Source organism: Silurus meridionalis, chromosome 17 (assembly GCF_014805685.1).
Source record: "Silurus meridionalis isolate SWU-2019-XX chromosome 17, ASM1480568v1, whole genome shotgun sequence".
Lineage (NCBI taxonomy): Eukaryota > Metazoa > Chordata > Actinopteri > Siluriformes > Siluridae > Silurus > Silurus meridionalis.
Genome location: NC_060900.1, coordinates 17,166,166 through 17,285,741, shown reverse-complemented (window position 1 = coordinate 17,285,741; position 119,576 = coordinate 17,166,166). Strand labels below are relative to the sequence as shown.

General features: G+C 36.5%; 10 protein-coding genes across 23 annotated transcripts in view; 4 read left to right on the top strand and 6 right to left on the bottom strand.

Moving 5' to 3' along the window:
- The first annotated feature begins 419 nt into the window (after positions 1-419).
- kcnq2a (potassium voltage-gated channel, KQT-like subfamily, member 2a) lies at positions 420-27,662 on the top strand. 6 transcript variants are annotated; one of them, XM_046871312.1, is made up of 19 exons: positions 420-994; positions 7,395-7,485; positions 9,129-9,255; positions 10,203-10,378; positions 11,477-11,605; positions 11,996-12,106; positions 12,212-12,307; positions 13,177-13,271; positions 16,944-17,006; positions 17,159-17,188; positions 17,684-17,734; positions 19,446-19,636; positions 20,099-20,146; positions 20,525-20,542; positions 21,557-21,650; positions 22,533-22,664; positions 23,221-23,271; positions 25,238-25,355; positions 25,472-27,662. In XM_046871312.1, the coding sequence occupies exons 1-19, from the start codon at positions 684-686 to the stop codon at positions 26,168-26,170; spliced, it is 2,631 nt and encodes an 876-aa protein (XP_046727268.1). In that variant the 5' UTR covers positions 420-683; the 3' UTR covers positions 26,171-27,662. The 6 variants fall into 6 exon arrangements, with proteins under 6 accessions (XP_046727268.1, XP_046727270.1, XP_046727269.1 ...); XM_046871314.1 differs by lacking the exon at positions 17,684-17,734; XM_046871313.1 differs by lacking the exon at positions 23,221-23,271.
- si:dkey-183p4.10 (dentin sialophosphoprotein) lies at positions 26,640-31,529 on the bottom strand. Of its 3 annotated transcripts, none has more exons than XM_046871319.1 (7): positions 31,449-31,529; positions 31,132-31,293; positions 29,204-30,871; positions 29,027-29,096; positions 28,714-28,774; positions 28,507-28,632; positions 26,640-27,926 (listed from the first exon to the last, which is right to left on the bottom strand). In XM_046871319.1, the coding sequence occupies exons 2-7, from the start codon at positions 31,172-31,174 to the stop codon at positions 27,804-27,806; spliced, it is 2,091 nt and encodes a 696-aa protein (XP_046727275.1). In that variant the 5' UTR covers positions 31,175-31,293; positions 31,449-31,529; the 3' UTR covers positions 26,640-27,803. The 3 variants fall into 3 exon arrangements, with proteins under 3 accessions (XP_046727275.1, XP_046727274.1, XP_046727276.1); XM_046871318.1 differs by having other exon boundaries at positions 31,132-31,359; positions 31,449-31,524; XM_046871320.1 differs by having other exon boundaries at positions 28,513-28,632; positions 31,132-31,524.
- Positions 31,530-31,826: 297 nt separating this feature from the next.
- Positions 31,827-35,915, bottom strand: dnase1l1l (deoxyribonuclease I-like 1-like). 2 transcript variants are annotated; one of them, XM_046872199.1, is made up of 9 exons: positions 35,664-35,915; positions 34,920-35,071; positions 34,626-34,714; positions 34,445-34,531; positions 34,191-34,312; positions 32,738-32,850; positions 32,409-32,642; positions 32,085-32,181; positions 31,827-32,008 (listed from the first exon to the last, which is right to left on the bottom strand). In XM_046872199.1, the coding sequence occupies exons 2-8, from the start codon at positions 35,058-35,060 to the stop codon at positions 32,119-32,121; spliced, it is 849 nt and encodes a 282-aa protein (XP_046728155.1). In that variant the 5' UTR covers positions 35,061-35,071; positions 35,664-35,915; the 3' UTR covers positions 31,827-32,008; positions 32,085-32,118. The 2 variants fall into 2 exon arrangements, with proteins under 2 accessions (XP_046728155.1, XP_046728154.1); XM_046872198.1 differs by having other exon boundaries at positions 32,485-32,642.
- A 64-nt stretch (positions 35,916-35,979) lies between these two features.
- Positions 35,980-43,815, bottom strand: LOC124400392 (TRAF3-interacting JNK-activating modulator). Of its 2 annotated transcripts, none has more exons than XM_046872196.1 (15): positions 43,624-43,815; positions 43,026-43,075; positions 42,545-42,953; positions 41,911-42,016; positions 41,735-41,804; positions 41,579-41,606; positions 41,422-41,451; positions 41,044-41,139; positions 40,264-40,335; positions 39,934-40,074; positions 39,692-39,829; positions 38,064-38,199; positions 37,765-37,901; positions 37,150-37,275; positions 35,980-36,573 (listed from the first exon to the last, which is right to left on the bottom strand). In XM_046872196.1, the coding sequence occupies exons 3-15, from the start codon at positions 42,863-42,865 to the stop codon at positions 36,376-36,378; spliced, it is 1,599 nt and encodes a 532-aa protein (XP_046728152.1). In that variant the 5' UTR covers positions 42,866-42,953; positions 43,026-43,075; positions 43,624-43,815; the 3' UTR covers positions 35,980-36,375. The 2 variants fall into 2 exon arrangements, with proteins under 2 accessions (XP_046728152.1, XP_046728153.1); XM_046872197.1 differs by having other exon boundaries at positions 42,545-42,928.
- A 1,029-nt stretch (positions 43,816-44,844) lies between these two features.
- On the top strand, positions 44,845-50,016 carry atp5pb (ATP synthase peripheral stalk-membrane subunit b). The gene is made up of 7 exons (XM_046871196.1): positions 44,845-44,995; positions 45,515-45,551; positions 45,683-45,828; positions 46,958-47,121; positions 48,758-48,883; positions 49,292-49,471; positions 49,797-50,016. The coding sequence occupies exons 1-7, from the start codon at positions 44,968-44,970 to the stop codon at positions 49,872-49,874; spliced, it is 759 nt and encodes a 252-aa protein (XP_046727152.1). The 5' UTR covers positions 44,845-44,967; the 3' UTR covers positions 49,875-50,016.
- A 221-nt stretch (positions 50,017-50,237) lies between these two features.
- Positions 50,238-62,740, top strand: eps8l3b (EPS8-like 3b). Its single transcript, XM_046871198.1, is given in 21 exon segments — positions 50,238-50,503; positions 51,144-51,227; positions 51,699-51,766; positions 51,859-51,923; positions 53,160-53,318; positions 53,472-53,621; positions 54,200-54,291; positions 54,407-54,530; positions 55,196-55,303; positions 55,306-55,320; positions 55,396-55,516; positions 55,600-55,670; positions 56,098-56,172; positions 56,369-56,514; positions 57,804-57,975; positions 59,396-59,427; positions 59,728-59,821; positions 60,264-60,368; positions 60,493-60,578; positions 61,691-61,823; positions 61,946-62,740. Coding segments are annotated over 20 exon segments (1,893 nt in total). The 5' UTR covers positions 50,238-50,503; positions 51,144-51,192; the 3' UTR covers positions 61,988-62,740.
- A 2-nt stretch (positions 62,741-62,742) lies between these two features.
- Positions 62,743-66,052, bottom strand: LOC124399890 (glutathione S-transferase Mu 3-like). Its single transcript, XM_046871197.1, has 8 exons — positions 65,914-66,052; positions 65,035-65,110; positions 64,808-64,872; positions 64,638-64,719; positions 64,225-64,322; positions 63,383-63,478; positions 63,162-63,272; positions 62,743-63,055 (listed from the first exon to the last, which is right to left on the bottom strand). The coding sequence occupies exons 1-8, from the start codon at positions 65,947-65,949 to the stop codon at positions 62,960-62,962; spliced, it is 660 nt and encodes a 219-aa protein (XP_046727153.1). The 5' UTR covers positions 65,950-66,052; the 3' UTR covers positions 62,743-62,959.
- Positions 66,053-67,590: 1,538 nt separating this feature from the next.
- On the bottom strand, positions 67,591-92,415 carry ampd2b (adenosine monophosphate deaminase 2b). Of its 3 annotated transcripts, none has more exons than XM_046871736.1 (18): positions 92,159-92,415; positions 78,907-79,028; positions 77,584-77,714; positions 77,241-77,309; positions 77,050-77,158; positions 76,305-76,491; positions 75,567-75,708; positions 75,305-75,394; positions 74,938-75,067; positions 73,701-73,895; positions 73,420-73,551; positions 72,957-73,120; positions 72,714-72,840; positions 72,448-72,611; positions 70,705-70,825; positions 69,883-70,056; positions 69,618-69,728; positions 67,591-68,558 (listed from the first exon to the last, which is right to left on the bottom strand). In XM_046871736.1, exons 1-18 carry the CDS (start codon positions 92,241-92,243, stop codon positions 68,346-68,348), a joined length of 2,466 nt encoding a protein of 821 aa, XP_046727692.1. In that variant the 5' UTR covers positions 92,244-92,415; the 3' UTR covers positions 67,591-68,345. The 3 variants fall into 3 exon arrangements, with proteins under 3 accessions (XP_046727692.1, XP_046727694.1, XP_046727695.1); XM_046871738.1 differs by lacking the exon at positions 92,159-92,415 and adding an exon at positions 90,317-90,441; XM_046871739.1 differs by lacking the exon at positions 92,159-92,415 and adding an exon at positions 86,196-86,318.
- Positions 92,416-100,593: 8,178 nt separating this feature from the next.
- On the top strand, positions 100,594-108,085 carry gnat2 (guanine nucleotide binding protein (G protein), alpha transducing activity polypeptide 2). Of its 3 annotated transcripts, none has more exons than XM_046870515.1 (9): positions 100,594-100,960; positions 103,623-103,665; positions 103,813-103,954; positions 104,225-104,382; positions 105,216-105,344; positions 105,466-105,595; positions 106,794-106,947; positions 107,110-107,330; positions 107,681-108,085. In XM_046870515.1, the coding sequence occupies exons 1-8, from the start codon at positions 100,843-100,845 to the stop codon at positions 107,298-107,300; spliced, it is 1,065 nt and encodes a 354-aa protein (XP_046726471.1). In that variant the 5' UTR covers positions 100,594-100,842; the 3' UTR covers positions 107,301-107,330; positions 107,681-108,085. The 3 variants fall into 3 exon arrangements, with proteins under 3 accessions (XP_046726471.1, XP_046726469.1, XP_046726468.1); XM_046870513.1 differs by having other exon boundaries at positions 107,661-108,085; XM_046870512.1 differs by having other exon boundaries at positions 107,110-108,085.
- A 1,647-nt stretch (positions 108,086-109,732) lies between these two features.
- Positions 109,733-119,576, bottom strand: part of gnai3 (guanine nucleotide binding protein (G protein), alpha inhibiting activity polypeptide 3) — a 26,079-nt gene continuing 16,235 nt past the window's right edge. The window contains exons 5-9 of the mRNA XM_046870516.1: positions 114,390-114,518; positions 114,145-114,274; positions 113,766-113,919; positions 111,636-111,845; positions 109,733-110,585 (exon numbers count right to left, since the gene is read on the bottom strand). Coding sequence (XP_046726472.1) covers positions 111,655-111,845; positions 113,766-113,919; positions 114,145-114,274; positions 114,390-114,518 — 604 coding nt within the window. The 3' untranslated portion in view covers positions 109,733-110,585; positions 111,636-111,654. The remainder of the gene's footprint in view (positions 110,586-111,635; positions 111,846-113,765; positions 113,920-114,144; positions 114,275-114,389; positions 114,519-119,576) is intronic.

Genomic DNA, 119,576 nt, shown 5'->3' with positions numbered 1-119,576 from the left:
AATGTAATAAGTGAAAGTAAAAAGTTGTCCGAACAATGATTAATGAAGTAAAGTACTGATACCAGAAAAATCTACTTAAGTACAGTACCCCCAACCTGTGTCCAAGTCAGATTATTCATTATATTATTATCTGTAATTTTGAATAGACATATAAAACATTTTATTTCAGGTGGTATAATTTCTAATTGTTATTATGATTAGATAAAACATTTTTTAAAACGATTATTTAAATTAGCAATAGATTCGTTATGTTCTGATGAACTGCGTATAAAATTACTTTGCTTACTAAAAAAAAATCGAATCGACTCGAATCAACTCATGAATTAAGGACTGGTTCATGTCGGGTAAGGGGCGGGGTTACCCCCCAACCACACCCCTCCTTCCTCTAACACCCCAACCCCACGCCCCTTAACGCATTTCCTACGGCTTCATTCATTCGGATTATAACAACTCCATAAACGTAAGTGCAAGACGGAACTTATTCTCAGACAGTACAGTGAGATCAGGAGAGAGAGAGAGAGAGAGAGAGAGAGAGAGAGAGAAAGCAGGACAGCACTGCAGTTTCACTCCACTGGCTTTTTTCCAGTGGGGGAAAAATTCTCTGAACACAAACACACCCATTCGGGCGATGCTCGTTTTCCCAGTCTGACAGCCAGGCTCTCTGAGGCTCTCTGACTCTGACAATGGCGAAGAAATCAGCTAACGGGGACCTCTCTCGCTCTCCGTCGCAGGAGAAGAAGAAGCCGAAGGTGGGTTTCGTGGGAGTGGATGCCAGCGGCGCGGAGACGAGTCGGGACGGCGCGCTGCTGATCGGGAGCGGGGAGAGCGCGCGCCGGAGCTCCAGCGGCAGGATGGGGCTGTACAGGGCGCGTGCGAGCTTAGGCGGCGCGCGCGGGACTCACCGACGCAGCGCGGGCTACCGGAGACTGCAGAATTTCCTATACAACGCGCTGGAAAGACCGCGCGGCTGGGCGTTCGTGTACCACGCTTACGTGTGAGTAAAGCCTGTCTTTGCATCAGGGTAGAGGCGGAAAAGTTTTGCAACAGCTGCACGTTTTGCCGCAGAACGCACTTTCCCAGCATTCCCTCATACAAGCAGCAGGGCTTTCCCTCTGGGGCATCTGGTTTACCCTGCACGTGCATGAGAGGACAGTTCTACACTTCAACCATGTTAAAAAGCTATAGTATTTACTGGAGATAAAACCGGCACGTACTGCTTTTTAATTTATTTATTTTTTATTGAACGTGATTTGCATATTGGTGTGTTTTTGTTGGAGATCTGAGGAAGCGTGTGCTCAGAGACAGAGACACACCTTTTATGCAGATGAGAATGTTTCTTTTTCCATGCGCTGTCGATAGAAAGCGAGATGCGCGAGACCGGTTACGTTCAGCACCGGTCAGCTCCCTCACGCGCCGCTCCAGCAGAGAGAGAGAGAGAGAGAGAGAGAGAGAGAGAGAGTCTTGAGTCGGTGCAGTGCAGATACCTGCTGTTGGCCTAAAACGGAACGAGAAGAAACCCTACTATTATTCTAAGAAGGTTATATGCTTGTTGAGGCAATAATTGCGCTTGAACAGGATAGTGATGGATTTGAAGAGCTTAACTGATTATAACAGCCAGCCACTGTGACCATATTGGTTGCATGCATGCATAATTACAAATTATGTAATTATATCTCTGAAAGTGCCATAGATAATATGATTAAGAATATCAAAACTTGGATTAAATACAGCCTACCCATCTAAATACATGTACCTGTTGATTTCAGCATTTAGTTCTATGTTATTGCCAGTGCAATAGTTAGTAATGTACATTATCATGCTCATAATATGTTATTATTGCGTAATATGACAGTACTGTAGTTTGGACTTTGGGGCCATCACTATGAGTGCTTTGGCTCTTCTGTGAGTAAAACTAGTTTAGTTTGCCTTAAAAGGTGATATATAAAGGATATGTAAGAAAACAGGGAGCCTAAAATAGTAGGGAAGAAGAATTGTCTAAGAGTAGAAAAAGTTTTCTTTACCCCCTGTACTGTTTCATGACAGGCAGATTATTATTTCTCATAGCAACAACCACAGTAGCAGTTCTCTCTAAGCAGAGCTCAGACTCATCTAAAGCCACTGAAGGCACAAGTAATTGAAACACATCATCAGGAGTCTCCACAGTGCATTAATGCAATCATCTGATTTCTCGGCCAGTCTAAAAAGATTTAGCTATGTGCAGCTGAGCTGAAATCTAAGCCCTATAATATGAATGAAGCTATAGATAGCTTTCAGTTTTTCTTGTGCACTCTAGCCTTTATGTTCATAACGTACAGGAAGTTACAGCTCTCTGACGTCTGTTCTTTTGTGCTAGATTTATTATTTATAAACTCACCTAACCACACTTTAGAATCTTGGCCTCCTCTTTAATAATTTTTATTAATATTATTATTATTGTTGTTTTTTTGTTTGTTTTTTTGAGAAATAGAGTATGCTGACTTCAGTGTCTTGCTGTTTGTAGGTTTTATTTTTGTTACCTTCCTCCAGTGTTGTGAAAGCTCTCCGCACACTGTACTGTCCTATTTAACTGTTGTGTAAGGCTGAAGAAAGAGCTGCTGTTGTGCTTTGAGATGACGTTTCCTTAGACGGAGCAGTTTACTGATTCATGTGAATATAGCATCTAAAACAGGCTCCCTGAAGATGAAACCATTTCTTCAATTATAGAGGAAGTATAGAGGGGATTGTGTTGAACCATATCATAATGCTGTAAGCAGCATGATACATCATTTCCTGGGAATTGTTGCTGACTGAGTTGAATGAGACAAATCAATTAGTCTTATTGCTGCTGAGTCAAAGCAGGTTCCTTTTATATCAAAAAAGTGTGTTTGCTGCTATCATGCCTGATAGACAATATCTATACTAGCTCATCTTCTCTGCTAACAACTAATAAAGCCAATACCCTAAATAGGACATACTGTATATAATTGCTCTTATACTTCATTTGGTGTATATATGAGTGGATATGAAAAGTATCCACTCATCTTGCATGTTTTTTTTTAATGTAAAAATTGAACCACGATAAATCATTTGAAATCTTTTTCCAACTTTAATGTGATAGAGCAACCAGAAAATACAAGTGATAAACTAGAACTGTTTTAAGGGGTTAAAAAAGTGACACAGCTATACGATGCACCATGTGAATGTGCTTAGAATTAACCATTAATGATTACACACATACAAAATTAGTTATACATCTTTCATCAATGAACTGATTCTGATGAAAATTTTTCTTTGCTGTTGGGAAATCGTGGAGAAATTGGGGAACTACAGTAATATTACCAAGAACAGAACAGACGACAGAAAAAAATATCAGGCAGGCTGCTAAGTGGCCTATACCAACATTAAATGAGCTGCGAGAATTTTTAGCATTTGCTGATCATTCCCTGTACGTGACAGTATTGTTTACATGTCTGGGCTTTAGAGTTGTGAGACTAGACAGAAGCACTTTCTCATGAAAAACAAAAACTAATTTAGCTTAAATCAGCCCAAAAATAGGGTTATTTCTAAACATTATGTTTGGCATAAAACCAGGACAGTCTCACAAAGAACACCACACTAAGGTGAAGCCTGGTGGTGTCCCAGTTAGACCAGGCATCAGAAACCGGGAGTAAAACAGATTGTCTTTTATTTGGTCTAAAAATGCAAACACAAAAGAGCATTCAATAAAAATGTAACAAATGTCAAACTTATCTTGAGTGCTTCTCTTGAAGCGTAGCCAGGAGTATGGAAACTCAGGGACCAAGCACAGTAGGTAGTCCAGGTGATCTACGGTCGTAACTAGTAGATCAGACCGTAGATCACCTGGAGGACACCTGGAGGAAATGGAGGACAGGTGTAGGTGATTAGTAGGAGGGAGAGGCTGAACTTGACTGTTGAGTGAAGGAGGGAGGCGTGGACTTTTGATGCCCTAAACCTTCTTACAGATTTACTGCAGCTTTTTTCAAGGCTGAATAGATAACTACATGTACTTAACTAAAAAACTACTAGATTTACTTGGGGCTTAATTATGATTCAAATTACATTGTATGTAACAAATGAAAAATGAATGTAAAATGTAAGGATTTGACAATGCCCACACACAAGAAGTCTACTTAAGTAACTGTGGAATTCATTGTGTCTTCCCTTAACTGTTGCACCATTCTTTCGGTTATTATACAATAAATGCAAATGCTGTTAGGTCACTAACTAACCCAGAATGCAGTATCACAGTGCCTTGTGTTCAGTGTTCACAAGTTTTCCTGCAGGGGCATTTCCAGTAAGTAAACAGTGATGCTTACAAAGCCAAAAATGAGCCAGTCTACCAGTGTAATCAAATTTAACTCTTTGACCACAAATACAGCTGGGTTGGACAAGTTAGACTCCCTCTTTAATTACGGTTTAAATTTTCTGAGTGGAAAAGCTGGCAGCTGATGTACCAACACTGATCATGCACTTAAAAATATCAACTTATTTATTTACTTTTTCCATAAACACTGACTCATTCGGATCTGCACTAGCACACCAATTGCTTTTAAAAAGGTAAATCTCAAAGCACTTAAAAATAAGTCCAAGTCACTTTAAATCATGAGTGCTTACATTTTGCAGTTAATTGTAAAACTGTACATCATGACCAAAATCCAACTATTACTTAAATATGTACAATAATATTCGGTTATTATTTGGACCCATGGAGGTTTTTCCATTAAACAAATTTTTTTTTTAATGTTGCCATTTTTTATTTGTCAAAGTTTTTGAGGATTATGATGATTATGCCTGTGTTTTGGATCCTTCTTGGAGTATCATATATCCAGTCACAAGAATGTGCCAAAAGATATACATTTATTTATTTATTAAATTTATTTATTAGTTTCTCATTCTCCTCTGATCTCATACACACACTTGCATTACACACACACACACACACACACACACACACACACACACACACACACAGAAGATTAGGAGGTAATCTCCATTTGTAATGTAAATGCGAATCTCCTCATCATCAGGTTTCATCACCTTTATCAACATTTTTCCTGATCTAAAAATCACATGCCTGTTGCTTAATCACAGCTTCTGATTTCTTTTGTGAAATTGCATCATTCCTTAAGATTCAACTACTGTGCTATCATCCTGACACATCTTCAATAATTTAACAGCATTCTTCATTATGGTGTGGCTTTATGAGAGAGGAGATTTTATGGGTATGTAATATTATTAGTCCATTTCCACTGTCTACTATCTGCAGTATTGCCGGTCTTTATGAATGCTGGGTTTTCTTGAATGCTCTATCTTGTGTTTACAAGGCTAAATACTGCTGTGAACAGATAAAGATGTTTGAGACAGCAGCTGTACAGTGCTTTGGTCAGAAAGTGCAGATATGCACAAACCCAAGGCTAATGATTGTCTAATCAATACAATATCTGCCTGGGCAGAAAATACCATTGGGCTAAAATTACATTATGAGCTCAGGATAGGGTTAACCATAAGATGTAGTGCACATGAACCTGTCGAGGAGACCCAAACCTGTTCCAGCACAACAATGCCTAACGTGTGTAATGTGGGCTCAATGAAGTTATGGTGTACATGTGTTAGAGTGGAAGATCTTAAATGGCCTGTTATAGAGCTCTGACCTCGACCTTACTAGACATTTTTGGAATGAATTAGAACACTGACTGCACCCTTTACCTCCTTTCCCTACATTAGTACCTGACCTTACTACTGACTTGTGGCTGAATAAACACAAAACTTTACAACCACACACCAAAATCTAGTGGAACATCTTCCCAGAAAAATGCAGGTTATTATAACAGAGACAAAATGTCAAATCAGATTTTCACAAACGTTTATGATCTTTCTCTAAAGGCTGTCCCAGAAGTCTCCATAAACACGAGGGAATCAACAACAAATGTTTTCATTTGTAATTACTTTGTTATGTATAATTCATGTGTAGGGAGTTAATTAAGTTATACACCAATCAGGCATAACATTATGACCATCTGCCTAATAATTTGTTAGTCCCCCTTTTTGCTGCCAAAACCATTCTGACCCGTCGAGCATTAAAAGCATCAACTTCTTCAGCAATTTGAGCTGCAGGAGCTCGTCTTTTGGATCAGACCACATGGACCACCCTTCATTCCCCATGTATATCTGACCCAGTCGTCTAGCCATCATAATATGGCCCTTGTCAAACTCGCTCAAATCATTATGCTTGCCCATTTTTCCTGCTCCTTACACATCAATTTTAAGGACAAAATATTCACTTACTGCCTAATATAAATCTCACCGAGTAGCAGGTGCCATAATGACGAGATAACCAGTGTTATTCACTTCACTGGTTGTAATGTTATGCCTGGTCAGTGTATTTTGCTTTAAAAAAAATAACTCTTCATTTCCACTCTGTTTGAAGACTTTTGGGACACCCTGTGGATCATATCCTATGAGGACATAGGAAAATTGAGCTTTCATTAGCTGAACCTGCTGTAAATTGAGTTACTCTTCTCTATGAAATCCTGTTTTAAAGGTTTGCCAAGCCATTGTGATTTTAAATCAATTCAATTTTAGTTATATAGCACTTTTAATAATCAACATTGACAAAGTGGTTTGATCTGCCTGAAGTTTACATTTAAGCAGTACTACATTTTTGTTCATTCTGCAATTCTGTAATTTGTTCTTTCTGCATGCTCTTCAGAAGTGCCTCTCTCTTGCTCTTTCCTTCTATCTCCCTTTATTTTCATCTCTTTCTCTCTCTCTCTCTCTCTCTCTCTCTCTCTCTCTCTCTCTCTCTCTCTCTATCTATCTCACTGTTTGACAAAAGAGTCTGTATGGATCTTGCTGAGTTGTCATTGCTCTAAAACATACTGAATCTGACACCTCACTACTGATTGCATCAAAGCCACTTTGGCTTTATTTCAGTTATGATTTGTTGAGCTTTTAAGCTGTACTACACTTGGCAAGAGAAAATATCCAAACTGATCTTTCAATGCAGGCAAAGCAAAATCAGACATAATTTTGTTTCTAAATAACATAGAATGAGAAGAAAACTATATAAGCAGTAGGAGGCACCGCAAGAGAATCATCCACTTTTTAAATGTCACACAGCCTGAAAAATATACATTACCTGTCTTCCAGTAGCAGAGCTTACTCACAATGCATATATATAATGCATAACCGTATTATGTCTCAAACCTTTTTTTATGAAAATATGCCAACCTGAAACATTTTCAACCTGAAGCAGAGTCAAAGTCTTTCCACTTTTAGGGACCAAGAATGATCTAAAACTGATCTGTCACTGCTCTAAAGACCTAAATCATGAAAAATAGTTTTCACCCAAATACCCAAATTAAACACATTTAATTTTTTTCTTGCTATTTCAGCTTCCTGCTGGTGTTCTCCTGCCTTGTCCTCTCTGTGTTTGCTACTATCAAGGAGTTCAAAAACAGCTCAGAAAATGCCTTGTACATTCTGGTAAGTATGTTAACATGAACTTTCATTGTTGCACTGAAACAGACACTTTCACATTAAAACTTTTTCCATCATTTCATCTTTTCACATCTATTTCTTTTTATCAGCTACAGTAACACACTCCAATAGGTGACAGACAAGACATGTTATCTAGTGTTAAATGCTGTGAACATACACAGCATGGATCCTGTGAGGGCTGAGGTCTTTTCTGTTAGAAGGGCTGCTCTTAACCTTAGCTGTTTCTGTAGCAGCAATACACAAAAGGGATTTTCTTTACAAAATACAATATAATTAATATAATTGAATTAAAAATTGATATTTAATTATTTCTTGATTGCTTCTTAATTAATTGGGGCTAGACTTACAGTCACTTTCTATCTGTTACTGTCACTGAATAGTTCAGTGATGACTGATGACTAATCATGATTTTTGATCTGATGGCTAATATCTAACATACAGTACATCAGTAGCCTGATTATAAAACTCTTAAGGTTGAGAAATGCATTCTATCACATTGTTTAATTGATGGCATAATCAAAATGCTGTGGGACAAATCTAAAGAAGCGTACAAAGATATCTTTTTGATTTGTAATCAAATTTTTTTTGTGCATAATGCACTACTGAATTCATGGTACGTTACCTTGAAAATCACAGTAAACAGAAACCAAAACTAAACTTACAGTTGTGTTATATGTAAATTTATCGTGTCATTTGTAATTTAATTGGACACTATGTGTTTAGTGTGTCTACTTTTAGTTTTTCTTCCAATAACGTGGGAAAGAGAGGTAGGTAATAATGTGAGTTGCTTGTGCAGGGGCACAGTGTGTTCATGATCTTTACAGCCTGAGAGAAGAAGCTATTTAAAAACCTGGTGGTCCTGGTGTGAATGCTCCTGAATTGTTTCCCAGACAGCAGGAGGGGAAACGTGTTGTGAGAGGGGTTGCAGGGGTCTTTAATGATGCTGGAGACTTAGTGGGCAGAGTGCTGGTTGGTCCAACAGAGGTACTAAAAAAGGTGTTTGTCACGCTGTAATTTTTATAAGTTTCAAGCTAACTGGTATTTCAGCTTTGATTTGTCAATGGCAGTGAGTGAAAATTTTCAGCTGAAAAAATAAGTTTTATAATTATACCAAAAATTCAAGAAAATATTGGGTTCCTTTTTCTTTGAAAGAGCAGTAGCCTATATTTATACCACCCATCCCTGGTAGTTAACGAAAATGTACTTTAATGTAATACTTTAAAATGAAATGTAATTTAATGCAATACTTTAAAATGAAACAAACAAAAAAAACTTTACATAAATATCATAAGACACTTCAAGCTCAAGTTACAACGTATCAATTTTAATTATGCTATTAGATACTATTATGCTGACACCCAATAGAAGAAATGACAAAAGAGACAACATTTCTAACTATTCTTCAGCTTGAATCTTGTACTGTAAATATGTAACAGATTGATTTTTTTAAAATGTCAAAATCTGCTGTTAGGGGTCTGGGAATTACTGCACTTTCTGCCTCATTTATAATTTATAGCAATAAAGTAGATCCTCCCCAGCCCTTTTCTTCTATTTCTCCTATATTCCTGCCACCACTGATGAGCTGTGGGATTTTATTGGTAATATGATATGCTTTCACATCTTCCCAGGAAATTGTGACCATCGTGGTGTTCGGTGTGGAGTATATAGTGCGGCTCTGGGCTGCTGGATGCTGCTGTCGCTACAGAGGATGGAGAGGAAGGCTAAAATTCGCTCGCAAGCCCTTTTGTGTTATAGGTGAGGCCAGTTGTTATTGCACGAGAACATTAGACGTCTGCATCTTCACTTCACTGCCACCAGTCCCCTGCCTCCACATTCTTTTTCTTTTGCTCTTTTCTCCTGAGACAGAAAAAATGGGCCTTGCTTGCATTTTCAGGAAAACAGAAGTGCAAAGCTGTTTGGCATGCTCTGAACGCAGACACTGGAGATGTCAGTAGAATAATAACCACAGCAGACTAATGGCTGTTTACTTGCCCTCTCAATTCAAGTTGTCTCATTTCCTCACACTAAGAGACAGTCGTTGACAGACAGGTTTCAAATGCAGACTTGTTTCCTGTTCATGAATCTTAATAAATGGGAAGAATAGAGAGATTATTTTTTTGTCTTTGAACTGGGAAATGTTGTTCACATACAGTACCTGCTATATAAAAAAACAATAGATATCACCTCTAAAATTCTAATAGTTGCCACTACATCATTAGTAACAATTAGCTTTTAACCATTAAAACATGTTTTTTTATTATTCATACTTATTATAACCTGGATGCCTAATGGTCCCTGTAGGTGTCCAGTAGATACCAATATCCGATCAACATGTTGCTAAAAATCTTCTATTTGTTCTTAATAATATCCACTAGTCATAACATCCTGCCAATAGAAGGCAACCACAGGGACCATCACAGTTTCCAATTAAATCAACACAATTCCCATTATGACAATTACAAATTTTATAAGGGGTTCTTTTAGCTGTTGTTTTTTTTAGCATGGCGGTACTCCAGGTGACCCCCTGCAAATGAATGGGAAATGGTTCTGCCATAGCTACAAGATTTTTATTAACAAAGAGAAAACTGATTACAAGAGCTCCTTGAATTGCCCTTCCTTAATCAGTATCCTATATTTTACCATTGGTGCAATCACCAGTTGCTGTGCGGGCATGAAACATGATTAAGACTGTTTCTGTGCAGACATCATGGTGCTGTTTGCCTCTGTATCTGTGCTGGCTGCTGGCTCACAGGGCAATGTGTTCGCCACTTCAGCCATTCGCAGTCTCCGGTTCCTACAGATCCTCAGGATGCTGCGCATGGACCGCAGAGCTGGTACATGGAAACTACTGGGATCTGTGGTCTATGCACATAGCAAGGTGTGTGCTTGCTTGTATTTATAAGTGACATGGAATGAAATGTTCATAGCCATCACCAAGATAGTAAACGTTTGCATATTGCCAGTAGGAAAGCAAATGATTCTCGCCACAATGATAAATCAGGGGAGAGTGAACTGTAAATTAAATAATTTCAAACTACAGTAAACTGTAATTAAATTTCTCTGCCTTACACTAATAAAACTATTTTATATTCTGTGACATGCTTATGATGTGGTCTGAACGACTACCACTTATTTGACTATATTAATGACAGTATCATTCGGTGTGTGATGGTAACATACATGCTATTTACAATATTGTTGTCATGAACAAATACAGGGCAAGGGACATACACAACAAACAATACAAACAATTCACAGCTCAGAACTTACAAACATGTAAGTTTTGCTAAGACTTGGTAAACACTGAAACATCCATGTGCTTTTGTTTTACAAAGATCAAAAATGGAAATTGCACATGCAGTAGAAAAAGCAATTCAGAAGTCAAAGGAGGGTGCCTTCTGTTGGTTTGGAAGTAACAGGTCCATGCTGGATGCTTTTTCCTCTCTCTCGACTTTAAAAAGTCCAAAAAAATTGGCAAGTACCAAAAACGTAGAAAGTGCCTTAGTAAAAAAACCATAATAAATGTTAAGAAAAGCTGACAGTGTAGACTTCTTTCAGCATTTCATATAAACCCCTGTTTTTGTCGAAGTCACTATTGTGACAATTATAATTTATCTATTTTTTGTTTATAGATTACATGAAGAGTTTACCATACAAGTGACTGTGAATGAGCTGTTTCTTTAGAATTGATAATGTATCATAATGTTTGTATTAATATAAACCTGTGATTTGAATTTTAGTCAGCATTGCTGTCAATGCTGCTGTTTAAATAAAATCATTAAAAAGATTTGAGATTTTACCAGTGCTGTGATGTAATGCACTTTTAAGGAACTCAGAATTGTGCTATTGTTGAACACCATATAAAAACGTTTGTTAACATGTGAAACGTTTAGAGTCTGATGTAATATTGTACTTTATTGTAACAGAAACAGACTGTATCTATTATAGTAAACATGTGCTGTGTCTATTTTCATAGGAGCTCATTACTGCATGGTATATAGGCTTCCTCTGTCTCATCCTGGCCTCTTTTTTGGTGTACTCAGTCGAAAAGGATAATAATGCAGAGATGTTTGAGACCTATGCTGATGCTCTCTGGTGGGGGCTGGTGAGTATCATAGCTGCTAACATCAGCCCAGGCCTTTGTGCCTTCGAGCACTACAGCACCGGTGTTGACTAATGAGATTGTAGACTCTCATGAGGGATGGGGATAGCTGAGAAAATCTATCCCATTACTGTCAGAATTGACTAGAAATGCTATTGACCACTAATGTGAAAATGGGAAGCAGGCTCACTGTTAAAAAGAAAGTGATCAAGTTCACACAAAGAGTAATGTTTGAAGTTACAATGTATATATGCAATAAATTACAAATATCTTACATAATATGTTATTAAAAACAAACTGATTTAATAAAGATTTTGATCATAATTAAATAAACAATAACCAAATAAACAATGCTATCATGTGGTATTATGTTAAACATTACTTTATACTCAGATTACTTTAACCACTATCGGATATGGAGACAAGTTTCCTGTTACATGGAATGGCCGCCTAATCGCTGCAACCTTCAGCTTGATTGGCGTAGCTTTCTTTGCTCTGCCAGCAGTAAGTTCACAACACTACCTAAAAAAATAAGTTTCCACATATCAAGTTATTTTCCTTCTACAGAAAGCTTTTTATCCAATCCCAATCTGCCACACACTCTTCCAGGGTATTCTGGGCTCAGGCTTTGCTCTGAAGGTCCAGGAGCAGCACAGACAGAAGCATTTTGAGAAACGGAGGAACCCTGCTGCAAGCCTTATTCAAGTAAATCACATCTCACACAACACAAGTAGGACACAGCTGCAGACCTAAATTGAATATATTGGGGGCTTTAGGGTTTATCATTTCTACCTTGAGCGGGGACACTGATCCTGTACAACTGCAATACTAGAATTATATTATGGTTGTGCTGAGGGTTTGGAATGTTTATTTTCCCAACACTCCACCATGTAATATACTTAAAGAAACATACATAAAACATCAAGTCATTGCCAATAATCAAATGTATGGAAATAAATGTAATGCATTTGGACTGTTAGCCTCATTACCATTTTCAATTATTCTCTTAAATTACAGTGTGTACTCTTATCTCATTCATGCAACATTAGTTTTGCCTGAATGGGCTTAATGCTTTATGCTACAGTGCCTGGCATAAATATTCATCACCCTTGAACATTTCCACATATTGTAGTTTTACAACCTGGGACTGAAAATCTTCTATCTGCTTTGCACCTCTGGAGACATTTTTTGCCAATTTCTCTTGGTAAATTGATTAATCTCTGTTGGATCCAATTGGGGAACAGCAATATTCAAATTCTTTCTAGAGGTTGTCAAACAGATTGAGGTCTGGCCTTTTGAACATAGTCAGATTCTCAGGTTTGAACCACTCCAGTGCCCCTCAATGTGCAAGGTTTCACTTGGTTTGTTTCATTGTTTTGTTTGTCTTCTAAAGCATAATTTTGACTGCTTTTTATTAACTTTATCCATTTTACTCTCAACCCTGACTATCTTTCCTGTCCTTGCTTTTTTTTTTTTTGTTATAACACATAAAAACAGGTTTTAAATAGTGTGCCTATTTTATAAAACTTTTCACCAATTTTAATTAGAAATTATAATATATTTTTTGTCTTCAGGCTGCCTGGAGATTTTATGCAACAAACCTCTCTCGAACGGACCTGCTATCAACCTGGGATTTTTACGAACAGACAGTGTCTGTTCCAATGTACAGGTACTGCAATGCATTTCTGTTATTTCATTCTCACCTATTCATCTATAAATATAGCATTTCTAGCATACCACTAATAATGTATAATAGGCCTTACGAAAGAAAAGCGCATTCTGCAATAATGCCTACATTCATTTAACTATAATGGGAAGTTTTCACTGAGCTCGCACAGCAAACATTCTCTCTTTCACCACCAGAAACATGCTAGCCAATTCTACTTTTAAGATATGAATTTGAGGTATTGGTTTTATTAGCATTTGTCATTTTACTGTAGTTTGAAGTGTAATAATAATAATAATAAAAATATTCATGATATAAGATTTTCTGATTATGTGGTACCCTGAATTTTTCCCCAATGTTATACCATTTTTTTTTAAATATATTATGAGGTGTAGCTGCTGTAATGAATTACATTTAGAAAACGCTGCAGATAAACTCATTACAACCTGATAGATATAACTACAATCCATGCTATAAAGGAAAAAAAATCTAAACTAATTTGGCAGACAACCCGTAGGGGTAGGCATTAATCATGAGGCAGGTTAAAGAGCAAGCATTTGGCAAATACAAATACTAAATCAGTAAATATAAAGCTGGCAAGATGGCATGCGATTGCCAAACAGACATAAATATACAAGCTTAACATAAACTTACAAGACAGAAGTCAAAGGCATGTGCTTGGCAGAGAGCCTTAATGTGCATTGTAGCCATTGGTGGAATTCTTAAAGAAATGTCTGTGCACAAATTTTTGTTAGTTCACTCTCTCAGCTGGTCTGTTAACTTAGCATGATAACTAGATAGTCAATCTAACAGGAAGTCATAGTTTATAAAGATATGGAACCATGGGCATTACAAGGCTGGACAGAGTTTTGCCAGCCAAGTATATTATATAGAGTTATGAAGGTCTGTAATAAAAAGGAGCATCAAAATGTTTTTACAGCATTGCACAAATATTTAAAGTGACCTTAGGAAATGCTTCCATTGTCATCACCTCTAATCCAAACTAAGTAGACATAAAGAGTGTGGCTGATTTGACCTTTTCCAGTGTATTAGAACCAGACACAGTGGGTAACTAGATTATACTGCTGTTCTGGTTTTGTCCACAATAATCAATTTAGGAGTGATGACCTCTTCCTCATACAAATCCGAATCCTGCAGACACTAATGTGTTTTTTTCTTATCATTTTATTTTTATGTGGCTGTGATTTCTGTTGCAGTTATTCTGTGAATTTTTGATGCAGCTATTACTGTATGGTGCTTGAGTGTAGGTTAATGGAAGAGAGAGAAGATTTATTCTCTGTATTTACTGAGCACCTCCTTGAATACAGCTTGGTTTAATCTTCATAGTTTCTTGGGTGTCTTCAGGGCTATCTACCGAAATAGAATCTAGAGTAATTGTTAAAAAATAGCACACACACACACACACACACACACACACACACACACACACACACACACACACACACACACACGCACACACACCGAGAGAGAGAGAGAGAGAGAGAGAGAGAGAGAAAGAAAGGGAAAGAGGCACATATAAGAGTGAGAGTGCAAGGCTGTGATTAAAAACACAGGTGTTGCAGTCTGAGCCCTTAGTAGATTTAGCACTTCTGTCTACTTCTGTCACTTTTTAAGTCTACAAATTCAATAAGTGCAATAACATGAAAAAATATGTGTGTAACTGCACAAAGCCTTCCACCAAACCCCCACTCCACCAGCATTTTTTAAACCAGGATGCTACATAATTGTATCATAATGTCCTTAGAAGAAGGAAAAGGTTTGAAAGGTTACAGGTTGTTGGAATTTTTTGATGACTGAAGCTAATATCCACTGATTACAACCAGAAATAGTCTGATTTGAGAGAGATGCCAGTTCATAAAATATGAATGCAGCAATGGGCAGCATGTACTGTTCAGCATGGAAGTTGTATTTTGTATCAGGTCTGTCATTAAAGTAAATTCCTGGAATCATCATACCAGATTCTTTTAGTAATGTATGCACAGATACAAAACACTTTGCTCTATATTTAATGAACTTATAAATCACATGTTGCTTACAACATTTTAATAGTCATGTCTAAAAGACCACCTCATCGATTTGATTCATGTTTATGGGTTTAGTCCCTTTCAAACAGATAGGAGCCTAGTCTTGTCTGGGAAAACTGCCAAGATGGCCATCAAGTGGACATATTTTACTAAATAGAATAAGTCACAGGAATTCACTATATATAAATTACACACAGTCCCAGTCAAATTTCTAGAGAAGTCTTTTTAATGTTCACAAATTTTTTTCTCTTATTAACAGAAAACAAAATCTGGTAATGTGATTATAATAATTTAGAAATCAATAAGATGTCTTTTTATTGTCAGAAATGGAAGATACCAATCCTAAAAGTGACTCATGTTTATGTTTTGTTCTCACTGACTATGTAGCTTATTAATGTATATTAGATGGAAAATGCTATGCCCAAAGCAATCCCACAGCAATTTTATTTGTTAATCACAGGAATACTGTGTTCACACCCCAAGCCCCCAAACAGTTAAATACATTATTTAAATTAATTTAATCATTCCAGTGTAAAGTTAGCTTAGTCTTCAGGACTCATTTATAGGTTTGCTTACCATGTGTTGAAATTGAATGTTAAATCATGTTTGGTACAAGATTTACAGACGGGAAACCTTTTGCTTGCCCATGATCTTGTCATAATCTGTGATATTTAATGCAGGACAATCCTATTCTCACAATATCTATTATACTTTTAGATTATCATCCCAATGCTATCCCTAAAGATAAAAAGCAGGACATGTGTGCATTGATTAGCTTTGTCTCAGTAGGTTAATTGTTGTCCTGTCTTCAAAAACTGATTTACTGGATTGTGTTTCTGTTTCAGTTCATGTATGATTTCATTTTGTGATATACAAAGAAGCAAAAAAAAAAGTTGCTTTAGTATTGTGTATCTGACAATTAAAAACACAATTTTTTTTATTATTTTATCATCTTTTAGGAATGTGTCTGTGAAGATTTTCAGTCAACCAGATGCGGTAATTCGGAAGTTGAGTCATGTCAACTTAACTTCTGTCTGGTCGGATCAAAACAATTCTCTACTCATCTGAGCAGCTTCCTCACGCTGACTATAGATGCTGCTCGGATGAGTGGTGAAATGTTGACATGACTCAACTTCCAGGCATAGTTCAATTTTTTTTTTTTTATATTTTTCATCATTCCTTTTATTCACCTTTTTTTTTTTTTTTTTTACAATACTGTTGCTTGTATTTCTGGTACTTAAATAGAATGACTACTGTAAGTACACAGACCTTTGATAAAGACAAGTGTAAATGTACATTTTTATTCATGTGTAATTATAACAATGTAGTTTTCATTCAATGATGATCTCCATCTGTTTTGGACCTTGAAGTAAAACTGATTGAGAAAATGCTGAGAACATACACATTTAAAAAAAAGGAAAACTTAGGATGTTTCAATTTATTTAACACTTTTTATCCAGTGAATCTATTCAGTATTATTTAATAAAATAAAATAGTAGAAACAAATAAATAAATTTGAAAGAAATTTTTGACAGGTAGTATATGAAATTTATATTTAGTTTGCACCAGACACAATAAAAATAGCAAATGTACTTAAATAAGTGTGTACTCTGTGAACTTGTTTCCTTAGACTGATCCCACCTCTCAATCAGTTGGACCTCTTGCGCAGTCTGAAGGGCAAGTCTGGATTCAGGTTGGAGTGACACATTTTTCCTACTATAATACTTATGTAGTATATATGAGATATGGATCTGTTTTTCGTTAGTGATTTTATTGTTATTATTGATGATTCCTTAATTAGTCAGAACTTTATTAATGTGTGTGTCTCAATTTTTTTAACCAAAGGAAGGATTCACATCCTGAAGGTCCTCCCAGGTTGGTTACATAACTAAAGGTTTAAAAGATTTTTGAATGTGAATTCCCAAAAACCACTCATAACAAAATCATTCATGTCACAGATTTTTTGGGAGTTCTGTGCACCAGCATTATTCTTTAAGGGAATGCAAAGTCCATGCATTTTCTCTGGATATCTGTTATTCACAATTATATAGATGTAGTTTAGTAGCACTTTATTTTACAGTACTGCTTCATGTATTTACAAGGTACAACACATTAAACAGCTTATCTCAATACCTCGTTTTTGTAAGTGTACAAAAGTAACTGAGATTCCTAAATTTATCTTCGAACTGCATATGTTTGCCAAGTGACTACTCTGTAAAATACTGTACTGTAAGATTAAGTGCAGCTCATATTTCCAAGTGGAATTGTCTTCTCAATTAATTATCTCTTAATTATGGCCTCCACCATTTTGACTATTCCTTGTACAATTTCTTGTGTCTCTCACCACCCACTGAACCACACTTGCTGTAGTGAGATTTCACACAAAGACACCCTCTGTGGGTGTTGCCCAAGAAGCAATAGGTACCGTAGCACACAGATACTAACATCTGCACGTCCGGATTTCTCTCCAGCACTTGGATCTGTGTCTTTTCTCTGTCTATAATTTCTCATTTCTGACCCTGTTTCCAAATTCGTACCTTCAATTTTATTCTTTATAATGTAAAAAATGTCAAGTGCCATTTTCGCAGATAAATAAAATAGTTTAAAATAGTTTAATTTAGTTGAATGCTCTTGTTGTTGTCAATAGTGTGTCTGCTCTGATATGGTAAAAAAGACCAACATGAAAACCAGAGAGCTGTCGATGTGATCAAAATCAAACCAAGCTTTCATTGAAGCCAGAAAGGGACTGTTATAAGGATAAATAGACAAACAGAGATAGAAAATGCAAGAGAGATGCTTGTAGCACAGCCTGACCATTTCAAGAGATTTTTTGAACAGTCTGAAAGTTGCCCAATAGGGTTTTGTGTATTGTCTTGGCTTAGTAACATATGTGTAAAAAGTAAATCCCAATATTCACTCAAACATTAACGATTTCCTCCAAACCCATCTCAGGCCAAACCTGTATTTGGAATCTACGCAAAAGCTATGCAAAATACAGATAGTGTCTGTGTCATTAGACCATGGCGCCTACCATTTATCCATTGCAGGAAGCTTTATTAAAAGCTAGCACTCTACTGCAAGGTGCGGCCTGCAACAAATGACACGATTTCATCTGTACTTTTCATGTCCAAATGACATTTCAATTTATTTGTCAATTTCTGCCACAACAACCCCCCCAAAAAAGAATCATTTTATTTTAGAAATAAATAAAAGCATAAAATTAAACTATTTTTGTGTTATCGTCGTTAGCTTTTCAGGCTTTGCACAAAGCTTCCCCACAGTTTAGCATAGTTTCTGAAAGTACTTGGCACAAATCAAATTTGAGTGGTAATTTATATAAGGCAAGTTTGATAATCTTGCACCTGATCAATGTGTTAAATACATAAGTTAGACTGTTCTTTGTTCCCTTTTCTTTTACATAATGCCTATTATTTCTTCACAGACTTAACATACAATCTAAAACGAAGACTGTAGAGCACATACTTCCAGCATGCTCTGCATACAAACACTTTCAGCATGTTATAAAGCGCATGACGTCTTTTGTGCTTTCTTTTCTGCTGCATTGTACATGGCTGTGGCAGCATGTGGGGGCTGTATAGTGCATGGCATAAATGTTAAGAATAATAACAAATTTTTTTCCCTTTTTATTGTGATTGTTGTTCTTATAATGTAAAAAAAAAAAAAGAATAGGATAGGATAGAAGTAGGAAAACAGAGTTAGCTGAAATGTTTCAATGCCATTTGGTGTTTATATGGTTTTATAAAGTTTTTTAAAGTAAATGATTTTGTAATTGTATAAATATATCATGAAGTAATGTGACTATTGACACTGAAAGGAAATGAAAAGATACTTACTTTCTGACAATACAACTTTTATTTATTTCATGCACATTCATGCACATTATTTAATTTTTTTTGCTTCTTATTTCTAAATGTCCTTCTAAACTAAGCTGAAACTGAAATTTTCATGTATTCTTTATTAATAATATTTTTTATCAAACAATCTTTTTCACAGTAACAAATGTGCAAATTGTTCAGCAGTGTACTGTCAATGAATATCATCAATATCTAATAATTCTATTATCCTTTTGCTTCTGTTTTACTTGTATACCCCGAAAATGCTTCCTCCACAGCCGGAAGCCAAGCATTAAAGAAAAAGCATTCACCAGCCCCTCTAAGAGTGCAGGGGGAAAGGAAACCAAATCACCTGGAGCTGACGATGGAGCACCAGAAAGTCCTAGCAAAGTTCCAAAGAGCTGGAGCTTCACTGAGCGAAACCGCTCCAAACACTCCTTTAAGATGAAAGAGGGTCGGGCCTCAGAAGGTCAGAATTTTTTTTGTTCTTATAAAATACGCACAGTAATTACTCATGCAGGCAAACATACACCTTTACACCCACCTATATTACTTTAATATGTGGACTATGTGTTGAATAAGCACAGGTTGTATTGACGGGCACAGATCTAGCTGTCAGAGCCTTTTCCCAGATCTGTCATATTTAAAGCATGGCATTAGATATAGCCTGTTAGTCAGCATATGTTTTATAAAAAAAAAAAACGAGTTAAGGCTTAATTATTACCATAACATAAAAGTTTTCCTTGACTCTACAGATCCATATGCAATTTACAGGATTTTTGATAGCTCCCCTCCACTAGATAAGTTCTTTGCATCTTCATGCCATGTAGTGAACAGCTTTTGAAGAAAAAAAATATTTTATATTTCATATCTTCCTGCTTACAGTCTACACTCTCATCGCTTCCTTTCTCATTTCTCTTCACTGAAAAAGTGCTGATTGAGATGCAGGATGAAGACATCGGAAAGAAGAGTTCTCCAGGTTAGGCTGTGATCCAAAAATATGATCCAGAAAGTATCGAGATGATATTGCAGTTTGCTCTAAAAAAAAAAAAGTATAGATATACACAGTAACTGCAACTGCTTTTTTAGTTAATCACTGCCTCGAATGTTAATGTTTTGGGGAGTTAATAGATTTCTGCACTTGATTGAATAATTAAAGAAAAAAAACATGGCCCAATATGTTCACGTTCAGCATCAAAGCCATGACATCATTTAATCATGATGTGTCCATTCATAAAGGGCAATAATTAGCCACATAATATCTGCAACTTATGATTGACATGTGGTTCTTTAAGCCATTTTCATCTGAAACTTTTAACCATTTCTTTCCCATTTCTCTCTCTCCACATTTTGGCAGCAATTGAGGGGTTGATCAGTAAGACAAATCATGTTTTTTAGGGTTGTGCTTCTATGTTAAGACACAATAACACAAGCTCAGCTAGGTGCAGCTGAGGAAAGGAAAAGTGTGCATGTCTAAAAATGGCTTTTTAATTACTGAGTTGCAGCTTGCCTTAAAAAGATTTGCTTTCCATGCAACACCCTCTGTCATAAACTCTGCTGATTCCTGCATCTCACCAACCAAGGCTTCTAAAGGCCAATGGTAGTAGCTGGTAGTGAAGTAATAGCTTAAAAGCCTGAATATGCACATCTGCAGAATTCTTAATAATCAATTACCTTAATGATTATGTCTCTTTTTGGGGTATTATGCAACAATACATTCTGTGATGAATGTGTTTTTATGACCGAATGTGTTGCAAACAAATATATTTTGTCTTTTTCCTACTCCCACCCCCCCAAATTTTTTGCATTTACCTGCATGAGGATTTCTCTCTGCTTCTATAGAAAACACATTTAGTTGTTTAAAATAATCAGTGATTTTATCAATGATTCACTGACTATTATGTCATTTGAATTGGATGCATAATTCATATGACTCATGCAATATGATTTATATGATTCACAATTATAGCTTAATTCATATGACATAAAACAAATCTTGCTACATTTTCTACCACTGTAACATGCCCGCTAGTAGTAGTGTAGAACCTGCTGGAGTCTAAATCTGCCTTGCTGTGAGTCTTTTTATGTGCACAGTGTGGTTAATTGTTCAGTGTGTCAGGTAAGTGTTTTGTGCATGGTTAATAATGCAATTATTCTTAGGATGAGAACAATGAAGCATGTCAAACTTTTCTGCTTAAAAAAAATAACACCTAAAAGATAATTATGTAACATACAAAGCTATTAAATAATAACTATAATGATGAAATCTGTGTTTTTAAGATTACTGCCTAATACTGAAAAATACTAACTGAATCACTACTCATGTGGAAAGTCTGATGAATATAAGTGAAAAAGTTTTTAAGAGAGTTTGTGGATTTGTGTGTTATAGAAGCGAGTCTTCCTGAGGACTTTGGCGATGATAGAACGTATGAATTTATGCAAGATATGTCTCCTGCACTGAAAGCAACTATAAGGGCAATCTGGTAGGAGACGGCCACGTGGACTGTCTTTTTATAATGTTTCTGAAGATGTTCACTTACCAGTTTAGTAAATATTTGTATCTGAATTATGCAAACGGTACTGCACTTGATGTTAATTCACCTTGACTTACTTTAAAGCTACTCGGCTTACAGCTTCTATTTTTAAAGTTATAATATAAGGTTTATAGTATAAAGCATTATTTATGTTTTTTGTCCACTGAACAGTGAGACATTGACAAAACTAGTTAGTATAATAGATATCGGTTTTAATAAACATCAAACAATAAAATATACAATCCCGTTTCTGACTGTTAAAAATACATTTGTTTTTGCTATACTGTACCATGAAACCAAAAGTAGACATTCAGAGTTATTAATTGTTTAAGCAATCACATTAACATGGCGTAACTGAACAAGAAACACCTGTTAATCACTTACAATATTTCTGATCACTTAAAAAAAAAGGGTGGATCCAAAAAAAAAAGGTTGTCAAGTTCTACTTTTTTTTTTTTTATATATATCTAGACACAAGTATCAGAAAATGAAAACAAAAACTCTAATAATCTCATATTCATCTAATGATCTCAAACCCAGATGTCTTTGGTTTAAAGCAGCATATTAGACTTTTAGGGGATTGTATATTTTTTACTTTTTACAAATGCACAGCTGATGTCTTTGGTGTGCAAATTGTTTGCTTTTCTGCATGATTATGATTTACTGCAATCATCTTTAAAAAAAAAAATATTGGTCTCGAAATAGTATTAATTGTATGTCTGATAGTACTATAGTATTATATGAATGTATATTTTTTATATCAAATCTAGTGGAACCACTTCTCTCGATATTGCTCTTTTAACTTAGTAGATGTGCTTGTCTTGCTCTCAGTATCATGCGTTTCCTGGTGTCTAAGAGGAGGTTTAAAGAGAGCTTGAGGCCATATGATGTAATGGATGTGATTGAGCAGTATTCAGCAGGCCATCTGGACATGCTGTCTCGTATCAAGAACCTGCAGTCCAGGCAAGACTAATGTCCAATCACAGTTGCATTTACTTTCACATAACAACTGGGTTCATACTTTTGAGATGTCTTGAACACATGCTTTTTTAATACACATTAACACGTTTTTTAATTTCCAGTAACAGTGCCCTCTTGTGGTTACACAATGTAATATTTCTGCTACCATTTAAACACCCCCAGTGCTACACTTCAGTGGCACAGAACTCCGAGCACCCGTGCACCTTTAAAAACAAATGATTGTGCAAGAATGAATTGAAGTTTCATATCTCCAGTTCTTTCCTTTTTATTTTCTTCTCACATTCCATAATTCTGATGTGAGTCAACACTCATATTTCTCTCTCAAATAAGATTCATATATGTTGTGAAATCAAACCATTGTTCCACACATATAAAATATATTCCAACAGCTGATACCATTGCCTGTGTGTCATGACAAATGTGGGCATGGAATATATTCTCACTTATTTGCCATTGGTTCTCTGTGGAGCACTGTGATTGGTGTCCATGTGTTGCTTCATGATGCTTTGCCCCATTTCTTCTCTATGTACTTTGGCAGGATTGATTTGATTGTGGGCCCCCCACCCCCTTCGACCCCTCGCCATAAGAAGTACGTAATCAAAAGGCGCAGAGTTTCCAGTTTGCCCATTATTGAACAGCATTGCAGTGCTTACTACCCAACTTAATTCTAATGAACTAGTTCAGTATCCTGTTCTTTAATTGTGACTATATTATTCAAATGTCTGTTATTAGTTATACACATTTTATAGCTGCTGTTTTAACAGCAATATAAAACCATGTAAATGCTGTCCAATAATTATGTACTCACACCAGTGAGCATATACTCTAAATAGTGGGGGACTAATACATTTATGCATGCCATTCTTGCATTTGAAAAGGACAATCAAGCCAACCATTAACAATAGAATCAGTAAAGCATGAAGCATCATAAGGCATGGTACCAGGTAATATTTTTTAAACATTCTTCATTTGCACTCTTTTTAAATACATTTTTTAAAAGTGTTGCTAGTGACATGACTGGCATTATGTACAGTTAATAAATCACTACTCAGCTGGTTGGATCTTTCTGCATTGCAATATTGTTTTCCATGTGACCTTGTCAACTTTGACAGATTAAACACCTGCAGCAAAAGAGTGAATGTAGGGGATGCATTTTCCTTTTATATCACCTATTTGACTAGCTATATTGGTAGCTTGCTGTCTTGCAAAATTAAGTGGTTTGTGACTATACTTTGTACTTTGACAGCATTATTGAATACCTAGCATCAAACTAATTTAAAGTGGAATAGTTATTAAACTTGCTTAGACTGTTACAGAGGACAAGGAATATAATATCATTAACCAGATACCAGCAAACTGTCCAGCTAAACTATATTCACCATATAAACTACACAAGGCTTTACAAAATTCGTCAGAGATGCATTTTCCTTTGAATGGGATACAGGATTTCCTTTTCCAAATCTTTGAATAAATAATATCTAATTGGCTATAATAAATCTTATAATATACATGGAAAAAGTATTTCAATAGAAAAATGTTGTTCTATGCTTAATAGTCAACTTCATGTCAGTGGTCATTTTCTTAGGCTTTGCTGCAGGTAAAGACTAATTTATATATACAGTAGATGTTGTGTAATATTTTGCATTTTAAACATTTGTATTCATGTGTGTGAGAAATTAGTATAATGATGAACATAAATTTGTTGACTAGAGAACTAACTACAGTATGTCAACATTCAATTATACATGGGAAATAGCGTATAACTAAATCAGACCAAGAAAATACTAACATAGGGAATTCCCACACTTTTCTCATTGTTACACACTCAGTAATGTTAATGTTTTAGACTATATAGTAAGCTGGCTAATGTTTATAGACTGGTCACAGTTTTGTGTGATATGTGTGGCATCAGATTGTTTGCAAATCGCCAAAAGTTATTTAGAGGTTTAGTCAAAAATTTACTTTTTTGGTCTATAATGAACTACACCAGTGGGATAAACCAGTTTCAAAAGCTTCTGGCAAATTCAACTCCTAAAGTGTGTAGCTAATTATATTCCTAAATCTTAAAGACAACAAAACAAAACAAAAAAAGTCCACGTGGTGTATTTTAACCACTGATCTCACCCCACCCCTCCTTATAGCAATGGAAAGCAATGAGAGCACAATAAAATGCTATTGGAATGCAGATCATGGTCTAATACTTTCTCAGATCTTGCTCTTGCAAAGACTGGGGTACTAACCCTTTTAGTCTGATGTGTGTGACCTAGAGAGCATGATAATGGTAAACAGTGCAGTATTATTTTGCATGTCTCATTCAAAAAAAAGAAAGAAAATAAACAAAGAAAATTGCAAAGTCATCCAGGGACCATTATTGTCTTCCATATACCCAACAGTGCATGATTCAATGCATATTCCTAAACATTTGCATCTTTTTTTTAATACTTAGGACCCTTCGTTAATGTTTCTTTGACTTTATTATACGTACATTGTATTTTTGTAAGAAAGATTACATTATCTTAGCGCTAGATAGAAGAGATTGTTTCATGAATTGTCAGGGTGGACCAGATAGTGGGGAAGGGAGTATCATCAGGGGAAAAGGAGAAACCCAAGAGTGAGACCGCTCAGGAAAATGACCCCAGCATGATGGGCCGATTTGTCAGGATGGAGACTCAGGTAATGTTCCATGTGTTACATATATAAATTTTTATGATTATTGGTAATAGAACCTAGAGGGCAGTTTCTATATGTTAGTGTATTAAGAGAGCTAAGAACAACTTTTGGCCATGCAGGTGGTTGCGATGGACCGCAAACTAGACTTCTTGGTGAATGTATACACCACACGCATGGGTATTCCACGCTCTGAAACTGAGGCTTTGCTGGGCTTCAAGATGGCTGATCCAGCACCACCTTACCACAGCCCAGAAGACAAGAGCGAGAAGGTGCAGGACGAGCAGGAGGAAAAGAAGAGCCCAGAACCCAGCCCAACTGGGATGCCTGTCAACAGCATGTGCCGCCCATCTACATCCTGGGATCAGCAGAACGAGCAACCACTTAATGTACCTCTTTGGAATAATAGCCGTGGGGCATCTCCAGGTACTGATGATCCGTCTCTGTACCGCATTCCACCCCCACCAACACATGAAAGTGGAGAATGCGGACGCCAAAGGCGACACAGACGCACACGGCCAAACACAGGTGTTGACAGCGACACGTCTCTGTCCATTCCTTCAGTGGACCATGAGGAGTTAGACCGCTCATTCAGTGGCTTCAGTATCTCACAAACCAAGGAGGAAGATTTGCTTCCTCCAGTGAATCTTGGACTGTTTGGGGGAGGAAGAGGAGTGGTGTTCTGCACTCGCATCAGACCTTACCTGGCTGAAGGGGAATCAGACACAGACTCAGAGCTTTACACACCTGGTGCTCCTTCACCTTTATCATTTACAGGAGAAGTGGCATTCGGAGACAGGGGCTGGCCAGGTCTGAAGTAAAAAAAAAAGCCTAAAAGAGCCTTCAAATCGCAACAAGAGCCTTCAGATCCTGAGTGGATAATATCAACAAAAACTTAATCAAAGTTTTTCATTGTCATTAATGCATGAGGAATTAAAAAAAATTAACACATTTGGAACCCAATGAATATGATGCACTCAATGGACACTTGTTATTTGGTATGGCTATATCATGTTCAAAATTATCATACTGCTTTGGCACAAGAGTGTCTTCAACAAAGAAATGTAATACTTTGTGGCCTCTTAAATTAAGAAATCTGCCTTGTTTGCACACTTACAAAACTGAGTTTTCATGTGAGCAGGTTTTGGCATGAGTTATAAGTCTCATGTGTGATTTGTTTGTACTAATGTAGTATAGATATGGTACCAATGCTTATTACCAAGGCAATATTAGAAGCACTTTACTTATTAATTGTACATACACAATAATAATTAATGATAGTATGCCTGCTTTTGCTCTTATTTAATTTATTTTTTATTTCTTTTATAGAAAAACATAAGGGACTGTAATGATAAACATACATAACAGCAATGTATGAAATTGTGTGACATATTTAATGGAAACTGTTGCTTTTAAACAAAAAAGAAAATAAAACAACAACAACAACAACAAAAGATGACCCCAACCAAAGATGCAGAGAGAGCACTTCTGAGCACGATTTACATTTACACATTTTTACTTCCATCTGCAATATATTTATAAACTTAGCATGAACTTTATTTTTATTGATACATTTACAGGAGTTTTTACAATACAAATGTTTACATTTTACATTCAATTAAATGTTTATTATAATCATTAACTTGAGAGTCCATAAGCATCACCATGCCTTTGGAAATTCCAATGTGGTTAATATTTCATCGAAGGTTAATTAATTAACAACTACATTTGTGATATTTATTGTTTAAAAAAACTGTAAAATGTAATGGTTAACAGGCGTAGGCATTAATTGGCAGCTTGTGATGTATACCAACATTCCACATGAGGCAAAAGCAACATTATTAGCTTGAACATATATGTAAATCTTTAAAGAAGATGAAGCTATGGAGAGCTATTGGTGTGAATTGGCAGTGCAGGAGCAAGAAACGTATCACAGCTTCAATCCACATGAGATAGATATTGGCTCTTTTTTAATGGCACGACTACTCATACTGCTTTATTAAAGACCCCCAAAATATTTTTGTTAAAGTATAAATGAGTACACTAAATGCATGGCATGTTTAGAGGAATTTGACTCAATTGATAATGGCAATACAGGATTCTATGCCAGTAGAGGAAATAAATTATAAAAACATTCTTGCATTCAGCTAAAATCTTTCCCTTGATGCCCAAACTGATGACAAAAAAAACATGCCCGAGTTGTTACTTTGTGGTGAGACGAAAAAAAGATCTTTTTGTACTATTCAAAAGGGTTTTTGTAGAGCATGTTGGAAGTCTGCAATGTTACAGCAAATAAAGTTGGTCAGATTTAAATAGATTTTTGTCTGCTGCCTGTTTTACAAACTTTAATAAATCACATATAACATTTAGAGAACATCTCTTGCTCCTTATGAACACCTATACAAAAAAGGTACCAGGTTAAATATCTGTGGATACTATTCATCCTTATTGTTTTCATAGCATTGAGGTGTCATGTCCGTGACTCCACTCCAGATCTTCTGTTGCCCACCAGTATGAAACGATACCTATTGCTGTCAGCAGAACAAATGCTAGGGTGGATTTCAGCATGGCGAAACACTGCAATAGAAACAATTTGATAAGCAACTGAACAAGTGAATTATTTGAAAGTAGCTAATGTGCTAATGCATGCGGTGTTTTGTCGGCGTGTCAGTCATAACTAAAGTTGCACTAAAAATAATAACAGAAACAGTGTCAGCTTTTTGCAGGTGTTCCAACATGGCACAGTCTTCAAAATCTTTCAGTTTATTAAAAATAGGTTTGGAAATTTTTGTTTCATTAATTTAAAGAGTGTGAAATAAAGAGTGGTCATTGAGGGAATGAGTTTTAAAATAGAAAATGAGACTGAGCCAGTTAATTTTTTGCTGTTATATTGCAGGTGATAAACTAAAAATTTACGATAAATTGAAGCATTGGAAAATTACTGTGGTATCTCGTATAAAAACCTTCAACACAAAACTTCATTACTTCATTGTTTTATTCATTAAAGATTATAAAATTTTAAAGCACTGCTGTCAAATCTGGCAATTGTGCTACATGTGTATTTGTATTTCTCTCCCTCAGACACAATAGGCCCAAACAAAGACTTGAATTGCGCTCATTCTTTGTTTAAAGTTAAACAGATCACAACAGCACTGACTTTTACCCTGTTCTTTGGCGGATGCTGTTTTACTGCTGCACACACAGGTTGCTGTTCCTTTGGTTGCTTCCTTGACCTCTCAGGATAATAAGGCTTCTCCAGTGGGTCATCTGACTCACTCTGATACTACAACACAAACATAAACACTTAAACTTTAGAACATGACATGGTTATAATCTATTGTTTTAGAGACATCATACTAAATACCTCTGGTTTCAATGTGTTGAGGTCTGGTGTGTTGAGATCTGAATCCAGTTCCTCTTCAGTGCTAAGAGATGAGGAACAAGGCCAATTAGGTGAACATGCAATCTCTTTTATAAAAATCAGGAGTTCTTTTTTTGTTCCTCTAAAAGAAGCCTTTAAAGTTATATGTATAATCCAACAAGAGAGGATTTTAAAGAGGGAGAACTAGAATTCAAAGAACCCTTGAGCAATGAACATTCCATAAGCATGCACTCTTACCAAATCTACAAATTGGGTGCACTGATATGGCAATGAAGTAGGAGGAAAAGGTCCATACCTGTCAGAATCTTCTTCATCATATTCAGAAGATTCATTATCTAAACAAAAGGTAACCTTATGGTTTCTGCCTAAAGAGAATAAAAAAGTAAAAATAAATAGAACTTACTTACTTGCAGTCTTATTCACAAATGTATTAACCTTGGAAAGATAATGGAGAACAGAAATAGACACTTACCCACTTGTTCCTCTGGTTCAGTCTGCTCACCATAGAATCGATAAAATGCCTCAATTCTTGTTTTCTCCTGCTCCCAGTCCCGCTCAGTCCCCTCATCATCATCATCATCATCATCAGTGCTGAACTCATTCATGGCATCTTCTGTGTACTCTTCGTTTTCTCCTTCACCAGAATTTATCTCAACTGAATCGCCAGTCAAGCCCCAGTCATATTCATCCAAGCGCAGATTGTCTTCATTCATCAGCAGTGCTGACCACAAACCCTCACTCATTAAATTTTTGGCATTGTCTACATTGTCGAAAGCCTCTGAAGATGATTTGTCAGAGTTTTTTATGTCTGTGTTTGATTTGACTGATGCTGTGCTACAGTGTAACTCTGTAGGTCCTGTCATTGATTCTTCATCATATGAAATGGGGTTTGTGCTTGTGAAGCCTTTTTCCTCAACATCACAAAATAATAAAAGTCTCATATTCTGGTTCTCAGGACTGTTGCATTCCTTGTCCCCCATATCTGAACATATGTGCTCAATATTATTATCCATCATCTCCATGTCCCCTGATGAGTAGTTATGCTGTGTAACGTAATTTATTTCCTCTTCCTGCTCCACCAATGATATGAAATTAGTTTCTTCCTGGTTTGGGCCATGATCATCATCACTGCTACTGTCACTGATGCAGTCTGCTTGATTGTTAACATTACTTATATATTCAGTATCCTCCACATTCATGGTGTCTTGAATTGTCTCTGTGTTTTTATCCTTTGTTAAAGATTCCTGGACATCCTCTTCATTAAACTTTCCTCTCTGTGAAGACTGATCAGTGTCTGCTGAGATCATCTCCGCCACCAGGCCCTTAATCCCCGAATTAGTATGCTGGGCAGGATAATCTTTGTTTACCCTTTCTGCATTTGACAATTCCGTAACACTCTCTGTGCAGTGATCGTGAAGTGTAACATTTTCAGCAGACTCTTCAGTTTCACTGTGTGATAAATCAGAGGGATAATCTGCAAGGCTTTCCTCGATCTGTTCTTGGTCTTCCTCTGTAAAATCCTTTATCTCATCTCTGACATCGTATTTGTGTGCAATATTAGGACTCATTGCAAGAAAAGGTTCATCCTCATTACCAACAGATTCACATTGAGAAGACTGTTCTTTTGTGATATTGTTCTCTTGTAAATCTTCTTCTGACTGGGAAGACGTTTCTTCTGGTGTTTGAGGCAATGTCTGCTGCTGATATTCCACGTTAAATGTCTCTGTATCTTCCTCCTCTGTGAGCAATTTTACATCTTCCTTCATGCTGGGCACAGAAACACCTGCTGCTAAGTCACTTTGCATGTTTTCTTCCTCTGCAGTAAACTCGCCAGCTTTGTAGTGAAGTTGTTGTTCTGTAATCATCGTGTTTAAAACTGGATCGCTATCAATTTCATGAGAGAGGCAAATAGTAGACACGGGGTGGATGGCAAATGAATTACTTGACTCACTGTCACTGCTATCAGAGCTCTCTTCATTTGTATCCTGTTCATAAACATGAGTCTCAACTAAGCTTTGCTCTGATGTCAGCCATTTACTAGCACCGTTCATATCATCTTCGTCCTCATCAATAACTAGCTGTGTTTGAGATGTGTTAGTGCCTTCATCTGATTGAAGTTGCTGAAAATCTATGTTAATTTCTGAAGAAGACAAAAATGTGCACAATAAATACAGTCAGTACTGTGGTTTGATTATACAAATACTTATAAATAAGAGCTAAGAGCATTTTATTAATCGGATTCATCTTCGATTTGGATGCTCATCCTTTGTAAAACCTTTTACAGTTTGTCGTTAAGGCTTTTAGATAAAATATTTTCTAAAAAAAAAAATTTGGAATAAAATAAATAAATACAATTTATTTTGACAAATGCTACAAAACTGACAAATTAATAATTCTTACCTGAAAATGCACCTTCAAGCAAATCTGCAAAACCTTGGTCCATCTTTGTTGTTGAAAACTGTAGCTTGTAGTTTCATTTGCAAAATTTTATGTGATTCTTAAAAACTTAAACACAAATTTGTGCTCAGTCAAGTGCCTACTTCTTTGTGTCTCAGTCACTTCCTGTCAAAATCAGGTCGTGAAATCTTTTTATCCTCCGCACTCTTTCGGTACACGAAAAAATGTAACCTAAAAGTTAGCAGTTAAAAAACTGCACTGATCAGTGATATTAGAATAATAATGAATATCTCCCCAAGATAAAAACCTGATTAAATTACCTGTTTTCTCATCATTAGTTGAGTTCAATGTGATTTGGGCTGTGGTTTCAAATGTGCGCAACTAAGTACCCCAGAAAGAGGTACATCCTCTTTTAGTACGAGGAACAGCTGTACATGCATGCTGCAAAAACACAGGCATGCAAACATGTCTGCATTATTTACCAATTCAAGTGTTTTCAGGCAGTGATCTTTATACTCAGTTAATATACATTTCTAAACTTAAACACGTTTTATTATATAGAAAACTAATATTCTTGGTTAGCAATTTTATTTCTTCATCTATTTAAGTTCTGAAAAAATAACCATGTTGTGATTTAATGATTGTGTCTTAATATAAATGCTGACGTTATTATTTGGTTGAAAACACACAATACCAAAAATGGTTAAAATATTTTATTTAAATTCTTCAGAGGCAAACAGCTACTCAATGATTCAAAGAGATTGTCCAGTTAAAAGGTCGTAAAAGTGCAGGTTTTAGTTCAGAGCTCATTCCGGAGGTGGTAGTGATGAATTGACTTCAGGTCAACCTCTACTGGATAGTGGTCACTGACTTCCAAAGCCTAAAAAAAAACAATCAAAATGTGACATTTGGCAAACAGGTATTTGTTTTGTAGCACTCCATATAGTGTAGAATACCTCATCTTCAGTTAAACTGAAATCCATTTTAAAGTTAAAAGGTTGAGCTGAGTCTGGTACAATCCCAGAAATCAGTGATTTTCCATGTACAATTATCCTGAGAGGAAACAGAGAACAAGTTTGAATTAACAATAGAAATCTGGCACCTTGTAGAGAGAATGGGAATGGGAATGCATCTGCCTAGTAACATTCTAGCAGCCAAATAAAGGTTGGGGCAACATAAAATGGTAAGTGTCACAGACACTTACATTGACTTTGACTTCTATAATGACTAAATATAATTAAGTTGTAAATAAAACTATAGGAAAGGAAGAAGTGGAAGACCTTTTTTAACAGTTTCTCCAAGTCTGTTAAAGTCATAATATATGTAAGCAGAATGTTTGTGCTATTTGCTGTAGACCTGTCATAAGCGCAGTGTGTTTTGTCACGAACAGTGGTGTCCTGTTCATCTGTAATCAACCAGAGGAATTTTGGATCATTCCTTAGTCTGAGCTTCTTCCGGCCTTTATTAGTGACATAGCCACAATCAGCATTCAGATCTCCCAGGAGCATCACATTCTATAGTGAAGTTAGAAAAACAAGAACCCCCTTCTAAATTTTAAATATGCAATACTATAATGTTGTATCTTCTGAATAAAGCAGCACTGACATACCTCAGTTTTCCACTTCTTTCTGACAGCTTGAAAGACTTCAAAAAGTTCTTCCAACTCATGCATGGCTTTCCTAGGACATGAGTGATGACCAATGATAATAAAGTTTTTTACAACTGCAAAAGAGAATTTGCAGTCATATTACGAAATTCATTAATGTTGTGCTGCACTTGTTTACACAATTGCTAAATACAGATTTGAGTGCATATATGAGTTTCGGGTGTTGACGAATTTGTGAAGCAGTAATTAACTAGATTCCTAATGATCATAATGTTTTTTTGCTACATAGCTAAATATTTGCAGAATGTACTAGAACATGAAGCAGCCATGTTTGTTCAATAGGAGCAACAGCATGGAAAATCTACCATTCAATTAATGTGTTATTATAAATGTGATTATATTTTTAAATATAGTATGTCTTTCTGGTCTACGAGTTTAATATAACCAATCACAGTTGGGTAGTGAGAGCTAAAGGTTTTACTTTTTGTTAGTTTTGATATTAAATAAAACTATAATATCTTCAGTACATTTAAACTAGCAAAACAACAACATATTTCCTTTAACAACGAAATTTACATGTATACGCATCGCAGTTAACATTCACCTTGGCTAAAGAAGATATAAAGTGAAAGCCTATCTCCATTAAGCAATGTGAACTTGTATATCCTCATCATTATAAAAGTATAGTATTCCATGATATATTTGAAATTTTCATTAAATATAATGCTGCAGTTTAACCACAGTTAAAAAAAAAGAATATTTAGAAAATTAAATAATTGTTGCCGTATGGATGTTTGGGTTTCTTCATGCATGAGACATAAAAAAGATTGATGGAAATAAATGATTACTTGCAAAGCATAATGATAGGAAGTGTTGTAACTTAATGTACACTATATGTACACTATATGGTCAAAACCTTGGAGAAGAGAACACTCTGAATGCGTTTTGAACACCCCCTTCCAAGTGAAGTTCTGCTTTCCTGTTATAATAAATCTTCTGGGAAGCCTTTAGAATGTAACAATTGCGTTGAAGTCAGACACTGATGTAGGGTAAGGAGACCTGGGGTACAGTTTCTACTTCATCCAAAAGATGTTCATTTTGGTTTAGGTCAGAGTTCCTTGCAGGTCAATGGAGTTTTTCCACTCAATCCTTGGAAAACCCTGTCTTCATGAAACACACTTTGTGTACAGGGGCACTATCATACTGAAACATGATTGGGTATTTTAATTGCAGTAAATGTACTGCAACAGCAATAAAACGTCTTATACAATTGTGTGCTGTAACTTTAGTGGGGGAAGAATAACATGTGGGTGTGTTGGTCAGGTATCCAAACTTTTGGCCATATGTGAACCAAACACACCTTTACAAACACACATTTACTGTACCAAATGCAGTTCAATCTGCATGCAAACTATTTACTGTAGGTTAATGAAATAACAAAATGTATTAAACGTACCGGTTGTGGGTGAGTGAATCTTTATGATGAATGGTTCTCTGGAAAATGTTTCAGTGTCATTGAACTCTGTCTGTTTCAGTTCATGATAATAGACTTGCTCTTGCACCATCAGTACATCTTTTCTGAGGTAATAGCAAGATGATTTAAAATGATGATTTAGGAATTACATTTATTCAAGGTTCAACCAGAGGCTTAACAATGCCAATAAATGGTTATATTTATGGAATTCGCTGTCATCATATATTCTATCTTACCTATAAATATAAATATACTGCTCCTTGTATGAGTTCTTACCCAGTCTTTTACTCTCTAAGTGAGAGTACACATTAGTTTTGTCAAACCTAGGCAAAATGATAAAAAACATATTATTATAAAAATAATTATTGTAAGAATTTACTTATTAAACACATTGGAGTAAATCAGTAGTACATGCACCTGTTTAGGTTCTTCAGCATTGCAGGAACGGCTTTACCTTTGGAGTCTCGAACCTCCTGAATTAAACTGAGGTCACAGCGGGAAATGATCTGAAAAATGGAGTCCATTTGGGGGAACAAATGGGGAAAAGTCCATACGTTACTATTTAACCTCCTTTAATGTCCCATACCTCTAACGACTATTAAATATCATTACCCATCATTTGTATGTTCAACATATTTTACAGAAATTAGAAAAACAATGTTTTTCCAAATGTATTATTCATTGTTGATGTTTGTTTTTATGCTTGTTTACCTTTGTCAAAATCCCCATTACTCTTTTGTTATTGGCTTTTGCTTCTCCAAAGCTTTGAACATTAAAGGCACAAATTTTTAGGGAAAGTGCGGTTGTTGAAAAACAAATTCCCACGATGCACATTAGCAAGTGAGATCTCATTTTCACAGCACCTGTTGTTAAATGGAGAACAATAATACAGTGATCCTACATGTCTTCATCAAACAGATACAAGTGATGACATACTCTGTACTTCTGCATTAAAATGTTAAACATTTATTAATAATAAACGAATAAAGCATTATTAACAAGACATTTAGTCACCAGAACAGAACTGACTGAATGAGTTTACCATTTATTTCATTAACAGTGGTAGCAGAGCTGAACAAGGCTTTTGTTCAAATGTTGTGTGAGACATTTAGAGATAGAGATGAACCCAGAGATGGAAATGACTGATAATCAAATTAATAATCTGCATTTCCTACATTTCCTATGAGAGAAACATATTTATGTTTATGTGACTACATAAAACAATATGTAGTCACATATCTAAATGTCTAAATGTTGTTTTATGCCACCCCACATTCATATCTCATAAGCGATATATAGCTGCATTACGGCTTCATAACTGTTAACAGATCACAAATGCAACATTGCACTTCCTGGTTCGCATCATGCAGTTAATAAACAGTAAAGCAAATACCACAACTTTAATAACAGGTCATGAAAACATTAACATTAACATTAGAGAAATGGGCCACTTACCGTGAGTGACGGGTCATCACACACTAAAACACTTGTATACCGGAGTCCATGTTTTAAAAGCCTCTGGTTTGATCACACAGGAAATATGATGAAAGGCCAATGGGAGGGACAGTGTTGTTTGAATGTGTGAGCTTTTAAAAATAAGCTGTGTCAGTGTTCCTGCTCTGTGTAGCGCTGTCTGGAAAGCTGAAGAGAACAACAATGGCCATGTAGAATTCAACATTGAGTCCTTGTATTTATTTTTTTTATGCGCCAGTGGGATATTTTAGTTCAAATCAACAATTTAAATGACTTCAGTAACCATATTTTAATTCTGTGCACAGCTTTTATTCAAGTCTTTAGATATGAATCAACCAAAAGTCTATACATTTCAATTGTAACAATAGTATTTTGAGATTGCACAAGGCATTTACTCCTAGAACTTTCAGATAAAAATAAGGAAAAGCAGGAATACAAAGTAAACCCTTATTATGTAGGAAAGACATGTGGCCACACTGAATCATTTCAAGGATAACATTTTAAAATTTTGAACAAATCTAGAAAATGACCTAAGTTGATTGAAATATGGATAAAACATAACTTCCAATTCTTCCGATTGTACGTACTACACACACTGTGCAATATTTTACTAGAATTATTTATGGTGTATGGCTCATATCATAATAAATATATGTTATATAAATATCTGATATACACCCAATAAATATGATGCTCAAACAGGTCTTAAGCAGCCTGCATGCTGTGAGGTTGCTGCCTGCATTAGATAGTCCTCCACTCTCTTCTCCACTGCAAAGTAAAAGTCACGAAGCTGCTCCCTGACTGATGGACGATAGATCCAGACTCCAACCATTACTGCAACTACCATCAGCATGAAGAACAGAATAAGACATAGCGTGCTACAGAAACGGCTCTGTGAAGAGAGAGAGAGAGAGAGAGAGAGAGAGAGAGAGTGTGTGTGTAAGGGGGGCTAATTAAAATTATATTTCTATAATAACCAACTGTAAGACACTTTTGGCCATCAGCTAGTATGTACTGTTAGTCTGGAAAAAAAATTCTCCTTTGTTAACTTATGGCTTTCCCAAATTGTCATTTTTTCTTCAATGATAAATTAACTATGAGCTTTATATACAGTATATACAGTTTAACAGCTTAGTTAACGGTATAACAGTTTAGTGAATATGAACTCATCTTTTACATAAAAAAATAAAATAACACATTATACTATATTATACAATATTTGCATGATTCCAAATCTCTGTTCTTTCTTTCGGCTTCTCCCATTAGGGGTCGCCACAGCGGATCATCCGCATGTTTGATTTGGCAAATTTTTTACGCTGGATGCCCTTTCTAACGCAACCCTCCCCATTTATCCAGGCTTGGGACCGGCACTAAGAGTGGCTGGGGTTGGTTCCCTGACCGGGGATCGAACCCGGGCCGCAGCGTAACCACTAGACCACCAATCTCTGTATCGGTTAAAAATCCCTACCTTTCGTGTGCTTCTGCTGTTGCGAGCGCTTAGTGTATTCAGCTCTTCCCGACACTGAGCCAGACGAATCTGATAGCTGTAGCACTCCTGCTCCAGGATCTCCAGCTCAGCCTTCAGCTCTACGCACTACCGAGATTGATAAAACAACACAACTGTCATTTCACTGAGCAGCATTTAAGGTTGCAATATTTAAAATATTCTATGCAATGGCATGGTGAGCAGTCAAGCAGGAGAGGTGTCTATAGATGACTGTTTACACTTCAGGGAAAAGGACAATTTTGTGTTTTTAAAGATACATTTTACATCTTCACTTTTTACTAAAAAATATTTGAATTATTACTATCTTACTGTATAATAAATGTCCACGTTCTTGATCTTCTACATTTTATCCTCGATGTGTGTGGACTTGAAACATTTAAAATATTATGAAAAAAAAATGTACCTTATGAAAGTTATGTTTAGGCTAGTTAGAATATATGTGCACAGATATCATTTAAAATCACTTGTACATATTTCACTCACAACAGTTGTGGGACTTTTGTGTATCTATTTCTATAAATATTGTTTATATTGCTAAAATTAAGAGAAACTGCAGATACGGTGCATTATTCATACTTCCTTGTCCTTTAAGCTGAGTTTTTGCTCGGTCTGATGCAGCTGCTTAATGACGCTGGTATCCGTCTCAGCGAACTGGTAGGACTGGAGTCCCTGCTTGTGATCTTCTGTAATATTGTTCCAGGATTCATGACTGTCTGAGAAGGTTAACCAGAAAAATAAACCTGTTTATAAGCTGCAATATTTTGTGACATTATATAAACCTTGGCCTTTGCATTAGAAAGCATTTCAAACAAAATACCAAATTATCAAATATTATTAACAAAATTCATATGTAACATGATTGATGTAAAAATTACCTATGAATTTTTCTAGCTGTTCTCGCAGGATCTGGTTGTCCTGCTCCAGGAGAAGGTTATCAGAGTGGAACTCTGCCTTGTCCTGCTGCAGAATATTACACTGATGCCTAAGCGACTCCTCCTGCTCCCTGGATCTCTGCACAACACACACATACACACATTTACTACAAGTCTTAGTATTGTATCATGTACATTCTTAACTGTAGAAATGAAACTTTCAAGGTTTGGTTATTGGAGTGCAATCAAGAGTAGAAAAAAAAGATAAAAAAACAAGAACGAGGCAGAATAACATGCGTTTTTTGAGCTTAGCTTGAATGATACATATTTGAGAAGTGTCTCATCCACATATTGCTACCAGTGAACAAAATTGCAAGCACAAACTATTTCTGGCCCAAAACAGAGTCAAAATGGTTAATTTACTTAGTAACGGCTTTAATCCAGTCAGGTGGTGGATCCTGGACACACTGTGTATGCACTCTGATGGGAGACATAAATTCCCCCTGAATTAACAGGTATCCTTGTCCATTACAGTACACCCTGTTCACATAGTTCTTCACACTTATAGCTAATTTAGCATAATCAAGCATCCTAATATGTGGGAGTTTAGAGGAAATGAGACAACCTGAAGCAAACCCACATAAGCATTGGGACAACATTTGAAACTCCTCCCAGACAGTAATCCAGGCTCAGGATTAGTCTGGAAACAATGTTACAGATTTCACAACCATTGTACCCTTATGAACAGTATCAATGAATGAAGATGTGCATAAGCTAATTTACACTGAATATTCTCATGTTTTAGTTCATACTTATATATGCGGGTAAACACTGGGCACAAATATTTATCAGCGAGGGCCTGCAAATGCTCAACTATTTAAAATAATTTTCCATCTTTCTAAATTACCTCTTAATTGTGAATGAAAGGAAACTGTCAATTGTGTTTTACATTTCCTTATAAAAAGGTACACTATATTTCCAAAAGTATTGGGTCACCTGACCTTTTCTGTTATATGTGGTTCTTTTCCAAACTGCTACCACAACGCTGGAGGCACTCAATTGTATAGGACGTCTTTGGATGTGGTATAATAGAATTTTGCATTCGCTTGAACTTGGAAACCCAAACCTGTTCCAGCATGGCAATGCCCCTGTGCACAAAGTGAGCTCCATGAAGATCTGGTTTACATGCTTTGGAGAGGAAGATCATGAGTGGCCTGCTATAGAGCTCTGATCTAATCCCTACTAAACACCTTTGGGATGAATTGGAATGCTGACTGCACCCCAGGCCTCCTCACCTACATCAGTACCTGCCTTTGGTGACTGATGAACACAAATATCCATAAGCTCACTCCAAAATCTAGTGGAACATCTTGCCAGAAGAGTGGAGGGAATTATAAAAGTAAATTGAGACTACAAGTGGAATGCAATGCTCAAAAATTACATACCGGACTTATGACCCAATAATTTTATTATAGTGTAGTATAGTGTATAAGTAATGCTGCTATTGATAATCTGTAAAAATAAAAATAAAAGATTCCACAGCAACATCATGTGGTCAAATGGTGCTTGGTCCCCTGAAATTGCAAAAGGCAGCACTACTTACTACCTCTTGTCTGTGTCTGTGGTCTGACCTGAAGCTGATTCTGTATCTGTTGGAGCTGATCATTGCACTGATCCTGATTCTTCCTCATCAATATGTAGTTCTCTCTCAGGTCCTCAAACAGCTTCTGCCATCGCACTGACTCTGCCTGGGCCACCTGCAGTGCCTCCTTGTGAAAAAGATGATTTTGGCATGATAAGTTGGCAAACAGCATTCAGATGATTCTGTCTATAAAGGAGAATGAAATCTGACTGCCTCCACAGCTGAACTAACCTGTAGGTTCTGCAGTTTGGCCTGTGCCTCTGAATTCTCCTCTGTGGCTTTCTGGATAGCCTCCAAAGCCTTTTTTTCATACTCCTCTTTCTGGTTTTCCATCATTAATACCACCTTTTTTAGTCCATCCTGAGGAACCCCCTAAAGAAAAAGATGCAATCACAAAACAAACAAAACAATAAAAAAAAGTTTATGCGTAGGAACAGCACTGTGATATACACACTTTTGGGATTGTCAAAGTAATATCTTGCTTTAGTTCTGAATGTCTATATTCAATTTGTATACACATCAACATATGCACAAATCTAAATTTCTAAGATTCAAACCCACCTTCATAGACAACTGTAGTTGAGCCTCCAGTGTCTTGATCTTGTTCTTTAGCAGATCTTCATCGCAGCGAGACTGTGGGAGGAAAAGGAAATGTGGTGTGACAAAGGTACAGATACAACGGATGAAGCTTCCACTGAAAGTATATGCACATGGGTGCATGCGCATAAGCATATATCTTAGACAGTGTAGCTCAACATTACATTATTTTGATCAAGCTTAATGAATGAATGGATGCAGAAATCATACAAAAATAAAATTTTTAAATAACAAGAAAGATTAAGAACCACACCTTGGTTAGCTGTATGAATGAATTATGCATTTTGTCTAACTATTACATTGTGCATTATGTGTTAAATGAATACATTTCCAAACTAATTGGTTGTTCTAGCAGTTAGTTCTAACTGCTACTAATATGGATATAAACAGACAAGGCCAAAAAAGTGTAGAGTGTTTGCTACCTAGAACTTTTCTGGCACGAGTAAATGCTCTCAATTTTTTTTTTCATGCTGACAAGCAAACAGCCGGATACTTGCAAACCACAGAACCCACGTGCACATTTATATTTATGACACAAATAGGAAAGACAGCTAAATGAACTCAATTTTAAGGCATGCTGTCTGGAACTGCCTCGAAGAAAAGATTCTAGAGGCTTAGATGTGAATATGTTAATTGATTACTGTACACGTTTTTTTTTGTGTGTAAAAACAAACGTGAGGAAAGAAATGATTAGAATATTGGCGTAGCATTAAATAATAAACCAGGGTGAGCTGCAACACATACCTTCCACATCAGCTCAGTGGCATGCAGCAGGGTTGATGTACTCCTCTGTAGGGCAGTCAGCTTCTTTTTCAGAACTTCCTCTCTATACAACGCCTCCTACACGAGGGACCATTCAGGTCGGATTTGAACATGGCTAATTATAATATCTATTCATTCAACTGGAATACATTTAATTAAGTATTTTGATTCATATTCAAATTTCATTGTCTATTAATTTTAACCTAAATGTTGGATATTTTATTTACGTATACATTATTTAGTAGTTGGCTACAAACATACATTTTAAAATCATATACAGGCAACCAATTCTATGTTACAATATTATTTATAAAGGTATTATAATTTAATAACATAATAACATATAGCAAATCAAATTACCTCTAAATAAGTCGCCAACTGCTGAATATCCTACAGTAGGCAAGATCAAGAGAAATAGACAAATTTAGTAGAAATTAAATGTGGTGTTATTACATTCATTAAGGAAATTTGAAACTGTTGTGAACAGTAACATAACTAATCAAACTAATCACCTTACCTCATCTTCAATAGTTGAATTGCCTGATCTACAAGAAAAGAAAAAGCAGTCACACAACCGTGAGTGAATTTGTAAATAAAAAACCTACTAACATCACTGCAACTATAACTAGCATACAAGAACTGTATACTCTAACTATGAAGGAATATTACTCACTCAGTCTGCACACTAGCAGTGTATAGTGTCCTGTGGTTGTTTGTCTGCTGAGTGATGTCCCTAAGGAGAGCTAGGAGATTCCAAAAATACTTACATGAGCTATGCCTTTTGCTTATGAGCTATTGAACATGTCTACTGTATAAGAAAGCCATTGTTAAAAAAAGAAGCCTGCTTGCCTCGTTCTTGCTTTGCTTTTTCTCTCTGAAGAAGTGACTCGAGCACAGCTGCAGCACTCTCATGCTTCAGTGCATTTTCATTTTTGGGTGAAGCAGTGAACACTAGCTGAAGGGTTTTGTACAAACACAGTGAAATATTACCAAGATTCACAAAGATATAAGTGATCAAGCTTCTGGAATTCTGGAATCTGATTGTCAGAATCTGAATGGTGGTAATTTTTTAATCTGAATGGTGTTAAAAAAAGTGCTTCACATCATTTAAAACTAATCATTAACAAATAAATATTGGTTAATAATTAAAATGATGAAGGATTCAGTATTTTTTTGTTATATTATATAAGTTGTTTTATTGCAATTAACCATAAATTCAAAGTTCAAATGTATGAAATGTCATTTATTAATATGAATGTAAAAAGTCTGAATCATGTGCAGTTTTCTCTGGTATTAAAGGGAAAGAAATCTTTGGATGCACTGTTATAAAAAATGAGTTGCCTGACAATTATGCAACCCCAACATAAATTATTTTCCTATTACAGCATGTCCCCATTGTATTTGAATTCTTAGTTATGTTTTTAAGCAACATAGACATAAACAGGCTACAAAATCTGAATATGTTTTTTTTACACTTATTCACCTGTTTGATTGGACTGATGTTTGAATGCCTGTAAGGCGTAGACATTTGCGTCACACGATCTTCCTTTTGTGCATAATAACGTCTTGACTGTGAAGATAACGGCGTTCTAACATTGCAGTCAGCTGGTCGTCTCTTCGAAAATTCGTCCTGCCTTTTGCGGTGTAATTCATTCTTAATCCATTTCGTATCCACGTCTCTGGTTGGACTTCGACATGTTGTCACATTGTTTCGATTGCCAAGATTTCTGTGCTTTACAGCACGTTGTTCCAATTTTAAATCATAGTCACACTGTTGACTTATTTTGCCATCAAGAGTGATCATCCTGTCCTCTTTGGATGAAGTCTAGTGCTTGGTTGTGTTACAGCAGTTGATGCTCTATGGCAGCTTTATGACATGTATATCTGAGTTACTGTATAGGCAAAACTCCGTTAACAGGATGTTAAATATGCCATTAAGATAAAATGGATGTCATGGTAATCACCTTTAAGGTTGTTCTGCTTTAAGAGCACACATGTGCTGATCTTCAGACAGCTGCAAAAGAAATATCAATATATCAAGCTTCATTTAATTTAATATCAAGTGCTTTTATTCATTAATACATCACTAGTTTTAGCTTTGGAAGCAGTTCTATCTTAGACTACTTCTACATTGTAAGATACTAAATAGAGCTATAAAGAGAGTAAACAAACAAATAAAAAACCCTTTGAAATGCTAGAATAAATCATTTTCCCAACTATTGGCAACAAAAAAAGGATTAAATTAAAAAAAGCTGATATTTTAAACCATTTTAGAAGGGTACAATACCTCATTCACCGCTTGCATTCATTCATTTATACCCAATGCTGTAAAGTTCACATGAACACCTATGGTATGTTATGCAATATTTTCATTTCTAATTTCTCACAATGTACCAATTACACAAACAGTAATGGATTTTTTTTTTGCATGTTCTTTTCCTGACTATTCACGTTATAACTAAAAAGCTGCACTGACACGTAACCGAGAGCAAAAAAGGAAACATATTAAAACATATATTTGTAAGAAACGTTTAGTGCTATTAATTTAACAAAACAAATTACCTGTTTCATGTGAGTCCTGGAAGAGAAAATAGTGCTGAAAAAAGAGTCTGAGAAAACATTACAGTCGAGAAAGTGAAAATGAGTTCGAACAATAAAAGCGGTTTACTTCTTCTGCCTTGCTAGTTTACAGGAAGTAAGAGGAAGCACACAGTCTTGCATGAGTTGCTCTATCTCTGCAGCCACCCATACTGAAAGTGCTCCTGCAGACGGGTGGGCCTTTAGATTAGAAATGGCTGGTGTGCTCATATGGCATTGCTCAACTCAAAAGCTGGTGCTTGAAAACAGATGGCATATTGGTTCACTGGCGATCCTAACAACTTAACTGATATCTGTGATTGAAAAGTATAGTTTTTATTCTTTAATAAAAATCATTTACACAGCTAACAGTTCAGAATACAACAAAACGAAATGTCCTGTCTAGCATGTAACTTGTAAGATATTCCAGATATTTCAGATGAATGTGCTCAGATAAAAGGGTTGAGTGAACGTAGTCAAACACAGCAAAGTTGCATATTTATTCATGTATTAAGCATGGCACTTCAAATGGATTTGAATAATAATATAAAAGATAATGCAATTTCTAACGTATTTTAAGTTATAGTTTACTGTGCAGTGTACATATAGAGGACTCTGACAGCAACAATTATTTTTACTGCAGTGGTGTTATTTATCTAAAACAGGTATTTATCTATAACAACTGAGCACTTGAGGGTCTTGCTCGATTGCCCAACAGTGGCACAACCTTTGAGCAGAAGTCCAATTTCTTAACCACCGAGCTCCCCTTTCCTATATACGATGTAGTGAAGGGACACTTAGTTTGTGTTAAAAATGCATTTTACATTTCCTTTGCGTACATATTTCTAAAGCAATGTTAGTGGAACACAAATAGCACCCAGACTGTGGAAACAATAAAACAGCAAAGTTGGGTTTCTATTCTTGACCGAAACAGACAACATGCACATACTAAGGGAAATACTAAGGGATTTCGAACCTTGTTTGTTACTTTGTTTGAACACAAACAAAAGTAGTGCAGTATATAATATTACATGGACACTGAACACTGCAGTCTGTGAAATGATCAGCTTGCTAACAGTGAGTAGTGAATCAGGCGCCGTTTCTGGCCTCCTGGAAATATCGTGTAAACTTACTCCACCTGCAGGTTAAGAGTGCTTCTCGCGGACCCGGATATAACTGAAGACGTTACATGAATTCTCGCGATATTACGCGCGAGAGTTCTTGTAGCACCCTTGCTCGTTGCAGAAGGGCACAGCGAGGCCGAGGAGCGCCAGTGGCTGCTATAAGGATACATTTCGGCCTGGGTTATTGCCATTCCATCTTTCAGACATGCTCTCCAGACTTGTGATAGTTTCAGGTTGGTCAATTTAAGCTAAAAAATAATACTAATAATAACAAAGTTGCTGTAGTGGTTTGGTTATGTTAGTCGGAATGCATGGCGACTGTAAAGTTGAAGGGTAAAAGTGCAGGGCCTGAGTTGCTAACTAGCTAACTGTAGCTGCCTGAATGAAATCTGTGTGTTTGAGGTTAATGTGCACACACATTTGATATGTTTGATTTGCTGTATATTAAGTTAAAGATAAAATGCTTCCTGGAGATGTTCTTCATTCTAATTATACTGTCACAAAATGAATTGTTAGCTGAGGTGCTATTAGCGTTAGCCATAGATCCATGCAATGCCGTTGAAGTCAGTTGTCCAGAATGACGTCCTTCATTCAGTTCAAGTCCAAACCCGTGTACTAGATCACATTAACCTGGAATAGCGGTTTATCATTTTCACCTACTATTCAACACTCTAGTATACAGATTGTATGAATGAATGAATGTAGAATTCATGTTGTTGAACAGTGTCACATCATCTGTGATCTGTCTCCAGGTTCAGCCCTGAAGAACTCCGGTTCCTTTGGACCCTGGTATGTATGCTTCAAATCACTGGCAGCGTTTTCTTTCTCAATGGAAATCTGAAATTTGTAAACACTAAAACTTAACTTTATTGGAGAAATTAGTATGTTAAATGTTAATTAAAAAAAACTTCTATTTTCAGTGTGGTCCAGGCTTCTCGTTCCTTCCACTCGTCTTCTCAGAGCCTGGCACCTGTGCCCCCTCTGCCAGAGAAGGGAGGAAAAGTTCGCCATGGAATTTTTCCAGAAGAGCTCTTCACACTGCTGTACCCGAAAACCGGAGTCACGGGTGATTAGAGAGATATTTTGTCGATTGTCTCCATGGTCCACAATTAAGGAAGCTCAGAGAATTAGGTTTCATCTTAGGGTTGTTATTCAGCAGTTGATTAGAGGTCACCACTTGTTTCATGTTCGAGAGATTCACCTCTGGTATAAACACCACTGATCTGGCAAAAGGAAGCATGGTTTTTACTAGCCTAAGAATATCATTTACAGATTTCTCTGATTATGGACCAGGCAGGTATGTGGAAACCCTGATCATTTTTAAAACACAGAATTGCTGTTAATCATGCAGAGGGACTCTTTAGAAGTTCTTTATTAAGTACAGGAGACCTAATCAGCTAATTAGTTTACCATATGGGTATTTTAACTATATTTACTAGCTATATAGACTAGTTAATACGTTTTTCCAGGCATCCAAACAAGGAGAGATTGACTCTGGGCTCTGGAGCTTCCATACCTGGTGTCAGTCCACTTGGTGTCTGTCAACACTATTTGGTACACCCACAAGTTTTTATCCGTGCCAAAAGAGTTTGTTAAATGTGTTTACGATCATCCTTGTTTACTTTAGTGAATTTGTGTAGGTGAAAAGCAAAGCAAGCACATCGCACTCTTATTAAAAAAAAATGGGTTTGCTATTTTCTTTTTTACTACTTTTCCTGATTTGATAAATACTTCTCTACCTCTGGTTTTGCTTGCCTGCCTTTGTAATGAAATGGCTTACCAGAGGGTGCAAATTGTTTAAACCACTTGGCATGAATAAAAATCGTGGCTAGGCTAGTATTTTTTTTTAGCATCGGTGTGTCTTATACACAAACACATGCTTAACATTGTGATGGGGGAAAAAAAGCTATATTTTTTTATATTATGCAGCCTGTGAGATTGTGCGATATTTTTGCACATGCCATCTTTCCCCACAGATCGTAAATGTATGTCAGTTAGCAACTTTTAGACATTGCACAGGAGATTTATGACATCACTGATCCCTCATTGGTGCTTATTTTCAAGTATTTCATATAAATCTCGGTCTTATTAGGGATGTCGCAATAAATATGTAAACGTGATTTGACATTTGTCGATATTCTTTGAGAAAGCCCTCTTATTCGTTGCTTCACACCAATGCACACTTTTTTTTTCAGGACCTTACATGCTTGGCACTGGTCTTCTCCTGTACTTGCTGTCTAAGGAGGTCTACGTCATCAACCATGAGACCATCGCTGCTGCCTCCATTGGTGCAGTGCTCATTTATGGTGTCAAGAAGTTTGGGCCCAACGTGGCAGCTTTTGCAGACAAATTGAATGAGGTGGGTTTTATTGGCCAAATGATGCTTCAAATGATGAGCTCTTCATGAAGACAAGGTTGCCATGTTTACTGTTAAACTTCTCTGCTAATTAATATTTGAATACATCTACAGGTTACTCGCTAAACTGAGTGCAACTTGATAAAGATACAGGTACAGATTTAAGGATAAATAGGGTTTGGTTCCATGCTAACCTGCATTCGCAAAGCAACAAACCGACATGCAACCGTATATGTGATACTATATTCTAATTTTACTGATTCTTCTCACAGATCAGTTTGAAACCTAAATGAAATATTCAACTGAATAAGCTCACAGCATTTAAAAAGAATAAAATAAAGCTAGAAACAAATGTGGCATAAATAATTGTACAAACAAAGATTGACTGTAAAATTATATGCAAGGAGCAAAGTGTTGAGCAAAATAGGAAAATGTATTTTATTTTTTTTTTGACTAAATGTACAGTTATGGCCAAACCTTGTGGAACGTCACTAGCCATGTGTTCATGTACCGTATTTTTCGGACTATAAGCCGCTACTTTTTTCCCACGTTTTGAACCCCGCGGCTTAAACAATGAAGCGGCTAATTTATGGATTTTTCCTGGGTTTTTCCCGGTTTCACAAACTTCAAGCCAAAAAACTGAACCCCATAACATTAGACCAATGAAATTGCCGAATGGAAACGAAAAAACGCACTTCACCTGTGTTCTGAGCTGCACGGCATCGGGAGAAAAAACCTTCCATCGGGTGATTTTTAAACGCACGACGATGCCAAAAGATAAACTCCCGAGAGAAATAGTTGTGAAAGGAAGGAGGAAGACAGTGAACAATGACTTTTTTTAGTTGGCTACTGTTTAGATACAAGCCGTTGTAATGCGTTGAGTCGGGGTGAAGGGAGAGCTCGCTTCTGGCATGCTATTCCCAAAATACCGCTATGCTCCTAAAGAAAGTGCAACATGTTACACCGTGTGTAACGTGTCTTTCTTTAAAGCCTGTGTAAAGTACATTAGTGTAGTGTAGACCCGGCTTATAGACAGGTGCGGTTTATTTATGTTAAAAATAAAAATATTTGTAAAAATTCAGTGGGTGCGGCTTATATATGGGTGCGCTTTATAGTCCCGAAATTACGGTACACGTTTTTGTCATTCTGATTGAAAGATTTGGTGAACTGTTTACATGAGGCGTTATCTAATCCGATATGGTGTTTACATGTGCCGGCGCTTTCAAATGGAATGACTTTGGAAATGCACACATTGGCCTATTTCCTGTCAACATGGAGTTTCATTATTTTTTATGTCATGTGTTGCATCTCCAAGGAGCATCTGAATTCTACGCTTCCCTTACAATTTTATTCGCTTTGAGCATCTTTAGTCTGATTGAGATGTTCATATGGAGCATTTTCATTCTAATTGCACTTTGAACCGATTACAATGCTCCATGTAAACGCACCTATTGAATTTACATCCCATTTTTTGTGATCTGTTGTCATAAAGGCACAAAAGTTTCACATAATGAAAGTGTTTTGTGTTTCATTTAGATTTGTCTGACTTAAATTTAGTAATAGATCAACTTTTAAGCAGTTGAACTGGTTTTAATCAAATGCCACAAACCATTGGTAATTTCTGTTCCTCTCCCTGCAGGAGAAAGTTGCAAAGATCCAGGAGGTGAAAGACCAGGCCATGGGCAGCCTGGCTGAGGCAATCCAGCATGAAAAGAAGGAGCAATGGAGAGTGGAAGGAAGGAGCATGCTTTTTGATGCCAAGAGGGTAAGAATGTTAAAAATAAATACGTTTGTGTGCAAAACATTTATATGCTTTTTCCATTAGAGGGTAGTGTCTTTCCACCCCGACCCTCTTTTTATTTATTTATTTATTTTTTGTGTATCCCAGAAGTCCATTAAGATCCAAACAAGGTTAGGGTCAAATGCCTGATGTATTTAAATGTATTAGGGCATGCAACCTGAGTAAAAAAAAAAAGTTCTGCATTTGATGGAATTGTAAGTTTACCTTTAAGCATTTTAAATAAAAAAATTCTGAACAAGCATTTAAGCTCTAAATGTATGAAGACATTTTAATGATGAAATCTTTAATGTCCTGCTCAGACTTTATTTTTTAATGCTGTGACAGATCAAGTAAATCCCAGTAAGTTTTATGAAAAACATTTCTGGTTTATAGAACAATGTGGCCATGCTGCTGGAGACCAACTACAGGGAACGGATTCACATGGTCACCAATGAAGTGAAGAAGAGGCTCGATTATCAGGTGGCACTTCAGAACCTGCAGCATCGCATGGAGCAAGAGCACATGGTCAACTGGGTGGAGCAGGGCGTCATCAAAAGCATCACACCACAACAGGTATCTTTTGTTTTGGATTAGTTAAGCTGTGGAAACGCATCATGAAACCCTCCTAGGCTTTTAAAGTCGTTGTCACTCAGATTTGCCAAACATTGCATTATTCTGTTGATTAAAAAGACTGTCAAATCTGTTCTTTCTAGCCGTTTATGCACAGGGCCAACTTATTACATGACTTTCTCTAAATGCATATATATCTCACGCCACTAGATGGCGATCCAGTTAAAGCAGTACACTAAGTGACTTCGTTGAACACTGAATTCTGGTGCTCATGCTTTTCATCTTAATGGCTGCAAATGCTCTCAACTCATGTTTGTTTGATTTTCAGGAAAAGGAGAGTATTGCTAAGTGCATCTCGGATCTGAAATTACTAGCTAAGGCCACTCAGGCCAAAGCAAGAGTGTGAGTTTCTGTTGAAGACCCTGTCCCACATACCTAATCAAGCCACCTGGTATTCTTCATGAATAAACTAAGTCGTCTTCAAGATGGTCTAATCGTGTCCTTTAAGTGTACATACACCTCGAATAAAATATTTGGTTATTCACTAACTGGTGTCTGTGTGTGTTCCAGAAGATACCGTGGTTTCATTTGAACGATCGTGTGTTGAAATGAATGATGGAATTGTTGATATTCAGTACTATGACAACCATCATTTACAGTTTCCTTTTACATAGGCTAAGTTGTAAATGCTATCGATTATTCATTATCCTGGAGGGTGAAGTTCTAGCTGTTCTGAATTAATGCGTCACTCTAGGTCATTTGAACAGCATGGCAGAATAAAAGGTGTTCCCAACCTTTGGACCGAGGATGTTAAATTGGATTTTCCATTCCAGTAGCTCATAAACACTGACTTAAATCCGACCTGAGCACACTTCCTGTGTAATCGTACAGGTGCAGCTGGACTTTGCGCCACGGTTTTTACTAAACAAGAACATTCAGCAAATTGTGAGCTTTTCTTCTGGTGTGGTTCAATAAATAGTGGTTTAACAGTATTAATAATGGATTATTAAGGTCTGAAGAATACAGCTTCTCAAGGTAATGTACTTTTGGATATATCAGTGATCAGTCTAAACATTTGTTAAGGTGGGGTAGATTTTGAAGGCAAACTGAGTGAGATCAACTGTTAAACGTTTCTGATACTTTTATACATTAAGAAAATGCTCTTTTTTGCCACAAAGTGTGGTAATTTTCTGTAGTCTGAAATATGGTACACTAATATATTAAAATAATAAAATCAATAGTGAGAACTGAACTGAAAATCTTTTCGTTTTAAGTCTAAAGTTTTAGACAATGAACCACTTACAATGAACACTTACGAGGAAACTGTTGCTTTTGTTTAAGCTAAATAAAAAATAATAATGAATCCATTTTTAAAAATTCTATAGCTACATAAATAGTTACTATATAAAAAATCTGGAATTTTCGACAGCCATAAACTTGTACAAGAACTTGTGGTAAAACATATGTTTATGTATAAAATAATAAACTTGGAAAAAGGTCAGAACTATAATTCCAACATCTTCAATTTTAGTTTGCATTTGTTAAACACCATAAGACCTACCTTTTGGTTGCCAATGAAGCTTTTTGGGTAATTTGCTGTCAGTTTATTTATTATATTTTTAGTTTATTGATATGTCATTTTATACCCTCAATATGTTTCATATTTTTGGCTCAGACTGCCAGGTCAATTTCTTTTTTATGGTGTGTAACTTCAGAAAGGAAGAATGTTCATGAACAACCGCCCAACCTCCCCCTCAAGGTACGGTACTTGCTAAAAATAAATAAATAAATCTATTTTTAACCACAATAATCTGGAAGAAATTATTGTTTTAGGATGTTCTGGTTTATGTGGCTGCTTTTGTTTCATTTAAAAACATTGTTTATATGTTATCTATTTAAACTGAGGTATTTTCATGCTAAGGTTTTATTTACATATTTAAAATTTTCTGTTTGCCAGTTAGTTACAGTCAAGCTTGACCAGCATTAAAGTATTACAAATACATAACATTGGCAGAAACTAAAATATTACAGTGAAAACTAATAAAATGAAGCATATAATAATATATATATATATATATATATATATATATATATATATATATATATATATATATATATATATATATATATTTATATATAGTATTTAAAATAGTTTAGTGTGAAACCTAGCATTACTGTGCCACATGATGTGGAGTCCACATACCCAGATTGTATTGTGTTTATATTATAGAGGTTACTCATCAGAGGCATCCTCTCAGAGGTCTGATATGTCTCGTCCCAGTGCAAAATCGATCTATAGTGAGTAACAGCCTCAGGCCCTTTTTAAACCCACCCTCTACAACTACTGTGCAAATGGTGTCTCTAATTCCATGATTTCTGGTACTACACAGTGCAAAGAAAGGAATATTTGGAGGCCATAAACAGACAAGCAGATGCCTTTCAGTACAGAGTGGAGGTATGGAAAATTTAAATAAATAACCTGCTAACATCTTTTTTATGTTATGGTTCAAAAAGCAGATTTTGTGTGTAGACATTCTAACAATGTTCTTGCATAACATCATTTTTTTGTGAAAACTATTTATACCACAAAAATTGCTGATTTTTCTATTTTAATATTAGTTTACATGACTTTGCTTTACTGCATACATATCATTGCTGTAGTAGCAACTCATTAACAGGAATTTACAACGTGGATACACACAATATTTTTGAGAGGAAAGTTTTTTTGCAAGGAGTCGAAGTGTCAATGCTGAATTCCAGTCAAAAGCAAATCTGCTCATTTACACCACAAGAGTGTCATCAGGACAGAGGACTTTGTACTTTGTACTAATTTTCAAGAGTGGAAGAAAAAGTTAATAAGATGAATTGATAGTCACAAATTATTTCTGTAATAGCTCATATTACTGGCAAGACGTTTTTGGTGTAAAAATAATAATACTGTTGTAAGAAAGTAAGAAAGTTCAGGGTGGAAATGTGCCATCATGTACACATTAACAGGATGGGTGTGATTCATTACAGCCCATCATGGTTTTATTCCTTACCTGTTAGCTGGGTGAAGCTTTGTGAAATTACTGGCCACATGAATACTATATATCTTAAGTGGTGTATATTTACAATTGTAGAATATGGTAGACTTTTACTATAAAATAAGAGGTTAAGTTACACGCAGAAAACGGTTAAAACAACAGCGTATATATGCTACAAACAATCAATCAAACTTCACTATGGATAGATAAAAGTTCAGACAGTCTAAAGATCTACTCGGGTCTTTTTGAAAGATAACCCCCTGTTGTTGGGCACAACATAGAACATGTAAGAAATCTGCCAGATCGACAATCCTAATAAAATAAACAATAATTCATTAGGATAATTAGATAGTATATAAACTGCATAGCCCTGCTGTATTGTTCTGATTGTGAATATTTAATGTTTTCAATATTTTAGTGTCATTATTTAGCATAGTAGAGTACAGTGCAGTACAGTAGTGTCATTAGTATAGTATAGCATAGTATCCAGGAATGCACACAGTAATATAGGCCTCTGATCTACTCAGCAGGAAACGACACATAAATTGAACACATAGATTTAATACATACACTGCATACACACACTTTTGTATGTATCTGTATGTATGCTTCATATAGTATATAGAAAACCATCTTACATTTATCATTTATGATTTATTTCTCAGCATTTGTTCACATGTGAGTTAAATGGGAAGGGGGTGAGCACCACTGATGACTGCATGGTCAAGCTGAAGAGTCTGGAGAGCCGAGGGAAAGTGTGGGGTCAGGATATGATCCTGCAGGTGCAAGGCACCATCTTACAGCTGTGTGACGTTGAAACAAAGGTCAGGGGTCACCTGACAAGCTTTATTTCATTTTTAGGAATGACATATGAGTAAAGCGTAGTATTTAATGTGCTCTAATTGCACTGTTTCTTAGAAAATGTTTTGTACTTTTGTATAAAATCTTATACCCTTGTGATCTTGCTGACTGTATAGGAGGTCCTGGACTCACTTCCTCTTGGCAGTATCTCAGATACTAAAGCAATCCTAGACAGCTGCCCTTATGACTCCCTCTTGATGGTCACAGCTCAGGACAACAGCCGGAGGGCTCCAAATGTTTTCTTTTTCCAGTGTGAGGAAACTGGGGTTAGGACTTTAACTTTCATCGTTGCATATGCTTGCTCTTGTATAGCATTGTTGTTTTCTCCTCTATGAACCTCTTTTACAGATCAGTTTGCTAAAACATGGTTGGATTGTGCACTTTTTGAAAGTTTGTTAAGTACATCTCATATATTACTGCCCTCTGTACAATCCAACTCTACTCATCAGTGGAAAAAAGCCGACCGTAGGATCAAGGCTAAGAGGAAATTATTTTGTGTAGCAGATCCGTCTTTGGATCTTATCGTAGTGACATTGGCATGGCATGTGGCTTGGTATGAGTGTATGAGGTGAAGCTCATTTCTGTGGATTTAAACACCTCATTGTCATAGCAGGGTTGAGAAACAGCCACTCCATCAACCAAACAATGATGCATTGATTAGAAAATGTCAAAGTGCTTGAGGATGACCAACATCTTGTAGAATGAGATTTGGTGATGATCAAGGCTGGAATTTATATATTAAAACAATTAGTAAAAATAATAATAAAAAATATTTTGACTATAAATGCAAGGAATTGTTTTTACACTGATACACAATGTTGTATGCACTGCTGGATCTTTTCAGGCAGAGGAGGTGAAAGCTGATTTAGACAGAGAGATCCAGAACAGGTATGAAAGACCAGGATTTCCACCGAGTGAACCACCAGTTGACATTAGGTAGGCTGCTACATATCTGACAAGTGCACTTGGCAATGTGTCTACATTTGGGAAATGCATCATGCAGTTAATGAATTACTGTAGCTAATAGTAATATTAATAATGTCTTCTGCAGGAGTAATCTGGAGAATATAATAAGCCAGGGTTATTTAGGGGGTTTCCGCAGACCCCCTCCATTGCACTCTACACCCCTCCACCCGAGAATCCTCCTTCCCAGTCCAGCATCTACCAAGACTTTGGTAAAAAAAAAGATTCTTCCTAAACATGTAAAAATATAGAAAGTTGTTATCCAATTCTGTACAGAATGAAGAAAAATTAAAAACTGTCTTAAAAGCATGCTAGTTTGACAGAGCATATCTTCCAGCTGTCAAACTTACTGGATATAAAAATGTTCGTCAAGGGTTTTTAGGCAGTTAGCCTGTTCTTAGCATCCTAAAAGATCTTTCTTTAACAGTGGATTCCTCAGCTGTACATGGAGCCAATTTAGGTCCCTTCAGGTAGACAGATTGAAAAAGTAACCAGTAGAACTCTCTCTAAGGTGTAGGCATTATTGTTTAAAACAATCTGCTTTTCAGTGTATGTGAACCTGCTTTTTAGAATTGATTATATTAAAATTGTCATAATGTAAGATTTTGTAGGTTTTATATTCAGATTACATTAAGAAAGACATAAAACATGACACAAGCCTTAAATCAAGAGCATAACAGCGCTGTAGTAAAATATATATATATGAATTAATTGGTGGAATTGTCTAAAGTTATTGCCTGCTTTTTGTCAAAGAATGCATTCAGTGGCTAAGAAGCTCGTACTCCCTTTTCAATTTAGAACTTTATTCATGATTCGATCCTTAATTTTTAACAGATGTTATAACAGTGTTACTGTTTATTCAAAATTCTGTTCCCAGATGATCACCAGCCTCCAATGTTTCCACCCAGGGAGGAGAGCTATTACAATCAAGACATGCGTGAACAACCAAACCACACAAATCATCAGCCTTCTCCCCCTAACTTAGACATCGACAGGAGTGTGGTCAGTTTATCTTCAACTAATCCTGCCTTCTTTTCACCCGAAATCAAGCGTCTAAAATTTATCTCTTTCCCACAGGAAATATTTAATCATGTTGTGGCTGACATTGAGTTCTTTATTGGCAAAGTTGGAGGAGCTTTAGCACAAGAGCAAGGAAAGAAGAAAAAGAAAAAGAAAGGCAAAGGTGGAATAATATATGGTGAGCAACAGCAGTGTGGGCTAGGCTTTCATTAAAGTTATACACAAACATTTCTTAATAATTTGCTTTTGCTTTCTATGCAGGTGAAAACATTCCCTCTGTAGAAGAATTTATGTCCTGCCTTCAAAAATTTAAATATGGCTTTAATCTCCTTGTAAGTCAAAAACTTCACTCTAAAACACAAATCACTCTATTCCAAGAAAGTGTCTGAACAACTGCACACGTAAAATAAACTTTCTTTGTAATTCTAGTTATAGATAATGAAAAATCAATTCTGCAGACATTTCAACCTATTATTTATATTGGTTTTCTCTAAACTCTACTCTCTGTTTCTCTTGAGTAGAATCCAGTTTTAAAACTTTATCAGTATTACAGGAAATAATTAAAAATTTGGATTATTTTTATTTTTTATGAATGAAGCTGAAACATGTATATGAAGTGTATAATCAAATACTTTGTATTTCTCAGTAAATGCTTTAATCAGTACCAGTAACGTGGAAAACATCTGGACTGAATTGTTCCAGGTCTTGGTCTTGATTATTTATTGGGACTGAAGAATTGTCTTATTTTTCTTGTTATAGGGGAAACTTAATAAACACTTAGCCAATCCGGGTGCCCCTGAATTCATCCACAGCCTTTTCACCTCCCTTGGATTTGTGAGTAGCTACCAGTTTAAACAGTTTTCCTTTATAAAGGAGCAGCAAAAAGCTCAGAATTAATATTTACTTTGCTTACTGTTCGAAACAACAATGTATGAAACATTTTGAAATCCATTTTTCCTTTTCACATCATCTTGTCAAAACAAAATGTACCAGGACTCATGAAATAACGAACCTGTCTTTCTCCCTTAAGCTTGTAATGCAGTATCCTTCGGGGGTGGCTCCTTCAATTGTGAGTCCTCTACTTACAGAACAAGCTCTGCAACTCATCAGCCAGGTGGTGACTCCAGTGGAGGATCAGCTCTGGAACACTTTAGGAGATGCCTGGAATATTCCCAGGTCAGGCTCAAGAAAGGTGTTGATGTAGTGAGACTATTTTACAGATGATAAATACAATTCTCTTGGCTTACTACAATAACATGTATTTTAATGGTTGTATTTTAAACTAAAAAAATTGCCACAATCATTATTATTGAGTCAAACGCTAAGTTCTGGTATAAACAGACTATATACATTTTTTATTTTCCCCAAATAACTGTTAACTTGTTCTTTTTTCTCACTAATTGTTCAAGGAAAAACAGTGAATTCAAACCAAACAATGAAAATACCAGTGATCCAGTGTATTGGTGTAGACATTTGCTTTATTGCTGGGTTTGAATTCCAACAAAGCCACAGCTATTCATGAGTCCAAGAGAACATTGGCCCAGGTTTAGCTAGTCTCAGACATCTGTTACATTTACATGGCATAGTGGTGATATTTTGAAAGAAGTTTAAAGATGTTAAAAGGAGTGTTTTATCCTTTTCCATGGCATGTTGGTAGCTAGGGCAGTGGGAATAGCAGTGAGTCTGAAGATCACGGCAGAAATTGTACAAGCAACTACAAAAGTCACAGTGAAGCAAATCACATCTGAATTCAGCATTAGCCTGGAACATGACCTTTTAAAATGCATCATTATTGGAGTGACTATAATAATCAAAACAATGTCCTCCTCGCACATTAGGGTCTTTGATATACAATAATTGATTTATACTGCACATTATATATGGTAGACACATTGAGTAAACCAAAGTTCAATGAACCAAAGTTCATTCTTTCATGGCCACAGTTTATCCACATTTAGATAGAAACATCCAGTGTGATAATGTGCTGTGTGACAAGGCACATCGGTTCTAGGAATATGAGAGCATGTTATTTATTGCTCCTGTGAACTGCAATGAATAAAAGAGCATTAAAAGCAGTTTCCTCACACACACACACACACACACACACACACACACACACACACACATATATATATATATATATATATATATATATATATATATATATATATATATATATATATATATATATATATATACTGTATATAAATTATATATACATTTATATATAATGCTCCAAATAGTTTATAGATTTAACCCAAAGTGAGTATGGACAAAACCATTATTTCTTTACATTTTATATTGGTCTCAACTAGAGATTAACTGTAACATTTATTTATTAAATAACAATGTATTTAAATTTGTTACTTTACCAAATTAACTTGCAACTCTGTATTTATACGTGTTGCATAAAGGGTTTCAAGAAACTGTGCAGTTGTTTGAAGATTCACTCTTTTCATTCTTAGATCAAACTGGCCAAATGCAGATCAGATACCAGCATATGTTCCACAGTTTTATGATGGGTGGCAACCACCTGCACCAATCCCTTCCCAGTCAGGACCCATGAACCATTCTTTGTCAAGGAGCAACAGTCAGAGGTTTCCAGCTGAGAATGATGCACAGCAACGATCTGGACAGGTAAAACATGTTAAACATCTAACTATCAGCATTGTGAATAAGTCTACCTTGAGTGTAGATTTACAGTATTTTAATACAAACTAAGTAAACATGTAGTATATACACTCATCTGTTTTGCTATTCTATCTTTTCAAAATTTTATCAAATTCTAGATACAAATGTTGCAAAAACATTTATTAAGCAAATTTTACAAAGACCTTAAATTTTGCAAAGACCTTAAAAAGTTGCGTAACTACTATTGGTTCAAGTGCAGGTGGAAATTTCATGGTTTCACAACTAAACGTTCACTTAAAGGTGCTCTGTGCAAGATTTCACAACACACTATCAGACTATTGATAAGAAAGATAAGTAAGAAGACATTAGTCACCTACAATCAACAGGACATCATATCCACAGTGAAGTATTTACTGTAATTTTCGGACTATAAAGCGCACCCTAATATAAGCCGCACCCTGAATTTGACAAATATTTTTATTTTGAATATAAATAAGCTGCACCTGTCTATAAGCCGCAGGTTTCTACACTGAAACTAATGAACTTTACACAGGCTTTAACGAAAGACACTGTCTGTTACACGGCTTGTATCTAAACAGTAGCCTACCAAGAAAGTCATAGTTCACTGTCTTCCTCCTTCCTTGTTGTTTTCAGCGTGACGATTGATTCACATTTCCTGTAGACAGTCCGAGTGAGAGGCAGGTCAAACGTCAGAGCAACCTCATTCATATGCTTCCATGCAAACAGTCCTGGGGCATTTCACATAAATTAAAACAAGAATAAATTGATATACTGGGACACATTAGGAGTTTTAACCAATAAACTAAATCTGAGGAGAAGCTAGACATTTCAACAAGACACATAGAATTTAAATATTTAAAGACTTTTTATTTTTATGAAAGTGAAGGGTGCTTTCGCGGATATTTTTGACAGTGTTTTGAGATTTCTTTTAAATAAAGGATCCATCAGAATGACTCTTGTATCCTTAGAAATTGAAAATGATTTGAAAAGAAGAATGGGATAAAATTATACCACTATGCTGCAAATCCCTTATTAGCTTTTACCATCGACATCTCAATGCAACGACCATACCACTGCATTAACATTCCTAATTTGTGTCCCTGCCAATCAATATATGAAAATATATATTTCAGTATTTTTTATCAATATTTTTTCCTTAGCATTGTAATTTTTTACAATTATTTTTGGTAAATATTTTTGTTTACAATTAATAATGCATACTTTTTTGTTCATATTTATAAGCCTATAATTAAAAGGCATACGTTAAATAATAATAATTTTAAAAATGTGTCCTAATACTTGTGACCTAATACATCATTATTGCTAGGGTTGTATGTAATGGGTATTAGATGGCTGTAGTTTAATAGTGACATTATTGACACACGCTGTTTATTTTCCATTCCAGGATAACAGGCCTGTTGGCGCACCGCCTGAACGGTAAATACATTTTTTTTTTTTTTTTATAATACTGCTACTACAATAGTGATCATTCTGAGTAAAGTGGACAGTATTGCTATCTGAAACATAAAACAGTCATCTATGGGTTAGAAATCAAATTTTACATGCAAGTCTCACACATGAAGCTGTGTGGTGACAGTGTCTACTTGTAAATGTTTTATACAACTAAACTGAATAACACATACATTTAGAAACTTTGAGGTACTGGTAATGCCATTCCCATAAAATGAATCATATATAGTCCATATTATTCCAAAGCTGGGCTTTGTTGTCTTGTAGCTCTGGAGAACCCCCACTTTATATGCGAGTGATCTACGACTTCACAGCCAGAAACCGTCAAGAGCTTAGTGTGATGAAAGGTGAAGTGGTGCAGGTATGATCTACTGGTGGAAAGTCATACATACTTCATTCATTCACTCCTGTCTGCTTTGATTTAAGATTCTGTATATGAACACATTTTATAATGTTTTAGTTTAACCCAATTAATAATAATCAAAACTGTATTACATGGTGTCACCCAGAGGGGGATGAGTTTTTAAAAGTCTGGTTATTTCCTTAGATAGTATTTTAGCCTTCTATTTTAGTCTTTTACTAAACAGGAATGTTAACCAATATTTCTGTACATTTTGAATACAAGATTTATAAAAATAAAATTGGGTCTGACTGACTGGCCAGAATGAAATGTTGTCTTTTTTTTTTTTTTTTGCATACCTTCTGTCCCACAAAAACTACATTTGTTAGCATTGTTTGCTTAGCTTAAATCTTAGAAACACCACCCTGTATGTGAGAGGTTGTATGTGAACATGTTCCCACAGGTGATAAACAAGTCAAGGCAATGGTGGATAGTGCGAAACAATCGTGAAGAAGAGGGTCATGTGCCTCCAAATGTTCTAGAGCTCATGAATAGAGAAGAGCCAGCAGTAAGTTCATCTGTTTTTAGGGTGTTTTAAAGCATCATCATTTACTTTCTTATCGAAAATTCTAGAACGCAAATTGATACACAGGAGATGTTTAACTTTGTTCTCTCTCCTGCCATTTTGTCAGAAAATGAATCGACCACCACATTTCGACATGAAATCCAGCCCAGAGGAAGTCAAGGCCTGGTTACAGTACAAGGGCTTTTCCAACTTGTAAGGAATTGTTTAACATTAAAAGTGTATTAACCTTTAGAATAGAATAGCCTTTATTTGTCACATATACATTACAGCACAGTGAAATTCGTTCTTCGCATATCCCAGCTTGCTCGGAAAGCTGGGGTCAGGGCGCAGGGTCAGCCATGATATGGCTCCCCTGGAGCACAGAGGGTTAAGGGCCTTGCTCAAGGGCCCAATAGTGGCAGCTTGGCGATACCAGGATTTGAACCCCCGACCTTCTGATCAGTAACTCAGCAACTTAACCTCTGAGCTACCGCTCTCCTACCACACTATAATGCTGTTTCAGTACTAAAATACGAATTATATCACATCTTTCATCAAAAAGCTTGTGATTTAAATATATTTTGAAGGAGTTCTTTTTATATCTATAATTTCTATAGTGTTCGCTTTAAAATGAGTGTGGAGGTATAGTGTGTTACTCCATAACTAAGCAACAACCACCTATAGACCTCCTAGGTTCCTAAACCTCTTGGCACAGCTTGTTAAGTTTAGGGAGTGGCCCATGCTTGTCACTGGTTAACCAAGAAATACTGCAGCTGTCTTGACTGATAGCACAAGTATTTGCTCAGCTCTGCTCACCCTCTTTATTGTCATATGCTCCCTTCTGGTACCTGAATGCCTGTCATACATTCTGGTCAATAAATAACTGGACAGTAACAATTTTTTTTTAGTAATTTTGCCTCGTTACCACAATGGATTTTAAATGATTGGAGTGTGTCAAGTGTCATTTAATTGGATTTCTCAAAATATTGCATCAACCGTTTAGGAATTACGAACAAGTTCAAATAGTGCCTTTATTTTCCCAGGATCATAAGTAATTTAACAAACTGCATCCAAGTATTGATTTCTATTATGTTAAACCAGTTTTTTTTTACAGTATACAAATATACAGAAGCTGTACCTTTTACTCAATGCTACTGTTCATATCTTTCCACTGCTTTTAAAGGGAGCAAAGGAAAGAAAGTGCCAATAAATTAAATATTATTGCAGCTGCTGCACAGGCACCATATCCACTTATAACCCAATGCTATAAAACACAAATCGTAACCCTTGTCAGTGTTTTATGAGTGTGAATTTTTGGTGTGTAGGACAGTACGGAACCTGGGTATGATGAATGGAGCATTGCTTTTGGGGATGAAACGTGATGATTTACGAGCTGTGTGTCCAGAGGAAGGTGGTCGTGTTTTCTTCCAACTGCAAGCTGTTAAATCATCTTTGGCTGTATGTATAAACATGCACCCCCCATACATACACACACACACACACACACACACACACATATATATACATACAGCAGAACCTAAAGCCAAAGTAAGTATTTGTTTATGTGCATGTTTCTGCAGCTTGCCAGTGAAGCAGAATATAACCACTATAATGGACGCTAAGCCTGCAATCCTGAGCTCAGGTGACAGTGGACAGATGCCAGTTGACTGAGCCAATCAGAAGAACTGCACAGTGATTATATGCTGGCGTTATTATCGTTTGTTGGTTCATGAAAATAACTTTATATTCTGAAAATAAATATCAACTTAAGTTATACTCCTAGTACAATTTTAAATAAGTGGTTAAATACATTTATTGTGATGATCTTTGTTTATCTTATTTATATTCCACATTTGTCACAAAAACATCTAAATGTTTATATGAAAATAAGAGCAAAAGTATATATACACACATATTTAAGACATAGGATCCAATTATACTTTAGCCACTAGCACCAAAACACATTCCTAAGAAACCTTGATCATTGCTTCAAATCTCCATATTGTTTGTCTTTGTATATACACATCTCTATACATTTGAGTGGAAAACTTAGAGTTGTACATCATGTATTATTACAAAATATGCTCAATGCTCCCTAGAATGATTTTGCAACCTTGATAAATATCAGAAATGTCTTGACATTTGAATAAAAATGCATTAAAGAAAGTCACTGTAATCAAATATACTGAAGGAAACACCTAAAGAAATTTGATCTGATAACCTATGTGACATTCTGTAATGTGACGGTTTCTGAATCAGTGCTGTTTCGAAATATACTTACTATTTTGCAATTCACGGTTGAGTAAAGTGGAAATAAAGATCATCCAGTTTTTAATGTGTGAAAATAAAATTAAAGCATGACAATCTTGAAAACATCTTTTTATAAGTGCTTCTGTCTTTATTCATATTCTTTAGAAAATAAGTTGGTCTAATTTGTGTCATACAACATATGTTGGTTAGGCTATTTGCTTTTTTTTTTTATTGCAATATAAGGCTTTTAAAGGTGATTTGTAACATTACTTGGCAAAAAGTCCATTAATATTACCTATTATAACAGTACTTTAGTGCACCATCATTATTTATAGTGTCAGTCTTCACTCCTTCTTGTTTCCCCATTTCGCCATCTTGTTGTTTACAGGGGCTTTGATGAACCTACTTGATTTCATGTATGCTGAGATCTTCTCAAGTGCCTTAAATAGAATAAAAGCGCAAAATTTTGTCAATAATGAGCTTTTTTTTTGCTTAGTATTTACTGTTTTCTGACATTTTAAATATGATTCAGGAATTAACCCAAACCTCAAATCGGTCCAGGAGATCTTTGAGGTTCTTGAAGTTGTCCAGGCATTTGGGCTCAAACATGCGGTGCTGGTCCAACAATTCATACATGATGAAGTCCACAAATGTGATCTACACCAAAAGAATGAAGAATGTATGACAAGTAATGCTGCAGTCATGAGTCACTTTCAGTGTATACACATTTTGTCTAGTCAGCATGTTTGTGCCAGTAAAATCTTTACTTTATCACCAGCAAACCACTTCCTTTCCCCCAGAAACTCAGAAAATTGCTTCAGAATTCCTGGCAGTGCATCCAAGTAGCCTTGTTTTTTGTTATCCTGAAACATTAAAGACAAAATATATGATTGTATTGAATCTTATAGTAGAATACAGCCTTTATACATGATCATTTCAGAACATCAATTTAGAATCTCATGCCTACATTGTTCTTTTGAACAATACAAGAAAAGTAATAAATCTTTCTGGGTCGTCACTTGCAAATTTTAATAGGTTGACATTTTTCAAAAACTATAGCTTCAAGCTTTCTGATCGCTATGCAAATAAAGGAAGAGCTGGATCAAGTGCCATTTTAAACACAGCCAAATAAGAATAGGAATCTATTGGTTTATTGTTTAATTGCAAGCTTCTTTTTTGGTTCTGCTGCATTGTGTAGACAAGTGGGGAAAGACACGAGCAGCTTTATTAGTTTAAAATACAGGGTTATTCAGAAAGAATGATCCGATAACATGACGCATTGCTTCAGTTCTCAAGTATCGTCATGGAATTAGTCGGTGACCATTTGAAAAAGGAGTTATCCAACTTGATTGCGAGTATAATACTTGTGACTTGGCTGGAGTTTTGTATTACTTTTCCTTAATCAAATATTACGTAATGAAAGCGGCTCGTTCTTTTTGAATAACAACGTATTCTAGTTTAAAGGCGAGTGTCAATTTGGAAACAACTACCCGATATCCTGGGAGGCATAAACTACATACTTTGTATTTTACTAATCTGAACTGACCATCCAGGTAACCCAGCTGGAAATCTGATGTATAAACATAGGAAAAATACTCTAGAAACTTACAAAATCTAGATAACAGAGCATGACAAAACCATTGCGGAAGTCCATAGCCTGATTCTCTAGGATGTCCACTCTGATCATCTCGTCCTCCGTCTCCCCGCCTAGAGTCATGATAAATAAATGTAGACTAAATAAATTACAGTAGCGTGCATAACCTTTGACTAAGAGACTGCAACATATCAAAAGCTTGATTCTTAAAAGTACTGTAACACAAAGACCTTCAGTTCCAAGAAACCTAGCTGGAAATATTTGCAAGCTTTTGTGCTATGACAAAACTATTCACTTGTAAACACACTTGCTGTCACTCCTGCGTGGGCATGCTGTGGCATGATGCAGTTCCACAAGAATAAATCTAAGCCTTTGCTGAAAACAGCAACCACACAAAATATTAATGTGAATAATACGTGGTCCCTCACAGAGCTTGTGTTTGCGGGCAATGTAACGCATTATGGCGTTACTCTGCACAATCTTCCTCTCTCCATCCGCAAGGTAGGGCAGCTAAAAAAAAAAAAAAAGCAGAGCTATTGTAGGTAAATTCCAACACCAACATAAAAGAACAGGATAAAAACAATTTAACACCACTTACATTGGGAAAGTCCATTTTGAGTTTGGCTTTCTCATCAAACCAGCAGCTTTTATCATAATTTGGAGCTGTAATGAAAAGAGAAATACATATGTGAATGCATTTTCCACAGACAAACTGCTGCTGAAGACTATAAATCATTCTATTTTTGTTTTAATCCTCATCAGTTCAACTCATTGTAAGTTTCTCTCACACTTTATGTGAAGGTGCACTGAATCATGGCAATTTACCTTCACCACAAGAATAGAATTTATCCTCCCATTCAGTGCCAGTGTACTCTAACAGCAGGCGAATGGGCTGAGCAAGCTGGGAAACAAAACACAAAAGATATATTGAATAATGATGTTAATTATTTCTATTACGGCAAAGTAATACAAAGAAATATTCCAGTACTACCAACGACTTGCAGATATTATTAACAAGTGACCTTCAAGGGTTCAAATTGAGGGGTTTTTGAGGGGGTTGCACAACTTGCGTTCCCTTTTTTAAAATATTTTTCTCACAGTCCTTGAGTCTCTCCTGCTCTTTCACATCCTCGTCTGTACAATCTACTCAAACAGATCAGGTTCCTTCCATGTTCATTCCACCATCAACTACATTGTGTTGCCATCTTGTGAATTTCTAGCCTCTAATGAAACTCAAACCAAATGCATTGTACAACTTTTTCTTTTCTTTTTCAAATAATCCCTGTTTTTTTTTTTTTTTTTTACAGAACAGTGAAACCTGACAGCTATCCCTTATATTTGAAAAGCACTGAAAGTTTGGGTCATGAAGTTAAAGTGACAATGGAAATGTCCCACTGAGATATCACACTGCACACAATGCATAATCATATCCTGATGTTCACCAGATGTCAATCGCACTTCACACACAATTCAAACACTGATTCACTGCGGGCTGGGCATCGAACACCGTTTTTTTAATTGCAAAACACAAAAAGCTTTAACACAAAATCTAAGTATATAGTTAGTGGAGGAGGATTTACTCCTGTAGAGGCGCACTAGTGTTTGTAACTGTAACTCACCGCGATTACAAATGATCAATTAAATCACACACTGTGCTCAAATCATACTGATGTAAAACATGCATTCCCATTACTTATCTCTTACCCCTCGAATATCCCAGTAAAACAGCTTCATCGCCATCGCAGCAGCAACAAACGTGGATTCACACCAAAAACTGAAACGTGCAGCGGCTATTTTACTCGGCTTGATATCCAATCCGCGAGAGGCGCAACGTCACTTCCGGACACGCCCAAGCGCGATTATGTAAACCGTGGTAATCAACCGAGGTCGTAAAGGGTGTTTTTTTAGTCACAAAACGTGTGTTTACATGGCAAAATGTGCAGCTTTTTGCAGAATTCTGCTTCTACCTGTTATATTGTTGATTTCGTAATTTACATTTTGGTCTGTTTATGTCCCTGGTGTATGTTTAGGATTCAAGAGTTTATTGCTATATGTCAAGGAACCAGTCTGTTACACCATACAGTAAAACTCTGAATCCTCCAAGCAGCCTGACATGCATTATGGGTATATGGAAAGCCAAAAAATCAAGATTCAAGACTCAAAATACTACAAAGTTAGAATGCAGTTATTATGCAAATCCAATAAACAGAAGTGTGTGGATGTATAAAGTGTGCAAAGTCCTGCAGAGGTAGATTTTGGGTCCATGTTGGTATTTCCACTGTAAAATGGGTATGAATGTGTGCAAAATATGCAGAGGAATTGGCAATACTGATATTTACATGTGTGTGGGAGGGATGGACAATCGAAAGCAGGGGTCCCAACCCCCGGACCGGTACCGGTCCATGGATTTATTTATACCGGGCCGCAAAAAAAGTGGTTAAAATTGTAGTTGTTTTTCTTTTATTATTTTCGCCCAAAAAAGCTTGTGGACCACTGATCTAAAGCACCTGAGAGCAGTTAACATACAGTAAACCAAACAACACAAAACAGCCATATTAAAGCCTAGAAATTGAAGAGCACAAAATTAGACCCTCTTTTCTAATTTATTACCTTTTCTAACCACTGCCCATCTCTCTGTCTCTGTGCCAAATAAATGGGACTATTTTTGTTTTTGAAACAATAGTCTTCCTCTTTTTGTCACTCTTCTTTCTCATATAGGGGTAACCTGGAGACATAGTGTTTCTTGGGATCATTCATCTGAAGAAATAATAGATATTACCTGTTTAGTTTAGTTGATTACCTGTTGCACTGTCAGGTAATTATTATTTAGTGTGCACATCCTATGTGTACCCGAAACTTTCCTTTGTACTATGTAGTTTATCCTACATAGTACAAAGGAAAGTTTCGGGTACACATAGGATGTGCACACTAAATTTTAGCATTGAAAATAATTATATATTTTTTTTTTAAATGAATAAATACATAAATAAATTTGTCAATTTTTTAAATGACTAAATTCATCTGTGTTGCAGAATGTTGTTTTTGTATTCTTGTCAAAAATAAGGAATTTCTGAAACATTGTCACTCAACTGGTTTGTGCTGCTCCTCCAAAAGGACTTTGGAAGCTCATTATTAAAAACATAGTTTTGTAAATCATGAGTGAGCTTTGAATCCAGTCTGTTTGAAGAACTCATGTAGAAAGTACTTATAATAATCAATGTTTCTGAAAATGTCATGTTTCCTTGCATGGAGTATAATCAAAACAGTTTAAGATATTTGTTATTCAGACGTATATACCGATTGTAATAGATTTTTTATTTTATTTTAAATGACTAAGTGTGTATTATCAAATGCCAGAAATAAACATGATTAATCATTGAATAGAGAGCACAGAAGAGGAAAATAAAGTTTACTTCATTTTTTGCAGTTGCAATAAATAATCCAACACAATTATCCAAGTACACACATACAAAAGTAAATATGTTTCCAATGGGTAAATACACTAACAAACCAGTTAATAACATGAAGTACAAGTACAAGTCAACATGTTTTGAATAAAACTGACCAAAAATAACGGAAATAAGGTGAAATTCAGACCATGTAAAGTAGCAGCTATGACACATAACCATTGTTCATGGTAAATATATATATTGTTTATTAAAATTATATCCCTAATACTTCATGTTTGATGCCTATGATCTAAATAAGCCCAGTCAGGTGTCATAGGAAGTGCCAGGTGAGATTTAAAAAAATGCTATAAATAAGGCCTTAAACAATACCACCACTACGACAAAAGTACAGCAACGGATAGCAGCGCATTGGTTTGTCATGCTTCCTGGGGCCATGGAATCTTTTTTTTCTGATGTGAGCTGTGACCATTGAGGCAAACTACTGGCTGCTGACAGTGTAAGGTGCATACATTTCAGGAATGAAGTTTCTGCAGGCAGTACTGAGACAGGATCAGTAATCTAGTTCACATTTAGAAGGGCATGCAGTTACATTTTCACTTTTTTTGTGTGTGTATCAATGTGTAACATCCGATTAGCACTCTACGCATCACCTCTTATGTGTCTGACCTCCACTTTCTTCACACAGCCCTGTTTAGACTCTCCAATTAGTGTAAATCTGCTCTGTCCCTACTGTGCACTCTGTACTGCGCTCATGCATAAAGCCTCCTCCTCGATGGTCTCTAGTTCTTCGCTCCTCACTGCCTGTGTGATTAGATTCAGCTCCTCGCACAGGGTCTCAAAGCGGTACGCAACACGGATATCGGGAACATTGGTTCGGCGGATGTCGTTGCTTTCCTGGCCTTCTTTAATGTAATTGGGTCCCAGCCAGGAACTTTTCACCTATAAAGCAATAAAGCATGAAGCATACATGCACATACAATTATATAATTGTTCATAAAAATATGGGTTAAATCAAAATATTACAATGATTCCAACAAGAAAACTTTATTTGTGTTAAAAATCAACATGAATGGAATCCATTTTTTTTTTACTCAAAATATAATTTCTAATTAATGATTTATTTATTTTGGCAGTAAAATTTCCCGTCACTTGAACTAGGAGACGATGTCCCTGTGCACAAAGTGAGCTCCATGGCTTGGACATGCATACACAAACTTGAGGTCTTAAAAGAAATCTTATGTAGCCTGCTATAGAGCTCTGGTCTAAACCCTAATGAACATCTTCGGGATGATTTGGAATGCTGACTGCACGCTAGTACCTGACATTACTAACAAACTTTTTTGCTGAATGAACACAATGAGAAACCTTTGTAGTACCTTTGAATACAAACAACACGTGGTCGTATGAAATAATACTAATAATGTCTCTAAATCTCTAAAATACAGAGATTATTCTTATATTTGATTAAATGTCTAAGCTAGTGTCATAGGAAGCTAAGTCAATATTGCAGTAGTAATAAGACCTATTATTTTTATATTATTCCTACCTATTATATAACATGCCTCATTAGTCGGTGAGCTTTATAGGTATATAGATACTGCCTTTAGAACATCTAGGAAAAGGGTCACCACATTAATTCACAGCAGTACAGTGAGTGTGTGTCTGGTAGGAGTGGATCAGATATAGCAACACTGTGTGTATTTATTAGTAGACACACCTTATTGGTCCATTGAAGTGATAGCGTATCTTATTACAGATACAGTCTGTGTCCTTAGCCTTTCATGAACATTTTGACAATATACTTGGTTATAAATTAGCTACAGATTGATTTTAGTACTTACTTTAATATAAGTATAGATGTTAGATCTAGATGATAAAAGGGCTAGTGATGTGATTACATATATATATGTATGTATGTGTGTGTGTGTGTGTGTGTGTGTGTGTGTGTGTGTGAGAGAGAGAGAGAGTGTTTGTGTTTGTTCCATAGTGATTCAGTACCTTGTGGGAGAAGCCACTCATTAGTACACTGTTTCTTGACAGTTCACACATATCACATGAGCTCAGTTTCCACACCTGAGCAGCTATACTGTACTCCTCCATTAACGGCTCCTGAATAACATATACAAATAAAAACCTTTTAGTGCCTCTCAGTGAAACATATATCCTCTCCTCTTAATTAAATAAACCTAAATGTAAATACATTTATTTAACATGCTTATTCTTGAGCTACAAAGTTGTGTCTGCCTTTTGAGCAATTTCTGACCTTTGTGAAGTGAAATTGCAGAGGGTCATCAGTAGATAAGGAAACCATTAGGCCCCTGGACAGATATTCTGGCAACGGGTTGCGATGGTAGCTAAGGAACAAGCTGTTGTTGCTGAGAGGAGACATGGCGATGCCGATCTGAGCCAGATAATACAGATACTGCAGCACAGGAGCCTGAAGGGAACATCACACATGCTCAAACACACATCACAGCTATATAGAGAAGCCTGCTGTGTATAAGCAAGAACATTATTTTCCAAGCAGAAAATATTATTAGGTTGGTATGTATTTGCAGGAGAAACACAAATAAAAAAATGAGTTTCTCAAAGTGGAAATATGCTCATTATTTTACTTTAGTTGAGAATAAAGACAGAAACTTTTAAGTCAAATGTAAGCTGTGTCTTTCTTGTTCGAAGCTCGTATCTACTGCAATAAACAACAACTTTAATTTGTCGAAGCATCTCCAGGAACTCCATGCCTGAGGAGCTAGAAGCTAACCCGGTGTTTGTTATTTATTTCAGAAATCCTTGTGATATATTCAGTTTGTGCTGGTCTGACTTAAATAAAATAGTGTTTAAAAAATTACTTTGTGTTTAAGTCAGTTTTGTGTTTGTGTAGACCATAACGCATAAAAGGGCATTAATGTGAACATTAAAGAACGTTCTTTAAAAAAGTAACTAAAAAGTTTTTGAATGAAGTAACGAGTAACTGTAACTAGTTACTATTTCTCAGTAACTAGCACAACACTGAACCCAAGTCAGAATGGTGATTTATTCATTTTAATTCATTCATTTTAATCATTTTGGTAAAGTCGAATTTTACCTTCCGAAGCAGCAGGCCATGGGAGATGTTCTCTGAGAGCATGAAGCCAGACACCAGGTGGTGAATTGGTCCTGCTTCGCCACAGTGTGGCCTTAGCACAAATATATTGAAATTCCTGCTCCTGTAGGAAAAATACATTGTGTTCATGTATATAAACTTAGAAGTCATAACCTTACTAATATTATGCATTCAGTATTCAGTACATGGCATTCTATTACAGTTATAGTATAAGATATATAATATAAATGTGATCTCTTTCATTAAAATCATTCAGGTGTAGTTTTACACACAAACATTGCAAATGTAAATGCAAATATTTATATTTCACAGTTAAGCCTTGAAAAATAGAAAGGAACATTTTACTAATTATAAAAAAAACTACAAAGAGCAGTAAAGAGCACTAAAGTAAACCAAGGGAATAATTACTGTCACAAATATTTTGCTTAATAAAATCGGAAGTCTCTGGTACAGTGTGTGCAAGAAAATTGGCTTTTTTTACATTAAGGAATTTGCCACAACTTTTTCTCGGAACTCTATCACACTTGCTTTTATTGCATGCAAAAATCCCCCGAGACTTTAGTATTTATTTTGTATGAAAAGAGATCTGTTACATAATAGGTTGGTTTACTGGCAGACAAACATTTTTTCTATAACATTTAATTGTTTGTTGGATGCAATGTTTTTATTTTGTCCTCAATAATGCAGATGTCAAACAATAAACATCTATATTAAAAATTGTTTTAAAAAAGTAATGTGCCTTAATGAAGGGAAGGGGGGGGCAGCATTTTAAAAACTTCATTTGGCATTTCTTGAAGTAGTTGGATGATTTTTTATTTATGTTTTGGATTACTGTTATTGTTATTGTCCAGCATTTCCTGAATTATTCAAACGCATTTGCTTCCAGAAATTGCTGGTATTTACTGTAATTCAGCCACTGTTTTCCACAGACCCCAATAATTGCAATAAAAAAATCCCATGCATAATATCTGGTGAATTGTTCTTTCCAACATTCCTTTGTGGCCAAGTCTATAGCACTTGCTTTCAAAATGCCTCTGGCATATCTAGATATTCTTTCGTATGCCCCGATATTCACATTTGTGATCAGGCGTGAGGTAAAGTTTCCTTTTGATGGCTCTGGTATGCAGATCGCAATGCTGCACAGCAAAATGGGACACTTCCACTCCTGTTTTACCTAAATCCTGATGCCGGTTTTTAATAGGAGGCTTTGTTTTGCCTACAGGTAGTTCTTTATATATCTATAAGCCCATGGATGTTGAGTGTTGGCACAAGGTTTAAAGAGTTATTCCTAATTCCAAATTTTAATCAAATATAATAGAATTGTATATTAACATTTGCAGAACAAATTGCTTCAGTGGCTGTATTTACCTTTCAAATCAAAAATCAATTTGGCATGGGTTAAACAAATGTTTGCATACAACTGTTGCATACAAATATTGGGCATGTAAAACATATCCTTTTTTTTATATTATTAGCCATAAAAGTGACTGGTAAATGAGAGAACCCTGAACATTCTCTTAACAGCAAGAACAAGAGACATTTCGTAAATGTAAAGAGATTTGTTGTGTTAAACAGAATTGCTAGAAATATCCCAATCTCTTTTTTTTTAGAACCAATTTTACCATCCCAACTTACATTGTGCTTCATCATGCACTAAATGAGACTGATGTGCATTAAGACTCTCAAATGTATATAAATACTTCATAGATATTTTAAGAGAAATACCTGCGCAGGTGGTTTAGCACAGTCATATTGGCGAAGGTGTAATAGAGATAATAGGAATAAGGTGGATTATCTTCCTCTATCCAGTTGGCAGGTAGAGGACTGTCCAGGTTAAAGATGTGATGCTCTGGTTTGGACTCGTCATCCACACTGTCAAACCCAACCACCTGATAAACATAACAGGTACATAAAAAACATAATGATATGGGACTAATCAAGCTTTACATAAACCTCTAAAGCCTTTAGTACTTAAAGCTTAACAAACTTACATGTTGCAGGAAGAGGTGTAGCTCTGGGTGGCTACTTGGTTGGATGGTGACTTCAAACAGAGGCAAAAAGATGTTCTCCAACATCTCCTGGAAATTACTCAGCTGTTTCTTAGTGTGATAGACATCACTGCAGAGGAGATACTCTCTTATTTACTTACAACCACACAACAAAATAGCACCAAACTCAAAAATATTTTGTTTTATATCACAATATGAAACGTGAAGGTACACATTAATACTCACAACAGACGAGGCACTTGGACGAGCCAGCGCACATTATCAGAGTAGACTCTGTGCTTGACGGCCCACTGCGCCAGTTTATCCCACTCATCCCTGGAACGGCCATAGATGGAGAGACGCAGCTCGACGTTCTGATATTTGCTTTCCTCAAGATCCTCCATTACCTCCTGAAATGCAAAACAGGCAATGGGCATATAATGTATACCTGTATATCTGATAACATATTTTTATTGCTGTTGTATTTTTTTGCTATTTGCCAACTGGAGAAAAGGCGAGTGATTTATTTATTTTTGTTGGTTAATAACAGTGTTTACTAAGAGACCCTCAGATTATACTGATTGAATTACACATCAATCAGGCCTGAAATAATTTCAAAATGTTCCCACATTTTGGGGGAAGATATTAGATTAAACACAATCTGTAGCATACTATAAAGAAGGCTGTACTGTAACTCTGCAAGAAATACCTTAATAATGTGTCCAAAATATTTTCCTTCAATATGGTTGTCTGTTTTGATAAAGATCTCCCGGAGGATGGACTCTCCAATTGGGTTGTACTTAGAGTTGAACTTGTCAAAGCGATGGAAAGTGTTTCGATCCTGAGCCACCAGGAAGAAGAAAATGAATCAACACAAGCTGCCCAATCAAATGTTAAAAAAATCAACAGTGCTGTTCTTATGCAAATCCTAACTCATGCAGAACAGTTATATATTACAATCTGCTTTTCAGCAATTTCAGACTTTCTTACCGCATGCATGTCTAGTGTGTCCACACTGAGGTCAAAGGCTGTCAGATTCATACTCTCAAACACCTCCATAAGTGTCTGTTCCCGACCTTTCTCCACATGCACAGTCTCCTTAGGGTACTTCTTCATGGCCCTCTTAATGAAGCGTAGCAGGTGCTTCTGGTTCATGCAGGATGAAGCATGGATATGTGTATCCACCTGAAAGAAAAAACAAAAGGCAGAATACTAATAGTATTAATATATAATACAGTGGTACCTCAACATACGAGTTTAATACGTTCCGTAACATTGCTCTTATGTCAATTTGCTCATATTTCAAAGCAAATTTCCCTATTGAAATTAATTAAAATGCCATTAATCCGTTCCAGCCCCCAAAATGCCACCCCAGTTGTTTTTGTTACGTGTTTTTGAATAAGAAAAATGTATTTATAAATGAGTTGTGTAAAAACATAATACAAGAGAATGTAAAGATATAACAAGGTTTTATTCAGTGTATTTTCCTTGGAGATGAGACGACGTGAGCTAACGAAAACACTGGTGGAGTGTGTGTGTGTGTGTGTGTGTGTGTGTGTGTGTGTGTGTGTATTCTGACCACAGTGAGCAGACAGGGTGGATGTGTGTGTGTGTTCTGACCACAGTGAGCAGACAGGGTGGATGTGTGTGTGTGTTCTGACCACAGTGAGCAGACAGGGTGGATGTGTGTGTGTGTTCTGACCACAGTGAGCAGACAGGGTGGATGTGTGTGTGTGTTCTGACCACAGTGAGCAGACAGGGTGGATGTGTGTGTGTGTTCTGACCACAGTGAGCAGACAGGGTGGATGTGTGTGTGTGTTCTGACCACAGTGAGCAGACAGGGTGGATGTGTGTGTGTGTGGGGGTGTTGGTAGAGGCGATAAGCGGAGGGAAAACTCGTTTTTTACTATCACTCCTGTACACTACGTATCCCTAAACTTTACAATTTTTACTTTTTCTTCTTTGCTTATCTTAATTTTTGTCACAATCTTCGCTTTCTGGCTTCGATTCACCATCTACCAGCGATAGTATGGTAGATCGCATGCCATTAAAATAGAATCTGAGATCTGTTCTCTTCTAACAGATCTCAGACTTTATTTTAATGGCATGCGATCTACCATACTACATTTGTGATGTTCCAGTTGATCGCAGTCAAAGTATTGGGCACCCCTGCTATAGGTGCTGTTTTCTTTCAAAGGCATACAGTACTCTTTGACAGTAAACATACCTTGCGTATGTTGTAAAAATCGCGATGAGGGACTCTCTTCTGAGCTGCCAACTCCTTCATTTCATTCAAGAGGATGTGCATCTGAAACTTGGAGCTCAGATACTGCAGCCGCCGATAGCAGAATGATTTTCTGTTGACAACAGTGAATTAAATCATTCTTAAAAACTACACTGACACTGCAGGGCAACAAATGGTCCACATTCTATATGATACTATTAACCTAATAAATTCTATTAGAAAATGGAATAAACAACAACTGATGAGTTTAATATTTAGGGTTTTCTATATGGTAATTAAAGAGTACAACACATTTAACAATATGCACAATGACCCTAAAATTGAGATTAAGGTCTGTACTGTCACTTACACTGGTCCATTTATGATAAGGGCCATCATGACGTTCATGTCAGCTATATACTCTTGCAGATCAGGGTAGGGTAGTTCCAGCTCTGTGGCTCTGGTGAAAAATGATAACGATTTTAAGTAGTAAACACAGTATATGCACAGTATTTGCTCTTTTCAAGCAATTAATACCACTCTCACTGTGCAAGGACATTCTAACAGTTGGCACTAGTTCCACATTTAACACTTATTTATGAATGTATAAATGACAGTAAAAATATTCTCACTTTTCCATATTACTCTTATGAGTAAACACATGTATGACACCATCTATCATCTTGCAGCTGTAGCCCATGTCCGGTGGCAAGTTAGCTGAGTCTAAGCCCTCATAGGGGTGTGTCTTTGACCCCGGCGCGTGAACTGGGGCATCTGTAGAAAATATTCGATACACATTACTCACTATATGAACAAAATTTTGGGGACACCTGACTTTTCCAGTCATATGTGATTCTATTTCAAACTGTTACAACAAAGTTGGAGGCACACAAGTGTACAGGATATTTTTGAATTAGGTAGCATTAGATTTTCACTTCATTTTAACTAAAAGACCCAAACTTGTTCCAGCATGACAATGGAAGCTCCACAAAGATATGGTTTACATGAGTTGGAGGGACATTGAGTGTTGATTGATGATGACTGCACTCTAGGCCTCCTCACCCTACATCAGTACCTGACTAAAGGCCTTGTGGCTTAGCGAGCACAAATATCCAGAACCACGCTCTGAAATCTAATGGAACATCCTCCCAGAAAAGTGGAGATTACCAGAACAGCAAATGGAGACTTAATATGTAATGGGATGTTCAAAAAGCACATACAAAACGTATGATCAGGTGTCAACAAACTCTTATATATAGTCTATATAGTGTTCATAAGACAAGTGGTTCCATAAAACATTTATTTAATTATCTCCAAACTATATATAGTGTTACATTCTGACTTTATACATATTTATGCACAAAACCTGCCTCCACTAACGAAGGTCTCAGGCATCTCCTGGTATGCATTGAGGTCCAGAGGCCTGTCCCCCATCTCCATCAAGTAGCGAGCAGTAGTCCTGCAAAAGCTCTGCATGGACAGAGCCATGTACTTCTCTCTAATGAACAGAGCCCTCACCACACACTTAGCAGCATCTAGCAGGTCTGTGAAGGGAACCTGAAGAAAAGGCAAGAAAAGTTGTCTTGTTAAGTCTTCCTTGAAATTCGCAGAATTATTATTTTTTAAAGACAATGGAATCTTTATTTAGATTATAATAGTTCATATTAGATGACATTATACCAGTTTTAGCATCACAGTACTGACTGCCTGGTTCCTTAAAAATCAATTTCAAATTCTATTATTAGTATTTCACACATTCATGATCCCTGCATGCTTCATAAACTATACACCATTCTGCATATGACTCTTTAAAAGTGTGAGGAAGGAGCCTGTTATTATGTAACAGGCACATAATCAATAAACATTTGTTATTCAAAATCATTTAATAAGTTGAAACTAATTTATAAATTGTATAAAAAATTTTTTGTTGTACTTACACACTTTTAATTCTATATTTCCACATTCATTTACTACACTTTTATTATTATTTGTGTAATATTTTAGTTTGTTTCTTTATTACTATTACTCTTTGAGCTTCATATAAAATCTTAAATGTAATTACATTTCTATGCAGAACTACTTTATTGCTATAATAATTATTTCTTCCTCTCTTACACCACATTTTTCTTCTCCAGAGATGCTGACTCTCTGGTACTCCCTCTCTGGTGTAAGCTCATGCTCTGGATAAAGATCAAACTGCGCTTCACTCTGCTCCTTCAGATATCTGCACAAAGACAAGAAGATACACAGATTTCAGGACATCATGGCACTCCATGGTTGAGTATCAAGAGGGGTTTCAAACTCACTCAAGGTCTGCAGCACTGTCTGTCTTCAAAAAATCCTGTTTGGCTCGGAGAAGAATGTCAGGCTCAAACCTGTGCAAGGATGACAGAAAAATACGTATTAATGCATTTAAAAAAGTATCAATTATACAGAGACCTAGTCAATTTAACAGGTTAGAAGATTAAAACTGAAATCAGACAAAGCATGAACAGACAATATGCAGTATCCTGGGGATAAAACATATCATACAGATTTTAACATTCCCTTTTAGATTCCCTACAGTAAAAAAAAAAATGCTTATTAGTGTGTGCAGCACTGCTGTTTACGATGATTAAAAAGCTGAAGCAAGGAGATGGATCGTCTTACTTGACATCCTGGCTGATCTGTCTCTCGAGCCTTTGTCTCCGCTCCTCCAGCTGCTCGATGGGACTGTCCTCCGGAAACTCATACGGAGCACTGCGCATCTCACTCTCAGTCAGACTACGTGACAACAGCTCCTAACACACACGTACGCACAAATGAATACGCACGTGCATATTCACACATGCATACTGTACTGTACTGACCAACAAGAATGTAGGAACTGGTGTGGAGCTGCACCATTCACTCAAATATTTGAATGGACTATGTGCTAATAAATGATAGAAAATTTAATTTTAGATTATAATAATGTGGTGTCATTTCAAAACAACAGATATTTAAAGAATTAATATTCAATACGATGTGTCCTAATGGATCTTGGATATGAGCAGTCTGGTCCTCGGTTGTTGTGTATAGAAATGAGCAGTCAGTCATAAGTAAAGTCATAATGTGGCAGTGTGTATGTAAATATGTGCAGTGAGCCTAAGTAAAAGTTTGTTGTGTAGTGGTTGGGTATGCAAATCTGTTGGCATGTCTATCATCAATGTCCCCAACCACATTGTTGACTTGTTGTAGAGTTCAATTGAAAAGATGTCAGAAGTAAGGGACTATTATGTGACAACTGAGGCAACAGTTCAGATTGCTTCATAGTTCAATCATTTACACTGAAGCTGATGTGGTTTTATACAGAAGGTGTGTTCGGTCCATCTGAAATAACAAACCATTTCTCCATGTTCCTGCATGGCAACTATTTTAATACAAATAATAAAAAAAAACAATCAAATCAAATGCAGTTGAAACTGGTTGTTTAGTTTTTTATATACATTGGAAATGTGTGCAACAATATATTAGGGCGGTCAAACTGTCACATGACCTGAACATACAGCATAATTACAACTATTTCTTAAGCGTAATTGAGATTTGCTATAAAATAGCAAAGCATGACACTATTTTCTATGCTAATTGAACTATTTGTTCGTCAGAAAAAGTATTGGCGCTTTTGTCGAAGTGTGGACCCTGTTAATAAAATAAATAATTAGTCAGTATTCTCTAAATACTGAAACGTTTTAAGACTGCTTTGTTTCTAATGTACTTGGCTTCCAGTGGTTTGCATTATATTTATGACAACAAACAAATACTCAAAATTGCCAGATATGAAGATAAGATATGAACAGATGTTTGTGTTTCAGTGCCGTTTTTGCCAGAACTTTTTGCCTCAGCTACACCCCATGGTTTACATATCTTGGTAACAAAATTTATTCATAATTGATTCAGTCACAATGCTGCAAAACAACTGGATGTACTGTATGTATGTATGCAAAAAATTACCTCAGCAATTTCTTTGTATTTGCCATCCATGGAGGTCCGCAGGTCTATAGGTCCGTGCTTCGCTGTTATGATACCAGGCAAAGAATACTGGAAAGTTAAGAGACGTGGTGCACCACGCAGGTCTACCAAAGAAAGAGAGAGGGAGAGGGAGAGAGAGAGAGAGAGAGAGAGAGAGAGAGAGAGAGAGAGAGAGAGAGAGAGCGAGCAAGAGAGAGAGCGAGCAAGAGAGAGAGAGAGAGAGAGACAGTTGAAGAAAGAGAAAGTAAAATAAAGAGATATAAAAATGTTGTTAAGTGGTATTCATTAGAAGTACCAATATACATGTTTCCCTGTTTCTCAAACTGTTCCTGTTTTTCAAATTAAGATGGAGAAAAGCACAATGTGTTAAACACCACAGGCTGGGGATCAACAGAAGGTTTTGTCTTCAACACAATGAAGCTTTTCGGACACGCACATAATTGTGTGTATGTATACATTTGTTAAATATTAGGTTAACTAAAGGAATTGCATTCCTGCCTAATCAACACTGAGGATGTGCAAGTTATCTGTATCTTTTTCGAGTCTTGCTTAGACTTTGGTCACAACCATAGGCACAGGAACACAGAGGTAATTTGAGAGCTGGATCTTTAATGGGCTGTGGGCTTACTCACTATGGATTTTATTTTTCCACAGACCTCCTAAAAAAAGTTTTCTGTGAAATACTTTTAGTACATTGGGTTTGAACTTCTGGCCCACGGCTTCTGAAGTGTTCAGTGTGTGATGTAACCAATAATCAAAAATTCATAAAGCTCATGCATATTTAAAGAGTGCGTGCTTGCCACTGTTTTGCTGAGACACTGGGGCTCTTGCTCAGTCTCACACACACACACACACACACACACACACACACACACACACACAGACACACACGCTTTTCTCTTCCTAAACTTGTGACATAAATCTATTGCTAATTCAAGTAGTGTGACTTAAATTAAACCCTAACCCTTAACCCCAATCAATGTAAACCTTTGAAACCTAAAAAAAAACCCCACACATAGTATTTCAGCCTAAACCATAATTACTAATTCTCACTACATCATTAACAGCTACACTGCACGGGTCTAGAAGCTAATGCTAAACTAAAAGCCTTGTTACGCATTAATACCACATTAAGTACAGAGAAAATATAAGGTGCTTTTTCATCTTAACTGTTTTTAGGAATGCATGTTCCCTTATGTCATCATATCACTGCACAAATGAATTAAATATTCACACATGAATTTGTTAAATAAAAAAATAATGAAGCTGTGCAGAATATAAAAAAACCTGATATTATTTTATACAGGTTGCAATGCTATTCAGGAAAAATGTGTACACGGCAAATAACAAGGTCACAGACAGGTCAATTTGCAAGGTATGAGATATGTGAGATATGTGATATGTGCACGTTTGCATATGTGAGTTGATGCTACGTGGCAAACAGAGAGGATGATTAGAGCATTTTAAAAGAGACAGTAAACACATACAATAGTTGTCTTACTCCTCTTTTTCTCATCATGCTTATTCCGTCACTTCTCTACTTACTTCCACAGGCTAACCATATAATTATAATAAAAGCCTATTATTACAACCCAGGCGTATTTACACCTACAGTTATGAAACCATCACATCTACAACACGACACAGTGCTGTAGGAGAACAACATACGCGTGTTATTATGGCTGTAACGAAAAGTCCAGCCCTAGAGACACACAGGCGAGCATGTCGGGTACTGTCTAATCTCTTAATGAAGGTTATATTTGGAGCTGCAGGCTCCATGGTTATGTAATGCCCATCCTCTTCACTCCCCAAAAACCCATTTCACTCATTTCATTCCAACAAGATAACTGTAGAATCACTGTAGATAACTGTAGAATGCAAAGAAATGGATTTTAAATTGAGCACCGGAGCACTGTGTTGTTTTGGTGGGTGATACAGACACTTTGCTTCCATCTAAATACAAGATTTAACCAGAATACAATAAAAGAAGCAACGAGATTTTAACATGGCATGATTGACAGGGTTGTATAGATAAAGACAGAGAGCTTTTGGCCCTGCTTTTAGCAATAATACAACTATCCATTGGTCTCTTTTAAATCTTGAAAGTTACTGATCTTGAATGAATGATTAGTGAATGAGCTTCTTTGAAACATGCTATTTGGCTGTAGTCATGAAAAAGGTTGTAGTCTGGAATCAGTATATATAGTAGTTCCAAAATAGCATTCTGCCTCAAGCCCCAGGTTACTAAACAATGTCTCTAGTGTTAGAACAGTTCATACTCACTCACTTACATTCAATAACTGCTTTATCCTAGACAGAGCCATCTTAGATGGGTGTCAAGTGGTTATAAAGCAAGGACATATCCTCAGTAGGAAACATACACTTGAATTCACATGCATATACCTGAATCGGTATCATATATACACACATTCACACAATATTTCAGGTGTATTCTGCCAGTATGGTTTATAGAAGATACCATGCACAAAAACTAAACACAGAAAGTAACCCAAGCTCAGGATCAAACTAGAGATTCTGAAGCTCTGAGGCAGTAATGCCACCACTCACTGAGCCTCCCTGCCACCCACAACAGTGACGGAGATGACACAAATGTGCGGGCACAAATGTTTGTTTACAACTCTGCGAGCAGCCCAACTGTAAGACAGAGCAAGGTCAAATGTCTGACTGTATATCTTAATAACAATAATTATTTTTCCAACAGTACAAAACTGAGAGGTCTACAATTCCAAACTCTTTTGTTGTACTATCAAATAAATAATACTAAGTAATATCGTTCCAGAAAATGTTCCAATGAGCTTCTGGAATATAAAAAAAAAAATTAAAGAGGTAATACTCAGGGAATATTGATGCAAAATAATAAGTGAAATGCAAATTAAGAAGGTTGAGCTTGGAATTGCAGGTTGAGTTATGGTTTTTACCCTGTTAATCAAATATGATCATAACATTAATAAAGTCTTTTTAAAGTTCTTGCATCAAATTTGGCAGTAAAGAGATCAGTAAAAATAGCCAACACTTTTTTACATTGCTTATTAGCTATAGCATAACATTGCTCAAAACATTGCTTGTTAGCTAAAGACTTAATAGTCAGTCATTTTATTTAAAAATAAAGCAATTCTTTGGCCTAACTCTGTACCTACTCTGGAGCCAGACTTTTAAATGTTCTGGCATAACAGCCAGGAAATTAAAATCAGCCCTCGTCCCTCCAGGATTGTAAACTCCTCAGTTTCTGGATAAAAAAAAAATCTTAAATTGCTAAGAAGGTTGTTGCAGGTTCTTTAAAATAATTACTGAAACGTTTCCAGTATAGCAATGGAATAGCTAAAGTTTATAGGTTGGTAAAAGTCTTCTGTAATAAAAAAAAAAAAACACTCCCAAGGATTAAAAAACTAAAAAAAAACATGCTGTTTTTGGGGGTCTTTACTTTAGAATGGGATAGCTCACACAAATCTCTAGGTTTAATTTATCTACAAAATCCTGAGTTAGTAAACACATTACTCAGGATGTGTCCATTTTGGCAACTAAAAATAAAAAATAAAAAGGCCTAGTAAATTTACCGTCCAGAAGGTTGGAGATAACAGTAGGTTAGTATTTTAAATAAATGTAGTCACTTTTAATGCCTATGTGTGTGTAATCATTTCATGATATCATTTCATAATTTTAGGTGTGTATAGTTTATGCGTAGATGGAGATATTTCTACCATATTATATCTATTTATTATATTTATAATAAACTGTTTTACATTTTTCACTATTACTTTCAATCAAAACAGTCTTACACTGATGCTTTTATGACTTGTATGTTTACTCTGGTTAAATGACCTCAGGAGTGCTTCTGACTTTGGCTACTAAAAGTGGTGTATTGATTCAGTGCATATCAGTTTATCATCAACAAGGATGAATAGATGGCATTTAGCTCTTGTGTCTGCCTGTGAAGTGCAAATCTTTCAACCCAAACAGCAGGAAAATCTAAGATGAATATGGTAGGTATTTGAGGGCCAGTTATGGCAAGTGTATCGTGAGGGAAAATGGGCCCAATGTAAAAAAAACTGGCTCATTGATCATCTTGAAATGACAACAATGCAACAAATACTTTTCAATTATGGGTTGGAAGTGTCCTAGGTGTATTTGCAATGTCTTTAAGGCTGAGTTATGGCTGTATGCTGGCAGCCAGAATCAGATTAATTACAACAGTATGTGATCTAAAAGTACTGGTAAGTGTGGGCCAACACTTAGCCATTTTCACCTGCTTCATACGTTAGCTTTGTCGCCAAATTAAATGTGGAGATTGCATATAAAGAGCCTAAAGAAAAAGCATTTACTCCTAAGGGAAATAAACAGGAATAATGACGCATTAGAATCACACCATGAATACACATGCTATGTTTTTTTTTTTTACTTACTTAATGTAAACAAAAAATCTTAATGAGTCAGACTGAATTTTCTAACTGAACTAAAAATTGGATCTGTCAGAAAACAATCTCTTTTTATACACTACACATTATTTGTAAGTTATCCACATGCGGTAAAGAAAGATTTGAATGTCAACGTTACCATAACAACGAGGAGTGTGTGAGTCTAGACAGTGCATTCAGCTGCCTGCATTTTGGGAAGCATTACAATTATTCCTCTTTTAATAAAGCATGATTTAACTGTAGTTATTGACATGAAAGCAATAAGAAAACTTTCTGCAGTCAAATACAGCACTCAGCATTTGGCATTTATTAGGACATTCAACAGCAAGTAGATTGCTGAAAATAACAAAATAGATATATATTGCCTTACTCCTCGTAGTGTAATGCTACTAAGAATTAAAGCCATTTTCTAGGCACTGTGTAAGAATTATTCATATATAAATATTGAAAAGAATCTGATGTAACAAGATTCAGAACGTGTAACACTTTTTTAACAGGACTTATTCCAACCAAAGCTTGAGCTTCAGATGCGTAATCTGTGTAGATTATGTCATATATAGATTATATATTAGGCCTATTTTAACTGAGGTGTATATATGAATGTTTTTATTCTGATTGAGCTATTAATAAATACTACTATATATATTTATATATTTATATTTATAGTCCAGCTTATCCAATTTATTTCAGTTAGGCATTGTTGTCTTATTATTTAGTAACTCCAAAAATTATTCAATAACTACAATAAAACGAATAGAAGAGGCGTGTAGGGATTTAACTGTTAACCCACCAACAGCTCCTGGGGATTAAATGGTTAAGTCTGTGGACATATGGCACCATCTATCCTTCTCTGACACACACTCACATGAGAGTGATTTTATAGGGGGTGGGGGTGCAGTGAGAGGATTTTAAATAAATGATCCTATGTGTATTTCTGATTTTTGATGTTGCATGGCTAAACATTGAACACTACTACTACTACTAAAATAATAATAATAATAATAATAATAATAATAATAATAATAATAATTTATTCAGATATTATAAGAGTTTTAATGTAAAATAAAATTCTACATTATATATTTATATTAAATATTATTTTATATATATATATATATATATATATATATATATATATATATATATATATATTTCAAATCTCTTTTTAATCTTTTTAAATTTGTCTTCTATATTATTGACATTATATCTTACTATATCAAATTTTTACTATATAGTTTTATATATACTATTTTTTTTTACTATATTTGACTGTATCTTTTCATTTTTGCCAATTTCACAGCAATTTACCGGCAAATCGCTCATTATTTACAGTGTACTACACTGAATTGGATGAATTAGGTTATGCAAAAATATACATTTATATATATATATATATATATATATATATATATATATATATATATATATATATATATATATATAATTTTGCACACTTAGTTATTAAGATTCCACTTCAGACTCCAACTCCATTTATGTAATGCGATAGATAGATAGATAGATAGATAGATAGATAGATAGATAGATAGATAGATAGATAGATAGATAGATAGATGTGCAAAATGTGTGTTAGGTACAAAATATGAAGAAAATCTATGTACATGTACAATAAGAAATGTGTACATTGTTAAGTACAACAGTGACAGAGAAGATAAAACTCTGCATACTGCAGACTGGCGTTTCACTGCTGGTTCTGTTCATGCTCTTCAACTTAATGTTAAACTATTTGAGGGGGAATAAATTCAATTTTCACAAAGTTACATTCATAATGGTCCATAGTCACATGGTGGACATTAGTGACTCTCCTCAGGCTGCTTGAGTCTTGAACACCTGAACGTTGTGAGGGAACAACAATTCTGAAGTGTTTTCTACATTTAATGTTTTGCTCCCTGTTTTTGTTCGGTGTTTTTATGGAGTTATTAAGTGAATTGTGGGTTATGCATCTATCGTACCAGTCTAACTTCATTAAAATAATGACTGATTTACACTATTAACTCGGCGCACGCGCTCCGGTGGACTGATTGCTTTAGAACTGATGAAGTTGCAGCTACTATGCCTTTATTTTGTACACAGCCAGTGCTGATGTGGCGTTAGTCTGGGCTGCCTATCATCTTCATTCTCTAGCTCCTTGCTCTTCCTTTTTGCACCCGCTGTTCGGAAAAGTGCGTTCAAAGTGTAATAGAAAACTGAACGCCCGCGCGCGCGCACACACACACAGACTTTGTTCAAACACGACGGCACAGGCTGTGTTTAGGCCCTTTTCTTTTTTCCTGTGGTATTGTACACTCTACAAGAGCAGGGCTGCACACACTCAAAAACATCACTGAAATAGCTTCTTTCTCGATCTCTCTCTCTCACACACACACTCATGCACTCGCGCGCACAAACACAAACACCCATACACCCACACACACTGATGTAGTGTTTCCCAGGGGATAAAGCGTGAGCTGACAGCATAACAGCTGACGGTTTTAGAATGAAAGGGTAGAGAAAGAGGAGAAAGATAAACCCTGAGGTGGAAAGAGGCTTTTGGAGAACAGGCGTCTCCTAAAGATCTGCACGATCCAGCTGAGGAGAGAGATATGGAAATGGACTACCGGTTTAGGGATGACTTGTTTCTCTAGATTCACACACAGGGAGAGGGAGATAGAATGGAAGAGAGAGAGAGAGAGAAAGAGAGAGAGGAATAGAGGTGGGGGTTGGGGGGGAGCAGCAAGGCGACACAGGCACTCTACAGAAAGACGAATCTACAGCATTAGCTCCCATTCACTCACTCATCCGCATGCTTGTTGCTGTTTTCTCTAACTCAACCATACATACAGTAAAACTCAGCCGATGGGACGGATGGATCCACTCCCCCCTCTCTCTCCTCTTCCTGGTTTGTGCCAGCTGTCTGAGGCAGCCTCTGTCATTCCACTGCTCATTTAAATATCTCTGACACGCAGCCGGACTGTACCACCTGCGTGCCGGTCAGGGGGGGAGGGAAGACTTAGCAGCATCCCTGCTGCCTCTGTGGTTGAGAGGGCCTCTGCTTCATTCCCCCTTTAGTACACCTCAATGACGCAGTGTGAGGACCGCATTGCATGTGAAGATTCTGCTCCTTGGCTTTTTTTTTTCCACAAACACACACAGGCGAAAAACAGAGGGGGCAGTGTGTGTGTGTGTGTGTGTGTGTGTGTGTGTGTGTGTGTGTGTGTGTGTATATCAGAGATATATATATATATATATATATATATATATATATATATATATAGAGAGAGAGAGAGAGAGAGAGAGAGAGAGAGAGAGAGAGAGAGAGAGAGAATAAAAGAGTTCCCAGGTTACATAAAAATACCACTGCTGAAGGCTCATTGATGAATCTGTGAATCTGAAGGAAAACGCACACCAAAGAGCATTCTACATTCAACACATAATACGAATAAATAAATTAGAGAAAGTGTACAAAATTATATCCAAGTGTTTGGATATCCCACCTGGGCCTTCAGATACCACCACTATCATGTTGCAATTATTACAGAGAGAGAGGAATTTTACATATGGGGGGTGAATACCATTTAAGCAGAATAACCCAGTTAATCATAAACAAGAAACCCAGTTAAGTCCAAACCTCTACAGTACAACCGCAACTGTGCCACCTACATCATCTGGAGCAGTTGAGAATCAATTTTTGTCTAATAACATGACAAAAACATAACAATGTAAATAAAATACAACCTACCAACCAGAGATGCATACTCATATTTTGCACCGTTTTTCAGAGGCTGTAAGTCAGCGGTATAGCTCGTATTCACTGGTCTGGAAGTGGCGAACAAACCCTTTCCTGGGCTGAGACAAGATAGCTAGCTTCAGGGTTGGCCGACCTCTCCTTTCCTCACAATGTCTAGCTTTTTCTTAAAAAGGTGTTTTGAAGGTATTTTTCTCTTTCTCCAGTCGAACTTGGCTGTAACAGTTTCCCTCTGATGAACCAATCAGAGAACGGAAAAATACTGATGTTATTCTGGGCCAGCTAGTTGGCCCTGTGAGGCAAATATGAAATCTGATTGGTTAAAGAAACAGACCTATTGATAAAATTATCTATGGGTAAAGGGCATGCAGTAGAAACTTTGAAGGCCCTGGGCAGATTAGATTAAAATGGCAGCACATAGAGGCTGAAGTCTGATTGGACAAAAAATTTAACATCCACATACACGTACTGGAAGCAGTGCAGCCAAGAGAAACGCTACGAAATAAATATAATAGACTGTTGGGAATAAATTAATAAAATTTCATGGAACAAATATTAAAATTTAGGTTGTAAATGTAGGTCAGTGATTCTGATAGTGTTTAGGCCAGCAGAGAAGGCTTTGCTGGCCCTGAATGCCCGACACTGGGATATCCCAGTAAACCCAGTTGGATCAATGAAATTGATCGATCAGTTGGATCGAATTTAAGCTGCATCACACCACCCAGGCAATGCCATGAAATGTTCACCCCTCAAGCTTATACAAAAAGGAAACTTATGTGAGAAGCAACAGAGAGACCAACAATCACGTTGACTGAGTTCACTGGCTGAGGGTGCTGTTAAATTGCAGCAGTTCTTGCACATCAAGAGCACTGCATACCACTGGATGAATGGGAGGGTGGCAAGAAAGAAGCCTATACATAAAAAGTGCCAGGAGTTTGCCAGAAAGCATGAGAGGAGCTCAGTTGTGTGATGTGTGAAAAGGTTTTTGTGGTCAGATTGGACCAAAATAGACTTTTTGTTTAATACTCAAAGTGCTCAGTGTAGTGCAAACTAAAATTTTCTCATGTCTCAAGACACAGTCCTTAGAGTGAAACATGGACAGCATCATGCTATGGGAATCAGCTGGGACTGGACATTTTGGTTAAATTGAATGAAAAATGAATGGAGAAAAATGTGGGAAATATTGCAATACCCTGCCTTAGTCTGCAAAAAAGCTAAAACTTGGGAAAAATCTTAATTTTAGTAGTACGTAAGCACAAGTTCAGATAAACATTGATCTGGAACAAACAGTTAAATGTCCCTAAAAACAAACAGTTTTGTCCTTTATCTTAAGACCGAGTCAAATTTCTGATCTTAATCCCACTGGGCATCTGTTTACCAATTAGACAATTGCAGTCGACATGCATCACCTGAACAACCTAAACCTGGGTCATGGCAAGAAGAACAGGCCAAAATCATTCCAACACTATATATGTATCTCAAAAGACTTAAGGTGGTGTTTTCTCATGTCAATGTATGTGGATTAAATACTTATAAAGGTTATTTTAGCTCTTTATTTTTCATAAAAAATAATTCCCAAAATAAACATGAGGTCACTGTACAATAGTTTATAGTTTCAGTGTTTTAAAATAAAAAAACAGAGCAGGAAAATAAAAATTTGAATGTCCCATTTGTGCTTCAGCAGTATAAGAGAATTGGTCAGGGGTTTGAATACTTTTACATGGTACTGTAATGACATGGTTATAAGGCTAGAAGATAAAGTTCGAAAGTGCTACCCCTTTATAGAACTGCTCTGTCAGTCTCTGCCATAAACTCTATCATGTTCTGGGTTCCCTGAATGCTTCAGACTGATTCCTGCTACCGATCAACCCTCTGTTCACTGTAGACTCTTACACCCCTATATCCCCCCAATTACAGGAAGACATGCAGCAGGGAGACGATGAATGAATGATGCGACAGAACTGAATATGAAGAGGTTCAGACATTATGCTGTACTAAGCCAATTGTCTATAGTGCTCTAATATTATGCAATGTTTAATGAAAGTATTAACACTAAAAATATAAGATCGTTGTAAGTACTTAATGTGGTGTGCGGCATGTCTCTGTGGCTTTACTGCAGTGCCCAGGGTCCCGAAAATGCGTCATGGAAACAACACTGAGCAGTGACACCACCATCACATGAAAATATAATAAAAGGCATACAGCAAACAACAAAAAACATAAAGTGTTTTTTTCCATAGTATCTGATGGAGTACTTTATAGACTGGAGTGTATATCACATAACTTCTGTTTATAAGTGATTTATTCATATATAGACAATAATTGCAAGAACGATGCTCCATTATTCAGAAATAGGAATAAAGGAATTATACATTTTATTAGCTATTGATTAATTTTAAAACTGAAATTTGGTCAAACCATGTGTTTCAACTGTCAACTCCTTTTTTTTTTTTTTTTAAAGATATGCTGATATAAACATTTAAATATTGGGCAAAAAATGTTTGGAGGGAACATCATTCTGTTTAAAATCTAATAATTGGGAACAGTAGGCATTAAATCTTTTTATTTTTTTTAAAGGAAATAGGCAGATATGGACAGACTGTGAAATCATTGTGATGAGCTTGCCAGTGTGTCCTTAAAAAGTAAACAGTTTAATCTGTACTAGCTAACCTGTAACTTATGCCTGGAACCTTCAGATGTTGAAAACAGAACAGAAATTTCAGCCTGAGCACTACTATGTTGAAGAAAACAGCTTTCTTGATAATTACTAAAATACTGCAAACTAAACCAGCTAAATGAATGTATGTTTTTGTACAACACTGTTGGTGTACCTTCTGGTTATACACAATGAATCTTTTTTCCTAAATACACTACGTGTGTTAATTGTCCTATAGCTTTTCATCAGTGTCCATAGAGCTGCTGCCAGCTGGATATTATAGTCATGGCTGCTCATGGAGTGTCACCCACCCAAACAATGTCTGGACAACAGTAAGCCTGTGGTTATTAATCTACACATTGGTGGATGGAGAAATTCTAAACGAGCTTGTGTTACAGGCGTCCCTATTAAAATGGCTACACAGTGTTGTGCTTTCAGCTCCACCTTGTGGATATCAAAGTAGGTTAACACAACCATTATGACCAACTTATTCACATACAGTACATTTAATCAGAGACTTGGAAGAAATTCCAAAAATAATGAATGTCACTTTTTCCCTACCTTGTCTTGACAATCCAGACATTTCTTTAGAATTGGAGGAAGTGAAGTATGAAGATTAGATAAGAAAACCTAATGGAGAAGTGGTCTGAGAGCTGGTGGTAGCTTGTGAAAGAGAGCAAAGTCATTCCAGCGCTCAGTATTACAGTGGAGTCGACACTGATAGGACCTTTTTAGTCACTCCTGCAGAGGTCTAAGTCCATAGTTTATTAATGAGTATAAAAGCAGGAAGCTATATCTTGAATGATAGATAACCCCTCGTTGGTGATGTTTGGATTATCTAAAGAACACGGATCAGCAAATGTGTGACTACTAATTTTATTACCTGTTGGCAGTTGGCCAATCAATAGGCAATGACTTAAATATTCAAAGAACCATTATAGAGGAGTTAGGAGGTGTATACTATGTTTGGAGTTCAGGAAAATCTTGTTATGCACCTCTAAAATTTGTAACAAGTATATGCACTGCTTTTTTAATGCTTCTCAATATATTTCAGACTGTTCTAAAATGACATTACCAGTGTTAACTATGTTGCTTTACTATTGCACAGTTAGGCAGCAATTTAAAAGCTCCACTTGTACAGCCTAATTAAAACCTCAACTCTATGCCATTTCTTCCTCCAGTAGCGCATGTTCCACTTTGCTTTTTTTTTTTTTTCTGTTTACACGGTAATGGGGCTATTAAACTGTCAGGTTTGCCATGCTGTGATCAGACACTGGCCAGGATCCACCCACACACTAATCACTGCCTCGTTTTGTTATTGTTGAGTGAGTGCTGTAGGCCTGAGTGCTTCTCAGAACAATTTTTAGACAGGTTTATGTTTAAGTACGTGTGTCATTTGGCTTGTGTCAGTTGTTCTCTGTAAAAATCAATACGCCAAGATTTGAATTTTTACCTGCTCAGTGTTGTAATTTTCAGGAAAGCAAAATAAATAACGTGTCATCCCTCATTATTAATTATGATGTTTAAGCTCTTAGATCAGGAGTGACAATCTCATGGGGAGTGCAGCAACAAACCACCTGTTCTGTTTAATTGCTTAGATAATTATTCCACCTCTTTAGCAGCTTTGCATGATGATCACAGTATTCATATCTGGAGCTGACAGAATTTCACTCACGTACATTACATGACCACTTTAAAGAAATATGATGCTGAGATTTATGGTATTTTTATTATCTCTTCAGACTGAGAACCAAAAGGGTCATGCGTTTATAAAAAAAAAAAAAAAGATGATTTTTAAGTTTGTTCGTTCAGAAACTCAGGTCTTTTGTAATCCTTATGTAATGTTTATTGGCTGAGGTGGAAATATCTCTTGTAAATGTGTTAGGTACAATCATAGCCCCCTGCTGTGGCAGCTCACACATGGCAGACTTTGTTTTTGGCACTCATATAAAGCCATGTCAGTGCAGTAAGTTTAGGACAACTCCTTGTTGTGTAATCAGAACCATGTCCATTTAACAGCAGACAGTGTCTGCCTAAAACAGGAACTTCTGAATTAAATTATGGCCTTCCTGATGGCTTTTGTAAACACTATATGAGCTACAGCATATGATTGATTGTTTATTCATGGTGTGATTTTTTTTCGTTCAGCAGGTTTAGTTTAAGATGCATGCATAATGAGCCAGATCACTTTCACTCTTATCTTTCGCGTGAGTGTCTGGTGCATTTCTGAAGCAGCAGACAGGGCAATTATAGTTGACCAAAAAGAAAAAAAACAAGGAATAAAAAAGATCAAATGACTGCAATAATTATCTGTATATTGATATATAGTGCATTCATGCATATTTTAAAAGAACTACTTAAGACACAACATCTTGTAGTTGGATCATGAAGAGTGGCTCTTACCTGTGCTGGCAGCATACTGCAGGCTTCCCCTTTTCCTGAATGGGGATGTGGGTTTCTGTTTACCTGCTGGCAGCTTGGAAGACATTTTGCCCTGTGTTGGTATGAAGGGAAATAAAGAGTTGGCCAACAGGCGCAGCAGACTTCTCGGTGTGTGAGGGATGGATGCAGATAGAAACAGAGATAGAATCAGGAATCTGCTGGGGATTTTAGAGCAACAAAAGGGGGCTGTGATGATGGTGGGGGTGTTTAGAAGTGAGAATTCCCCTTTACCAGTGTTGCAGATAATGGTAAATGCTCCACCCCCTTCTACCGTCGTCCAATCAGATACTAGGAAATGCTGTCACTCCTCTGTTTCCAGGGCAACCACCGAACTGGTCATACTAATGGCTCTGAATTTGTGTGTTATTGATGGTATGGATGGGATTGCTGGCTTATGAAGAACAGTGTTATAAGAGTGTCATAGGAAAGCAGTGTTTGCAATGATAGCACAAAGAGCGTAAATAGGCAACGAAAAGATGATGCAAGAGGGCATGACAGTGAACCTTTCCCCACACTGCAGGCACAAGAGGGTAGTCTGGGATGAAGCTGAATGCAGAAATTAGTCATCGAGCACAGACAGCCTGACTCATGGGGCTGGTTTTGTAACTGGCAAGGGTGGTCTTGATTAAATCTACAAGCTGGCAAAAACAGAGGCACTCTGCCAAACTGGATCTGGTTTCATGAACAGACCTTGAGGTTTCTAGCCAATGCACAAAATAAACCCAGGAATAAAGATTATGACAAATAATATTTTCTTCTTTTTTGGTGCTGTGATTTAAAAGGAAAAAGGACAAACATATGAACCAGTTCATGCAGACATAAACAAAACTAGCAATGTGATTCTTTTACTTGTGCAGCTCTTGCAATACCTTTCATGTATTTGTCTACTTATGATGAGATAATCATAAAAACATAATGCAAATGAGTGCATGAAAAATTGGTATTGACCCGGCTGTTCTGTGGGCAAAGATTCTTGCTGATCAGAAAGGATAGTGGAGAATGTCCAGATTTTTTTAAGCTGGAATGAAGGCTACACTAATTCAAATAACCATACATTCCATATGTGGTAAGAAAACACACAACTCATCACACCATAAGGTGAACAGACTACAACAGCAGATGTCCACATCTGGCTCACAGAAATTGGCTGTCCAAGACTGGAAAAAGACCAAGTGATGTTTGAAGAATGAACGGCTGTTCCAGTTAAAGCTGCCAGTATGTGTATTTTGAGAGAGTGCAAATCAATATTGGGAAAAACAAATCACCTCCAGAGACATCTTCTTATGCTGAAGTAAATAAAAATGCAAGTAAATAAAAATACAAGTTACATTGAACAGACTGCAGAAATAGAATAGAACCTATAGACTAGTCCTGAAAATCGTAATCCTCTGTAATACTGCGTTGTGAGAAACTGTTAAAACTGTTGTTTCCTTGCCATAACAAGAACAATAGTCCACCCACATACACAAGAACAAGAGCTTTGGAGAGTCTTCGTTTTTTTTCCTTAAACTGTACTTTTATAAATATTACAATCCTGGAAAGACATATATACTGTATTGACAAAAGTTTGTGGACACCTGACCATAAGATTTGTATGTGGTTTTTCAACATTATGTTATAATAACGTCTACTTTTCTGCAAAGATGTTCCACTAGATTTTGGAGTCTGGTTGTAGAGATTTGTGCTCATTCAGCCACAAGGGTGTTAGTAAAGTCAGACGTAGGGTGAGGAGGCCTGGGGTGCAGTCAGTGTTCCAATTCATCCTAATGGTGTTCACTGGGGTTGAGGTCAGAGCTCTATAGCAGGCCACTCAAGATTTTCCACTCAAACCCATGTGAACCATATCTTTATGGAGTTTGCTTTGTGCATGGGGCATTGTCATGCTGGAGCAAGTTTCAGTCTTTAATTTCAAGTGAAGATGTAATTGCTACTGCATCCAGAGACATCCCATACAATTTTCTGCCTCTAACTTTGTGCTAACAGTTTGGGGAAGAACCATAAATAGCTAGAAATGTCAGGTGTCCTAAAACCTTTGAAGACTTTTCCTGGATGGTCTTACAAAGAACACTTAAAGGTTCCTGCAAAGTGAATAACTTGTAGGGTGAAAGAGTAAATATAAATGTTGTCTTGTGGCCGTCTGAGACACTTTAGACCCAAGATCTTATTCACAGAGAATAAACGTGTTGGCTACTCGTTTCGAGGATGTGGTTCCCTCTTGTGGGTGATGTTGTATTTGAAAAAAAAACAAAGTGTTGAATATATGTAATTTTACTTTTCTTCCATGTTCACGATTTTCACCATAGACCCTACATTTTTAGAAACAAAAAAAAAGATCATTTTAAAACACTTAAGGCTTTTCCAGGTGTCCTAACAACATAGCATTTGGACAGGTGCTTTAACAAAAGGTAAATTATTTAGATAAATGATGTCACAACATGCATTTAAAACAATATCAGGTATCTTGTTAATACTTTTATAACAATTCCTGATTTTCTGTAAGTCAGTACCTAAAGGAACTAAGAAGTATTCACACCTGACATTTCCAGCTATATGTGGTTCCTCCCCAAACTTTTCCCAAACAGTTGGAGGCACAAAATTGTTTCGGATGCCTCTGGATGCAGTAGCATTACATTTTTTTCCTTTACTTGCACTAGAAAACACAAAACTGTTCTAGCATGACAGAAGATATGAAGATATGGTTTACATGGGTTGGAGTGAAAGATCTTGAGTGGCCTGTTAGAGAGCTCTGATCTCAACCCTACTGAAAACCTTTGAGTTAAATTAAAAAACTGACTGGTCACCATATATCAGTACCTGACTTTACTTATCCCCTTGTGGCTAAATGAGGACAATCCCCACTAGCATTGAATTGGTGTACTGTGTCAGCACATTTACACAACTGTAAATGTAATGTAAGTTTTTGGACAGGTGAAAGACTTCATTTAGGAGTAAACAGTTTCCCAGCAACAAGACAGCCTGCATTTTCTTTGTCTGATTACTTTAATGAGAGAAATATTAGTGGCTGGTGAAAAAAGACTGTAATATTAATAATATATGAATATGGATCATATGGAGCGACTTGTATAGCAGATATTCATCATTATATGTAGCTATTAACTCATTAAAAAGCATCTTTAATATAAAAAAATATATATTTTGGTAAATTGCTGTGATGGAAGATATATACAACAATATAAGATATTTTGCTGTGGTAAATGCTCTCCATTTTGTGTTGGGCCGCATCAAACATAAAGCATACACCAGTTGTGAAGTCTGGTGTAAAGGCATGCTCACCGATTCAAAACTTCTAGACTTAACATTCGGTTTAAACTGTTGGATCCAATTCAAGACTTGTTTCTGTTGCTGGTTTAGCTATAGAATTCAATTTAGTTCAATTAAATTTGATTTGTATAGCCCTATTAACAAAGGACATGCTCTTAAAGCAGCTTTACAGATATAAGTAGGTTATACATTTTTATTTATATTTTAGTACTTGTAAGTTTAGTGCCTATAAGTTTATCCCCAATGAGTAATCCAGTGGTAAGAGTGTCAAGGAACAAATTCCTGAGATGGTGTAAGGAAGAAACTTTGAGAGGATCCAGACTGTCTACATGTAATCTATAAGGGGTAACATGCTAGTGCAGCAGAGTGCGCTAGTGCCTCACGGATCCGACATCCAGGGTTTCAATTCTGAGCTCTTGTTACTCTGGAGTATTTCATATTCTCATTGTCATGGGTTTCCTCCCCCACTGCATTGGAAAACAGAGAGTCTGGCTACTCTAAATTGCCCCAGGTAGGAATTAGTCTCTGTGTGCGCTGCCTTGTGATAGATTAGCGCCCTGCTTAGATTGTACTTCTGCCTTGTGCCCAGTGTTTTCCAAATGAGGACACATCATTACTGAAGATAAATATATAATTTTGCAATCTATAGATTTCCAGCTGTAAAGCATACTGACGTTAAAATTACCCACATAAAAATCTAGAGTGAAAATCAGTGGATATTTCACTAGTAATCAAAACAGAGCACTTGAATTGGGAATGTCAGGCTTTTATACCTTGTCTGAACACATTGTACTCCTTTTCCTCACTATATTAACATTTCATTAATCAAATATTTCAATTTAATTCATTTTTATTCATGTAGTACTTTTAACAATAGACAGAGACAATGTGGTTATAAAGCTGTATAAAATAATGCATATATTTAGTGCCTATAAGTTTGTTTCTTTTAATCTGGTTTATCCCTTAACACATAAAATAAAATGAAGAATAATGTAAACTGAAATAAATTAGGAAATAACGCTGCGAATTGTAAAACATTACACTGTTTTTCCTCAGCACCACTCTGAATACTAAGTAGATGTTTCAGAGAAGACTGACTTATGGAAGGCAGCCTTATCATAGCTGGAAGCAGATTGCCTCACACGAGTGCCTACCTCAATGTTATCTATTGCCCTGCGACGGCCTCTTACAGCTGCAGGGATCTCACACACACACACACACACACACACACACACACACACACACACACACACACACACACACAGTCAGTCAGTCAAACCAACACCATACAAAAAACAGCAATTTTTTAGGAGATACTGAGCACTATAGTATTATGCAGTGTCATACTAAGCAATACTATCCGGATTTTCCATGATTGTATGCAGTCAAACTCTGTTCATGTTACAATTATAACTTGAAAAACAGCTTGGTTTTGTCTGTCACTATGGCTGAGAGTAAAAAAACGAACAAAAAACCTAGAAAGTTTTGTTAGCCAAAAATGTGACACGTGGAACATTGGACTGTGAATAATAACATGTAATCATTTTCAGTATACAGAAACTCATACAATGCATGCTCTATTTAAAGCCGCCTGAAAAAGACGTCCTGAATTGACTCAAATTGAAACTGTACAGGTGCATATATTGCTCTATTTGTGCTTTTTTCTCCAGAAAAATATCCCTCCCTGCCTAATAGAGTGGAGGTCGGTATTTGTGGAAGGTTTGCAAAGAACCATCTGCCACCATTAATAGCCTCTCTGTCTCTCCTTTCCCTTGCATGGAACCTGGCAGATAATCTTGTCAACAGCTCAGCAGGCGTGATGTGGTGCATGAGGCGGTGCTGGGATGAACAAACCTTAACAAGATTATCTGTGAAGAGAGAAGGATCCCCTGGTTAGTTTGTTATATTTTTTTGAAAGCACTTAGAGATTTGAGTCCTAAGCAATAAGGCTATCTGCTAATAGAAAGTGGTGCTGCTTTAAATGGTGCTCTCAGAGCAAAATACTTTTAGGGGTTGCTTGGAAGAAGAAGACTGATGTTTTAGAGAGGGCATCATGGGAGAAGCCATAATCAGATTAAATTTGCTCGTTCACTTTTGGAGCTTAAGAAATTAAAGCTTCACATTCATGAGATATTTTAAATCTCCACGTGGACATCACATTGTGTAATTTTCTAATGAACATGAAGTTTTGTAGGGAATAAGTTCCTTAAATGCACCAATATGACTGAAACACTCTGTAAAACTCAACCCCAGCAAAACAGAACTGCTGGTCATCCCAGGTGATTCATCTCCAGGTCAAGATCTCCGAATAACTCTTCATAAATCTCTGCTCTCCCTATAAGCCACTGCTCATAACCTTGGGGTAACTATGGACAATCAACTGTCCTTCTTCCCACATGTCGCTAATGTGGCTTGTTCCTGTCGATTTCTTCTCTACAACATCCAAAGGATTCGACCATTTCTGTCCACACAGGCTGCCCAGGCTCCTGTCTAGTCTTCCTCTGAACGATATTTGTCCACCGCAAATGATCCAAAACGAAGCTGCACGACTTGTGTTCAATTTGCCCAAGTTCTCCCACCCCACCCCACTGCTGCGCTCCCTTTACTGGCTTCCAGTAGCTGCATGTATCAGATTCAAAATACTGATACTGGTGCAAGGCCAAAAATGGACCAGCACCATCTTTACTCCAGCACTGCTCTACTGGTACCACCTTCTCTCAGAATGAGAGAAAAATATACTTCAAGGCTCTTCTCTGTTCTGGCACCGAGGTGGTGGAATCAACTTCCCATAGATGTCTATACAGTGGAGACACTGGCTATCTTTATGTGACGGTTGAAGACCTACCTCTTCCTGAAATACCTAAATTAGCACTTTCCAAGTTTGCTTTGTAGAAATCAAGAGTTATATTTATATTAAGTTTGTAATCTAGCCTACCAGTGTAGATGGATTCATTGTTAGAGACTCAAAGCACTTTTGTATGTCGCTCTGGACAAGGGCGTGTGCTACATGCCACAAATGTAATGTAAATGTAACACAGTATTGTGCCTATGTGATGGACAAAAAAAAAATTGAATTAATTACTCACCTTATTATTTACAGTCAACCAAACATTGCCTATAACTGGACAAATAAGACTGAGAAAAGGACATACCAGTTGCATGAACAATATTCCAAAAGAATATTTACATTTTTGTTTGAGCTTGGTATCACCTTGGAATCACAATGCAATATTATTGATCTAGAAAGCCACAAAAAAATAATCCAATGAATGTTTCAGGAAGTTGACCAGGCCAGATTTAAGCTATATTAATATTGCAAATAAAACCTTCAATATGAATCAGATTTCTAATGGATCAGATTTCTCTACTTGAATCTCTGCCTTATACTCTCCCCCACTATCAGAACATGGAAGTCACAGGTCATCATTTGGATGTTTCCTGGTTTCATTCTTTTTATTCTTAAGTGATTGCAATGCACCATACTATCACTAATTTAGTACAGGCTGAAGAAAGATGATCCGTGTGATGTGTTTGGTGCAGTGGGTAGCATTACTGCTTTACAGCTCCAGCACACCTGGCTTCATCTTGAGCTCGGGTTACTGTCTGTCTGAAGTTTGGCGAGTTTTGCCCATATCTGCCCAGCTTTCGACCCTCATAACACATTCTGGTGATTTGAGTACTATACATTTCCAATAGATGCGAATGAGTATGTGAATGTGGATGTGTGGAGGAGAAGCAATACACTTGCATTCCATCCACCTTGCATTCCCTCCTCAAATCCAGTGTTATTGAGACAGACTGTAGATCTGCTACAAACATAAAATGGTTGATAAAGATAAATGAATCAATAAACTGTGTAGTTTATCTGTAAAACAACATTAATTCATAGCTAAGATTCCTTTATCTCTAAAAGATTTGGCTACACTTTAATCCATCAATATTAACATAGGTTAAGTGAGGCACCGGCTGATGATTGCGGTCTGTGTGTTGATTCACACAGGAGTGAGCTGCCTATCAGCTACCTCTCATCACTTCACCTTGACCCATTTTTGAATTAGAGCTAAGCCAAGGTGGATTACGCTTTAATCAGGACAATCAAGTTTTTAAGGGCTACAGTTGACACAAATTATGGTACTAGAACAAAACTAATGTTGACAGGATAGTTGGTCTGTGTCAAAATGGACAGCAGTTCCTCTTATTTATCATTGCCTTTCTTATATAATACAAAATACTGTAAGGTTTGAGCTGACTTAGCTTACATTAAAAGGTTGGGGTGAGGACATGTATCCAGGGTATCCGAGTTATGATTTCTTTACCACTGTATTAGTCAATTTAGGAATTAATCAATGGTTCCATCGTTTTAATATTATCCATTTTAAAACCTTACATTTTTACCTTCAAATTTCTCAGGATGTTGTGATACTGTCACACAAACCTCAACAAACTTTTTCCAACATTTTCCAATACTGAATTTATGTTATATTCTCACAGCACTGCAACAAGAACATCAGCAGAACATATGGCATCAGTGAAGTACTCATGATGATGCGAATGCAGGTCTAATGCTTCAATTTATGATCTTAGCGACTTTTGTCTCCTGGGGATGTGACTCACAAATGTCTCTTGAATTTATAAAGAATTGTGAAAACTACAAAGACCTTTTAAAAAATACAGATCATAGGAGAATGCCCAGACTAGTTAAAGCTTAAAGGAAATAAACAGCAAACACAAATGGCTACTCGAAGCTAACTTGATGAGCAGAAAAGCATCTCACAATGTATACATATTGAATCTTGAAGCAAATGAGCTACAATAGCAGAAGACTAGGCAAAACAGGAATCTGAGGCTACAGTGTGCAAAGTTTCACTGAAACTAAACAACTTGAGATGTTTTTTTCCCCAACCTTAATCATCTTTAATTTCATGAATTAAAAAAGGGGTTCAGGTTTTCTTAAAGAAAAAAACTCCAACATAGAATGTTGGGCACAAGGTGTCCCACAGTATAATCGCTTTCCTTAGTTTTGAAGGTTTGTCCTATTTGCCAAGTTAATTGGATTGGCTGGTTCAGATGGAAAGGTCAGTAAAACCCTCCCCAATCCTGAACTAAAGCATTAGGCCTGTGAGAGAAGAATTAGAGCTTATAGACCTTCAGTTCTCTCTGGGCTTTCAGCACTTTTGATCTGATCACCTACCCTAAGGACAGTCAGAGACAGTCAACCCCACATTTATCAGGTTACTGAGAATTTGCAGCATCATCTTTGACAGGTGGACCTTTTTTTTAATCCATTTCACTGTCCGCAAAACACAGAAGAATTTTGGCAAAATTTCTCACCTTCCGGAAATTGAGAGGAAAGGGGAAGAGACATGGGCAGTGGAGCAAGTGCTGAGGACAAGGAAATGGCCAAAAGGTCCAAAGAACTGGAAAAGCAGCTACAGGAAGATGCAGATAAGGAAGCAAGGACAGTCAAGCTCCTTCTGCTGGGTAAGGGCTTTATGCTTAGATAGTGAAAAGCAAGATGGTGTCACTTTAATGACTTTCTGTCTAAAATTTAAAAATCTCCAACCAAGAAGCCAATGCTTGAAGGAGATCAGAAATTTTAGCTGGGAGTAGCTAAAACATTACTAATGATTTAAAAATAATACACACGCTGACAGCAAGTCTTTTTCTTGCCTTGTTGTTGAAAGCTTCTCAGTGAATCTTTGAAACATGAAGTTATTTACACATGCAATTATGTAACATCAAATAACATTAGCAATAAAGACACTAAAGGCTGAACTATGGAGCCAGCGTTGCATTAAGATGCATTTTGACTGAGGAAAAAAAAAGAAATATTTCAGGGGGAACAATAGCATAAAAATGGCCTTCTGCAGAATGTGAAATAAATTGTTCAGTTTCACTCTTCCATTAGGAGTCATTATTCTTCACACAAATTTGATTTTAGTCCACATTTGTTCAAAGGTGTCATTGAAGAAGAACTAAAAACAAGCATAGGAGTGATTTTTGCTGTCTGGAAACCTGGACATATGATGCTCCAGTGACACAGATTGAGGCTTAAATGATTTTATGCAGTTTAATCTGCTTTCAGTAAGGACTAAATGGCAACCATATGTCAGTTCTATACTTGTGAAATATGATTTCTGTAGCATCTATAGCATCAAATGCATGCAAATTGTCATAATTTCACGTTTAGTTTGTAAATTATAATAAAATTAATTACTACAATATTTTTTTCAAACAAAGACATAGGTGAGCCCCAGAAAATGCACCAACAGTTATTAAGAATATTTGGAACCATTTCTGTATTTGTCTTATGGTTAATTAAGGTTTGAGATGACTCTTGTTAGAAACTGTGGTGCTGTAGTTTTGGTCTTTATAAGTGCTGCACATTGACGTCTGCTTGAAAGACCACATCCTGAAGGCCCTCGGCACACTAACAGTAAGAAGAGAATCCTATTACACTAACGATTAAAGCCAAGATCTCGCTAAGCTTTTGTTTAGCTCTTCCTTTAAGCACCTAGTGTCAAACAAAAGACAATATATTTTTGTTTTTGCATTATGACCCAGAATCAAATATGCCGTTCTAAAAACTGATACTTTTGAAATGTTTGGTTTCATTAACGCAATGTACCATGGAAGTGTTTATAGTTCTTAAAGGATTTCCCTGGGTTTAGTGTTTATACAATGCTATTTCTACTGCCCGAAGTGGTCGTCGACCCTTGAAGCACAAAGAGGAAAGAAATCAGTAGCAACATATTGTTCCTGTTCAAATGGCATGTAATTAAAATTAAAATGTGCACAGTACAAATATGCAAGTCAGTGTTTTCATTTTCTTTTCTTTTTTTAACTGGTCCAGTGAATTGTCTGTTGCCATAAAAACTAATAATAGGCATTAGGTAAGTAATTGCTTTGCTATTTTAGCTGTAATAAGTGACTATCATATTCCCTGGTAAGACATTGTGTGTGCATATCAGGTAGTCGGATGCCATTTCCTTGCTTAGCCATATATTAAACTAAGCTAGAGAGCAATTTGGTGCACTTTGAGCGGTCTCAGCAAAGACGCAGTTTCTTAGGTCTTGACTTGTGTTGTTGTACTGAGTAATGTGACATGACAGAGGCCCCTAAAAGAATCAGAATGTCAGTGGTCTCTCCTGAGCAGATTTTCAGTGCACAAATCCAATTAGGTCAATTGTTAAAGCAGGTTAAAAAGACTTCCTCCTGACCGAAACACCATTAGCAGGCTAATAATATAATAAATAATATATAAATAATAAATATATAATAAATAAATATAAATTTTAAGAAAATAATGTATCATCGGCATATGATCAATATTAAATTCACATATAATATGTGAATTTTTTTTTTTATTGAGATTTGAAAGGTCACAATATAACCAAAATAATTATACAATAATATATTATTTATATATATATATATATATATATATATATATATATATATATATATATATATATATATATAAATATATACAGTACAGACCAAAAGTTTGGACACACCTTCTCATTCAAAGAGTTTTCTTTAGTTTCATGACTATGAAAATTGTAGATTTACACTGAATGCATCAAAACTATGAATTAACACATGTGGAATTATATATGGAATTATATACATAACAAAAAGTGTGAAACAACTGAAAAATGTCATATTCTAGGTTCTTCAAAGTAGCCACCTCTTGCTTTGATTACTGCTTTGCACAGTCTTGGCATTCTCTTGATGAGCTACAAGAGGTAGTCACCTGAAATGGTCTTCCAACAGTCTTGAAGGAGTTCCCCGAGAGATGCTTGGCACTTGTTGGCCCTTTTGCCTTCACTCTGCGGTCCAGCTCACCCCTAAACCATCTCGATTGGGTTCAGGTCCGGTGACTGTGGAGGCCAGGTCATCTGGCGCAGCACCCCATCACTCTCCTTCTTGGTCAAATAGCCCTTGATGCCTTCAGTGTGACTCTACAATTTTCATAGTCATGAAAATAAAGAAAACTCTTTGAATAAGAAGGTGTGTCCAAACTTTTGGTCTGTACTGTATATATATATATATATATATATATATATATATATATATATATATATATATATATATATATATATATATGTGTGTGCACCTGTGTGTTTTCCTCTGCTTGTAGGTGCTGGTGAATCAGGGAAAAGCACTATTGTAAAGCAAATGAAGTGAGTACACCAACAAATGTATTGAATTTGAACTCTGAGCTTTTGGTTATATATGTATGCCCACAAGACAGAATTGAGACTAGGTTTATGTCAGATAACACCAACACTTAACATGAAGGTCATGCTCCTTTTTGCTCTTTTAAACAGAATTCTCCATCAAGGTGGTTACACAAAAGAAGAACAAATTGCATTTACAGCCATTATTTATGGTAACATCCTGCAGTCTGCACTGGCCCTCATCAGAGGCATGGAAATGCTTGGCATTAACTACGCATCCCCCGCATCACAGGTGTGCATTTCAACCCGGCTACATGTAAACATGCACAGAGCGAGCACTATTAAGAAAGACTTTCACCCCTCAGCTGATCAGATGTATGCTAATACTGTATTTGGTTCCAGTTGTTTATGAAAAAAAAAAAGTTCAGTAACAACCTGCAGAAATGTGTGCGCCCAATTAAAGTTGGACATTTAAAAAGTGAAACGATGCATCACCTGATGGTACTAATTCAAATCTAAAATGAAACTGTACCAAAGCTTCCTCATTCCTCTCACCATATAGGAAGATGGTCAGAAACTGCAGAACCTAGCAGATTCGACTGAAGATGGCACAATGCCCAAAGAGCTGGCGGATGTCATTAAAAGTCTGTGGAAGGACATGGGTGTGCAGGCTGCCTATGAGAGAGCAGCTGAGTTTCAGCTCAATGACTCTGCTGGCTAGTAAGTGCAATAGATGGAGGGTTTTAGTCATTTATCTATAAACGGATCGAAAACTAATGGTTAAGCTTCATGTTACTATGTAAAACATGGCCCATGTGATAGAGAGTGTAAGGATGGCTCTTCTGAGAACATATTCTATTCAATTCAAATTGATTTCTATAGCTTATTTCACAATAGACATTGTCTGGAAGCAGCTTTAGTGAATGTAAGAATATTTACATTTTTGTATTTATCCCCCATGAGCAAGCCTGGGGCGACTGTGGTAAGAAAATACTCCCTTGGATGGTATGAGGAAGGAAACTTGACAGGAACCAGACTCAAAAGGGGAACCCATCCTCATGCGGGTGACACCAAGATCGTGATTATAAATCATTAAAATATTACAAGCACCGGAGAGTGAGAATTATCAAGAGCGTGTGGGATTATGAGTAATGTCCTTTCTACAGTCTTATATAGTCAGCTGGAGTTGTGGAACCCGGGTGCTCCTGAGCAAAGCATAAATTAGCTAAAAATCTGAGATCATTATAGATTCATCAAGTAACCGAAAGCAGAGGCGCATGTTGACATGAAATGTCAGAAGATCAGTTCAGTTTGGCAAGCACTAAACACTGTGACATGCATGTGATAATTCTCCTTGCTCACCAAGGTCTAATCAAGTGGATTTTTGTGATTCTATAGTGGGGATAGAGGGATGTGGGTCAAAATCACTACTCCTTATAATTATTATTTTTTAAAGGAATTCCCAAAATGGCAATGACGAATAAAATACCTTGTTTTTGCAACTTCAACTTCATTCCTACTTTTTAAATTTAACCCAGATGTACATTTCACAGCTACCTGAGTGACATGGACAGAATTTGTAGCGAAGACTACGTCCCATCAGAACAAGATGTGCTGAGGTCTCGAGTGAAAACCACAGGTATCATTGAAGAACAGTTTTCCTGCAAAGAGCTTTACTTCAGGTGAGCTAGTCATCTCTTGAGCAATGATTCCTCCTTCATGTTCTTAATACACATGCATTGTCAAGGAGAACAAAAATATATTTTTGCTAGTGGATTCAACAATAGTTTCTTACCACACCAGGATGTTTGATGTGGGCGGACAAAGGTCAGAGAGGAAGAAATGGATCCACTGTTTTGAAGGTGTGACCTGCATTATCTTTTGCGGAGCTCTGAGCGCTTATGACATGGTGTTGGTAGAGGATGATGAAGTGGTGAGTACATTTTGTTCCAGATCTCAGGTCAGGGTGTCAGCGAATGCATCAATTATTACACACTATAAGTAAAGCACAATTAGCTCAAAAGCAGCCCAAAGCAACCTATTTCAGGGAGTTGATTAAGCTGGGGCTGTTCAGTCCCTCATCACACTTTAGGCAGCCATTACTGTCACACTGGGCATGTGCTCACAATGTGGACAGTCCATGCAATGGAAAGGTTTCCACCTGAAACATGTAGAAACCTTTTCGAAACCTGTAAACCTTCTCATTTATTCAATCATCTAACCAGCCATGCATTTGAGCAAAATGCATAAAACCATGCAGATACAGGTTTAGAGATTCAGCAAATATTCAAACCAAACATCATAATGAAGAAAATGCGTGATCTCCAAGACAAATCCTGGCCTGGTTGTGGGTCCAAGATAGGTTTGAATATTTTAAAAACTGCTGATCTCTTGGGGGTTTCCACTCACACTGGTCTCCAGACAACACTCAGAAATGGCAGGAAAAACAAAACCATTTTCTGGGCATAAAGTCTGCAGGCTGAAACAACTCATGGATGAGAAAGTTCAGAGAAGAATGTCCAAACTGGTCTGAGGAAACAGGAAGTCTATAGTAACAAAATAACCCTTCTTATAAGTAGAAAAACATCTCACAACATATAACACAATAAGCCTTGAAGTGGATGAGGTTTCTAATGCTGTCAACAAAGAACAATAATCTGAGGCTATCAGGACAGCTGACTGGGAAAAAGACCCCTCCCCCTCTTGTTGTTGGCTGACAGGAGTGGAACCCAAAGTGGTCTTCTGTTGTTTAATGTTTTGTGCATGCTGAGATGCTTTTCTGTTAAGCACCCACAGAACTATTGCTCACTTAGTGCTCACATCATTCTCGCAAGAACGTTTGTGAAATCAGCAGTTTATGAAATACATCAAACCTGCCGCCCTTCTGACATCATCGGATCACGCACTTTTTCTTCATTCTGATGTTTGATGAAAATGTTAACTGAAGCTCTTAAGCTGTATCTGTATGAATGATTAATGCAATGATTTTGCATTGTGCTGTTGGCACATGATTGGCTGATTAGATAACTGCATGAACCTGTTTGTGTTCTTAATAAAGTGGAAGGTGTGTGTGTGTGTGTGTGTGTGTGTGTGTGCACATCACTCATTTCTTGTCATTACTGCAATTTCAGAACCGCATGCATGAGAGTCTCCACCTATTCAACAGCATCTGCAATCACAGGTTCTTTGCAAAAACATCGATTGTGCTTTTCCTCAACAAGAAAGATCTCTTTGAGGTTAAGATCCAGAAAGTTCACCTGAGTATTTGCTTCCCTGAATATAATGGTAAGTTCAGGTCTTTCAGTGCTATGCCGGGTTTCTCTCATTGACATCTCGAAGCTTGACAGCTCTTGAATTGTCCTCTGCTTGCTCAGCAACCGCAGAGAACAATTCAACAGCATTAAACGCCCGGAGCTCCTGAGTCACAGCTTTTCCTCGCCACTGTAGGTCCAAACACGTATGACGATGCCAGCGTTTACATCAAGAAGCAGTTTGAGGAGCTGAACATGAAGAAAGGCGAAAAAGAAATTTACTCGCACATGACCTGTGCCACAGACACAAGAAACGTGGAAATTGTCTTCAATGCTGTGACAGACATCATCATCAAAGAAAACCTTAAGGATTGTGGACTGTTTTAAAAAAAACAACATAATGGCCATGTTGTTCAGGTAGGTGGAAATGATAAATTAGGAAAATGGCATGGCAGGTTGTGCTGTTTCAGAAAAATAACAATGAGGTGCTCTGATTTCACCAAACACCAAGCAAAGTTACTGTTACTACCACAATTTTTTTTTTTTATGTTTTATTTCACTTCCACCTCAGCAATTTGCCAAGAATTGATTGTTTAATCAATTGAAAAAATGGATTGTCATGCTCTTTTTTTTTATTTTGTGTAGATTGTCATATAAACCTATGATTTGAATGACTTCCATTATTGTTATGGAATGCAAAAATACTTCTTGCTTAAAACATACATCATAAACTTCTGCTCTATCCAGACCTTTTGCTTTAATCCCAGAGAAATGACTATGAAGACTCGCAAAACGCACGATTGTAATCCCTACTGCAAGATGGCCTTCATAAATAATCGACATGTTGCACTCTTAAGGCTCAGTGAACAGTCAAGACCCGTGTTTCCAGTATAGTTGGATAATTTATGTAAATCAATTGTCTGATGTACAGTCATAAGGACTTTCTCTCAATAGGATCAACATGCTGTACAAGATGCAAACCACCCTTTCTCCTCTAATTTAATAATATTGTAGGGGGTTAAGTTGTAAATAAGATTTCAGACTTCTAAATAAATATGTTTAAAGACTTAACAAAAGAGTAGCAAAGCTGTGGTTTGGAATTGTTTTAATGCTGTGATAATGTTCTGGACTAAAAATGTAGGAACATGAAATAAACATGTGCATCAACTCCACTGGCTTTTAGTGTCAAATTAATCAACACAGAATAATGTTACAGAAGGTCGTTTATTAAAATCAGTGTGTTTAATAACGAGGAAAAAGGATTTCAATGCACACAAAACTCCTTTTGAATTGATTGCACTGTGGTCTAATCTGATATTCAAAAACTCAATCATTAAGTATTCCAATATAATCTACAGTATAAAATTACTATATATCAGTAGCTACTTCTGCCATCTTTTGTATTGTCAAGATGAAAGACTTTTCTAGAATTAAAGGTGCCCAGAAAATTTCACGTACTCCAATAGGTTACAGCAGCACGTACCATAGAGTAGGAAAAGCACTTTCCATTTTAATATTATCTACAATATGTCAATTACATGCATACACAATATGGACAAAGTTTGTTTTTGTGGCACCTGACTTTTCCAGCCATATAGTACAGGATTGTCTTTGGATGCGGAGGCATTACATTTCCCTTCACTTGAACTAGGAGACCCAAACCTGTTCCAGCATGACAATGTCCCTGTGCATAAAAACAGCTCCATAAATATATGGTTTCAGTGGAAGATCTTGAGTGGCCTGCTACATAACTTTGACCTCAACCCTATTGAACACCTTTTGGATAAATTGGAACACTGACTGCACCCCAGGGCTCATTACCCTACATCAGCACCTGACTTTACTAACACCCTTGTGGCTGAATTAAGGAATTTCCACAATCACAAAATGGAACATGTTTAGGGAAGAGTGGAGTTTTTTTAACAGCAAATGGTGACCAATTGTGAAATTAGAAGTTTAAAAAAAACGAATTTGAAATTTCTGTTCAGGTGTCCACAAGCTTTTGTCTATATAGTGTATTTCTGGTTTAGTCTAACAGGCATATCAATCTTGAAACAGGTTTATGATTTAGTTTGCATGTGCTTTAATAGATATTAGTGACTCAGTACAGAAAACGATTAAAAAACTGTTTTCAAGCAAGAAACAAAATGGTTTTATACAAGAAGTAGAGGCTTTTACTGACCTGTAAAAAAAATGAGACATTGCCGGATATGGATAATACTTTTATACACTGCATAACACTGTGCTGTAGCAATGCAAAGTTCAAGTTTAACTGGGTAACATGAAACATGTTAGTCAATTAAACCGGTACAAAATACAAAGCATGTCGGTTCGTTTTTACAAAAAGAAATCCACAGGATTAACATAGTACATCCAACAGCCCTTAATGAGATCTTAGCAAGAATTATACATTTTATAGTCTGGGCTACATTCAAATCATAAACTTTAGCTGTAGGCTACAGTTAAAACTATTTCAATAAAGTTTAGCGTTTGGAAACTTTTTCAATCTGCAAATCATGAGTAGAAATGTGTGACCTAAAGCAGATCAACCTGACCAATGAGTGGATTGTTTGTCTGTTACTATTAAAAGCACAGATCGCCACTTTTATTTTCGGTTTTATCCATGGAGAAATGAGCATTTTTCATAAAAAAAAAAAAAAAAAGTTAAGATTTATGTAAAAATAAACATGTATATTTACACACTTTAAGTACACCTGCCATAAAGATTAAAGCCCATCTACTTTTGTTTAAAATCCCAGCAACTAAGCCTTCAAAATATCGAGCAGTGAATGTAAAAATTCAGCCTTCATGCAGGAAAGTCACAATATCTACATTTATTACAAAGTGTTCTTGAACCATTTATTAATTCCATTAGCATGCAGTCATGGATTTATTAATCGGTAATAATTCATACACAATTGTAATGAACAAGAACAAAAGTGTTATGTAATGGCCCATACTAAAAAAAAAAATCAGAGAGGAATAGAAGAACAAGTATTTCACTATTTACTTTTTTCATTTTTATTTATATATTTTTTTAAAATGCAACTAATCTAGATTATAACTGACCCGAGAACTAAACAGCTACAGTTGAGTAGGTGAAAATGCTCTTCTTATGGGAACACCATCATAGGTCTTGTTTCCATTGAACCATGGTCCCGAAAAAAAAAAAAAAAGAACTCAAAACAATCGGAATATTAATAACTTACTTATAAACCTAACGTGAGAAACTTGCAAAATTCAGCTGGATGAAGAAATCACAGTTATGTAGCTGCTGATAGTCAGAAATTCCTCTTTTGGCAAGATGCATCTTAACATTGTAGGATTCTGGTGTGTGCATAGAACTACTTTATTTACTGTAACAGCCGAAAAAAGGATCGCCAATCGGTCGAAGAGCAACTTGAACCAGTTGTAATTTCATTTCAAGCATGAACAGAGAACGTTCATCCATCTTGACCTCTCTCGAACGTGTGGGAGAAGTAAAGAAAGACAGACGATAATAGCGCCAACAAAGAAGGTTGAAGAGTTTCTCCAGAATGCACAGTAAGAACTACGGTGTGCGTGCAGTGTGGTAGCAGCACTGTGTGTCGCCATTTTTTCCCCCACCGACTGGAATCCGCTACAGGCAGCGACAAAGAGATCCATCCCACGAGGCATTGCTCGCTAGTCCCTCTACATTGAGTGACAGAAATGAGGACAGGAAAGACAGTTGTTTTAAATTCGGTGATGAGGAGCTCTGTATCCCTGTAGAGATGTATAGTCTCTACAGGGCTGTGAGAGCTATACTGAAACTATACAATGCGTAACTAATTCTCAGATCTCAGACTTCATCTACTGCAATAAAGTACATGGTGGTAAATCTGCATGTTCTTTAAAAGGGGCACAGTTGTATTCTTTACATGTGACTTGCTGTTTCGTTGGATTTGTTCTTGAACTCAGATTACTAACAAAGTTTTGTCTCAAGTAATCAGCTTTTTGACACAGTAATCCTCCGTTTTACCCGCTTTCTCGTGCCCCCGGTTCATCACGGAATTGCATTTGGCCCATAACTAATTTGTTTGGCTAATGTTCCCGGTCTCTCACAGATAGCACGACAGACCAAAGTTTGAAATAATGAAGTAAAATGTTAATACAGTACAATATCGTATACATAAAATCGCATTTTTGGGGTGGCGTCCTTTTATCGCGGTTTTCCGTTTATCGCGGGCGCTTTTGCAACGTAACCGCCGCAATAAACGGGGGATTACTGTACTTCAGAAAGATCAGCTCCTTTGAGGAACCTGGGCCACAGCAAAAGATGTAAGCAAGGAGCAGTTCTTGAACCTTACGCCAAAAAGTAGTTTTATGTAAATCCGATATTTTTCCAACTTTTCATATGTAAAACACAAACAGTTAATCTTTAATATTAGAAATGTAATAGATATAGTAACAGTTAAATTAACAAATTTGAGAGAAATAATCTTTTAACTATTGTATTTGATAAAAATGCAATTATTCTGAATTTGATTTTAGAATATTCTGAAGAGATTCCCAAACAGTATATAAATAAAAGAAATGTTCAGGACCAAAAGAAGGAAAGAAGCACCTAACTAAAATTTTTAGAATATTTCACTACACATTGCAGCATCAGAATTGCGGGTGCAATTCGGTTGCCAAAAAAACAATAATAATTTACTCGTATTAATGGTAAACATACCGCTTAAAGCTAACTGTTGAGCCTACCTCGGCAAACAAACATGCTTCAGTAGAGTCCACATTCAATCAGGTTGTTCTTGATGATGACATCAGTGACTGCATCAAAGACAAACTGCACGTTCTTGGTGTCAGTGGCGCAGGTGAAGTGGGTATATATCTCCTTGGTGTCCTTTCGCCTGTTTAAATCCTCAAACTGGCACTGGATGTAAGCTGCGGCCTCTTCGTACGTGTTAGAACCTGAAGAGAGACGCAGAAATTTCCAGTCAGAGTCAAAGTGTGAGAGACGATGCGTATTGTTGAAGTAGTACAATGGGTAATGACGGATTTTTTTTTTTGCAGAGACTAAAATTTCAAAGAAGCAGCAGAGCAAAGGACTGTCACGTTTGGGAATTTAGTAAAAAAACACTGCATTTCCCCCCCTAAGCATTACCATCTCTAATTACTGTTCCAGCTAAAACCTCACTGAGAAGCCACACTAATCATTGACCATTTGAGACAATTACAAACCTAAACACATTTAAAAACATGGATGGTTCGTACACGCCATCATTTTTTATCAGTCAAGTCTAATCCTCTTTTTAAACTAAATCACTCTTCACTCTGGAGTTTAAACTGCACTCGAGACAGAAAAAACTACAATAAATCCTTGATGTTTACAAAGACAAAGTGAAAGGTTAAGCCGTCTCCCATGCACACTTCCATTCTAGGATAAAAGATGATGTGTAGCAGATACAGCTATTTTACCACAGCACAGTGAAAGTACAGTGCCATTTAATGACACCCACCGATGAAACATGAGCATGGACAGCCGCCCTCGGTTTTATTAAATCTTGCAATCTATAAATCTCCATTTCTTCTGTCCTGGCAGCGACGTTGTTAAAATAGTTCATTACATCAGAGCGAAAAAGATGAGAATTATGATAGGATCGGCGGAGATGCAGCCGCCGGTGCCTGTTTGATTTCAGAGCTTGGAATGAGGCTTAGTTTATGAAATTTTTATCTGAAACACACACTGCTTTGCAGTCTCACTAATCCTACTGAAGAAGGTCTACTGAAAGTTACAATAATCCCAAAGTTTAAAATCACTGCCTGAGAAGACAAAGTTATATATACATTCAAATTAAGCCTAAATACTTAAAAAAAAAAAATTATGTATTAAAATAATGGTTATTTTTTATAAATAAAATATTAACACATTCCACTATATTGTTTTACAATAGAATGTAGTACATGTAGAAATAAAACCTTCTTCCAAACTGTAAATTCTTGATTCTGATTGGTCAGAAGGTGTTTTTTCCCCTAACAGTTCTGACATAAGCTCTGTCTGTTATTTAAATAATACATTTTTAAGAAATTGTGTTTTTCTATAGAATCACTTCAGTAACAGAATGTGTATGAAAGGCAAACTACATAATAAAGACTAACTTTGTTGATATAGTAAAGTCTTCTGTAAGCACACAATAATTTTATATTAACAGGGCAGAGTCTCGGATTTTCCGCCACAGAATAGTCTTCCTGACGTAGTGTAGAGGTGTTCAATCTTCTCCACAAAGGACTGGTGTGGGTGCAGGTTTTTATTCCAACCAAACAAGAGCCACACCTGACAGTCCATTGAAAATGAAAAGGTGAAATCTGCTGTGGCTTGGTTGGAATGAAAATCTGCACTCACACTAGCCCTTTGTGAAGAAGATACATTTACATTTGCGGCAGACGCCCTTATCCAGAGCGATGTACAAAAGTACAATAGATCACCCCTGATGAAGAACTTTGTTTCTTGCGATAACTGGTTCCTTGGCAGGCTGTGCTTTTTTTATTTTTTTTTTTATATTATTATTACTCTAAAATCAGGAGGAGGCTGTGATTAAGCTATCTGATACTATTACCTAAAAATCATAAAAAACACACAGATCAATTCTTTAGTGAACAAAATGCTGTATTTTAAGAAGAACAAGACACCTTGCCATGTATGGTTACCAGAAAACACTGACAATTTCCTACAATGACACGCCTAGTTTTTTTTTTTTTTTTTTTTTCTTACTTAATTCTTGCCATTGTTACTTACAAGGGCTTTAAAAAAATGTCTTGGATCATTGGTTTAATGATTCTTAAAACTACCTGCCCAGAAGCCATAAAACTGTTTTAGAGGTTTCATCTCACCCGAGTATTCAGGGTAACAGATAGTCAATGGACTCTTCTTGATCTTCTCCTCAAACAGGTCCTTCTTATTGAGAAAGAGGATGATGGAGGTGTCTGTGAACCACTTGTTGTTACAGATGCTGTCAAACAGCTTCATGCTCTCATGCATGCGGTTCTGTGAACACAAATTCAGGATGTTGTGAAACTCAAGATCCTGCATTAATAACTTGCACCATTAAACATTGTGCCATTTTAAGTGTTGCCGTCTAAATTTGTAAGTTAAAATCATGTGGGGAAATGACAAATTACTTTAGATAGATTTAAAACTACTTCACAACTGCAGAACTTATTTCTATCCCATGAGTATAAAACATTAAAAGACAGATAGAAGCAGGCGCACCATCTCCTCATCTTCAGCCAGCACTAAGTCATAATCACTCAGAGCTACACAGAAGATAATAGCTGTGACACCCTCGAAGCAGTGAATCCATTTCTTCCTCTCTGAGCGCTGACCACCCACATCAAACATCCTGTTCACACACACACATATGGACGTTAATTAACATGCAAGACAAGTTGCAAAAGGGTTACTACGTGCATGACAAGTGAAAAGCAATTATAAGGAGATGGAAGGATTTTACTAACTTGAAGTAAAGCTCTTTAAAGGTGAAGTGAGTTTCCACGATGCCTGTGGTCTTGACTCGAGTCCTCAGCACATCTTGCTGTGTGGGCATGTAGCCCTGTTGGGATATCCTCTCCAGATCATTTAGATAGCTAAGACAGACATAGCAAGAATGTGAATTTCAGATATATACAATATTAAACATGGCAGACGAATCTAGACAAAATTTAGGTAACCGCACTGTACAGTGTTTTCTATAAGTTTTAGTTAGAAATTATCCCAAATTTTGGAAACTTTCTCGCCCCTCGTCGTTGTCTCCCCGTTTCTCCATTTTTCATTCTGCAGTGTCTTCTGTGCTACCTGTCCAAAGCACTTCAGAGTTTAGCCGGTCAGTAATAATGGTCTGTGAAAAGAGTTACTCGAAGAATCGTTTCAGCCCTAGTGCCAGTGTTTTGTTTGCCTGAAAACAGGCTTGGGTAAATATGTCCAATGTTCTGTAAAAGTAAGACAGTTTGGAATCAATGAGTGTATAGTTAGTAATCTCTCTGTTTGTGACCACAACAGGTCACGTGAAAAGCCGGTAAATCTTTGCTATGGTGTAACATTACATTACATTACATACAGTGGTGTGAAAAAGTGTTGCCTAGTCAAAGTCCTGACCTGAATCCTATTGAGATGCTGTGGCATGACCTTAAAAAGGCGGTTCATGTTCGAAAACCTTCCACTGTGACTGAATTACAACATTTCTGCATATATGAGTGGACCAAAATTCCTCCACAGCGCTGTAACAGACTCAATGCAAGTTATCGCAAACACTTGATTGCAGTTGTTGCTGCTGGGGTGGCCCATCCAGGGCAAACACTTTTTCACACAGGGCCATGAAGTTTTGGATTTTGTTTTCCCTCAATAATTAAAAACCTTCATTTAAAAACTGCATGTTGTGTTCACTTCTGTTATCTTTTACTAATATTTAAATTAGTTTGATGATCTGAAACATTAAAGTGTGACAAACATGCAAAAAAAAATAAGAAATCAGGAAGGGGGCAAACACTTTTTCACAGCACTGTATAAAATCCATTATTTGAAACTGCATGTTGTCAATATCCTCTCGATTACCTTAACTGCATGGTACTAAGCGGGAGTATTCTATGCCTATTTGTGTAGTATAGCAGGTTGGTGGGATCCTAAATGAGTAACTCGCACCATCATCAAGGTGTGGCACAATACTGTAATGAATGGAGGTAAAAACATACATGACAAATATTCTGATTGTGTAAGAAGAGATCAGGAATAAAAACTCTCCACACACAAATTCTATTTATTCCAAGTGTCTAAGTTAGTGATGTGTCCACACTTAATTATGATTGCTCTTACATAGTGCCACTCTCTTTCCATGTTCATGTTGTAATAATAAAAAAAAGAAAACAAAAGAAAAAATAGACGTATAGCCCACACCACACAGTCCGCACGGTCCTAGTGCCACGTTCCTAAATCTACATCACTTCACCAATCCACAAAGGGTCAAACAGCTTTGAGACCACTTAACAACTGTACCAAATAACAGAATATTTGGCTTGAGGGTTTTTTGTCAATAGGAAGTTATGAGGCATTTATACACCCTGGAAAATGTGCTTCATGCACAGAAGATCAGGAGCAGAGGAATTCACACTGCTCAAGCTAAGGCCTGTCAGAGCTCTTGCACAACCACAAACCAGCGAGCAAACTCAAACAACCAGCACAATAACACCTAGAGGTGCAATGATTCCAAAAGTTACCTCAGAAACACTTTGCCATCTTATTTGCTCGCATTCTCCCATTCAAAAAATGACTGCACACTGCTTGGGAGAAACACGTTTTATACAAGCAGGAAAAGCTAGACTGCAAGGTCATCCGGTATGAGCTCCACCCCCTACATTCACACAAATACTCTCCGAAAGATCATCTGGTATTTGTATTTAATTATGTGAAACCATTTAGTCCGAGGGTGTGGTGAAATGGGATTAAAGAGACCAAGCTGTTAATGCTAAAGCGAGTAAAGCCATTCTACTTAAACAATGCGTGGCTGTCTGGAATTTAAGGCAGAGAAGTACAAGGATGAAAGTAGGGCCATAAAATAGCAAAATATTTTTAATAGTTAAAATAAAAAAGTTATAATAGATAATATAATTAGGGCTGCAACAACTAATTGATCAAATTAATAATAATCAATAATAAAATTTGTTGTCAGCCAATGCTGTTATTGACTATTTGGGCTGCTCGAGTTACGGTTTAGCATGACGGGAAAATGACCGTACAGAGTCAACCAGCAGCGTCCCAAGTCATCCAATGCAATGGGAACATTTTATATTAAAAACGCAACAAAAAAAAACTGTACCTGGAAGTAATTGCAAAGCGGAACTTGTGTGGTATGGAGGTACCACAGTGATGCACGAGAACATGAAAAGAAAACACACTGGAGTCACGGATGAAGGTGAAACATCAGCACGGTAAGTAAAAACTGTATTTCCTCATCATGTGAAAATGATCTAGTTTAATTTTATAGTCACTGTTGTGGTTTTCAGTGAAGGATTATGCATTTGTACACTAATGCATATATTTTTCTTTCTTTTTAATCAACCCTGTTAGCGTTCTGCGTTTTTTGCGTTTCATTCTCATTTTATAAGCATTTGTCTACTACAGTTAACTTCTGTTTTCAAACGTTATTTACTGTGGCCATGTTTAAATGCTGGTTTTTAATGTTTGTATATTTAATTTATGTGTATAGCATTTAATTATTATACAAAATGAAAAATGATATATTCTAGATGCTTATATCCTCACAAATAAACAAAATAGATATTTATTTAAACTAAAATTGTCAAAACACTTGTATTATATTTTATATAGCTTTTTTAAGCATGGTTGTCAACTTGCCATCTGCAAAATACAATATAAAAATGTTAACTTACACAAACTGCTTTAGACTGGTTGACTTTTTTTTTGTTTTTACAGAAAGTAACATTTACATGTGTGTGAATGAGAGGGAGGGCAGTGGAGTGGTGTGGTTGCAGGGAGAAGAGGTGGAGAAGGTGGAGGAGTTCAGGTACCTGGGGTCAACAGTGCAATGTAATGGAGAATGTGTTAGAGAAGTGAAGAAAAGAGTGCAGGCATGGTTGGAGTGGGCGGAGAAGAGTGACAGGAGTGATTTGTGATAAAAGAGTATCTGCGAGAGTGAAAGGGAAAGTTTATAGGACTGTGGTGAGACCTGCGATGTTGTATGGATTAGAGACAGTGGCATTGAGTAAAAGACAGGAGGTGGAGCTGGAGGTAGCAGAGCTGAAGATGTTGAGGTTTTCATTGGGAGTGACGAGGATGGACAGGATTAGAAATGAGTTTATTAGAGGGACAGCGCATGTAGGACGTTTTGGAGACAAGGCAAAGGCTGTGAGAATGAGATGGTTTGGACAAAGGGGATATCTGTAGGAGACTGCTGAGGATGGAGCCACCAGGTAGAAGGAAAAGAGGAAGGCCAAGGAGGCGGTTCATGGATGTGGTGAAGGAAGACATGCAGGTAGTTGGTGTGACAGAGGCAGATGTAGAGGACAGGGGGTATGGAGACGGATGATCGCTGTGGCGACCCCTAATGGAAGAGGAAGAAGAAGAAGAAGCCAGCATGAGGGAATTTGTTCAAAGGAGAAATCCCCCAAGCACTCCAACAAGCAGCCACTATAAACTCTAAAATGTCCAAAATAAAAATATAGTTTATCTCAGTGTGTGACGTTTGCATTTTTTAAGCACACTTTTATACATAAAAACCCAAATAAGGGTTTTATATAGTTATAATAAGTAAAACATCTAATAAAAAATACAAAAAAGAGAGAGGGGGTCGATTATCAAAAAAATTGTTAGTTGCAGCCCTAATTATTATAGATATGTTTCACAAGCATATGAATATGAATCATAATTAGTAATAAATAACATAAAAAAGACTCCATGTGAAGGGTCAATGTGTACCAAATATCAGCATAACCAATGTCAGCATTACATGTCTTCAGGAATGCTATTTAATGTGTGGATCCATATGAAAATAGACTTTTAATTTTCCCAGGATTAAAATGATTTCCTCAGGATCTTAATCCTATGTTCTACCAAAGCCGTATCAAGTTCAAATATCCCCAGCATGATTGTGTACAACAAGAAAAGCGAAAGGTGGCTGCTTGTCCACGGGCGATGACGTGAGAGCAAAAAAAATTTCCCCAGTCACCGCAGACCAAAGCGCCACTGATAGGATGCCAGAGTAAAGAATGTGCTGTGCAGCACAGCTTCTGCTTACATGATACACTTTCTATAACATTTCAGACATGAACATGAAATATAATACATATAATAAATATTGAAATATAATACCCAATACATAAATGTAGTTGGTGGTTAGACCTGATCTCCTCTAATTACTGTCACTGGAATCGACCGGAATTTTTCAAAACCAGCAGAACAAACCAGGATGAGTCACTCTAGCACTCTGAATAGGAAAAGAGATTAGGCCTGGAACACGGCCTGTTCGAAAAGCTCGGAGCAGATCCTTAGAGTGTCCTGAGCTTAACACTGCATTCAGAAACATATACTCAGGAATCAGAGGAGCAAGACACAGCTTGCCCCAGACGACCTGAGGAACTCCTTACTATAGGGTCGTGTCTCGACAAGTACACAAGTTAAAGATCCACATTCTCATTCCAGATCGTAGGCACTGAAATATCTGAAGTGGCCAATCAGATCCTTGTAATTGTTTTCCCTTTTTCTTATGAGATGTCAAATAAAACCATACTGCAGCTCTTCCATTATAAAAGAGCAGGTCATTAACTAAACCAGGTCCACCATTAACATACCCAGATCACGATACTAAAACAATGCTAATATTTTCAAAAGCATTAACATTTTCTAGGTTCATATGAGTAAGAAATGAAAAGAGGATGTTAAGTGAGAGAGCAGAGAAACACAATCGAGAAATGTTAGGTTTGCTCTGATCTCTAACAATGTACAAAAAACATTTCTTTAACACAATCTATGTTCTACATTCCTAAATTTAATGTTTTGCATTCCTGAAAAAAGATTTACACTGAAAAACAGTAAATAGCATAGCCATGCAAATATTGCGAATAGATGCAGAGATGGGAATATGAAAACGAGCCCTTGAACGGAAAAAAATGTCAATCCTTATACTTGGTTATATC

Coding starts and splice junctions, on each gene's coding strand:
- gnat2 (XM_046870515.1), top strand. CDS start 100,843: ATGGGCAGTGGAGCAAGTGCTGAGGACAAGGAAATGGCCAAAAGGTCC. Junction 100,961..103,622: donor AGTCAAGCTCCTTCTGCTGG/GTAAGGGCTTTA, acceptor CTCTGCTTGTAG/GTGCTGGTGAATCAGGGAAA. Junction 105,345..105,465: donor TGCAAAGAGCTTTACTTCAG/GTGAGCTAGTCA, acceptor TTACCACACCAG/GATGTTTGATGTGGGCGGAC.
- ampd2b (XM_046871736.1), bottom strand. CDS start 92,243: ATGTCTTCCAAGCTGCCAGCAGGTAAACAGAAACCCACATCCCCATTC. Junction 75,395..75,566: donor CATAAGAGTAATATGGAAAA/GTGAGAATATTT, acceptor ATTTTTCACCAG/AGCCACAGAGCTGGAACTAC. Junction 73,552..73,700: donor ACACACTAGACATGCATGCG/GTAAGAAAGTCT, acceptor CTGGTGGCTCAG/GATCGAAACACTTTCCATCG.
- dnase1l1l (XM_046872198.1), bottom strand. CDS start 35,060: ATGAGATCTCACTTGCTAATGTGCATCGTGGGAATTTGTTTTTCAACA. Junction 34,532..34,625: donor ATGCTGAAGAACCTAAACAG/GTGCATGTACTA, acceptor CATTTTGCCTAG/GTTTGACAAAACTAATGTGT. Junction 34,313..34,444: donor CAGTATATTTATATTTATAG/GTAAGATAGAAT, acceptor CTATTACCTCAG/AAAAGATGTACTGATGGTGC.
- LOC124399890 (XM_046871197.1), bottom strand. CDS start 65,949: ATGGCGATGAAGCTGTTTTACTGGGATATTCGAGGG. Junction 64,323..64,637: donor TGCCCGCAAACACAAGCTCT/GTGAGGGACCAC, acceptor TCATGACTCTAG/GCGGGGAGACGGAGGACGAG. Junction 63,273..63,382: donor AGTGGTTTGCTGGTGATAAA/GTAAAGATTTTA, acceptor CTTTTGGTGTAG/ATCACATTTGTGGACTTCAT.
- LOC124400392 (XM_046872196.1), bottom strand. CDS start 42,865: ATGATCACTCTTGATGGCAAAATAAGTCAACAGTGTGACTATGATTTA. Junction 42,017..42,544: donor ACATCAGTCCAATCAAACAG/GTGAATAAGTGT, acceptor AAAACCCTTCAG/CTAGTGTTCACTGCTTCACC. Junction 36,574..37,149: donor ACAGCAGAAGCACACGAAAG/GTAGGGATTTTT, acceptor CTCTCTTCACAG/AGCCGTTTCTGTAGCACGCT.
- si:dkey-183p4.10 (XM_046871319.1), bottom strand. CDS start 31,174: ATGGACCAAGGTTTTGCAGATTTGCTTGAAGGTGCATTTTCAG. Junction 28,775..29,026: donor GATGAAGAAGATTCTGACAG/GTATGGACCTTT, acceptor CTCATCTCTTAG/CACTGAAGAGGAACTGGATT. Junction 27,927..28,506: donor CGCCAAAGAACAGGGTAAAA/GTCAGTGCTGTT, acceptor TTTCTATTGCAG/TGTTTCGCCATGCTGAAATC.
- atp5pb (XM_046871196.1), top strand. CDS start 44,968: ATGCTCTCCAGACTTGTGATAGTTTCAG. Junction 45,829..46,957: donor CCCGAAAACCGGAGTCACGG/GTGATTAGAGAG, acceptor TTTTTTTTTCAG/GACCTTACATGCTTGGCACT. Junction 49,472..49,796: donor AAAGCATCACACCACAACAG/GTATCTTTTGTT, acceptor TTTGATTTTCAG/GAAAAGGAGAGTATTGCTAA.
- kcnq2a (XM_046871312.1), top strand. CDS start 684: ATGGCGAAGAAATCAGCTAACGGGGACCTCTCTCGCTCTCCGTCGCAG. Junction 11,606..11,995: donor ATGCTCTCTGGTGGGGGCTG/GTGAGTATCATA, acceptor CTTTATACTCAG/ATTACTTTAACCACTATCGG. Junction 19,637..20,098: donor AGAGGGTCGGGCCTCAGAAG/GTCAGAATTTTT, acceptor TCACTGAAAAAG/TGCTGATTGAGATGCAGGAT.